This window comes from Tursiops truncatus, chromosome 5 (genome assembly GCF_011762595.2).
Source record: "Tursiops truncatus isolate mTurTru1 chromosome 5, mTurTru1.mat.Y, whole genome shotgun sequence".
In the NCBI taxonomy this organism is placed as follows: Eukaryota; Metazoa; Chordata; class Mammalia; order Artiodactyla; family Delphinidae; genus Tursiops; species Tursiops truncatus.
In genome coordinates, this window is record NC_047038.1 from 68,453,626 (window position 1) to 68,597,804 (window position 144,179).

The window sequence follows — 144,179 nt, forward strand, 5'->3', positions numbered from 1 at the left end:
GATATGATTTCAATCACTGTAAATTTATTGAGACTTGTTTTGTGGCATAGCATGTGATCTATCCTGGAGAATGTTCCATGTTCACTTGCAAAAAAATGTGTATTCTGCTTCTTTCGAATGGAGATTTTATATATATATATATATATATATATATATATATATATATGTATAGTTGGTATGGTAAAATGTGTCATTTGAGGCCAGTGTTTTCTTATTTCCTATCTAGATGATCTTTCCATAGAGGTAAGTAGGGTGTTAAATCCCCCACTAATATCATGTGACTATTCCTCCCCTTTTGTTTATTAATATTTACATAGTGTAGCATTTCTATATGTATTTATGTAGTCCCATGTTGGAATATATCTTCTTTCTTGTTGGATTGATTCCTTTATCATTATGTAATGTCCTGTTTTTAATTAAACAGTCTTTTTTTTTGTGAAAGTCTATTTTGTCTGTTGTAAGTATTGCTACCCAGCTTTCTATTTGTATCCATTTACATGCAATATCTTTTTACATCTGCTCACTTTCAGTCTGGATGTGTTTTTAGATTTGAGGTGAGTCTCTTGTAGGCAGCATGTATATGGGTCCTGTTTTTTTTAATCCATTCAGCCACTCTATGTCTTTTGATTGGAGCATTTAGTCATTTACATTTAAAGTGATTATTGATAGTCTTTACTTGTCATTTTATTAAATTTTTTCAGGTTTTGTTGTAGATTTTGTTTGTTTCTTTCTTCTTCTTTTGCTCTCTTACCTTGTGATTTGATGACTATCTTTAATGGTTTGTTTGGATTCCTTTCTCTTTTTTGTGTATATTTATTATAGACTTTTGGTCTGTGGTTACCATGAGGTTCATATATAACTATATATAATCATATATATGATTATTTTAAGTTTGCACACATTTTTTAAAACCTGCATTTTTACCCCCACATTTTCTTTTTCACGTTTTATACCTTTTGGTTTTATTTGTCCCTTAACTACTTATTGTTGTTATAATGATTTATTACTTTTGTCTTTTAACCTTCCTACTAGTTTTGTAAGTGGTTGATCTACTATGTTTACTGTATGTTTCCTTTTGCTAATGAGATTTTCCTTAATTTTCATATTTCCGGTTGTCATCTTTTTTTTTTTTTCCCACTTAGTAAAGTCCTAACATTTCTTGTAAAGCTGGTTTAATGGGGCTGAATTTTCAGTTTCTGCTTGTTTGTAAAACTCTTTACCTCTCCTTAAAATCTGAATGATGGCCTTGGTGGGTATAATATTCTTGGTTGTAGGTATTTTCTTTTCAACAGTTTAAATATATTGCACCAGTCCCTTCTGCCTGTAAAGTTTCTACTGAGAAGTCAGTGATAGTCTTATGGAAGTTCCATTGTATGTAACTAGCTGCTTTTCTTTTGCTGTTTTTAAGATTCTTTCTTTATTTTTAATTTTTGCCATTTAGTGAATATTGCTGCAATGAACATAAGAGTGCAAAATACCTCTCTGAAATCCTGATTTCAATTCTTTACAATTTATACCCAGAAGTCGGTTGACAGATCATATAGTAATTTTATTTTTAATTTTCTGAAGAACCTCCATACTATTTTCCATAGAAGCTGCACCATTTTACATTTCCTGGCATAAAGACAGATATATAGAGAAATGGAATAGAATAAAAAAACTCAGAAATCAACCCACACATATATCTGCTATTTGACAAAGGAGCCAAGAATACATAATGGGGAAATAATATACTGTTCAACAAATGGTGGTGGGAAAACTTGATATCCACATGCAAAAGAATGAAACTGGATCCTCACCTTACACCATACACAAAAATTAACTCAAAATTTAAAACATCAAAGTTTTTAATGTTTAAAAACTTAAACATTAAAACTGAAACTACAAAGCTCTTGGATGAAAACATAGGGGAAAATTTTCTTGATACTGGTCTTGGCAAGATTTTTTATATATGACACAAAAAGAACAGGTAACAAAAGCAAAACTAGACAAGTAGGACTACATCAAACTAAAAATCTTCTGCATAGCAAAGGAAACAGTCAACAGAGCAAAAGGACAACCTAGGAAATGGAGAATATATTCATAAATCCTATATCTGATAAGAAGTTAACATACAGATTATATAAGAAACTCCTACAACTTAATAGCAAAAAAAAAGTAAACCAATTAAAAAATGGGTAAAGGACTTGAACAGACATTTCTCCAAAGAAGACATACCAATGGCCAACAGGTATATGAAAAAGTGCTTAACATCACTAATCATTAGAAAAATGCAATTCAAAATCACTTAGTCTTGATTTATTATTCTTTTCATATATTGCTGGATTTGGTTTGCAAATATTTTGTTGAAGATATTTTAAGCTATGTTCAAAAAGTATACTGGACTTTTCTTATACTGTCTGCTTCAGATTTAGTATAATATTCCCTCCTCTACTATTATCTGAAAGAGATTATATAGAATTGGTGCTACTTCTTCTTTTAATGTTTGGTAGAATTTACCAGTCAATATATCTGGGCCTTATGTTTTGGAAGATTTTAAAATATGGATCCACTTTTTAAAATGTTTATAGGAATATTTAGGTTATCTATTATTACTTGATTGAGTTTTGTGATGTAAGAATATCTTGCTCTCAAGAAAATTAAATTTTACTGGATGAATAGCTAGAAAACATAGGCTCTTACACAACACTGTGACATAGGCTAAGAGAAGCATTGTCTAGTGAGCAGTATCATCATGATCCTAGATATGCTCCATAATATAGCCAGACTCGAGAGATTATTCATTTAGGATATTGAATAGATTCCATTCTACAGGAGGAAGGATACAGAAGAAACTGGAAAAATTGAGTCTTAAACATATCATCTGTGGTTCAGAAAATACCTTTGGTCTTTGATTATTACAAGAACTCATTGTTCAGTGAGGTGTTGGTATAAAAATCACAGTCAGAAACTGAATCAATACAGGGGGTTAGAATGGCAACTGGGAACATATTTCATGTCTACAAATTGCTATAGGCACATTGGAAAAGGAACCATGCTAGATAATAGATCCATATCTCACAAGCTTGACTTGTTAAGTTACTTATGTACTTCCTCTTCTGCTCAAAGTGTTTTTTTCTTTCTTTAACAACCAATGTGAGGCTGAGCTTATTGGTAAAAGCCTTCAGGATTAGAGCTTCACAGGGTGAGGGAAGAAGTTATGGAATCAGGGATGGACAAAACACTGTTTCATAATTTATTTTAAAAACTAATAAAACATTCTATCAAGGAAGTCAGTTAACTAGGGCATTTTTTTAAAGTTTAAGAACATCAATTGATTATTAAGTAAAAGTCAATTAAAATCACTATTATAATTAATAACACTATTAAGTTAAATAAACTAAAATATCATATCAGCCCAACAATTTTGCCAAGATACCCTTCTGAGACAGGGGGAAAGCCTTGGTAATGAAAAAATACAGGGCTTATGAGGAATATTTCTATTGAGAACACTTAACAAAAGATGCTGGTCTATGATATTAGTATAAAATCTAGCAACTTAGAGAAGTCCTAGGCAGAGAACAAAGTATTAATCCAAAGAGATGACAAAGGTTAAACACTGCAAACGAACCTCGGGAATACAACTGAAAAACAAGTAGCTGAAGTGGGTTTGGAGAGGTTGATAAATGTTTATCCTGGAGTGATATGTCTGGGTTGGAAGGCAGAAGTAATGTGGTTCAATATAGAGCTATTAAAGGCATCATGATGTTTGGATAATTTTGGTCAACTGTAATATTATGAAACAATAACAGCAATAGGACATCTGGAAGCCCTTAAATCTTTGATAAATGGAGGTCAAAGATTCTCTCCTTGGCCAAACTTTAGACAGGCTTCTCTGTGATGTCTTTTTGACTAGACCTCATCCGTGGGCCTTATCTTCAGCTGCATAGGCGTTTTGACAAGAATCCTACTAAGTCAGTTTAGCAAGAATCTCCATACTCTTGATGTCTCCTCCTACTAATATTCCAGCCACTGGCCCTTCCTCATTCTGCTCACTGACTATAAGTCACCTGCTGTCTTTGCTGTATTTGCAGTTGAGCCCCATCTCTCTCCCTTACTGTGAAAGTCTTGACACCTAATACAATAGTCCTGAATAAAGTCTTCTTCATGATTTTAAAAGTGTCAGAATGATTTTTTCTTCAACAGTTGTGGCTCCTGTCTAATAAAATCATAAAACTCTACAGAAAATTTTATGACTTTTGCATTGAGTGTACTCCAAAAATGGTCTAATGAAGAAAAAATATCATGTAACTCTTTTCTAATCTCCAGCATTTTGCAAAATGCTAGGGTAAGACCTCCATAGAAGGATAATTAGATTTGATAGAATTATACATTTCAACCTGAGTTATGAAAACAAGCATAGTATGTACAAACTTGCAGTTACTCACATAAACTGTTCTAATATCCTTAATGATCATTTACAAGCGTAACAGTCCACTGTCTACACAATATATGTAGGAAAAAAACCCCTCTTTTACTGATCATAAAGTCTTAAGCTTGGCTTTAATATTTTATCATGATTCTTTCTCCTAGAATAAGCACTTCTCACTTTTTCTTTGTTGTTGGGCTCTGCATGCAGAATATTCATTACAGGCACTATGTACTGTTGAACCAAATAGTCATGGTCCCTGCACTCTTGAAGCAATTTAAAAGAGGTTTTAAACTTAATTTCTATAACACTGAGAAAGAGCTACTGGTATGGTAGAAATAAAATCATGGTATTCTGGAATCCAGATTAAGCAAGTATATTAAACAGGAAGGAGTGGTCAATAGTTTTAAATACTGCTGAGTAGTCATTGATGAGATCAGTTTTGGTAGCATGGTAGGTAAGAAAGCCTAATTGGATAGGCTTATGAGAAATGAAAGAGAAAAACTGGAAAAGTGAAAACACACAATTTGAGGAAGTTTGCTTGGGAGATGACCACAGAAATGGGGCAGTAGTTGGTGGGCAAAAATGGAAAATGGAGTCAGGAGAAAATTTATTCATCTGTGGTGTGTTCATTTTAGGAGGGGAAAAACACCAGCATGTTTTAAAATGATGAAATGAATAAAGTGTGAAAGATAATAAAGTGTAGGATAAATCAGGGAGAATTTCTGGAGCAATGATCTTGAGTAGATAAGACAATACAGGGTATACTGCATAAATGAAGGGGCTGATAACATATAAGTGCATGTATATGTCATCTAACTTAATTGGAGGAAAAGCAGAGGAACTAGATGAACATTTTGAGAAATGCATGAATAGGTGGGAATCTGAGGATGTTCTCAGCCAGTGACCAAGAACTAAATTAGAAAATGCATTTGGAGGGGTTCTCTGGTGGCACAGTGGTTGAGAGTCTGCCTGCCGATGCAGGGGACCCGGGTTCGTGCCCCGGTCCGGGAAGGTCCCACATGCCATGGAGTGGCTGGGCCTGTGAGCCATGGCTGCTGAGCCTGCGCATCTGGATCCTGTGCTCCGCAATGGGAGAGGCCACAACAGTGAGAGGCCCGCGTACCGCAAAAAAAAAAAAAAAAAAAAAAAAAAAAGACAAAAAAACCCAAACAAACAAGAAAATGCATTTGGAGATTGTGAGATTAGGTATAAAAGCTATATTAGAGGACAAAGGCACTCCAAGGGCTAAAATAGTCTTGCTTTCTCTCCTCCCACCACTCCCAAATTCTCCAAGTAAGACAATGTAAAACAACAGCAAATAGAAAGTTGGAGTTAGTCTCTCTACCATTCCCTCTCTTAACTGCCCCTAGTCACAATGAAGAAGTAATAAAGACGTAGAGAATGACTTGAGGACACGGGGAGGGGGAAGGGTAAGCTGGGACGAAGTGAGAGAATGGCATGGATATATATACACTACCAAATGTAAAATAGATAGCTAGTGGGAAGCAGCTGCATAGCACAGGGAGATCAGCTCAGTGTTTTGTGACCACCAGAGGGGTGGGATAGGGAAGGTGGGAGGGAGATGCAAGAAGGGGATATGGGGATATATGTATACGTATAGCTGATTCACTTTGTTATACAGCAACAACTAGCACAACAATGTAAAGCAATTATATTCCAATAAAGATGTTAAAAAAAAAAGCAAATTTGCCACATTTAGGATTTTTGCTAGATTAATACCATCTGAATATAGAGAGGTAGGTTACTCCTCCTCAGGGGAGTGGAAAAAAGAAGGTGTGGCAAAGAGGCCAGGGTGACAATCCCTACCAATGGAAAAGAGAGAAGTGCAGAAGAAGAACTGTGAGGAAAGGCCAGACAAGCAGATCTATGGTAAATGGCTAGTGAAATCTCCTGCCCCCAAAGACCAAATTTGGTTTCAGAAGAGTTATCTAAGTCATTTATGTTTACTTGTCATATTTTAGATACAAACCTATCTTATTTACTGACACTACTCCTAGATTATGAAGTCATATCATCAGCTAAAAGAAGTAGATATCTTTTAAAATGTGAAAGATGAGCATCTGTGAAACTTTAGTGTCTTCATTTTTTGAGTTTTTTCTGACTCAACTTTGACTTTCCAGTGAAATAACCAGGGACACAGTGTTAGAAGTAGTGTATGACTTGATTTTAGCAACTTGAGTCCTGGTGCTACTGTGTGACTGTGGTCTAAATAATTTCTAAATGCTCTATGGGTTCTAAATTAGTACAACACAATGGTGATTTTTTCATAATTTGAGTCTTGATACACATTTTCTCCACAATATTTATTTAGTTTCCTACTATAAATTATTAACATGCATCTTTACATTCTCGGAAAGATTTCAAGTACCTTGATGAATAGACAATGTCTTCCTTAAAGTTTTTTCACAGTTCTTGTGCCTAGTACATTTAATAATTTCTAGTAGAACCAAAACAAAAGCATTTTAAAATACAAGGATGGTGGTTTAGGACAAGAATTCTAGTTGATATTGTGTTTTGAATATAGACAGTCTCCCCCTTCTTTCTGAGAAAATATTTGTAGTGTAAGTAGTGTCATCCAAAATACATTACAGTCATTTTCTGGGATATTGTGACAACCAAACATATGAATTTACAAAGCCCACATAAATGGAGTCCTCTTGATGGGGTAGTGCACAATTTGCACATCCAAACATGGAAATCATGTTTCTGACATGCTTTCCCTATGCCATAGAGAAGAGGGAATACTGGTATACATGACATACATCCTGCACTTCCAAAAGGAGTATAGAGGGAAAAAACAGTGTCTTTTCTAATACATATGAAATAGTCAGTGCAGTTTTTTTATGTTTTTTTCAACATTCGTTACCCTATTTTTAGTCATTTCATATTAAAAAATTAAAATATCCTCTAGTGTAATCATGTAAAAAAATTCTAAAGATGCCTCAAAAAGTTTTTAAAGGCTGCTATTGTGGTTACTTGATTCATATCATAAATAGCTATGCATCTCTAAGTACAAAAAAAAATGCTTGGGACTTAAATGAAGCACATACTTTAAAAAGATCTTTCCAGTCGCTGTGCCTAAACAGAGTAGTGAGTGAGCCCCAACTGAAATACCCAGCAATAATCACTGCATATACACCAGTCCCTAGTGAGCTGTATATTAATGTTTGGCAATTGATGGCAGAATTCATAATTTCATGGCAGCTCTGGGGGAAAAAAAGGTTTATTAAGAAAGTAAAATATTTCTGAATACTGGATTGTTTTTAAAATTTTCCTGCTCTGCTTTTGGAAAGTAAGGAAGCATATATCGTAATACTAAAAGAAACTGAATCAACATTTGGCATCATTTTATTTAACTTCTATTTAACATAGCCCAAAGTCAATAATCTACCTATATATATATTCAAAATTTATTATTTCTGGGAGAAGAACTATAATGCTAAGAGTGAGTCCCTTTCTTCAGGTCCTATTCTTCTATCTACATCCTAGTTTTACCTCTACTCTCTCCCTGCACAATTCCCCACTGACTTCATGATGGCAAAATTCCTGGAGGCTTTTTTCTTTTTTTCATGAAAAACAACCAAATAGAGAAAGCAAATTAATTTTATATTAAGGGATTTAAAAAATGTATTAATGTGAGCTTCAGTATATAGAAATGCCTTCTCTTTTACCAGAGTTGGAGGGAAATATTTTTTTCCCTCAGACAGACATCAGTTTGCCAGAATGTTAACTTTTATAGATAAAGTTGATTTACATTCATAACCACACTACTGAGATAGCAGATGATTTTGAAAATGAACACAAAAGAACTGATGGTACTGTATCTGAAAGCTTGTATCTTCATTATCCATTCTCCATGCAAAGTAGTCTTCTATGCCTACTCTAGCTCCTTCTCTGGTAGTCAGTCAGGTACATTTTCAGATCAAGATGAACATGCCTAGTTCTCCAAAGACTGAACAATCACTCCAATTATTTTCTATTGCCCCCATGGGAAGCAGAATAATGCCCTTCGCTCAAAGATGTTCACACCCTAACACTTGCAACCTATAAATATGTTACCTTACATGGCGAAAGGGACTTTGAAGAAGTAATTAAATTTACTGACCTTGAGATGGGGAGAATATCCTGAATTATTCATGTGGACCCAATTTAATCACAGGAGTTAAAAATTTTCCAGGCTATGGTCAGAGAGAGATGTGAGATTAAAGAAAGATGAGAGAAATACAACACTGTTGACTTTCAAGATGGAGGAAGGGCCCATGAGCCAAGGAATGTGAAAAGAAAAGAAAATGGGAATAGGAACATACATATCGATAATTACCATAAATGTAAATGGATTAAATGCTCCCACCAAAAGACACAGATTGGCTGAATGGATACAAAAACAAGACCCATATATATGCTATCTACAAGAGACCCATTTCAGACCTAGAGACACATACAGACTTAAAGTAAGGGGATGGAAAAAGATACTCCATGCAAATGGAAACCAAAAGAAAGCTGGAGTAGCAATTCTCATATCAGACAAAATAGACTTTAAAATAAAGTCTATTAGAAGAGACAAAGAAGGACACTACATAATGATCAAGGGATCGATCCAAGAAGAAGGTATAACAATTATAAATATTTATGCACCCAACTTAGGAACACCTCAATACATAAGGCAAATACTAACAGCCATAAAAGGGGAAATCGACAGTAACACAATCATAGTAGGGGACTTTAACACCCCACTCTCACCAATGGACAGATCATCCAAAATGAAAAGAAATAAGGAAACACAAGCTTTAAATGATACATTAAACAAGATGGACTTAATTCATATTTATAGGACATCCATCCAAAATCAACAGAATACACATTTTTCTCAAGTGCTCATGGAACATTCTCCAGGATAGATCATATCTTGGGTCACAAATCAAGCCTTGGGAAATTTAAGAAAATTGAAATTGTACCAAGTATCTTTTCCGACCACAACGCTATGAGACTAGATATCAATTACAGGAAAAGATCTGTAAAAAATACAAACACATGGAGGCTAAACAATACACTACTTAATAACGAAGTGATCACTGAAGAAATCAAAGAGGAAATCAAAAAATACCGAGAAACAAATGACAATGGAGACACGAGGACAAAACCTATGGGATGCAGCAAGCAGTTCTAAGAGGGAAGTTTACAGCAATACAATCCTACCTTAAGAAACAGGAAACATCTTGAATAAACAATCTAAACTTGCACCTAAAGCAATCAGAGAAAGAACAAAAAACCCCCAAAGTTAGCAGAAGGAAAAAAATCATAAAGATCAGATCAGAAATAAATGAAAAAGAAATGAAGGAAACAATAGCAAAGATCAATAAAACTAAAAGCTGGTTCTTTGAGAAGATAAACAAAATTGATAAACCATTAGCCAGACTCATCAAAAAAAAAAGGGAGAAGACTCAAATCAATAGAATTAGAAATGAAAAAGGAGAAGTAACAACTGACACTGCAGAAATACAAAAGATCATGAGAGATTACTACAAGCAACTCTATGCCAATAAAATGGACAACCTGGAAGAAATGGACAAATTCTTAGAAAAGAACAATCTTCCGAGACTGAACCAGGAAGAAATAGAATATATGAACAGACCCTCCTCATTTTGCCTAATTCTCTGTTTGTATCAAAGTATTAGGTAAATCAGTTATCTCAGTCTTGAAGGAGTGGCCTGTGGGGATCAGAAGCACAATTCTGCCTGGCTAACCAGAGCCAGGTACTCAAAGGATGTCCCCTATGTGGGCTGTGTGCATCTTCCTGCTGTGGCAGGGCTGCAGTTGTTGCCGAGTGTTGGTGGGCAGGGCTATTGTTTGGCTTACTGGGAGGTTTGACCAAGGTGTAGAGGTAGGCAGGGATCTCAGTGGGGTGCATTCATTGGTGCTAATAAGTTAAATGGAAAATTCCAAAATGGTGCCCACCAGCACTGGCATTAGCAAATAGCCTGAAATCATGAAAATGGCTCCTGCCAGTGTCTCAGTTCCCAGGGAGTGTCCCAACTGGTTTCTGCCTCTCTGGAAGATGCTTCAATATTAATAAGTGGGTCTTCTCCACCTATGGTCCATGAGCTTTTCAAAACGGTGTTTTCGCCCTGGTTTTGGGGTAGAGTGAATCTGCGAGTGAGCCCTTTAAGAGAGGATTTTCTGTTCCCTGCAGTTCTATAGTTTTACTGGGTATATTCCTTCTTGTTTTTCAAATCTAGGTGTTTGGGGAGCTTGTCTTTCCTGTTAAGAATCTAGGGGGTGGGGGTGCCTGATACAGAGATTGAATCCCTCATTCCTCAGGGAAAAGATCTATACCTGTGTGATCTCTCTTGACTCTAGATCACTGTGGCTGAGGTGTGGATTTTTCCTTGAAGAGACCATATCTCTGCCTCTCCTACCCACCTCAACGATGTCTTTTTACCCTCTGGTGTGGAGGCTGTTCTTCAAACTTTCAGGTCCCTTCTGAGGGAATTATTTCATATTTAGTTGTAGATCTGTTGTGTCCCTGGGAAGTGGTGAGTCCAGAATCTTCCTATACTACCATCTTTAACTTGATCAAAGTTATACAATGTTTTCTGCCTTAAAAATCAATACGTACAGTACCCTAAAATAATAATTACTGTTTCCCCACTGCTTCTCAGGAGGCTTAATGGCTATCGTTGGTGATTTATGTGTTTTCAGTGAATGCCAAATAATTTGAATATTGTCTAAGCTAAACATAATTAAGAATTTTTCAGCTAGGGCTTGAACAAAATTACACACACTAAAGGGAAATATGAATATGTGTGTCTGTGTATATATATACATATATAGATATATTTTTAAATTTTGGTGTGTCTATGTCAAACCTCCCCTCTATTGGTCTGGATAATAAAAAAAATTTGACTATAGCTAAAAATCAAAATACAAATAAATCAATAATAAACATATGTTAATGTGGCACTGCATTTGGAACTAAAGTTGACCAAAACCAAGTTAACACGTGTCTATCTAGCTACGTCACTATTTTACTGATAAGCCATTGAATCAGCATAAAACTTAAAGCAATCTTGAGCTAACAAACTTCAATGTTCCCTCCATTTTTTCCTGGCCTTTCTCAAGAACAGCAATTCCCACTAATTCCCATTAAGCAGCATTTATTCTAATCATGCCAGTCTCCTCCTGGTCACCTACATACCTACTGACACTCCTCCGCTGTTGAAGCTTTTGCTGGTTTTACTACATGACAAAAAACTGCAGGAAGCTGAAAAGCAGTGATGAAGTGTACTTTCTCTCCAACTTATTGAGCTTCTTGAGAAATGCTCAATCATAATGATATATATAGGTTCTTTTATTCATAAAATAGGGAAGGAATGGTTTTAATCTTTATAACATATGTATGCATGCACATATTTCCAAGTTAGATATAGTTACATGAAAATGTATGGACTTAACTATTTTTCTTCTATGAAAACAAGAATCATATTTTATTCATTTTGAGTTCTGTTGTTTAGAAGAGTGCTTTGCACAGTATGAAAAGCTATAATTCTGTCAGATAAATGTGAAATATATGTACCCACTTAGCAAAAGACTATTGTTTCAATAATCTTAGTCACATACAGAAGTTTTTTGAGATAAGAGCTAAATGTTCTGTGTCTCAATTTCTTTTACTTTATAAATGCATGCAATTATAATATTTTTACATACTTTTTTCCTAGTGAAAATCTTTGGACCTTTACATTTATCGTACTGCTACTACTGAGTGTCTGGTCTCTTCTTTAATGTGTTCCAGATGAAACTTTTCACTTATGAAGCCAAAAATTATTATGTACACTGACTAAATCTGTATGAATATCACAATGAGGCTAGAACATTTTCATTTTGTATCAAAGTAGTATTTTGTTTATTAATAAAAACTATAGAGATTCTAATGATACTTTTCTTCATAATTATCCTGAAATATCTTTGCACAGTATTTTATTTGATAGTCCAACTGCCTGATGAAATTCTGCTAGATTGTGATTGATGGAAACCTTATCCTGCATCCTAAATAATCCCAAAGTAATAATTTGTAAGTAAAAGAGAACTTCAAGATGCTCTGACAATTAATCTAGTCAAGTCTATATGACTTTGCTTTTAAATCTCTCAACATTCCATATGCTGAAGAACTGTTCATAGAGATATGTGAGCAAAACTCTTACTTGACTATTCAGCAGATATATTATCATAGCTGGGAAAATAGCCACTCTTCAGAATGCTGACCCTGATTTTTATGTCTTTGAATGTTCATAAATTGTTTGATTGTAATGGTTCATAAAATTCTAAAAATGACTGAATATTAAACCCACAGTATAAAGGGATCACTTAATATTTTTATGGCTCATTTTATCTGTGTAATCGTTTCCAGAATACATCAATAAAATTGATCAGAATGTCCCAAAATATTAGTGACAAAGAAGTATTTTGTGCTGATCTTTTCCCTTCTGTTTTAAGTTGCTTCATATTTTGTCTGCCCTTCAATAAGTCCTGTAAGTAATTCTCCAGCTGATTACTCTTATTCCTTGAGTACTTACTTTATTATATAATTCCCTATTATAAATGACACATATCTCCATTTGGGAATAACTTTCTTTGGCAACTAATGCACCATTACATCTGGCACATGTTACTAGCAAAGCAGAATATTAGGCACTGGTATTCCTTTGTTTTCATTCTATTTCTTAGCATTTCACAGCCCTTGGTCCATGGAGACCGACTCCATGCTCCCTTTTCTCTTCTTTCATCAGGAAAAGGAGAGTGTGATTTGGCAGATGAACAGCACCTGCTTTGACTTCCTCAAGGTTGGTCATTGAGCAGATTACATACAGCAAGTGTTTTTCAAGGGTTGGATTCTTCATGGTACATTCATTTTAAGTATCCAATGTGCAATACTATTTCTCTCCTTGTTGCCTTCTCAGATCTCTGTGACCTCTGCTGATGAATTATCGAAAACCTTGAAAGTAATCACTGGAATACTTCCTCTTCAATCATCAAAATTTAGTTTTCATTAGAGTTAAGTGTTCAGAAAGCAACTCAATTAAGCTAGATCCACTAAAAATAGGGTTTTTTTTTAAAGCAAGAAAATATTCTTTGTTCTTATTCCATGGTTCTTCTATTATTGTGTTCTTCAGTGACTTGCTCCAAGACATTTTACGCTTCCTTCGTAGTGGCATGAACTTCTTGCAAAATGATTTATTTGGAAGGCACGCTTTTATTGATATCTTTAATTTATAAAAGAACCATATTTCTAGGTAAACTATCATTTTAGGTTTTCTTCTAGTGGAATAGACATAGGAAGTTGTGCTGTCTGAATGACTGTCACTGATATTTTACTAGGAAACTCTTTTTCCTTTAAATGATTATTTAATGACTAAATGTGATCTAGGTATTGTGTATAGGACAACAAAACAGGCATTTGCTACAAAAAGGTCATTCTATATCATGTGGAGATAAATGTATAAATAAGTCATTTTCAGATTATGAGAGACTATATTAAAATATGTTCAAAGGATCATAGGATCACAGGAGAAAGAAAGACTAAGAATATAAGACATGGAATTTAGGGGCCAGACTGCTCAGAGTAAAGAATTTTGAGCTGGGTATTGAAAACTAGTAGTTGGAAATATGTAGCTGACTCTGACTGGAAATTCTAGAGCAAAGAAATAAAGTCAATAATTATTGGTGCAAAGGTGGTTAGAAAGTTAACAGAAGTAGAACAGTGGCAAAGTTTGGGTGTTTTAGGTGCAAATAGGAGAGTTTATTTTGAAATCTTGTGGAACATCAATTGTCAAAATTTTGGATGAAAAAACAGGGACAAAGAAGACTAAGATGTGATAAAAGAGATGAGGGAATATTTAGTAGAAAAGTGTCAAAGCCTGCTGAATGTTGGAAGGGTGGGAAACATATTAAGATATAGGATGCGGGCTTCCCTTGGTGGTGCGGTGGTTGAGAGTCTGCCTGCCGATGCAGGGGACACGGGTTCATGCCCCGGTCCGGGAAGATCCCACATGCCGCGGAGCGGCTAGGCCCGTGAGCCATGGCCACTGAGCCTGCGCGTCTGGAGCCTGTGCTCCGCAACGGGAGAGGCCACAACAGTGAGAGGCCCACTTACCCCAAAAAAAAAAAAAAAAAAAAAAAAAAGATATAGGATGCGCTCAGCTGTGTCAATGGATGTGGGAAATTAAAATAAACTCTGAAAAAATACTAGTAAGTATAGCCTTAATAATAAACATTTTCAGTAAAGTAGAAACTAGATTTCTGTGAAATACCTAGCCTTTCAAGTCTTGAGTTGTATAGATGACTTCTTTTGATTTTCCTTCAATATCACTAAAACAATGACTATTGTCCATGGTTCTTCATGGTAGATATGTAAATGGACACGTTTGTATGCAGTCTATGGCTTTGTGCCATAGACGCCATTGGCCTCCACGTACACATACACATACAAACATGACATGGATTAAGCAGAGATACCTTACAGAATAAAAACCTCTATCCCTGTATTGGTTTACATTATTATTTTCTTCATTTCAGAGAATATCTACTATTCACGTCTGCTCCTATAATAGCAGCCCAGCTTTTAAAAATTTCGTATTATTCCTTTACATAATTATACATTAGACTATTGATCCTTTACATTTATGATTATACATTAATGTTAAAATAAAATTGAGTTAAACTTATTTTACCTCTATATCTGAACTGTATTTCTAATAGGACACATTTCTAGAACGGTAATGATTAGATAAAAGTGTATATGTATTTTAAATGTATTGACAGTTATAAGAGTTCCACAATTCATACTCCCACTAGTAATTATAAGGAATTCAATTTCCCCAGCTCACCAACCTGCTTATTTTCATTACGGTTAAAATTTTACTAATGGGGTGCATGTTCTATCATCATTTTAACTGCACATCCATTTGATTCATACTGGGATTTATTCCTATTGAACATTTTATTTTTTTTCTTTTGTGAAGTGCCTGTTTCTATTTTGTATTGATTTATAAGAGTTACTTAAGTATTATGGATATGATTTATTTAGATCATAATTTATACAATTTTCCAAATTATTGTTTGTAATTAAAATTTTACTTATCTTGTTTAGTTATTTTAATAGCATTTACATTTTTCTGTAAGACACATACCAGTTTTTTGTTTTCTATTTGTTGTGTCCTTCTTTTCACTAATACCATACATATTCCAAGCACATATTTAATCTTTTAGTACTTTTTTAAAGTTTATTTTTTATATTTATATTTCAAATCCATGACACATTTTAAAATCCATCAAGCATTTAGTACTATATAAAATGGGGCAGGGATATATATTTTAATATTAATTTATGATGTAGATACATTACAAGAAGATGCCTCATTTATCATATTTCTACATGGACTTTGTGTTGCTTTTAGACTTTTTGTTGATTTATTAATCTGCTTGTATATCCTTATGGTAGAATTGTATTTTGGTTATCGCTGATATGGAATACATTTTAATATTTGAAAAAACACTTCATAATTTTCAGTAACCACATAATTTGAGGGTTTCTCACATAGGTATTCCACCATGTTAATTCTGGAAAAATAAATAAGAATATCTTTGTTACTGAGATCACAGTAAATTACAGATTTATACTTTTAATGTGTTTACTATGTGACTTACAATGGCATTGTTCTGCCATTTTTTAAATTTTTCTGTTCCTTAATGACTTTTTATCTTAGGCAACTTATTATTTTCTTACTAGATATTTCATATATTGTTAATGTTACACAATAGATTTTATCTTTATTGCATTTTAGACAAGTTGCTGTTGACAGGAAAGCTATCTCAGCTACAGTACTATGGCATATATAATAGAAAGGAAAGTTTTTCTATTGCTTTTTGCCCTTGTTATGCATCTGTCTCTGTTAGCTCCAATCTCTCAGCTGTCCCCAAGATTAGGACACATCCTCATTGAAGAGGTAAATCTGTGACTTGAAATTCTCACTCTTCTTCTTTTTTTTTTTAAACATCTTTATTGGAGTACAATTGTTTTATAATGTTGTGTTAGTTTCTGCTGTATAACAAAGTGAGAGCAGACTGTAAAGTCAGATTTATGTACGATTTATGACTTAGTAAATGGGGATTATTATTTTTTTAGTTCAAGTGATACAAAAAAGTAGAAAGTATCAATATTTATGTGTGTATATGGAAGGATGTATCTATGTGTGTTTCTATGTGTGTATATAGGTGCAATATTGGATATATAAAAATAAAGAAATCCTCCTATAGTTCACCTTTCACATATTCTCATAGATAATTTTCAGGGATTCTATAAGTATTTCTTCATAAGGATTCAGAATAAGCACTCAAAAATATTTATTGGATGAAAATATCGATACTAATGAGAAACAAAATTTTTAATCTTTGTAAGTTCCACATCACATATAATCAACAAATATTTATTGGTTGACTGAAGAAAACTTTCTGTGATTTACATGAAGTGAGTGTGAAGAGCTAGCTAAATATATGCACTAAAGAATGATGCTTATATAGATTACTGAACTTTTATTTATTAATATTCTTTGTCTCTCTCCATATATATATAGAGAGAGATTTCTCTATATATCTATATAGATATTCAGACATATTATCATGTGATATCTAATGTGGTTTTTCTTTAAGGCAGTGTCAAAAAGATGATAGAAGACGATTGTGGAATTTAAGTATTTATTATTCCAAGCATTTGACTATTGTGAGAAACTCCAAAGTTGCTAACCCTACAGTTCTGCTGCGGCACCAGTTCAGCTTTTAAATGCCAAGAGTTGGTGTGGCAGCAGTTGCCACTTAACTAGTAAGTGAACATACAGTAACAAAGTTTTATTAATCAAGACTTATTCTGTATAAAGGATTTGTCCTTGGTGACTTCAGAAATTAACATAATCAGGTAACTACTCGCATTACTGTCCTATATGAAAATCAGGACACAGGTACACACACACAAAGAAAAATTTGTTCAATTGTTATTGAGGTCCTCAGTGAAGATTATAATTTGTCTTGAATAGTGAAATGAACTTTTCACTTATTCTCAGTGCTATCTTCATTGATGTCAGTAAGAATGTAGATATATTTACTCATACTGTGATAATAACTATATGCCTAATTTTAATTGCTAATTCTACTTGTCATGTATTTGGCATTATTTCCTGTAGCATATCATGCTGTGAAATACATTTGCACTTAGTTAATTCCTTCTATTCACATTAACACTGAAGAAAAAAACAGCAGCACATAACTTTTTATAAGAACAGTAAGAGCCAGATGCTAAAGAAACTTGCTTTCACTTACATAGCTCTTTTAAGTTAAGTGATTTTCTACTAGTAAGTCAAATACCCGATACACTGCCTCAGAGAAACAGAATTCAATTATGTTTTACTTGATATAATTGTTTCCTTCTCATGGACTTTTGCCCATGCCATATTTCTTGCTATAAATGTAAAATACTCTAATATATTTATCAAATAATTAAAGATGCTAGAGATGTACCAATGTTCATAGGAATTATGAAATATCAAGCAATGTATGAAATATCAAAATTAAATCACATAATCTTTAGATTCATAAAATCCAACAGGGACATTATGGTCTTTCAGTAATTACTTATTTCTAACTACAAATATAAAGCTTCAAGTCTTGAAAAAATATTTATTTACAGGAAATTTTTTTTCTCTCCCTGTGTCACTCCAGCAGAATAGACAAATCCAACACATAATTCACCATATGTTAAACTCCCCTTACCTTATTTTTATTGCCTCACTTACGGCAAGGCTAGTCAAACATGCAACTAAATGTGGAAGTCTACTTTTTAAAATGAGGAAGAGACCACTAAAAAATGTTATAGGTTTAATTAGAGTAAATCATTTTTAAAACTGTATTTCTTCTGTGAATATCTGTGGCATAACAACATAAGACTGACTTGATATCTAGACTTTCATTCATTTTGAAAAGCCCATCCTAGATAAAAATACAACTTTTATGTAAGTAAATGGGTTTTCTCTTTAGAAAAATGCATCAGGTAGAAATAATTTCGATTTTTATAATTAGAATGCTCATGTAGGACAATTATTTTCTTATCTGCTATGATTTCACACTTTCCTAGGAAATCATCCAAAGAAAAGCCAAAATGATTTGTTATTATTAACAATTTGTTATCGTTGACTATGGAATGAAAATGTTCTTTAAAAATAACATATCTTCATGGAATAATAAATTATTATTTAGCATTTTTAGTAACAAATCTTTAAATATTATGAATGAATATGTCAAATCTCTCAAGGGATCTTGATAATAACAGGACTGTGGTTAGGGCAAGAGAATTTAGGTACTCACTTCAGGTATAGAATTTAGGGTGTAGCAAAAACTCAGTTTTCAAGATGAATGTTTTCATGCAATTTTAAAAATCCAACTTAATGCAAAAATTCGATGAGCAAAATATAAAACTTTTAAATAAAGAAAAGATCTAACCCTGTGTTTGCATAACTCAACTGCACTCTATTCCCTGCCCTGCTAATAAAAGTACACATTTGCTGAATTTTTAAAAAATGCCTGCTCAATCAGAATTGGAAAATTTGATTTCCCAACACTAAATTACAAAGCCATGTGATTAAAAATCATGATACTTTGTGGTAACAAATAGAAAAAGAAAGAAGGATGGCTGATAATTTCATATGTATCTACTCTGAGATTAGAGAAAATGGTTGTTCCAAAGAGAAACTAATCTTAAAAAGATTAAGTGTAATAAAATCCATTGATCACTATCTTTTGCTTTCTTTTCATTGATTATTCAAATAAAATAACAGTTTACAGGCATAATTTATTTATATTTTAAAATATATAGCTTATTCATACCATCTAATTTTTATATTGGACATAATTTATTATTCACTAATTTTTATGTGGCTAACTACTGTTTTGTGCTTGCCACGAAGAATCATAAATTTTCACTGTGAGAACCACCTGGAAATTTCATCCTTGTACTAGTTAATAAGTAACCAAGAAATCTAGTCAGATCATCTAGAGTAGCAGCCAATGTTAACTCTAAAACTGGGGCAGGAGTTGGTGGAATTACTTACTAATACCAAATAAAGAATATTTTGAAGATCTTCATTTCCAATAAAACACTGACTCTGTCTTGATCTTTAAATCCAATTATCAACTACTTTTGAGCCACTGAACAAAATTTTGTCCTTTTCACAAAATTCTACTGTTTGTTTAAATCTTGAGTTACTTAAGTAAAATTGTATTCAGAATTGTTTAAAAGCAGAAAATTGCTGATTTAGGAAATAAGAGCACTCAGGTTAGGAATATGCTAAATATGGCAATCTTATTTTCTAAAGAATTACTAAAATAGAGTCTGTAATGAAAATCAGAGATAGTAGAAATAACTTACTGAAAGCAGATGGTTGCTATAGTGACAGGATACATCCACACTGGTGTTGATTGAAAGGAACGTATCTCAGAACTAACAGAGGCCACAGAGGATGGATATCTTTGGGAATCTTTCTTTTCTCCAACTTGTCTGTCCTAGTAAAAGATGGAGAGATTGAAGGTCAGGGAGGGCATGAAGATCTTACAAATGAGAAAATTCTTCTTTAATCCAGAAAATATTAGCAGAAGGCGACTCCAAAATTGTGTAGTCCAAGTGATGGGGCAAATACTTAATAAAAATTCAAAAGTTGAGCTGAGATTTTATCTCGAGTACATCCTTAATTGATTCACCATGGATGCCTGAAGTGGTAGTGCAGTGAGCTACACTTTTATGCTCCACTCAGCATAAAAGAATGCAGTTGTTAACAGACAAGTCACTGGTTGTGGAGACAGGAGTTGAAAGTACTCCTGTTTGCCTCTGGAATGTGAGCCAGGGAGGGCACACAAGAATCATGCTTTTCAGCAAACAGAACCAGCAAAACAGAAGTAATGGTGTATACGAGAGCCTAAACCCCCAAGCAACTTAGTATTATCTATAACCAGTGCCATTAGCCCAGAGCTATTCATACCCAAAATACCAGCATACAAAACCACAAACAAAAAAAGAAAAATTTCTGAGTTTATAAAAAGTGAGATAGCACTTTTTAAAAAATTAGCTCACTTGGACTACTTCTTGGGTTTTAGCTATAAAATCAATTGCTTTTATTTTGAGTGTATGCTTGTGGAAATATTTTTGAAAATTTTCTCTTTGCATTCTCTATTAAGAACACATTTAATAAGTTAAATTCGTTTTTAATCATTTAATTTGATTGGGAAGTTTGTGTCTGGGTCTGCTAAATCTGCTCATCAAAAGAGAGAAAGAACAGACCTAACATAAGAAAAGCAAGTAAACTACATTCTACTGAAAACAAAAATAATTTCCAGAGAAATTCTGGGACTCTGAGGGGATGGAACATGATATATGGATTTGTTTATTGGGATATTCTGTAGTAAGCATATTTGTATTGAATTTGCAATAGAGAACAATTTTACTTGGAAAAATGATATAATAATGGTTTCCAACCATTGTCACATCTTTTCTTCAATAAAAATAATGCAGACTTATAATATACAAAGAAGATAAATGCAGAGCTATCTTGGGTGAATCAGGAATGGAGGAATGGGTACCTCAAATGCTCAGATTATTTTGCCACCACTGCCCCCACCACCACCACCTCACAACAGCCTCTGAACTGGCAGAGTAGGTTTTCTTTTCAGAGTAGTTTTTAATAACTGGAGATATTAATATCCAACAATAGCTTCCTTTCAACTCAAAACAAATGAATGATAATTAGAAATAAAACAGAAATAGGCTACTGTGTGGAGAACATGTGGACATGGAAATAACTCAGAGCAGAGAGACTTATTAGAAGACTAAACATTAATCCAGGAAAGAAGTGGTTGTGTTCTAAATCATGGTAGTGGAAATTTTGGGAAAGATGCGATAGAAGAGTGGATAGGTTCAAAAAAATATTTGGATGGTAGGATTCAAAGGATTAGAGGGTTGGAGTGCTTTACTTGATGTGGGAAAGATAAGAAGGAGGGACAAGACAAGGAAGAAGACTGGAATTTTGGCTGGACAGTGGAGTGAGAGTGATACTATTCACAATATAATAAATTCAGGTAGAGTGATTTCAGTTTGACACATGCTGAGTTTTTGGGGTTCCTGAGAACCTTTAAGTGGAGATGCTGATTTCACAGATTTATAGGTCCATATATCAAGGAAAGAGCCAGAAGGACACAGATATACAGATACACAGAATGTGTGTGCACACACATACACATATATATGCACACATACATATATATGCACACATACTTACACATACACACACACACAATGACAGTTCAGGCAATGAAACCTGATGAGACCAAGCACTGTGAAGAATGAAATTGGAAGGCAAAGAAAGGCAGAGGAAAGGAGATGGAAATAATAGAAGGGGATCTACAAAAGAGAACTGAGCACAGAGCATGGGAAGAGTTGCCTACCCAGAAGAATAAAACAGTGATCACAAAATACGTTCCTACAGAACTATTCTTACTCAGGTGAATATCCTTTTGAAACTTCTGTTTCATCGCTTAGCATCGAAAATCCAGATGCATAGCAATATTATTTACTTTATGAACATCAAAACATATTAATAATTGGATAATGAAGTTTAATTACTGGAAAGCTAGAGTTATAACTCCATTTCTAGATATCCTAGATTCAGAAATGATTTAGCTCTATTTTGACTGGTGAATGGGATTGGAAATTCTATTACATATTGGTTTTTGTTTATAAATTGTAAGTCAAAACCCAATAATATGACTGCTATAACAGAATAGAATCATATAATTGTGTTTAATCTATAAATATAATTTAAAATGAGAAAAAAAACTAATCTCAAAAAAAATTCTGCCTTTCAAAAAACAATTTTTCTTGGACGAAAATCTGGGAGTAAATCAAAATTAGAATTGCATACATCAAAGCAATTCTAAATAGTCAAAGTTATACTTAGAGGAAAAATGATGACTGTTCAGAGCTTTATTTAAAGGATAACAAGAAAGTAAAACATATCAAACACAAGATTATAGAAACATAATTTTTGCAAGGGGAAGGAATAAAAAGAGAAATGTGAAAAACTAATAAATTTTAAGTAATTTCGTTAAAAGTTATTTTTAGTAAAATGGATCCTAGGTGTCTCAGGCATAGGGGCTTCCTACTGTACACCAAAACAGTGCTTTCCAACCATCTGTCTTATATTCTTAAATCCTATTCAAATGATGTCTTTACAACTATTATGAAAAGTTAGTATTATCAAAACTATCTTACAGGTTAGAAAACTGAGGTTAATGGACATGAAAATTACACAGGAAGTAAATACTGCAGGAACAATTTACCCTTTGGTGTGTTAAATATAAAACTTGTGATCTTTCCATTCTATAATGGAAAATATGTTGTCTTCAATTTCTTTTATCAGCATTTTATAGTTTTTGGAGTACAGGTCTTTTGCCTCCTTAGGTAGGTTTATTCCTAAGTATTTTATTCTTTTTGATGCAAAGTTAAATGGACTTGTTTCCTTAATTTCTCTTTCTGATACTTTGTTGTTATATTATTTACTTTTTTAAGTTGTTATGGCATTGTTTCTAGGTTTACATATACTGAACTAGTCTAGCATAGTTGGAATAATACAATAATTACATTAATACAAATAGTTTCTCCCAATTTGCATATACATGCTCAGAATACTTAGCTCAACAGAAGCTGAGGGCTGAGGTCTAGGGGAGGAACCCACAACATGGCAGGGAAGAAGCTGGGCAGATAACATGTTCTGACTTTGCTGTATTCCTATCCTCTGTACCATGCCAAACAAACCCTGTTGCTAAACACAACTAGATGTGGGTAAGGGAGTTCTAATTATTTATTCCATGGAAGTTGGCATTACCAGGGCACAGAGTAGATTGAAGAAAGGTGGAAAATGGATTGGAAAGGGTAAATAAAAAATATTCAACATAACTGCTAATTGCAGGGATGTGATACTCTGAATATTTTATGCACTAATGACATTATTTCACATAAGCCACCAAGGATTACCTTTTCTTTTTTAAAACATACACATTTAACTTTATTTCATCATTGTCATTTAAAGCTTGATTTTATAAAACATAAAAGGACATTCTTAAAAGTTTGGTATTATAGCAATTTGAACAGTAGGAATATCCATAGCTTCATGGGTTCAAGTTATATAAATTAAAATCAAATAATTGGAAAATTTTTCAATATGGAAACTATACAAATGAAATAAATGGCAGAAGGACCTAATAAGAGCAATATTTTATTACTTATGGACTATCATTAGTTACTTTCAGGATCTAAACAAACATTCTGAATATTCATATTTCTTTAGCTCTATTTTATATTTAAATATTTCTGTACATTCTGAGTCAAGCTGCTTGACCAAAAGGTCTGATTTAGAAAGACATTTATTTTTATGGCAAAAGTTTTTCCATCTACAGTACTACCTTCAAAGGAATTGACATTACAATGTTAATGAAATCTGCTAGTTCCCTTTGGAACAGTGTGCAATAACTTACATCAGCCATATGGAAAGTGAAACAGGTACCAAGGAATGGAACAATTATGCACAGATTCAGTAAAGTATAATGTTAAGTTTTCCCCATCTAAAAATTAACCAATGAAATATATCAACTAAAGTTGATTTGGTTTCAGGAAAACCACATTTGAGAATACAAGTACATTACTGTCTTTAGCTCATCCTCAGTCATTGACAGGAATTTTGTAGGCTACCATGCTACTCACTTTGTGAATTGTAGTAGTAAATGAACGAAGATGAACTTCTTCAGAACTGGTAATGAACTGTGGTCCTGACTCTTCCCACTTTTCAGGTACAACCAAATCTTTGTCTGTATAAATCAGGAGATCAAATGAACAAGAAACTTCCAACAGTGGCAGAAATGTCACTGTAGCTGTGATCTGTCTGATCACTGAGCGAATTTCATCTTGGATAGCTTTCTGAGACTTTTCTCTGGGGGCACTGTCATCTTTTGTGGTCTTGTCACATTCAATATCAAATTGCCATCTTTCAAGGACCTCACCACTTTCAATATTTGAGATGACTACCACCAATTTCTGCACTGAACACTTGTATAACCATTCTTTCAGTTGTTCCACCACATTATTTAGGCATTTTATGAGTTCAGGATCAGTAGTTACAAGCAAGGTGAGTCCATATTTCTGCACTCGAGTAAAGGTTTCGGATGGATATAAGCCACGCTGATATAAAATGCTGTTGATGCCAAATGCTGGTCCAGAATGGCGCTTCCTGAACTCTAGTCCATCACCGTCGACCAGTTTCACCTCGCGGGGGTGACGGTGAGGGGTGAGCTCTGCACTTTAAAGAAACTCTCCCGGCGAAGGGGCTGTACCACGAAGCAGGCCTCAGCAGCACCTAGGCGTCCTCCTCCATCATTAGCAACGCATCCGGAGGAGGCGCCTGCATCCGCCTCTTCCCAGATTCCTCCTGCCGGGCAGGAGTCCGGGGCTGAGAGGGCTTGGGTTCGGGGCCACTCCAGCCCACCCGGCTTCCCCTCGCCTCGGAAGCCAAGCCGCGGGCCTGACGGGTGGCCTGGGCTCCGTTCTCTCAACCTCTTACATTATTTGAAAATAAGAAGCTTTAGAAGCTTCTTTTACTCATTATGCTTTAATTTACATAATATAATTAGTTCACTGATCATACTCTTATTGGTACTCTGATTTGCCATAACAATCCTTCATTTTCAAATACTTCTTGAATGTTTCTTTTAAATTTTGGCTGCATAATTTCCACTTAACTTCTGCACCTGTGTTGCTCTTTCAATTTCCATAACCAACTATTTTCTCTTTTGAGTAATGTTCTATAATCCTGACTGGTTTTACTGACTTTTATTTATAAATTGTAATCTGTCCTGTATGTTTTCCTTTTGTCACAGAAAAATTGTGAATCCAGAACAAAACAAATATTTCAAGAGAGAATTTTTCCACAAGTCACTTTTTTTAGATAACTAGAATGAGTTACGTTGATAGAAAGTGTTCTTCAAAAGACAAACCACTTAAATAAGATATTCCTCACCTAGTAGTCAGTTGTACTTCTTTGGTGTCCTCAGGGAAATACTAATGTCAGATTAATACACCTATTTTCTGTATGTAGAAATTTTAATATATATCTGCATATTATATTTTTTCAACATATATGTTAACTTGTCTCAACGTTTTGTAGATGAGTAAATTGAAACTCAGAAATCCTATGTATACTGCCCAAATAATCAGCAAAAAATGACAAAATAGCAATTCCAGCCAGATTTACTGTCTCAATAATTTGCACATACTTCACTGTATATATACATATTTAAGATTTGTGTACAGAGACTCTTAGCATCTCACTTTTAGAGATTAAAATATTAGTAAGTCTTCCATTTTGTTATGATACGGAAGTCCAGAGTTTCTAAATATTTGTAAAAAGGAGCAACTGCTCTTGGAGAGAAAAACAGCAGGCACATATTTAACTTATCAGTCCTTTACAAGAAAATAATTGGACAGCAGAGAGAAATATAACAGGTCACCACCTCAAAAAAGGACAGCATTTACAAGAGATCATGGCATGATAAGAACAATCATATTATGAGTTTGCAACTGTTGTCATCCATCATGTTGGGAATACAAATAAGGATGAGATATGGAAAAAGAATATATGCGGGTTGCTAAAGCTTTTCTCAGGAAGTATTTTTTCTCATTAAAACCAGTTTAACAAATAACATCACAGGTAGGGCAAATGCAAAATGACAGGCCTAGCAACAGAGGGCAGACATCATTTCTATAATCAAATGGAAATCTCACGAGCATTATGAAACTAACCAGAGCAGCTGCCTTTGAATTTTGCCAAAAAGACATATGCTCTTAGAACAGCCCCTTCCACTGCTGGTGGCTGAAACCCAGCAGGGTACTATTGTAATGCTATTCCACTTATATTTTATTATTTTACTCATAGCCACATTTTACTCAGAATATTGAAACTTTCATGGAAATTAAATGCCATGTGTTCACATTAGACTTCCACTGGCAGCTCCATTCTATGTGAAACAGTCTAGTCTAAGAAGAATTTGACCCCAGTCTTGCTGAAAACATTCCCTCCTTAGTTATCTAAATGTCAACTCCTTCAAATTTAGCACTAATATTTTAAAATACAAAGGTCTCAGTTTTACATACATAAAAGGAAACTATTCAAACTGAAACCAAGCAGGACCCTGCGGGGCCCTCTTGGGGACAGACAACCTCCCCCCACCTTAGATCCCCCAGCTCTTGTTTGTAGAAAGTTTTAGCCTCCTCTGCCTTCCATGAGTTACAAAGAGCAAATTTAATCAGAGAAGTGAGCAAATGCAAAAATAAAGGAAAGCAGTCAAGCAAGACAAAATAATAACAGTTTAGCCATAAAACAAAGTCAAGGACCTTTAGTTCCTTCTCAAGGGCCATAGATAATATCTTGAGCCATATCCTTGAGTTGTTTTGCTGATACTAAAACCCCTACCAGGTGGAGGAAGTTAACTGCATGCTGACCACCAGCACAAAGACCCCAGGCCAGGTGGAACCAGAAGGTTGGTGTCTGAGATCCCTGAAACATCACCTTGTTAGTTACCTCACCATCAACCAATCAGAGAATTGTGCATGAGCTGATCACATTGTCTTTAAAAAACCCTTCCCTGAAATCCATCAGGGAGTTCAGGTCTTTGGAGCACAAACTGCCCATTCTCCTTGCTTGGTGCCCTCAATCAACACTGTACTTTCCTTCACAACCCGGTGTCAGTAGATTGGCTTTTTTCCACGTCTGGTGAGTAGGCCAAAGTTTGGTTTGGTAACAAACCCTGTAGTCACTAGCCCTAGGAAGTTTTTTTTACAAGTAACATTGTAAAACTATGTCAGAAATACTGAGTAGGAAGTTGTATTTATCAAGGACAAATATTAAATCCTATGTTTCCCATGTGCAATGTGCATTGACCGTCATTCCTTCACATTAGGACTAATTGCTTCCTAATCCTTAGGGGGAAAACCCTAAATCATATTGTTCTAATCAGCAGCCCAGAAAGATTTAAACAGAGGAAAATAGTAGCCCAACTTCCTAAGTTGTGTTTGTAAAATGCATTCGCAGTTTTGTGCGGTTTTTTTAATTGTTGTTATTTTAAGATGCTGTGAATTTGAAAGAATGAACATAATCATAAAATGCACAGGATTCTAAACCCATAATCAGGATATTTAGAGTAATTCTCAGTTTCTTGGTTATAACAAGAGCACATAAGCCAAAATAATTTTTAAAATTAAACAAAAATATTGGCTTAGTGGCTTCCCTGGTGGCGCAGTGGTTGAAAGTCCGCCTGCCGATGCAGGGGACATGGGTTCATGCCCCAGCCTGGGAAGATCCCACATGCCGCAGAGTGGCTAGGCCCATGAGCCATGGCCGCTGAGCCAGCGCGTCCGGAGCCTGAGCTCCGCAATGGGAGAGGCCACAAGAGTGAGAGGCCCGCGTACCGCAAAAAAAAAAAAAAAAAAAAAAAGAAAAAAAATTGGCTTATTTGAGCCTGAAGTTTATTCAGACTATCAAACATGTTGCCCCTGAAATTAGCAGGCTTAAGAATGATAAATACAGTGTAATGATTAAGATCACTGGTTTGGAACCAGAGTGCTAGGCTCAAAGTGTCTGCAATATAATAATGTGGTGACCTTTGGCAAGTTATTTAAATTCTCGGTATCCCTTCATCTGCAAATCATACAAAAATATATGTATGCATATCATGGGGTTACTGTGAAGATTAAATGAGTTAATGATTTTAAGTACTTGGAAATTATCTAGTATACATTAAATGCCCCATTTGTTAAAAAAAACTTAATTTCCAGCTTCATGAGTATGTATCTTTTAATGTGTGGAGATTCCTCAAAAAATTAAAACTAGGGGCTTCCCTAGTGGCACAGTGGTTGAGAGTTCGCCTGCCGATGCAGGGGACACGGGTTCGTGCCCTGGTCCAGGAAGATCCCACATGCCGCGGAGCGGCTGGGCCCGTGAGCCATGGCCTCTGAGCCTGCGCGTCTGGAGCCTGTGCTCCGCAACGGGAGAGGCCACAACAGTGAGAGGCCCACGTAACACACACAAAAAAAAAAAAAAAATTAAAACTAGGACTTTCATATGATCTAGCAATCCCACTTCTGGGTATATATCCAAAGGAAATGAGACAGATTATAAAGAGATATCTGCACACCCATGTTCACTGCATCAATATTCACAGTAGTTAAGATGTGGAAACAATCTAAGTGCCCATCAATGGATGAATGAATAAAGAAGATATGGTGTGTATATATATAAAATGGAATATTATTTAGCTGTAAAAAGAACATCCTGAAATTTGCACAACAGAGATGTACCTTGAGGGCATTATGTTAAGTGAAATAAATCAGACAGAGAAAGAAAATACTGTATGGTATCACTTATACAATCAAAAAAAGCTGGACCTGTAGAAACAGAGAGTAGACTGATGGTTGCCAGGGACTGGGGAATGGGTAAAATCGGGAGATGTTATTCAAAGGGTACAAACTTAAATTATAAGTCCTGGGTATCTAACGTACAGCATGGTGATTATACAAAATAACAGTGTATTATATATTTGAAAGTTGCTAAAAGAGTAGATCCAAAATGTTCTCACCACAAAAAGAAATGGTAATTATGAGAAATAACTGAGATGTTAACTAATGCTATGATGGCAATCATTTTGCAATATATATGTGTATCAAATCAACATGATGCACACATTAAACTTATACAATGTTTTATACATGTATAATACATGTCAATTATATTTCAATAAAGCTAGAAATACAAATTCTTGGCAAGTGTTCTTTTCTCCATCCCTTATATGCTTTTCTACTAAAAATATGATTAGCTTCTCAACTACTGAGACTTACTGAGACAGATAATAAAATGTACAATATGAGCCATGCATAAGATGCACTGAATTGAGAGCAGGTGAAGTGGGTTCAATTTCTACCTCTACCACTCAAAAGCCCTTGTCCTTTAGGCTCACATTATCATTTGTAGAAATAAAAAAGTAGATGTTTGTAAGTAGGTGATATGTTTAGTATAGATGTGAAAGTATAAATGTGACTAGTACTGATGAAATTCATAATAAAGTGCCTCTTCCAAAATATAAAGATATTTTAAAAATATAATGAAGATATATACATGAGAATTCATTACCTTGTATTTGTTATGGTGACATTTGTACAATTTATTCCTATTTTTTTCCACATAATATTCTGAACTGGTTTAATTATTTAACCAGTTAAAAATAAGAAAAAAGAAAATCACTAAAAACATTAAAATAGATGACAGCCTTTTGAACTTATATAAACCAAAGCTGTAAGTTAGGAAGATTTGTTCTTGACACGTAAAGTCACAAAATAAATTTATGACACATAGCAGGTACTTAAAAGTAAAATGTGGAAATTTAAATGTGGATAGACTCCTAGAGGGAAGAATTATAGGTCATGAAATATATCTTCACTGATTGAGGGTTTAAGGCATGCATTAAAAAAAGAAACCAATTCTCCAAGTAGTTTGTATTTATATCTCATTACAGCCACTATGATTAGTTGACTTTCAATAAAATAAGTCACAAAGGAAAAAAAATATGCCAGGAATCAGATTAACATGGCGGAGGAGTAGAACATGGAGCTTACCTTCTCCCACAAATACATCTACATGTGGAACAATTCTCACAGAACATCTAATGAATGCTGGCAGAAGACCTTAGATTTCTAAAAGGACAAGAAAATCTCCATATAACTGGGTAGGACAAAAGAAAAAAGAAAAAAAGAGAAAGGAATCAGGGCAGGACCTGCACCCCTGGGAGGGAACTGTGAAAGAGGAAAGATTTCCACACGCTGGGCAGTCCCCTTACCGGTGGAGAAATCAGCCAGGACAGGATGGCAGGGGGGAGCTTTGAAGCCTCAGAGAAGAGCAGTGCAACCAATTTGCAGAGGGGAAAGCAGAGAGACACCTGCACAGATGGTTGGTGCCACAGCCCTGCGCTCCCCAGCCTGAGACGCTCCTGTGCTTGTGGAGGCGGGGGCTGGGTGCTGAGGCTCGGGCTTTGGAGCAGACCTGGGGAAAGGACTGGGGTTGGCTATGTGGAGACAGCCTGAGGGAGCTGAGGTGTGGTGCACCCCAACCAAGGGAGTACAGGAAGAAACACAGGCCTGCCAGAGAAGCAAGGTGCCATTGTTGGGGTGCACAGGAGGAGAGGGGCAGGACCACCATAGGAGCTTCTTTCTCTGCACGTATGTACTCTCAAGTGGCAGAGTACTGCCTACAAGAGCTCCAGGGGCAGGCGCGAGCCGCTGCTGCCATCTCAGACTCCAGAGGCAAGTGCAGACCTCTGCCACTGCCAAGGGTCCCATGAGCCAGTGCCAGTCTCTGCCCCCACCTTCCTGGGAGCCTGCAAGAGCAACGCACCTGCACACCCCCTACTCAAGGGGATAATGGCCAGCACGTGCTAAAGGAAGAGATAGCAAGCATCCAAACTAAAAGCAGCCCTTGCACCAAAAAAATATTATACCCACATAAGCTACTCTGGGACACTCCGGCATATAAATAGCCCTCCAAGACTACAGTAGATAACTGTTTCTCCTAAACTCACAAAGTAAAAGAAATATAAGTAAAATGAAGAAGCAGAGGAACCATTCCCAGTTAAAAGACCAAGAGAATACCCCTGAAAGAACAATATAACAGACCTCTTTGGTCTAATAGAAACCAAGTTCAAAAGAGGAGGTAAAGAAAATACTGAAGGAATTAAGGCTATCACAGAAATGTAGATTACTGTAAAAAGGAACTAGAAACTATAAGCAGGAGCCAAAAAATATTAGAAAATTCATTTGCCTAGAAGAAAGCTAAGAAAAAGGCAATGAATAGCAGAATTAATCATGCAGAAGAAAGAATAGGTGATCTGGAAGTAGAAATACTGGAAATTACACAATCAGAACAGCAGACAGAAAAATGAAAAAAAAAAGAAAGCAATATAAGAGACCTATGGGATAATATAAAACATGCCAGTCTATGCATAATAGGGATTCCAGAAGGAGAAGAAAGAGGAAAGGGGATTGAAAATGTATTTGAAGAAATTATGGCTGAAAACTTCCCAAACCTAAAGAAGGAAACATATATCCAGATACAAGAAGAGCAGAAGGTCCCAAACAAGATGAACTCAGACCTACACCAAGACATATAATAAAAATGGCAAAAGTTGAAGATAAAGAGAAGATTCTAAAGGCAGCAAGTGAAAAACAAAGAATTACAAAGGAACCCTCATGAGGCTACCAGCTGATTTCTCTACAAAAATATTGCAGGCCAGAAGGGAATGGCAAAATACATTTAAAGTCTTGTAAGGGAAAAATCTGCAAACCTACAATATACTACCCAGCAAGATTGTCATTTAGAATAGGAGGAGAGATAAAGAATTTCTCAGACTAGCAAAAACTAAAAGAATACAGCAATACAGAGCCTATTCTAAAAGAAATACTGCGAGGTCTTCCTAAATAGAAAAGAAGCAAGAAGATATAGGAAAGAAGAAGTCACAATTGGAAAATAAATCACTTAAATAAGACAATATACATATTAAAAAAAAGAAAAAAAACTTACTTGTGAAAGCGATGAAAAACCCAAGGAACAGCAAAAGGATAAACATGAAGATGTAAAAAAGGACATCAAAATCATAAAATCAGGAAAGGAGGGTAAGAAAATAAAATTTTTTTTTTTTTCAGAATCTGTTTGAGCCTATATGACTATCAGTCTAAAGCAAGCAGATATTGGAAGGGGTTAACATACTTGTAAAACAGGGTAACCACAAATCAAAAACAGACAAAAAACAAAAAAAGAAGAGAATACAAGCATAAAATGAAAGGAAATCATCAAACCACACACATAAAAAAAAGGAACAAAGAAGAAGCAGAATCAACTGGAACACAAGGTTTAAAAAGGCCATAAATACAGATGTATCAATAATTACCTTAAATGTCAACAGACTGAATTGTCCAATAGACATAGACTGGCGGACTGGATTTAAAAAAAAAAAAAAAGAACAGCCTACAATATGCTGCCTACAAGAGACCCACGTAGGGTAAAGGACATATATAGATTAAAACTGATGGGATGGAAAAAGATATTTCATGAAAATGGAAATGATAAGAAAGTGGGAGTCGCAATACTCATATCAGACAAAATAGACTTTAAAACAAAGGCCATAAAGAAAGATAAAGGAAACTAAAATGATGAAAGGATCAATACAAGAGGAGGATTTTACACCTGTACATATATGCATCTAATAAAGGAGCACCCAGATACATTAAAAAAAATACTAACGGACCTAAAGGGAGAAATTGATGGGACTACAATAAGAGTAGGAGACTTTAACACCCTACTCACATCGATGGACAGATCTTCTAGACAGAAAATCTTAAGGCAACAGAGATCCTAAATGATACAATAGAACAGTTAGACTTAATTGATATTTTCAGGACATTACATCCAAAAAAACACCAGAATACACATTCTTTTTAAATGCACATAGAACATTCTCTAGGGTACAAAACTAAGCTCAACAAATATAAGAGTATAGAAATTATTTCAAGTGTCTTCTCTGACCTCAACAGCATGAAACTAGAAATAAACCACAGGAAAGAAAATGATTACGTGGAAACTAACAACATGCTACTAAAAAGCCAATAGGTCAATGAGGAAATCAAAAAGGAAATTAAAAAAATACCTTGAGGGCTTCCCTGGTGGCACAGTGGTTGAGAGTCCACCTGCCGATGCAGGGGACACGGGTTCATGCCCCAGTCCGGGAAGATCCCGCATGCTGCGGAGCGGCTGGGCCTGTGAGCCATGGCTGCTGAGCCTGTGCATCCGGAGCCTGTGCTCCGCAACGGGAGAGGCTGCAGCAGTGAGAGGCCCACGTACCGCAAAAAAAAAAAAAAAAATACCTTGAGACAAAGGACAAAAAACCCACAACCATACAAAAATCTATGGGATGCAGCAAAAGCAGTTCTTAGAGGGAAGTTCATAGTGATACAGGCCTTCCTCAAAAAACAAGAAAAATCTCAAACAACCTAACCTGTCACCTAAAATAATTAGAAAAAGAAGAACAAACAAAGCCAGTCAGCAGAAGGAAGGAAATAGTAAAGATCAGAGAGGAAATCAATAAGAGATTAAAAAATAATAGAAAGAAATCATAAAACCAGGAGCTGGTTCTTTGAAAGGCTAAACAAAATTGAAAAGCCTCTAGCTAGGCTCACCAAGAAGAGAGAGGAACCACATAAACAAAATAAGCAATGCGAAAGGAGAGTTAATAAACAATAATGCAGAAATTAAAAAAAAGAGAATACTATGAACAATTACATGATAACAAATTGGACAACCTAGAAGAAAGGGAAAAGTTTCTAAAAATATACAGCCCACTGAAACTGAATCAAGAACATATAGATAATTTGAATAGACTGATCACTAGAAGTAAATTAGACTCTGTAATAAAAACAACAACAACAATTCCCTACAAACAAAAGTCCAGGACCAGATGGCTTAAGGGTGAATTCTACCAAACATAAAAAGAAATTGTACTGATCCTTCTAAAAGTCTTCTAAAAGACTGAAGAGGAAGAACACTTCCAAAGACATTCTATGAAGCCACCATCACCCTGATACCAAAACCAGACAAAAACATTACCAAAAAGGAAAATTACAGACCAATATCTTTGACGCATATAGATGCAAATATTCCCAACAAAATACTAGCAAACCAAATCCAACAACACATAAAAAAGATCATATATCATGACCAAGTGGGATTCATCCCAAGTTAACAAGGATGGTTCAACATATGCATATCAATCAGTGTAACATCTATGATCATCTCAATAGATGCAGAAAAAGCATTTGACAAAATTCAACATCCCTTCATGATAAAAACTCTTACCAAGGTGGGTACAGAGGGAACATATCTCAACATAATAAAAGCCATTCATAACAAACCCACAGCCATATAATACTCAATGGTGAAAAGCTGACAGCCTTCCCACTAAAATCTGGAACAAGACAAAGATGCCCACGCTCACCACTTCTATTCAATACAGTATTGGAGGTCCTAGCCACAGCAATTAGACAAGAAAAAGAAATAAAAGGTATCCAAATTGGAAGGGAAGAGGTATAATTGATAATATATGCAGATAATATGATATTATATAAAGAAAACCCTAAGGACTTCACACAAAAACTACTAGAACTGATAATAAATTCAACAAAGTAACAGGATACAAGATTAATATTCAGAAATTGGTTGCATTTCTTTATAATAATAATGAAATATCAGAAAGTAAAAGTCAAAAAAACAATACCTTTTAAAATCGCACCAAAAAAAAAAAAAATGCTTAGGAATAAGGCTAACCAAAGACGTGAAAAACTTGTATGCTGAGAGCTATAAAACATTAATAAAGAAAATTAAAGAGGATGCAAAGAAATGGAAAGATATTCCATGCTCTTGGATTGGAAGAATTAATATTGTTAAAATGGCCATACTGCCCAAAGAACTATATAGTTTTAATGTGATCCCTATCAAATTATGCATAACATTTTTCACAGAACTAGAAAAAATAATCCAAAAATATATATGGAACTATAAAAGACCCAGAATTGCCAAAGCAATCCTGAAGAAAAAGAACAAAGCAGGAGGCAAAACTCTCCTGGACTTCAGACAATACTACAAAGTTATAGTAACAAAGCTACAGTAATGAAAACAGCAGTGTGATATCCGTACAAAAACAGACATATGGATCAATGGAACAGAATAGAGAGCCCAGAAATAAACCCACACACCTACCATCAATTAATCTTCGACAAAGGAGGCAAGAATATAAAATGGGGAAAAGACAGTCTCTTCAGGGAGTGGTGCAGGGAAAGTTGGACAGCTGCATGTAAATTGATGAAGTTAGAACATACCCTCATACCATACACAAAAATAAACTCAAAATGGCTTAAAGACTTAAACATAAGACATGACACCATAAAACTCCTAGAAGAGATCACAGGCAAAATATTCTCTGACATAAATTGTACCAATGTTTTCTTAGGTCACTCTCCCAAGGCAATAGAAATAAAAACAAAAATAAACCAACGGCACCTAATCAACCTTACAAGATTTTGCACAGCAAAGGAAACCATAAACAAAACAAAAAGAAAACCTACAGAAGGGGAGAAAATATTTGCAATCAATGTAACTAACACAAACTTAATCTCCAAAATATACAAACGGCTCACACAACTCAACAACAAAAAAATAAACAACCCAAACAAAAAATGGGCAGAAGACCTAAACAGACATTTGTCCAAAGAAGACATACAGATGGCCAGTAGGCACATGAAAAGATGATAAACATCACTAATTATTAGACAAATCCTCAAATGAAAACTACAATGAGGTACCAGCTCCCACTGGTCAGAATGGCCATCATTAAAAAGTCTACAAATAACAAATGCTGGAGAGGATGTGGAGAAAAGGAAACACTTGTACACTGTTGGTGGAGCCACTATGGAAAACAGTATGGAAGATCCTCAGGAAACTAAAAATAGAATTACTATATGAGCCAGCAGTACAACTCCTGGGCATATATCCAGACAAAACTGTAATTCAAAAAGATACATGCACCCCAGTATTCACTGCAGTGCTGTTTACAATAGCCAAGACATGGAAGAAACCTAAATGTCCATCAACAGATGAATGGATAAAGAACATATGTTGCATATATCGAATGGAATACTATTCAGCTATAAAAAAGAATGAAATAATGCCATTTGAAGCAACATGGATGAGACTAGAAATTACATACTAAGTGAAGTCAGAAAGAGATAGACAAATTCCATATGATATCACTTATATGTGGAATCTAAAATATGGCACAAATGAACTTATCTATGAAACAGAAACAGACTCGCAGACATAGAGAACAGACTTGTGGTTGCTAAGTGGGAGTGCGGGAGGGAAAGGGATGGAGTGGTAGTTTGGAGTTTGGAGTTAGTAGATGCACACTTACATTTAGAATGGATAAACAAGGTCCTACTGTATAACACAGGGAACTATATCCAATCTCCTGGGATAAACCATAATGGAAAAGAATATATATATGTGTAAAACTGAGTCACTTTGTTATACAGTAGAAATTAGCACAACATTGTAGATTAACTATACTTCAATTAAAAAAATATATATATATGGTACTGCACACCTTTGTTAATGTTATCCTGTAATGATTAACTTATTTTGAAAGTCAAATCTCATCCTATTTTGTTTTTACTCTCTCTCTCAATATCTCTCCACCCTTTGTGTGTATATAATAAATAAACCACACAATCTCAAAATGTATCAATACTAGGGGAAAAAAACAAAATTTCTAATTAGAAAGGTGTTTATTATGTTCATCCTAAAAGTAATACAATTTTACCCCTATCCAATTTTTGCTTAATAGCATCACTAAGTGTTTATTTTAAAACTTTCTACTAGTCTACTCTTTAAGTTTAACCAGTTCTGAAACATATACTGACCCAGCCCTTTAAATGTCATACATAAACATTACATTTCAGAAGAATTGTTGCCTAATAGAAGGTAAAACTTTGTCCCTCCTAGTTTTAAATCTAAATAACATATGCTTTTTGCTTTAGTGAATTTTAATGATACTTACTGATCATGAACTACATGCCACAGAACAAACACTAGTGAATAAGTTGTAGATAATATTACCTGAAGCATCACAAAGTTATTTATCCTGAATTTATGGATTAAAAGCAGATATGGAAATACTACCTCTGTTGGGATTTATCCTAGTTATTTATTATTACATAATAAATTACTCCAAAAAATTAGTGGCTTAAAATAACAAGTAATTATTCTCTCATAGTTTTTCTGGGTTAGTAATCTGGGCACAGGTTAGTTTTGTCTCAGGGTCTCTCACAAGGCTGCTTATCTGAAGTTTCACCTACAAGCAGAATTGTTGGCAGAACTTAGGTCCTCACGGGTACTGGCCAGCAACATCAGTTCCTTGCCATGTGCACCTCTCCATAGAGCGTCTCACATGTCAACTGATTTCTATCAGAGTAAGAAAGTGAGAGAAGGGAGAGCAAGACAGAAGTCAAAGTACTTTGAAACCTAATCCCAGAAATAACATCCCATCACTTGCTGTGTTCATTAGAAATGAATAAATAAATAAAGTGCATCACTAAAATCAGCCCACACACAAGGGGGAGAGGATTTATAAGAACTTGAAAAACATAGGGTGGGGATTATTGGGGACCATCTTAGAGGTTGTCTACTACAGAACTGTGGCAGAAAAAAGCCTAGTACTGAGTAAAGTTTTGAGTTTCATTTCATGACCAGTTTTAGATTAAAAGGTTGTAAAATTTTTGTCAATATATTAGGTTATTGTTAAACATTTTGAAAAATTAGGATTCTAGCCAGTTTTATATTTTGCCACAATTTCAAATATATGAAATGATGCCTTCTTAATGCTTTTCCTCTTGATTAGAAACATAATCACTTGGGCTCCAGTGATTTCCCACAACTGCATGTTTCATGTAATTACTTTATAATTACATAAAAGTAGTGAAATTTAATAGAAATAGAGCCAGAACTATAGATTATGAGTAATACAGAAATTAATATTTTATAGCTACTTTATAGATTCCCACTGTTTGGTCTCTTCAGTATCGTTAATTTGTTGACTTTGCTTATTATTTAAATTTAAAGTAAAAATTTATGCTATAATAAGCAAGTTCTACTAAATTTTCAAGTTATGGCTGTCTTCCTGAGCTCAGGCAGTATTTTAGATAGCTTTTACTGATATTAGAATATTTAATATCTGTTTATACATAGAAGACAAAACTGAATTTATTACTATATAAACATAGCCAACATCTTGCTGCATTTGGGAAAAACATAAATTCTTATGGCCCTGTCAAAGGAAAAGCCCCTCATGTCATCCTGGCCCAAATTATTACTCCTTTTATGAAACTATACTTGGTCCCAGCACTTTAAAATACGTAATACATGAGTACTTCTAAAACATAATACTCTTTTTATTTTTAGGTCAAAAATTTTGCCTTGTTTGTGTTATAAAAAAGTTAATGTATTTTCCCCAAACTACAAGCAACCTGCATTTTCAAGGGTTTCTACTTTTATGAAACTTTCTAAAACATAATAGACCTAATTTGTTAAACTATGTTTTTCTATATTCGAGTCTTTGGATTTGGATAATGTTTTTTGTCCTGAGCACCTGGATGAGGAGTAGAGAAATTTGCTGAGATGACGAAGTCTATACACAGAACAGGCTGGGGCCACGGGTTGGAAAAGATCAGAGAATGACTTAGAATGTGTTGAGTATGAGAAGTTTATTGGATAGTAAACTGGAGATACTGAATAGGAAATGAATATGAGCCTGAATTAAAGGAAAATAAATATAGGCAATTATTAGCACACGAATAAATGTACAGCCATTAGACTCGAGTAATTTTTAGTATTACTACATGTGTACATGTCAGCAAAGGGCTCACTGCCTGACACACATAGAAGCCAATACTATGGCACTGGCTTTTAAGAAAAGAAAAAGCCTTATTGCAAAGTTGATTGGTAAGACAGGAGGTAGGGCTCAAATCCGTCTCCACGGTGGCAAGTGAGGTGGATATTTAAGGGTTAGGGTTTTGGAGTGGTAAAGAAAGGAGGAGAGCAGCTGGATACAAAGTTCCAGGAAGTGCTGCTAAGTTCTTATGCACAGGTACAAGCAGGTTTCATGCCTCTTCTTGGGTCACATGTGCAAATTTTGGGAGTTGGTATTAAACATGTGGGGGAACTTGGCGCTGTGACATCAAAAGGTCATCTATAGACAAGCAAGTCTATTATGCAGACTTGGTTCAGACACACTGGTTCCATCCCAGTTTCAGCCAGTTTTGTTGTATTACAAACAGAGGGGTTTTTAACCAGCTGTTCCCTTATTTGCTGTTCTGTAAGACAAGCTCAAGGATTTCTGTAGGTCACCAGTTTCTGTTAACATTATGGGGCATGGCTTCAGAAAGGAATTTTTAACCCTGTGGGCATGGTTTCACATAGATTAAGAAACAAGTAAACCAACTAAGAGATAAGGTTAGTATTGTTAGAGGACTGACAGTGGCATCTGTGAAGCCAAGCTAAGGATGTGCTTCAAGAATGAGCAATTGTATCAATAGCTACAACCAGGTAAGATGAAAACTGAAACTTTACCTTGAATATAGTGATATGTCACTGTTGACACTGACAAAGTATATTTCATCATTCTAATGGGGTCAAAATTCTTACTGGAATGTGATCAAGGCAAAATGAGAGAAGACAAAATAGGGACGATAGTATAGATAAATGTATTTAGGATTTTAGTGTAAAGGGATCAGAAAAGAAGAAAAGAGTGTAAGTTATAGTAAGATATTTGGTTAAGAGGATTTATAGAAAATGTCCCCTTATGTTCAGCAAGATGAAGGACACTTGTTACTGTGACAGATTTTTTTAGTTCTGTGGTAGTGATTAATGTGTAAATATAACAGATTCTTCTGAAATAATAAGAGTGGAATAAAGATAGCAAGCTTAGAAACTGTTGAGGTATATTTGTGTGAGTAAATCCATGAACTATATAGGGAAGTAGACAATAGCAAAAATATAAAAAAACAAGGCTGGTTCTTTAAAATGCTTAGTATGATTTATAAATCTTTGGCAGCATTAATAAAGGTAAAAAGAAAGAAAATAAGAGTGAGCAAAATTCAGGATAAATAATGTAAAATAGCTTCTGACATATCAGAGATTTATAAAATGATAAAAGAATATAAGAAATTTAATCATTGTAAATTTGCAAATATATTTGAAAGGAAAGCATTTACGTAAAAGTATAAAATACAAAAATTTACAGGAAAATATCATGAATCAGCTACTGACTTTTTAGTAACTAATAAAAAATTAAAATGTCACCACACCACCCTAAAATTCCTTAGTCCTACGTGTTCCTTTTTTTCCCCTGGTGAATTTCACCTAATACACAAGGATTATATAAACCCATTGTAATACACACTGCATTTTTTAAGCTTGTGTAGCATTCATTTCAGAACCATAAGAAAAGTATGAGAATAGAAATCAAAGTTCTTTTCACTTATGAACATATATTCAAAAATTTTAGATAAAATTTTCAGTTAAGTGAATCCCATGGTATGTTAAAAATGCTTTGTAAATTTAAGCAGAAGACATGGGCTAAGAGAACAAGCCAGCATGTGAAGAAGAATAGGAAGAATTCCAAGAAGCAAGAAGAGCAAATGAAAACTCTGAGTTTGTGAACATCTTGGAACATTCAAGAAATCTAAAGAAGGGAAACACAGTGACATCTGTCAGACACCTTGAACTAACAAGCTTCAGGTAGTTGGCAGTTTTAACGTCTGACTGTGCTCTATGTCTTTGATATGTCTATATTTTGCAAAGCTGAGTTTTGTGTGATGCTATGATAAAAAAGAAGTATCCCGAGAAAAATCAGTGTGGAAAAGGAAGTGAAAGTGGTGGTGTCCAACGCAAATACAAGATTTAAAAAGATGCACAAAATCCAACAGCCACACACATTTCCTCGGAGAAAATGCAAAAATGGACATGTAGTTCTGGGTGGTGAAGACACAGAGATGAATGAAAAATCAGAAGACTGGAAAGATCATGCCTTCTCTCAACATCTCAGGTTCAGGACTTTTAAATTCTTGCCATAGAATGAAAAGATAACATTTAATAGATGCACAAAGGTCCAAACACAGATAGCCAAAGCTAATTGAGTATTTGTACTCCTATGTCACTGAGTATCTACAAAAAAAGTTTATGAATTGGGAGAGGGAACTATTTTGTCTAGTTTCCTAAGAAACAGATAAAAAAAAATTGGAACTAGTCACAGAATGTATAATAAGATTCAGATATTAATTCCTGCTGACTTTAAAATCACCAGAATACTTCATGATCATAAAAAATAATAAAACAATATTGAGCATTAGGTGGGGAGAACACTGATCAAAAGGCTTATCACTACTATCACTGTATTTTTAAATTTAGCAGTAAGTTAAAAACAATGTTTTAGAACACATTTAAAATAATTATCTTTTTTTTTACTTTTTATTATACTACACGCTCAAAAATATGCACACAAACAATAAATAGAAAGGAAAACAAAGGTTGTGTCATCTTGGAAGATATTTCTTTTGATAAAGGAATCAGATCTGACATCAAACTAGAGAGAGTAAAAACTGAGTGTTTTAAGCCAAATGTAATAGCACTTTTCCTAAATTTCTCTATTCTCTTTAGAATACTCTTCCATTCTTCTGCACAAGATGCCATATACTTTCCAGCACGAGCAGAAAGAAAGATATGAGATACAATACAGAACACTCAAAGAGAGAAGTTTCTAGTTCAAAATCCTAGTTCAAAAATGATACCTACGGGGCTTCCCTGGTGGCGCAGTGATTGAGAGTCCGCCTGCCAATGCAGGGGATACGGGTTTGTGCCCCGGTCCGGGAAGATCCCACATGCCGCGGAGCGGCTGGGCCTGTGAGCCATGGCCGCTGAGCCTGCATGTCCGGAGCCTGTGCTCCGCAATGGGAGAGGCCACGGCAGTGAGAGGACCACGTACCGCAAAAAAAAAAAGAAAAAAAAATGGTACCTATGAAGTACAAAACATTAAAATGTTTCTATCTCTCACTGTTACTTATTTTACAGAATTTCTTTGTCCAATATGGTAGCCACTAACAACACTGGACTTCTACGAATTAGAGTAAATTAATTAAGTATAAATATGATTAAAAACTTAGTTTTTTAGCCATACTAAGCCACATCTCAACTGTTCAATAGCCATATGTGATTAATGAATCTTGTATTGAAGAGTGAAGAAATAGAATATTACCAATGTTGCAGAAAGTTCTACTGGACAGGTCTACTACAGAATGAATGGAATATGGGAAAGCATCAATCCCATACTAAATGTAAACTATAAGGTCATAGCAATCCTTTTTCTAGATAATTTAATGTTCTGTAGTGTGCTCTGAAAATATACAAATAGACAAGCAGATAATTTTTAAAAATCCATGTATTAGAAATTGATATATTATTAATGAAGCTCCATAATTAAGTGGTGAAATGATGGACATTTTAGTAGATGTTATTAAGAAAAGGTGCACAATATATGGAGAAGAATAAAATTAAAACTACCATATGATTCAGCAATCCAACTCTTGAGTATATATTCAAAGGAAATGAAAATAAGATCTTGAAGAGATCTTAGAAATTGAGGGACAAAGGTTCAAAAAACTGATACTGAAATGGAAAAAAGACATTAACAGATAATTTACAAAAATACATATAAAATTTGTCCTCAAATATATGGAAAAATATTCAAGCTCACTCAATGGTAAGTCATACATATCTGGGATGACACTGCTGAACCAAATTGGAGAAAAGCTTGTATTTGAAAGCAGAATGCTCCCATCTGTCAGTTTAATGTCTCCATGGCTTATAACGGAATGTGTGAAATATAACGTGTTGTAAACTGGTAGTTTGAACTGGGAGGGGATTTTAAAAGTATGCTGAAGAGAGATGCTCTCTCTCACATACACACATTTTTTTTTTCTTTAGGAAAACTTACTCTTGGCAGCTGGTCTGACTAATTCCCTGATACCTGCTTCCACACAATAATATCCACAGTTCATTAAAAGTAAAAAGCATGAAAACACATTCTGTTTGTGAGGCCTGGGGAAAGAGGTACTTTCATATGTCATAAATATTAAAGCTGATGCCTATTGTGTTAGGTTGGGCTCTCAGGAAACAGATACCATGATGGAATGTGATATGCAGGGATCAAGACCTGTGAAAAAAGGAGAGAGAAAGCAAATTTGGATGGAGGAAGAAGTCTATGATGCAAGACCAGTAAAATCTAGCCAGTCTGCAGGAAGACTTGGAACATATTTAATACCTAAGAATTGTCTTTTGGAAGCTGAAAAGGACAGGTCTTTATACTCCTGCTCTGACTGGTTATTCAATGTGGGTGGTCCCTGGTTCTCTGCAGCTGAGTCAGATCCTAATGATATTAACAGTTAGAGTCTATGTGCTGACAGCTGGGGTCACAAGTACTTCTTGAGCAGGTAATCTGAGAGATTCTGTTTCCATCACAGTACTTATAATGAGGATAGAAATGAAATGGAAATAATGAATAGGAAAAGAAAATAATATAAGAGGTATCTAATGATGGTAATGTGCCCTGTCCTGAGGAGTATTCTTAAGTCAGTCTTACACATCTGGCATTATTTATTGATACATGCCACAGGGTTAAGTCCCAAGTCAGCCTAATTTGCTCTCTGGGAATTCACATCATTTCCCTGAGCCACTGTGGTCTTAACCGATATGTAAAACAGCAAGGATAATAATTTTCTCATAAAGAGTTTCTGAGGCACATGGTACTTCTGTTCCCTTTGAGGCTTGAAACTTTGTTTTAAACATCTTTATGCAATAAAATATTATATACTGTACATAAACAGTCATGGATATACTTTTTTCTTGGTTAAATATAGTAAACATGTTAGAAGTCTGATTATTCTCGTAAAAGCTGACAATACCAAAGCTCAGTCAAAAAATGTTCAGATATCAAAGCTCAGTCAAAAAGAATTTACATAGTGAACGAGGACTGAAATCTCAATACAAAGTGTTATCAGGCAGATTAGATGCCAAGTTCTGAGAAGTCTAGAAAAGTAGAAAGACTGATGATCTAAGAAAGAAGGCTCAGAAAGACAAAGGAAATGAGTATCATTAGATACATTCTACATGCTAGGCACTGAACTGGTATTTAAAATATTTTTTCCCACTTATATGCACTTATAACTTTGTGAATTAAGAATGATTACTCCATTGACAGGAATACAATAATAGTAGGAGACTGTAACACCCCACTCACATAAATGGACAGATTTTCTAGACAGAAAATCAATAAGGCAACAGAAATCCTAAATGATACAATAGAACAGTAGACTTTTAATTGATACTACAACCAAAAAAAAAAAAAACCCAAAACATGCATTTTTTTCGCATTTTTTTCAAGCACACATGGAACATTCTCTAGGACTGACCACATACTAGGGCACAAAACAAGCCACAACAAATTTAAGAGTACAGAAATTATTTCAGGTATCTTTTATGACCACAACAGCATGAAAGCAGAAATCAACCACAGAAAAAGAAATGAGAAAAAAACGATTATGTGGAGACTAAACAACATGCTACTGTTGTTTAGCAATGGGTCAGCAGTGAAATTAAAGAGGAAATTAAATAATACCTTGAGAAAAATGACAATGAAAACACAACCATATAAAATATATGGGACACAGCAAAAGCAGTTCTTAGAGGGAAGTTCATGGTGATACAGGCATGGCTCATGGTGATACAGGCCTTCCTCAAAAAACAAGAAAAATCTCAAAGAAACACCCCAACCTACCAACTAAAAGAATCAGAAAAAGAAGAACAACAAAACCTATAGTCAGCATAAGGAAGGAAATAATAAAGATCTTAGAGGAGATAAATTTTAAAAGATTAAAAAGCAGTAGAAAAACAATAAAACCAATAGCTAGTTCTTGAAAGGGTAAACAAAATTAACAAACCTCTGGCTGGGTTCACCAAGGAGAGGAACCAAATAAAATAAGACATGCAAAAGAAGAAATAATAACCAATATCTCAGAAATTTAAAAAAAGTAGAGAATACTATGAACAAATATATGACAACAAATTGGACAACCTAGAAGGGACAAGTTTCTAGAAACATACAGCCCACCAAAACTGAATTAAGAACATATAGATAATTTCAGCAGACTGATCACTAGAAGCAAATTAGACTCAGAAATAAAAAAAACAACAACAACAAACTCCTTACAAACAAAAGTCCAGGGCCAGATGGCTTCACAGGTGAATTCTACCAAACACACAAAGAAGAACTTATACTGATCCTTTTCAAACTCTTCCAAAAGACTGAAGAAGAAGAACACTCTTAAAGACATTCTATGAAACCACCATCACCCTGATATCAAAACCAGACAAAGACACTACCAAAAAGGAAAATTACAGGCCAAAAGCTTTGATGTATATAAATGCAAAAATTCCCAAGAAAATACTAGGAAACCAAATCCAACAACACATAAAAAAGATCATATATCATGACCAAGTGGGATTCATCCCAAGTTAACAAGGATGGTTCAACATATGCAAATCAATCAATGTAATAAACCACATTAACAAAAGAAGAGTCAGAAACCACATGATCATCTCAATAGATCCAGAAAAAAAACATTTGATAAAATTCAACATCCATTCATGATAAAAACTCTTACCAAAGTGGGTATAGACGGAACATATCTCAACATAATGAAAGCTACTTATGACAAACCCAAAGTCAATATAATACTCAATACTGAAAACCTTCCTGCTAAAATCTGGAAATAAGACAAGGATGCCCACTCTCACCACTTCTATTCAACACAGTATTGGAAGTCCTAACCACAGCAATCAGACAAGAAAAAGAAATAAAAGGTATCCAAATTGGATGGAAAGCGGTAAAATTTTCATTACATGCAGATGACACAGTATTATATATATAATACCCTAAGATTCCACACAAAAACTACTAGAACAGACAAACTCAGAAAGGTAGCAGGAAACAAGATTAACATACAGAAATCAGTTGCATTTCTTTACACTAACAATGAAATATAAAAAAGGGAATGTAAAAAAAAAAATCCCTTTTAAAATTGCACCCCAAAAAATAAAATACTTAGAAATAAACCTAACCAAGGAGGTGAAAGACTTACATGAGAACTATAAGATATCAATAAAGAAAATTAAAGAGGATTCAAAGAAATGGAAAGATATCCCATGCTCTCAGATTGGAAGAATTAATATTGTTAAAAAGGCCATACTACCCAGAGCAATCTACAGATTTAATGTGATCCCTATCAAATTACCTATGACATTTTTCACAGAAATAGAAAAAATAATCCAAAAATGTATATGGAACCATAAAAGACCCAGAATTGCCAAAGCAATCCTGAGGAAAAAGAACAATGCAGGAGGCATAACCCTTCCAGACTTCAGACAATACTACAAAGCTACAGTAATCAAAACAGTGTGGTATTGGCACAAAAAATAGACAAATGGATCAATGGAACGGAATAGAGAGCCTGGAAATAAAGCCACACACCTATGGTCAGTTAATCTTTGACAAAGGAGGCAAGAATGCACAATGGAGAAAAGACAGTCTTTTCAGGGAGTAGTACTGGGAAAGTTTGACAGCTGCATGTAAATCGATTAAGTTAGAACATATACTCACACCATACACAAAAATAAACTCAAAATGGCTTAAAGACTTAAATATAAGACATGACACCATAAAACTCAGAAGAGAACACAGGCAAAACATTCTCTGACATAAATTGTACCAATGTTTTCTTAGGTCAGTCTCCCAAGAAAATAAAAATAAAAGCAAAAATAAACAAATGGGATGTAATCAAACTTACAAGCTTTTGTACAGCAAAGGAAACCACAAACCAAACAAAAAGTCAACCTACAGACTGAGATATTTTATTTGCAAATGATGAGACTTGATAAGGGCTTAATTTCCAAAATACTCAAACTGCTCATACAACCAACAACAAAAAAATAAACAACCCAATCGGAAAATGGACAGAAGACCTAAATAGACATTTCTCCAAAGAAGACATACAGATGACAAACAGGCAGATGAAAAGATGCTCAACATTCCTAATTATTAGAGAAATGCAAATGAAAACTACAATGAGATACCACCTCCCACTGGTCAGAATAGCCATCATTAAAAAGTCTACAAACAACAAATGCTGGAGAGGGTGTGGAGAAAAGGGAACCCTCCTACGCTGTTGGTGGGAATGTAAGTTGGTGCAGCCACTATGGAAAACAGTATGGAGGTTCCTCAAAAACTAAGAATAGACTTGCCATCTGATGCACCAATCCCTTTCCTGGGTATATATCTGGACAGAACTATAATTCAAAAGGATACATCCACCCCTATGTTCATAGCAGCACTATTTATAATAGCCAAGACATGGAAATAACCTAAATATCCATCAACAGATGAATGGATAAAGGAGATGTGGTACATGTATACAGTGGAATACTACTCAGCCATAAAAAAGAATGAAATCATGCCATTTGCAGCAACATGGATGGTCAGAGATTATCATACTAAGTGAAGTAAGTCAGAAAATGAAAGACAAATACCATATGATATCACTTATACATGGAATCAAAAATATGACACAGATGAACTTATCTATGAAACAGAAACAAACCCACAGACATAAAGAAGAGACATGTGGTTGCCAAGGGCAAGGAGGTGGGGGACGGAGGGATTGGGAGTTTGGGTTTAGCAGATGCACACTATTATATATTGAATGGATGAACAAGGTCCTACTGTACAGCACAGAAAACTATATTTAATCTCCTGTGATAAACCACAATGGAAAAGAATATAAAAAAGACACACATATATATATATATATAACTGAATCATTTTGCTGTACAGCAGAAATTAACACATTATATATCAGTGATACTTCAATTTAAAAAATTAGTACTGCAAACTTATAGAAAAGGTAACTGAGGTAGAGAGGAGCAAATTAAGTTGTCCAAGACCAAAGAGCTAGTAAGTGGTAAATTCTATATTCAACACCAGTCACTCTGAGCCCTAAGCCATTATTCTTTTCAGTTAATAATTTCACAGTTGAAAACTACTGTTAAGCCAAAATCTGTCTGTATTTTGTGTTCAGTGTACCAAACAACCGATAAATAAAACCCTTTATTCCTGGTTGTGGAGCCTAGTTATTTTCCTCAAAAACTGGCAGGGCACCTAATTGATATTCTATTGGCTGTATCATTTTCAGGTAGGCAGTGGTTATTTATTTTACCCTCCTAGGTATGTATGACTTGGGATATGAGGTAAAAGATAAGGGTTATAGTAAACTGAGCTGGGTGTCAAAGTGGTTCAGAAATGATATTAAAACAGCCCCTTGAAGAGTCAAGGAAAATGGGAATGACTACATTGGAGGGCAAAACAGAAAGTAAAGGCAGAGAGTAAAGCCAGAACATCAAACCAAATGCTCTGGATTTAAAGGCAGAAACTAAATGCCAGCTTTTAGGATGGAAACAGACACAAAACTTAAGTAAACAACTATGAGCTACCACTACACTCTTACTGGAATGGCCAAAATACAGAACACTGACAATTACAAATTCTGACACTGATGTGGAACAACAGGAACTCTCACTCTTTGCTTATGGGAATGCAAAATGGTACAGAAACTTTCAAAGTTTGGTGATTTCTTACAAAATAAACATGTTCTGATTCAGTAATCATGCTCCTTGGTATTTACCCAGAAGAGATGAAAACTTATATCTATACAAAAACCCGCATACGGATGTTTATAGCAGTCTTATTCATAATTGCCACAACTTGAAAGCAATCAAGTTGTATTTCAGTAGGTGAATGGATAAATTGTTTTGAATCCAGATAATGGAATCTTATTCAGGGCTAAAAAGAAATGCGCTCTCAAGCCCTTAAAATACATGAAGGAAACTTAAATGCATATTACTAAATGAAAGATCAACTGAAGAGGTTACCTACTTTATGATTCCAACTCTATGACATTCTGGAAAAGACAAACCTTGGAGACAGTAAAAAGATCAGTTGTTGCCAGGAATTAGGGGTGAGGGAAAGATAAATAAGCAGAGCACAGAGCATTTTTAGACCAGTAAAAATACTCTGTATGGTACCATAATGTTGGATACATGTCATTATACATTTATCCAAACCGATAGAATGCACAAAACCAAGAGTGAGTCATAATGTAAACTATGAGCTTTGCAGGGTAATGATGTGTCAATGTAAGGCCATATATTGAAACATATACCACTCTGGTGGGTGATATTGATAATGGGGGAGGCTATCCATTTATGGAGGTAGGGGGTGTATCAGGAAATCACAGTACCTTCCACTTAATTTTGCTGTGAACCTAGTGATGATTTTAAAAAGCCTATTTGAAAAAAAATAAACAAAAACAACTATTGCGTGAATTTGGATAGGTGATTTTCTGTGGTGTCTGTGTAGCTACAGGGACATTTTCTGGGATACTCCAGGATTTGCCTTTAAGTGGGATGAGAGCTAGTAAGGGCTCCAAACCAACTTGTTCAATTCTCTGCTATGAAGTCCCTTATAAGTTATCTAGAGCAACATTCTTAATGTGGGAGTAAGGAAACAGGCTCAGAGAGGTTAAGTAACTTATAGCAAGTGACATAGCTATTGTATGTCAGTCTTCATCTATAAAACGTCAGTGTCTTATTTGAGAAGTGTCAATGTCAGCAATGACTGCTTTTTTGATAGAAAATTAGTTGTGTATTATAAATGTATGCTAAATAAGCATATTCACCCTACAGAGCTTGGTGAAGGAATTTCACTAAGAAAATTAAGTGATAATCAAAGGCCACTGTAATAATGTGTTATAAGTCCAAAATCAAGATGTGTTATCTATAAATTCGGTATTCTTTCAATTTTTGTGTATTTGCTTGCCATAATAGAATAATATTTCTTCAATAAAAGAGATCTGAGGTCAAATGTATTTCTAAAATGAAATGTTTTATATAGCATTCCTGGAGATTCACAATATACATCAGTGCAGTAAAGGAAATATTTGGTTGTTGCAAAATAATATTACATATCTACAGTTAGCTCTAAATCACTTAGCTAATGAAAAGAAATTTTTTGTAAAACTTTGTCACTAAATACTTTGTTATATAAACAATTTCCCAACTCCAGAGCAGTTAAGAAGCAGAAGATCATGAGTTATTAACCATGCTCAGGCTCTGGGACCAAACTTTGGGATCAAATCCTGGCCCTGGCACTCACTAGTCATGTGACTCTGGAAAAATTTCTTAGTCCTTCTAGGCTTTAGTATCTATTAGATAGAAATAATAATTTGATATACCTCATAGACTTTTCAGAATTAAATCAGCTAATATTTATAAAAGACTTTGAATAGTGCCTGGCACAGAGCTATCACACAATGCATGTTAGCTGCTGGAGTTATCACTCACTAGCAAGCAGGGAAAACATCTAGAAAATGGGAGGGCTTCCTTTGCAACCTGGATCTTTATTCACCTCCTTTTTTTAATATATTTTCCACAATATATTCTTTTTTCCTATTCCTTTCTTTCACCTTGTCTATCGTGAGAAGCAGTGTGTGGACAAAGATAAATTTAGGACATGTGATATTAGAATCAGAGATTGAGGGAAGAAGAAAACAAAGAATGAGAAGAAAGAAAAGTACACATGAATGCTCAGACGAAAAAAGAAAGACATGGATTTGAATGAATAATTTCATGGAGTTACAGCCTTACAGGTTCAGAATTCCTAGTTCTGAAATATACAACATCTACTGTACAAGATGGGCTACTTGTAGGATTCATAAAACGGTAATGAAATAGATTTTTTTTAAATATATTGAACTGATTTTCACTTGCTTATGAGTGATACTTGAATTGTCAGTTTCAGCATCCTAACATAGTCAGTACCAAGCAACATTACAGTTCCTACCTCACTTGTTTAGTTCATTGCTCTGAAATAAATTTGACCTTCATAAAATACCATTTGCTATAAAAATGATTCTTGTTTCGCATAAGTAAAACTGTATTATGGGAGGTACTTATTTATTGTTTCTTCTTAATTGATTTTCTATTATTTTGCAAAAACTGCATTCCAGAATGTTGAAAGATATGGTCCTACTCTGATTATAGAAGTTCAACTATTTTTTCTAGTGAAAATCAGTACCAGTAAGGGGATGTGACAAAAATATATTCAAGCAATATTATGACATAATAACATGTGATTAACTGAAAGTATTGATCCATTTGAAGGCAAAACATATTAGGAACAACTGAAAAGTAGATCTCAGGAGATAATTAACAATGGGCTTCATGGAAGAATTATCACCTTTGGAAAAATCATTATTAGAGTAAACAGTACTACAGAAAATTTTTCACAGTATGGAAACAAATGTGATATACAGTCTAAAAATTAGGTTGAGAAGCAATGTTAAATAAGTCAAAGATGGTAATGAAGACAGTATTCACAGACACAGAAAATGACTCGGACACCAGGTAATGGAAATAACAATTATACTTAATAGCAGACAGCAGTGTAGGTGTTAGCTGCTACTTGAACAGAGAAGAGATGCATTATTCAAAATTATTTTTCTTAATTGTAAAACATATGAGAAAAAAGAGAAGACGCAATTTATTCTAGAAACGCTGTCGTAAAAAATCTAATATTCAGATCAAAAGACAATTCAAGCATGGTTTACTGGCAAACCTATAAACAACTATATATGTTTGACATTTTCTTTCAAATGTCTGCATTTTAAAGACACCAGTTACTGTGATGATGTTTTTAATATAAATGCAACATACATTAGTGGACATTATATATTAGAAAAAACTTACTTGGAAAGTAACTAAAATATGATAACTGTAAAATAATACAGTGTATTTCAAAGACTTAGTATGGAAAATGTAAAACATCTTATTTGTAGTACTTTTCTTTTTTTAATGAGCCAAGCTTTGTTTGGGGGCTTTTGTTTGTTTTAATTTTTATTATTTATTTATTTTTGGCTGCATTGGGCCTTAGTTGTGGCACGCGGGATCTTCACTGTTGCATACGGGATCTTTCGTTTCAGCACGTGGGCTCTTCCTTGCAGCACACAGGCTTCTCTCTAGTTGTGGCATGTGGGCTTCTCTAGTTGTGGCATGTGGGTTTTTCTCTCTCTAGTTGTGGCACATGGGCTCCAGAGTGCGTGGGCTCTGTAGTTGTGGCATGCAGGCTCTCTAGTTGAGACACGTGGGCCCAGTAGTTGTGGCATGTGGGCTTAGTTGCTCCATGGCAGGTGGGATCTTAGTTCCCCGACCAGGGATCAAACCTGCATCCCCTGCATTGGAAGGCTGATTCTTTACCACTGGACCACCAGGAAAGTCCCTGTGGTATTTTGTTGATTACAAGTTGAATTGAAAAACATCTTTAACATATTGGGTTAAATAAAATATATTACAAAATTTAATATTACCTGTTCCTTTTTATTTTTGTGTGGTTAACAAAAAAAAATGTGAAATTAAAGAGCTAGGTCTAATTATCTTTTAATTGGTCAGAGCTGATAGAGATGGTAGTTTGAAAACCATCATACAGTTTCTTGGGAGATGATTTCACGTACTCTTAAAAAGAATTAAAAGTTGATTTCTTTTCATGACACGGAATTCAGGCCTTGACCATGACAATCAAGAAACTAACAAAGGCATCCAGATGATACTTTAGAGATCCTTACATTAATTACATTTTTACAGTCTATGCCTATATTGTTTATGTATATTATAGTAACTTTGAACTGAATCAATTAGATACCACTTTCCAGCTGAGACCTTTAAACTCTCTAAGCCTATGTATTTATCAGTTAATCACACAAAAAAGAGACTTTTGGTCTTTTATGATTGCTGGTTGAAGGTTTTAAGAATTTAAGTAATAATCAATTTGTATTACATTCAGTTCATGTTAAGAATTATTATTAGATATTATTACTATTATTGTTATTAGTAGAAACTTTAGTTTTTTCTGAGCTTATGAATACCTGGAATAGCTGGCAGACTCTATTCATGCCCTTCCTTTTTTTTTTTTTTCCCTACCTATGTTATAAAGGGCACAGCAGGGAAATCACCAGCTAGAGCATGAAGCTAGAGCTATTTTGCATTCATCTTCCCTTCAGGAGGAAATATTGAAATGTCAGTTGCTGTGCTGCCCGATACACTGTGAAATCATTTACTGCCCAATGGGATTAAGAGACCTGGTGATGTGTTGCTTTTTCTGAATATAATTTCCCTGAGACAGCTGCTGCAACGTAGCCATCTGATTGGGTATCATGGCTGAGACATATTTTAGAAGCCTATCTTCCTTTTTCCCTATTTCTCAACATGGGCAATTTATATCCATAAACCAATGACTTAAAGTGTTTTGCTCAGAGCAACTAGTCAAGAGAGCAATGCATTTAGAGTCAGGAGACCTAGTTTCTATTCCAGACTCAGCCACTAAGGAAATTGATGACTTTGGGTTATTTAATTTCTCCTGCCCTTAATTTCTTCCTGTATACAACGAAGAGTCTGAACTGAATTTTTTAAATACCTCTTTCAAATACAGTTGCCTAAACTTTTCTTGTCACGTTTGAAATGAAAATACTCTGTTATTTTATGATTTTTCTGCTATCTCCCTGATGTTGCCTATTTTGCGTCATTGGCATTTATTGATCCATTCAACAAGTATTTGAGGGCCTGCTTTTGATAGTGTTCTAAGTGTTAGGAAAACAATAGTAAACAAAAATATATCCTTGTGAACTCTGTAGTCTGGTGAGAGAAAAAAACATTAATCCAATATTTATACCTACATCTCCACACAAACACATATGATATAATTGTAACAAGTGCCACGGAGGCATAAAATTCAGAGATATGAGAGTAAAAAAGAAGTATGTAGCTTTGGGGGGAAGAGAGGATATGTGTGTGTATAAACAAATATTATTTATTTTCCTTTTAGAACATTATATATTCTCATTAATGTACTATTTATTCATTCATTAAAATTTTGAGTCTAATTCTTGTTATATCTGAAGTGTTACATACTTCAATTTACAGTAATAAATAAAACCTTTATGGTGCTTACAGTGTAGTTAAAAAGACATAGCAAATAATCAACAGAGTTTTGCTTCCACTTAAGATGTGGAAAGCAAGGGAATGTGACTTCTATCCTAACAACCAAAAAAGGCATACCATTTACAAAAGCGTAACTTTCCTGGAAAGTACAGAATACTTCTCTGTAGACCACCAAGGGACTTAATTTCAAGTGACAAACCTCTCCCAGGAGAAAAGGGACAAATGAACTGTTTCATTTTTCTCAAAGCAGAGAAGATATAGGCACTTCAATAGAAGGATGAGACATTGGCTGAAATGATGAATCACTGTGACCGAGCTGGGCTATTCTATCAGTTTAGCATAACTGGGAGCCACAGACATGTGGAGAGCTCTTCCCACAGGCTTCCTCCAGGTACTTAGATTAGGCAGGGCTGAAGACAAGAGTGAATTCCCTCAATGGCACAGGCATGCATGAGATGATTTTCAGCCTCAATGCCTGCCCTGGAACTTCTTCCCATAGGAAGCAAGTCTTTAGCCACTGAAGTGGAGGTGACAGCGAAAAACACCCTCTCAAGCCTATGGTCTTTTGGGGAGTGGTAGAAGCGAAATCTGTCTAAGGATAGGAAATTCTCTTCACTGATGCCATAAAGCAAGCAAATATATACAACTTCTAGAGGAAGGATAAAAGTCCTTTGTGCCTAGGAAAGGTCCATGAAAAACCCCTGGACCCAGCAGTGATATAAACAGAAGTTTGCTACTATTTAGGGAGGAACAGGGAATTCTCTTTTTCTCCTTCCCTTCTTTCTAAAACCTATCACAGATAGAAATCAATTTCTAGTCATAGAGAGTGCTGCCAGAAACCCTGAGAAGGTGCTAGGCTTCCCACAGCCTAGACACATAAACCCTTACTAAGACTGAGGTTGCACCAGGAGAAATGCAGTGTGCTGCTGCAGGACAGAGCATGGAAAGAGAAACTACCTCTGTGCACAGCTGTGCAGAGGCAACTGAAAGCAGAAAGTGGAAAAGGAACACAGAGAAGCCTTCCAGCCACCTCAGGGCTAATGCTAAGCACAAGGCAACAATAACGTGTTGCTGGAAGAATCTGAACAAACAGAATGTGAACAGAAGGGATGGGGCCACTTCTAACCTTGGGTGATAAAAAATAACCCTGAATAGTTTTCCATTCTCCTTCTCCTTGTACTGTCTTGAGATTAATATGTACAGTGACTCTGAAAGACACATGGTAAAGATAGCATAGGCATCTTCCCTCACGACAGAAGCAGCTTGGTGTTTTGTCATGTCTCGGAAGAGAAGAACTAACAGATTGGGGACACCAAATGAACTTTATATGAGCTTAAAATAAAATCCTGTTATGATTGTGCCACTACACATTTTTGTCTGTTATCTAGCAACAGTGCTTTCTTAATTATAAAAATGGTACTTTGAAGTAAAACAATTTCACAGTATAAACATAAACTATATGGCATTGGTCTAGCAATCAGATACAGTATCTGAGAAATTGATACCAGAGCTCAGAAACATGTCAACTCCTTGGACAGTGGCAGTACATCATTTAAGGCTGTTGCCCTTGATATAGTAGACTGACCACACGCCTACTAAGTTGTAGTTCTAGGAAATGTGAAAATTAAAATGATAGTATGCACTGGTTTTTATTTTATGCTTCCGGAATATATTTTATGAAAGAGATAAGTTCAAGAAATAATTATATGGTTTACAAAATGAAATGAAAGCAAACAAAGGGTCCTAACATTTGGAGACTCTCAAAAGTTAGGAAAATTCTGGCTGCTTCTGGACTTATAACAGTCAGATTTGAGCAACAGATTATCAGGAAAACAAAATCACACAGCCTTGTGCAAAGCTTAGATTAACAGTTTTTCTAAATAGATAAGCCTATTATTTCAGATAACCTCGAGGTGTTCAAAGGTGTTCAGCATTTAAGAGAGAGAGAGGAAAGAATTTACGATTAGAATTAGGAAATTATTTTGGATGTGGTTAGGTAGTTGCTGGTACATAAATGGATAGGAAGCAGATAGATCTGAAGCTCAATGTCTTTGAGGAATTCTCTTGTCATTAGATCAAAGCCAATTTTTAAAATGCATTGCTTATTTTAATCTTAAATCAACCCTCCACCTCTAAACTTGAACCAGTAAGAAATGGACTCTAAAAACTGGGAAGCCCCCAAAGAAGGATACACCCTAGCAGCCACTTCATACATGTCTATGGGTAATAATGGAAAAGGAACAGGAACAGTCCCACAGGGTGGCATTAGAAAGCCTTGGAGAATAGTGTACTGGTGAGTTACTCACAAAACAGAATTAAGATCCTGTTATGCCAGGGTTGACAGATTTTCCACATTGGGCCCAGCAGTAATTTATTATTTCTATGATCCAGACTGCTGTGTATTTCTAAATATTTCCTTTTTTTTTTTTTTTTTTTGTAGTGGAAGTTTTCACTGCAATTATCCTGTTTTCACTACACCATTGTATTTTGGGTGTGTGTTGAGGAGGGTGGGTGCAGATAAGTTCTCTTTATCATGCATATATTATTCTGTCATAAAACACAACCTTCAGTTGTAAAGAAAATGACTGTAAATCACCCAGAAATCCTGAACTTCCATTTGGATAATGTATGCTAGGGTTGCATCACTTGAGAAGGTGGTGTGGGAGGGAAGTTAAAACAGATATTCCATGACCAGAAAACCGAACTATAACAAACACGGACTAGTTGCTATGGTTGCATTGTATTTTTTAATGTAGTGTTTTTTTCTCTTTTTTTAACATATTTATTGAAGTATAATTGCTTTACAATGGTGTGTTAGTTTCTGCTGTATAACAAAGTGAATCAGCTATACATATACACATATCCCCATATCTCCTCCCTCTTGCGTCTCCCTCCCACCCTCCCTATCCCACCCCTCTAGGTGGTCACAGAGCACCCAGCTGATCTCCCTGTGCTATGCGGCCGCTTCCCACTAGCTATCTGTTTTACATTTGGTAGTGTATACATGTCCATGCCACTCTCTTACTTTGTCCCAGCTTTCCTGGGACTTTGTCCCCTTTTCCTCAAGTCTTTCTCTACACCTGCATCTTTATTCCTGTCCTGCCCCTAGGTTCTTCAGAACCATTTTTTTTTTCTTTAGATTCCACATATATGTGTCAGCATACGGTATTTGTTTTTCTCTTTCTGACTTCACTCTGTATGACAGACTCTAGGTCCACCCACCTCACTACAAATAACTCAATTTCATTTCTTTTTATGGCTGAGTAATATTCCATTGTATATCTGTGCCACATCTTCTTTATCCATTCATCCGATGATGGACGCTTAGGTTGCTTCCATGTCCTGGCTGTTGTAAATGGAGCTGCAATGAACAGCTTTTTTGGGAGTGGGCAGGATATAAGATGTATTTCTCACTATAGATCATACTCAAAAAGGCTTGAAAGCCACAGATCTAGACAATTCTCAGTAAGATACCAGCATACTTGTTCTTCTGATTCCCATTTGACAGATAGGGAAAACTAGGCTTTCAAGGAGTGGGTGAGATGGGGCTCCTGGGTCCCCTGGGTGGGGAGCCCTTGCTCTGAGCCCCTCTGAGGGGTCTGCAGGACTGGCTATAAAGGCGGGACCCCCGGCTTGCAGCTCTGGTCCCTGGTCCTCCTGTTCAGCAAAGCAGGGCTGGCCTGCATCCCACATCTCAGCCATCTAGGGACAAGAGGGCGTGGGCGTGGATGTCTGGAGTTTGGAGGAGGTGCTGGGTTCGAATTCCAGCTCTATTGTCTCCTGCCTGGGAGACCGTGGCCCTCAGGGACAGAGGAAAGTGCCTTGAAGGAGACGGCCCTCCTGCCCACCCACAGCCCCCATGGAAAGCCAGGGCACGGGCCAAGGCCATGCTCTCCCCAACCTGGACACAGGTCTCCCGCCTATCCAGTGGAGGGCGGATGCCCGGGACTTGGCCTCAACGGTCCGTATCCCTCTGTGCAGGCCCTGGTTCCGACCAGCCATCCAGACACCTGAGCCTGGGGCCGCCGCTCACCTGGCCGATCCTGGTGCTGAGCAGGTGGGGACCACAGGAGCGCGTGATGGGCAGGAAGAGGCAGGGCCACCACCTCTCAGGCCTCAGCTTTCTCCCCCGGCCATCCTGTTATTTCTTCCTTTGGCTACGACCAGACTCCAACCCTTTCTCCGCCCCCAACACCTCTGCCTCCTGGTCCAGCCCCATCCTGGGACTCCTGAATCACAGCCTCCATGCTGGTCTCCCTACGTCCGCCACTGTCCTGGTCATTGTGGTACATGATTCTTTTTGAATTATGGTTTTCTCAGGGTATGTTGCCCAGTAGTGGGATTGCTGGGTTGTATGGTAGTTAGTTTTGATTTGCATTTCTCTAATGATTAGTGATGTTGAGCATCCTTTCATGTGTTTGTTGGCAATCTGAATATCTTCTTTGGAGAAATGTCTGTTTAGGTCTTCTGCCCATTTTTGCACTGGGTTTTTTGTTTTTTTTGATACTGAGCTGCTTATAAATTTTGGAGATTAATCCTTTGTCAGTTGCTTCATTTGCAAATATTTTCTCCTAAGCTGAGGGTTGTCTTTTCATCTTGTTTATGTTTCCTTTGCTGTGCAAAAGCTTTTAAGTTTCATTAGGTCCCATTTGTTTAGTTTTGGTTTTATTTCCATTTCTCTAGAAGGTGGGTCACAAAGGATCTTGCTGTGATTTATGTCATAGAGTGTTCTGCCTACGTTTTCCTCTGAGTTTGATAGTTTCTGGCCTTACATTTAGGTCTTTAATCCATTTTGAGTATATTTTTGTGTATGGTGCTAAGAAGTGTTCTAATTTTATTCTTTTACGTGTAGCTGTCCAGTCTTCCCAGCACCACTTATTGAAGAGGCTGTCTCTTCTCCATTGTATATTCTTGCCTCCTTTATCAAAGATAAGGTGACCATATGTGCGTGGGTTTATCTCTGGGCTTTCTATATTGTTCCATTGATTTTTTAAAGGTAAAGTCTGCTTGCTTTGTTCCTATTAAGGGACTTTGCATTGATATTCACAAATGGAATTAATGTGTATTTTTCTGTCTTGTGCAATCTTTATTAGGATTAGGCATCAAATATACCTGTTTAAGAAACAGAATCTGGATGATTCTAGTCTTCTATGCTATAGAAAGAAGTCAGGTAACCAGGAATCATCTATTCTTTGAGGTTTAATAAATTCCCCTGAAAAACATCTAGCCTAGTGCTTTTTAATGTGTTTCTTTGTGATAACTTTCTATAATTCTCCTGTGGAAATTTTTTATTATCTCTGTATCTCTACTAGTGTCCACTTAATACATACTAATTAAATTACTTAGAAAATATTTATTATAAGTTTACATAGTATTTATAAATGTTTATGCAAATTTATCAGTTTTTCAAAATTTTCCTTATCTCTCATTTTCTCATTTATATCTCCCTCTCATTTCCCTCTTATTTTGTATATTTGTATTTTCTATCTCTTCTTAATTGTCAATGTTTGATTTGTTTATTTTGTCAAAGAACTAATTTTTGATTTATTCAATAGTTCTACTACTTTTCTCTTTTAGTTAATTTCTACTTTTGTTTGTAGGCATCCCACCTTTCTTGTTTGTTCTCTATGTTTACACTGGGATGTGTATGTGTTCCAACAGCTTTGTTATGAAATTCTGTTCATTTATAAAATATTTAAGACTATGGGCATCACTTGGAGATATTGTGTATTCGGTTCTAAAACACCACAATGAAGCGAATATTGCAATAAAGCAGGTCAAATGAATTTTTTGGTTTCCCAGTGCAAATGAATGTATATACTATACTATAGTCTGTTAAGTGTGTAATAAATAGCATTATGTCTAAAAAACAATGTACAAACCTTTAAAAAATACTTTAGGCTAATAAATGCTAACCATCCTGTGAGCCTTCAGTAGGTCATAATCTTTTTGCTGGTGGAGGATACTGCGTCAGTGTTGATGGCTGCTGACTGGTCAGGGTGGAAGTTGCTGAAGCCTGGGGAGGCTGTGGCAGTGTCTTAAAATAAGACAACAATGAAGTCTGCCACATCAGCTTACTCCCTTTCACGTACAATTTCCCTGTGGCATGCAATGCTGTTTGAGAGCATCTTACTCACAGGACTTCTTTCAAAATCAGTCAATCCTCTCAAACCATGCTGCTTTATCAACTATTTTTATGTAATATTCTGAACACTCTGTTATCATTTCACCAATCTTCACAGCAACTTCACCAGGAGCAGATTCCATCTCAAGAAATCACTTTCTTTGCTCATCCAGAAGAAGAAATTCACCTCCTCATCCATTAAAGTTTTCTCATGAGGCTGCAACAATTCAGTCACATCTTCAGGCTCCACTTCTAATTCTAGTTCTCCTGATATTCCCACCAGATACTTCCTCTGCTAAAGTTTTAAACCCTTCAAAGTCACCCATGAGGGTAGGAATAAACCTCTTCCAAACCCCTGTTAATGTTGACATTTTGACCACTTCCCATGAATTGTGAATATTTTTAATGGCATCTAAACTGTTAAATCCTTTACAGAAGGTTTTGAATTGACTTTGCCCAGATCCATCAGATGAATCACTATCTATGGAAGCTATAGCTTTAAAAAATGTGTCTCTTAAGTAATAAAACTTGACTCCTTGATCCATGGGCTACAGAATAAATGTTGTGTTAGCAGGCATGAAAACAACATTAATCTCACTGTACATCTCCATCAGAGCTCTTGAGTGATCAGGTGCATTGTTAATGAGCAGTAATATTTTGAAAGAAATCTTTTCCTGAGAAGTAGATCTCAACAGCAGGCTTAAAGTATTCAACAAGCCATGTTGTAAGCAGATATGCTGTCATCTAGGGCTTTGCTCTTCCATTTACAGTGCACAGGCAGAGTAGATTGAGCATAATTCTTAAGGTCCTGAGGATTTTCCAAATGGTAAATGAACACTGGATTCAACTTAAAGTCATCAGTTGCCTTAGCCCCTAACAAGAGATTCAGCCTGTCCTTTGAAGCTTTGAAGCCAAGCATTGACTTCTCCTCTCTATGAAAGTCCTAGATGGCACCTTCTTTTAATATAAGGCTGTTTTGCCTACGTTGAAAATCTACTCTTTAGTGGGGCCATCTCCATTAGTTATCTGAGCTAGATCTTCTGGATAACTTGCTGCAGCTTCTACATCAGCACTTGCTGTTTCACCTTGCACTTTTATGTTATGGATATGATCTCTTTCCTTAAACCTCATGAACCAGCCTCTGCTAGCTTCAAAGTTTCCTTCTGCAGCTTCCTTACCTCTCTCAGCCTTCACAGAATTGAAGAGAGCTAGGGCCTTACTCTGGATTAGGCTTTGACTTAAGGGAATATTGTACTTTGTTTGATCTTCTATCCAGACCACTAAACTTTCTCCGTATCAGCAACAGAGCTGTTTCCCTTTCTTATCTGTACGTCCATTGGCGTATCACTAAATTTCCCTTAAGAACTTTTCCTTTGCATTCACAACTCGACTTTTTGGCACAAGAGGCCTCACTTTCAGCCTCTCTTGGCTTTAGACATACCTTCCTCACTAAGTTTAATCATTTTTAGCTTTTGATTTAAAGTGAGAGACATGTGACTCTTTCATTTGAACACTTAGAGGACTTTGTAGGGTTATTAATTAGCCTAAGTCAATATTGTTGTATTTTAGGGAATAGAGAGGCCTTAGGAAAAGGAGAGAGACAGGACACTGGCCAGCTGGTGAAGCAGTCACACATTTACTAAGTTCCCTGTTTTATATGGGTGCAGTTTGTGGCACCCCAAAACAATTACAATAGTAACATCAAAGATCAACAAATATAATACTATGAAAAGTTTGAAATACTGTGAGAATTACTAAAATGTGACATAGAGACATGAAGTGAGCAAATGCTGCTGGAAAACAGCACTGACAGACTTGCTTGAGGCACAGTTACCACAAACCTTCAATTTGTAAAAAATGAAATATCTGTGAAGTGCAATAAAATGAAGCACAATAAAACAAGGTATGGCTGTACATACTAGAATTTTCCTGTGCTTCTAATATTTGGATTATTAGCACACTTTTTACATGATTTCTTTGACTACTTACTATTAGAAAGAATATCCTATTTTCCTTGTCTCTTTCAGTTCACCCAAATTTTCCATTGTATTTTTATCAAATACGTAATATTTACATGCTATTCTGAAATGTTGTCCCTACTTTTATAAGTATTCAGTTAATACATTCAATGCTGAAACTCAGCTGCACTGCCAGAATTTAATAGGATAAATCTTGTCCTTACTCAGTTCTTTAGAAAACATTTTCAGAAATAGTATTCCATGAGTCTTGTGTATTTACTTACTTGTTTACTACAGCTCAACTATATATGTATTAGATTCTTTTAATTTTTAAAATTTTAGTAAAATATACAAAACATAAAATTTGCTATTTTAACTATTTTTACGTGTACATTTCAGTGGCCTTAAATACATTCACATTGTTTTTAAAAAATCACTACACTCCAACTCCAGACTTTTTTCATCTTCCTAAACTAAATTCCATACCCATTAAACAATAACTCCCCCAGCCCTGGAATCTACCATTCTAATTTCCGTCTCTATGAATCTGAGTTCTCTAGGTAACTCATGTAAGTGGAATCATACAGAATTTGTTCTTTCGTGACTGGGTTAGTTTTCATAATGTCTAAAAAGATCATATGTGTCTTGCATAAAACAGAATTTCCTTCGTTTTTGGTAGATAATATTCTACCAAATATTATGGTAGATAATGGTAGATAGATATGGTACATGGTAGATAATATTCTACAATGTGTATATGCTTCATCTTAGTTATTAATTTGTCAATGTGCACTTGGATTGCTTCCTTATTTAGGTTATTGTGAATAATGCTGTTGTGAACACGTGTATACAAATATGTTAGAGTCCCTATTTTTAGTTACTTTGGTTATATACCCAGAAGGGGAATAGCTGTAATATGCAGTAATTCTATGTTTTTTTGAAGAACCACCATACTGATTTCCAGAACAGTTGCTCCATTTTACATTCCCACCAGCAACGTAGGAGGGTTCCAATTCCTCCATGGCACCACCAACGCTTGTTATTTTCTGTTTGTTTCTTTGTTTTCATAATAGCCGTCTTAATGGTTGTGAGATGGTGTGTCATTCTGGTTTCAGTTTGCATTTCCCTAATAATTAGACATGTTGAACATCTTTCATGTGCTTATTAATCATTTACATAACTTTGAGGAATGTCTATTGAAGAGCTTTGCCAATTTTGTAAATGGGATCTTAGGGATTTTGTTTTGATGTTGTATAGTTTTAGGAGTCCCTTTTATATTCTGGATATTAATTCCTTTTCAGATACATGGTTTGCAAAATTTTCTCCCAATTCATGGGTTATTCACTCTTTTGATAGCACCCTCTGATGCACAAAAGTTTTTAATTTTGATGAAGTCAAATTTATCTATTTTTTTATTATTGTTATCTATGCTTTTGGTGTCATATCCAAGAAATTACTGCCAAACCCAACATCAGGAAGCTTCCCCTTATGTTTTCTCCTAATAGTTTTATAGTTTAGCTTTTACATTTAGGTTTTGATCCATTTTGAGTTATTTTTTGTATGTAGTTTAAGGTAAAAATCCACCTTCATTCTTTTGCAGGTGGATATCCAGTTTTCTCAACACAATTTGTTTAAAAGAGTGTCCTTTCCCTGTTGAATAGTATGGGCACCCTTGCCAAAAATCATTTGGTCATATATGCAAAGGTTTATTTCTAGGTTCTTCATTCTACTCCATTGGTCCATATATCTGCATTTATGCCATATTACACTGTTTTAATTATTGTAGTTTAGTTAAATTTTGAAATCAGGAAGCATGAGACTTCCTAATTTATTTTTCTTTTTCAAAATTATTATGCTATTTGGAGTCCACTGAGATTCCATGTAAATTTTAAGATGAAGTTTTCTACATCTGCAAAAACATCATTAGGATTTTGATAGGGATTTCATTAAATCTCTAAATTGCTTTGGGTAGTACTGACATCATATTAAGTCTTCCAAGCCATGAACCTGTGATATCTTTCCATTTATTCATTTCTTCTTTAATTTCTTTCACCAAAATTTTGTTTGTTACAGTATACAAAGGCTTTCACCTCCTTGGTTAATTTTATTCTGAAATATTTTATTTTTTTACGCTCTTATAAATAAAATTCCTTTTTTATTTTCCTTTTGTGATTGTCCTTCGACAGTGTATAAAACTGCAAATGGGGGAGAGTAAGGGAAGATGGCGGAAGAGTAAGACGCGGAGATCACCTTCCTCTCCACAGATACACCAGAAATACATCTACACGTGGAACAACTCCTGCAGAACACCTACTGAAGGCTGGCAGAAGACCTCAGACCTCCCAAAAGGCAAGAAACTCCCCACGTACCTGGGTAGGGCAAAAGGAAAAAAGAATAAACAGAGACAAAAGAATAGGGACGGCACCTGTACCAGTGGGAGGGAGCTGTGAAGGAGGAAAAGTTTCCACACACTAGGAAGCCCCTTCGCGGGCGGAGACGGCGGGAGGCGGAGGGGGGAGCTTCGAAGCCGCGGAGGAGTGCACAGCAACGGGTGCGGAGGGCAAAGCGGGGAGATTCCCGCACAGAGGATCGGTGCCGACCGGCACTCACCAGCCCGAGAGGCTTGTCTGCTCACCCGCCGGGACGGGCGGGGCTGCGAGCTGAGGCTCTGAGGCTAGGGTTTCGGTTTCGGACGGAGCGCAGGGAGAGGACTGGGGTTGGCGGCTTGAACATAGCCTGAAGGGGTTAGTGCACCACAGCTAGCCGGGAGGGAGTCCGGGGAAAAGCCTGCACCTGCCGAAGAGGCAAGAGACTTTTTCTTCCCTCTTTGTTTCCTGGTGCGTGAGGAGAGGGGTTTAAGAACGCTGCTTAAAGGAACTCCAGAGACGGGCGCGAGCCGCGGCTAAAAGCGCGAACCCCAGAGACGGGCGAGAGCCGCGGCTGAAAGCGCGGACCCCAGAGACGGGCGCGAGCCGCGGCTGAAAGCGCGGACCCCAGAGACGGGCGCGAGCCGCGGCTGAAAGCGCGGACCCCAGAGACGGGCGCGAGCCGCGGCTGAAAGCGCGGACCCCAGAGACGGGCGCGAGCCGCGGCTGAGGGCGCGGACCCCAGAGACGGGCGCGAGCCGCGGCTGAGGGCGCTGACTCCAGAGACGGGCGCAAGCCGCGGCTGGAGGCGCGGACCCCAAGGCGGGCGGGAGACGTTGGGGCTGCTGCTGCCGCCACCAAGGGGCCTGTGTGCGAGCGCAGGTCGCTCTCCACTCCCCTCTTCCGCGGAGCCTGTGCAGCCCGCCACTGCCGGGTTCCCGGGATCCGGGGACGACTTCCCCGGGAGAGCGCACGGCGGGCCTCGGGCTGGTGGCCGGACTTTGCCGCCGCAGGCCCGCCCCGCATTCCGTGCCCCTCCCTCCCCGCCGCCGGCCTCCGTACGCCAGAACCCCCGAATCAGCGGCTCCTTTAACCCCGTCCTGTCTGAGCAAAAAACAGACGCCCTCCAGCGACCTACACGCAGAGGAAGGGCCAAATCCAAAGCTGAGCCCCTGTGAGCTGTGAGAACAAAGAAGAGAAAGGGAAATCTCTCCCAGCAGCCTCAGAAGCAGCGGATTAAAGCTCCACAATCAACCTGATGTACCCTGCATCTGTGGAATACATGAATAGACAGCCAATCATCCCAAATTAAGGAGGTGGACTTTGGGAGCAAGATCTATGATTTTTCTCCCTATTCCTCTTTTTGTGAATGTGTATGTGTATGCTTCTGTGTGAGATCTTGTCTGTATAGTCTTGCTTCCACCATTTGTCCTAGGTTCTATCCGTCCATGGTTTTTTCTTAAAATTTTTTTTCTTAATAATCAATTTTAATTTTAAGAACGTTATTATACTTTACCTTCGTCCTTTCTTTCTTTCTTTCTTTCCTTCCTTCCTTCCCTCCTTTAGACAACGAATCATCCCAAATTGAGGAGGTGGTCTCTGACAGCAAGATTTATGATTTTTCCCCCTTTACCTCTTTTTGTGAGGGTGTATGTGTACGCTTCTGTGTAAGACTTTGTCTGTATAGCTTTGCTTCCAACATTTGTCCTAAGGTTCTATCCGTCCCTTTTTTTTTTTTTTTTCTAATTAAGAATTTTTTTAATTCAATAACTTTATTATACTCTATTTTATTTTTACTGTATCTTCTTTCTGTTTTCCCTTCTTTCCCTCCTTCCTTCCTTCCTCCCTCCCTCCTTTCGTTCCTTCTTGCCTTCTTTCCTTCCTTGCTTCTTTCTTTCTTCCTTCCTTCCTTCCTTCCTTCCCTCCTTTAGACAACGAATCATCCCAAATTGAGGAGGTGGTCTCTGACAGCAAGATTTATGATTTTTCCCCCTTTACCTCTTTTTGTGAGGGTGTATGTGTACGCTTCTGTGTGAGACTTTGTCTGTACAGCTTTGCTTCCAACATTTGTCCTAAGGTTCTATCCGTCCCTTTTTTTTTTTTTTTTTCCTAATTAAGAATTTTTTTAATTCAATAACTTTATTATACTCTATTTTATTTTTACTGTATCTTCTTTCTGTTTTCCCTTCTTTCCCTCCTTCCTTCCTTCCTCCCTCCCTCCTTTCGTTCCTTCTTGCCTTCTTTCCTTCCTTGCTTCTTTCTTTCTTCCTTCCTTCCTTCCTTCCTTCCCTCCTTCCTTCCCTCCTTTAGACAACGAATCATCCCAAATTGAGGAGGTGGTCTCTGACAGCAAGATTTATGATTTTTCCCCCTTTACCTCTTTTTGTGAGGGTGTATGTGTACGCTTCTGTGTAAGACTTTGTCTGTACAGCTTTGCTTCCAACATTTGTCCTAAGGTTCTATCCGTCCTTTTTTTTTTCTAACTAAGAATTTTTTAATTCAATAACTTTATTATACTTTATTTTATTTTTACTGTATCTTTTTTCTTTTTGTTTTTCCTTCTTTCCCTCCTTCCTTCCTCCCTCCCTCCCTCCCTCCTTTCGTTCCTTCTTGCCTTTTTTCCTTCTTTGCTTCTTTCTTTCTTTCTTCCTTCCTTCCTTCCTTCCTTCCCTCCTTCCTTCCCTCCTTTCCTTCTTTCTTTCCTCATACGTCTACTAATTCCCTCTACTTTTTCTCCCTTTTATTCTGAGCCGTGTGGATGAAAGGCTCTTGGTGCTCCAGCCAGGAGGCAGGGCTCTGCCTCTGAGGTAGGAGAGCCAACTTCAAGACACTGGTTCACAAGAGACCTCCCAGCTCCAGATAATATCAAACGGCGAAAATCTCCCAGAGACCCCCATCTTAACACCAGCACCCAGCTTCACTCAACGACCAGCAAGCCACAGTGCTGGACAACCTGTGCCAAACAACTAGCAAAACAGGAACACAACCCCACCCATTAGCAGAGAGGCTGCCTAAAATCATAATAAGGCCACAGACACCCCAAAACACACCACCAGACGTGAACCTGCCCACTAGAGAGACAAGATCCAGCCTCTTCCACCACAACACAGGCACTAGTCCCCTCCACCAGGAAGCCTACACAACCCACTGAACCAACCTTAGCCACTGGAGACAGACATCAAAAACAGGAGGAACTACGAACCTGCAGCCTGCAAAAAGGAGACCCCAAACACAGTAAGATAAGCAAAATGAGAAAACAGAAAAACACACAGCAGATAAAGGAGCAAGATAAAAATGCACCAGACCTAACAAATGAAGAGGAAATAGGCAGTCTACCTGAAAAAGAATTCAGAATAATGATAGTAAGGTTGATCCGAAATCTTGGAGATAGAATGGACAATAGAATGGACAAAATGCAAGAATCAGTTAACAAGGACCTAGAAGAACTAAAGATGAAACAAGCAACGATGAACAACACAATAAATGAAATTAAAAATACTCTAGATGGGATCAATAGCAGAATAACTGAGGCAGAAGAACGGATAAGTGACCTGGAAGATAAAATAGTGGAAATAACTACTGCAGAGCAGAATAAAGAAAAAAGAATGAAAAGAACTGAGGACAGTCTCAGAGACCTCTGGGACAACATTAAACGCACCAACATTCGAATTATAGGGGTTCCAGAAGAAGAAGAGAAAAAGAAAGGGACTGAGAAAATATTTGAAGAGATTATAGTTGAAAACTTCCCTAATATGGGAGAGGAAATAGTTAACCAAGTCCAGGAAGCACAGAGAGTCCCATACAGGATAAATACAAGGAGAAATACGCCAAGACACATATTAATCAAACTGTCAAAAATTAAATACAAAGAAAGCATATTAAAAGCAGCAAGGGAAAAACAACAAATAACACATAAGGGAATCCCCATAAGGTTAACAGCTGATCTTTCAGCAGAAACCCTACAAGCCAGAAGGGAGTGGCAGGACATACTGAAAGTGATGAAGGAGAAAAACCTGCAACCAAGACTACTCTACCCAGCAAGGATCTCATTCAGATTTGATGGAGAAATTAAAACCTTTACAGACAAGCAAAAGCTGAGAGAGTTCAGCACCACCAAACCAGCTTTACAACAAATGCTAAAGGATCTTCTCTAGGCAAGAAACACAAGAGAAGGAAAAGACCTATAATAACGAACCCAAAACAATATAGAAAATGGGAATAGGAACATACATATCGATAATTACCTTAAATGTAAATGGACTAAATGCTCCCACCAAAAGACACAGACTAGCTGAATGGATACAAAAACAAGACCCTTACATATGCTGTCTACAAGAGACCCACTTCAGACCTAGAGACACATACAGACTAAAAGTAAGGGGATGGAAAAAGATATTCCATGCAAATGGAAACCAAAAGAAAGCTGGAGTAGCAATTCTCATATCAGACAAAATAGACTTTAAAATAAGGACTATTAAAAGAGACAAAGAAGGACACTACATAATGATCAAGGGATCGATCCAAGAAGAAGATATAACAATTGTAAATATTTATGCACCCAACATAGGAGCACCTCAATACATAAGGCAAATACTAACAGCCATAAAAGGGGAAATTGACAGTAACACATTCATAGTAGGGGACTTAAACACCCCACTTTCACCCATGGACAGATCATCCAAAATGAAAATAAATAAGGAAACACAAGCTTTAAATGATACATTAAACAAGATGGACTTAATTGATATTTATAGGACACTCCATCCAAAAACAACAGAATACACATTTTTCTCAAGTGCTCACGGAACATTCTCCAGGATAGATCATATCTTGGGTCACAAATCAAGCCTTGGCAAATTTAAGAAAATTGAAATTGTATCAAGTATCTTTTCTGACCACAACGCCATGAGACTAGATATCAATTACAGGAAAAGATCTGTAAAAAATACAAACACATGGAGGCTAAACAATACACTACTTAATAATGAAGTGATCACTGAAGAAATCAAAGAGGAAATCAAAAAATACCTAGAAACAAATGACAATGGAGACACAACGACCCAAAACCTGTGGGATGCAGCAAAAGCAGTTCTAAGGGGGAAGTTTATAGCAATACAAGCCCACCTTAAGAAGCAGGAAACATCTAGAATAAACAACCTAACCTTGCACCTCAAGCAATTAGAGAAAGAAGAACAAAAAAAACCCCAAAGCTAGCAGAAGGAAAGAAATCATAAAAATCAGATCAGAAATAAATGAAAAAGAAATGAAGGAAACAATAGCAAAGATCAATGAAACTAAAAGCTGGTTCTTTGAGAAGATAAACAAAATAGATAAACCACTAGCCAGACTTATCAAGAAAAAAAGGGAGAAGACTCAAATCAATAGAATTAGAAATGAAAAAGGAGAGGTAACAACTGACACTGCAGAAATAAAAGAGATCATGAGAGATTACTACAAGCAACTCTATGCCAATAAAATGGACAATCTGGAAGAAATGGACAAATTCTTAGAAATGCACAACCTGCCAAGACTGAATCAGGAAGAAATAGAAAATATGAACAGACCAATCACAAGCACTGAAATTGAAACTGTGATTAAAAATCTTCCAACAAAGAAAAGCCCAGGACCAGATGGCTTCACAGGCGAATTCTATCAAACATTTAGAGAAGAGCTAACACCTATCCTTCTCAAACTCTTCCAAAATATAGCAGAGGGAGGAACACTCCCAAACTCATTCTACGAGGCCACCATCACCTTGATACCAAAACCAGGCAAGGATGTCACAAAGAAAGAAAACTACAGACCAATATCACTGATGAACATAGATGCAAAAATCCTCAACAAAATACTAGCAAACAGAATCCAACAGCACATTAAAAGGATCATACACCATGATCAAGTGGGGTTTGTTCCAGGAATGCAAGGATTCTTCAATATACGCAAATCTATCAATGTGATAAACCATATTAACAAACTGAAGGAGAAAAACCATATGATCATCTCAATAGATGCAGAGAAAGCTTTTGACAAAATTCAACACCCATTTATGATAAAAACCCTGCAGAAAGTAGGCATAGAGGGAACTTTCCTCAACATAATAAAGGCCATATACGACAAGCCCACAGCAAACATCATCCTCAATGGTGAAAAACTGAAAACATTTCCACTAAGATCAGGAACAAGACAAGGGTGCCCACTCTCACCACTCTTATTCAACATAGTTTTGGAAGTTTTAGCCACAGCAATCAGAGAAGAGAAGGAAATAAAAGGAATCCAAATCGGAAAAGAAGAAGTAAAGCTGTCACTGTTTGCAGATGACATGATCCTATACATAGAGAATCCTAAAGATGCTACCAGAAAACTACTAGAGCTAATCAATGAATTTGGTAAAGTAGCAGGATACAAAATTAATGCACAGAAATCTCTGGCATTCCTATATACTAATGATGAAAAATCTGAAAGTGAAATCAAGAAAACACTCCCATTTACCATTGCAACAAAAAGAATAAAATATCTAGGAATAAACCTACCTAAGGAGACAAAAGACCTGTATGCAGAAAACTATAAGACACTGATGAAAGAAATTAAAGATGATACAAATAGATGGAGACATATACCATGTTCTTGGATTGGAAGAATCAACATTGTGAAAATGACTCTACTACCCAAAGCAATCTATAGATTCAATGCAATCCCTATCAAACTACCATTGGCATTTTTCACAGAACTAGAACAAAAAATTTCGCAATTTGTATGGAAACACAAAAGACCCCGAATAGCCAAAGCAATCTTGAGAACAAAAAAAGGAACTGGAGGAATCAGGCTCCCTGACTTCAGACTATACTACAAAGCTACAGTTATCAAGACGGTATGGTACTGGCACAAAAACAGAAAGATAGATCAATGGAACAGGATAGAAAGCCCAGAGATAAACCCATGCACATATGGACACCTTATCTTTGATAAAGGTGGCAGGAATGTACAGTGGAAAAAGGACAGCCTCTTCAATAAATGGTGCTGGGAAAACTGGACAGGTACATGTAAAAGAATGAAATTAGAACACTCCCTAACACCATACACAAAAATAAGCTCAAAATGGATTAAAGACCTAAATATAAGGCCAGAAACTATCAAACTATTAGAGGAAAACATAGGCAGAACACTCTATGACATAAATCACAGCAAGATTCTTTCTGACCCACCCCCTAGAGTAATGGAAATAAAAACAAAAATAAACAAATGGGACCTAATGAAACTTCAAAGCTTTTGCACAGCAAAGGAAACCATAAACAAGACCAAAAGACAACCCTCAGAATGGGAGAAAATTTTTGCAAATGAAGCAACTGACAAAGGATTAATCTCCAAAATTTACAAGCAGCTCATGCAGCTCAACAACAAAAAAACAAACAACCCAATCCAAAAATGGGCAGAAGACCTAAATAGACATTTCTCCAAAGAAGATATACAGACTGCCAACAAACACATGAAAGAATGCTCAACATCATTAATCATTAGAGAAATGCAAATCAAAACTACAATGAGATATCATCTCACACCAGTCAGAATGGCCATCATCAATAAATCTAGAAACAATAAATGCTGGAGAGGGTGTGGAGAAAAGGGAACCCTCTTGCACTGCTGGTGGGAATGTGAATTGGTTCAGCCACTATGGAGAACAGTATGGAGGTTCCTTAAAAAACTACAAATAGAACTACCATATGACCCAGCAATCCCACTACTGGGCATATACCCTGAGAAAACCGAAATTCAAAAAGAGTCATGTACCAAAATGTTCATCGCAGCTCTATTTACAATAGCCCGGAGATGGAAACAACCTAAGTGCCCATCATCGGATGAATGGATAAAGAAGATGTGGCACATATATACAATGGAATATTACTCAGCCATAAAAAGAAACGAAATTGAGCTATTTGTAATGAGGTGGATAGACCTAGAGTCTGTCATACACAGTGAAGTAAGTCAGAAAGAAAAAGACAAATACAGTATGCTAACACATATATATGGAATTTAAGAAAAAAAAAATGTCATGAAGAACCTAGGGGTAAGGCAGGAATAGAGACGCAGACCTCCTAGAGAACGGACTTGAGGTTATGGGGAGGGGGAAGGGTGAGCTGTGACGGGACGAGAGAGAGTCATGGACATATACACACTAACAAACGTAGTAAGGTAGATAGCTAGTGGGAAGCAGCCGCATGGCACAGGGATATTGGCTCGGTGCTCTGTGACAGCCTGGAGGGGTGGGATAGGGAGGGTGGGAGGGAGGGAGACGCAAGAGGGAAGAGATATGGGAACATATGTATATGTATAACTGATTCACTTTGTTATAAAGCAGAAACTAACACACCATTGTAAAGTAATTATACCCCAATAAAGATGTTAAAAAAAAAAAAAAAAAAAAAAAAAAAATAAACTTAATGAAGTTTGTAATAGACTGCGGAAAAAAAAAAAAAAAAAAAACTGCAAATGATTCTTGCAACTTTGCTGAATTAATTTATTAGACCTAGCAGGGTGTTTTTGTGTGTATGGAATCTTTAGGGTTTTCTAAATATAAAATGTCTGTGAACAGAGATAATTTTACTTCTTTGTTTCCAATTTGGATGCATATATATATATATATATATATATATATATATATTTTTTTTTTTTTTTAACTTCACTGCTCTGGTTAGGACTTCCAGTTATATGTTTACTACAAGTGGTCAGAGCAGGCATCCTTGTCTTTCTCCTGATCTTTGAGGAAAAGCTCTCAAGTTTTCACCATAAAGTATGATATTAACTTGGGTTTTTCACACATGACTTTTATTATGTTGAGGTAGTTTTCTTCTTTTCCTAGTTTGCTGAACATTTTTATCCCAAAAAGGTGCTGAATCTCGGCAAATGCTTTTCCCACATAAGTCGAGCTGATTTTATGGGTTTTTTTTCTTTGTTCTGTTAATGTGGTATATTACATGACTGATTTTCATATGTTGAACCATTCTTGCATTCCAGGAATAAATATTACTTGATTATGTTAAATTCTCTTTGCTGGTATTTTGTCGAGAATTTGTATTTCAACATTCATCAGAGGTATTGGCCTATAATTTTCCTTTCTTGTAATATCTTTGTCTGGCTTTGGTATCAGAGTAATGCTGGCCTCATAAAATGGCTTTCGAAGTGTTACATCTTCTTCAATTTTTTGGAAGACTTTGAAAAGGACTGGTGTTAAGTCTTAAAAGTATATGGTAGCATTCACCAGTGAAGGCAACAAGTACTGGGCATTTCTTTGTTAGGAAATTTCTGATGACTGATTCAATCTTCTTATTTGTTACAGGTCTATTCAAATTTTCAATTTCTATATGGTTCAGTCTTAGTAGATCATTTCTTGGAATTTGTCTTTTTCATCTACGTTATACCATCCGTTGGCATACAACTATTCATAGCACTCTCTTATAGTCCTTTTTATTTCTACAAAATCAGTAGTAGTTTCCCCTCTTTCATTTCAGAATTTTGTTATTTCCATCTTCTTATAGTTTGTCAATTTTGTTGATCTTTTTGTATAATCAAATCTTGGTTTCATTGATTTTCTTTGCTGTTTTTCTATCCTCTTTTTTATTGATCTGTTTTATATTTTATTATTTCTTTCCCTTTGCTAAGTTTTAGTTTTTTCTTTTCGTAGTTATTTTAGATATAAATTTATGTTGTTGATCTGATATTTTTTTAATGGAAGCATTTATAGCTATAAGTATCCCTCCCTGTTTTCATTGCATCCCATAAGGTTTTGTATGTTTTATTTTTCTTTTCATTTATCTCAGGATATTTTCTTAATTTCTCTTGTTATTTCTTCTTTGATCCATTGGTTGTTTAAATCTACGTATTTTTAATTTCCACATATTTGTGCAATTTCCAGTTTTCCACACATTTCAGTTTATTTCTAGTTGCATTCCACTGATATCAGAAAAGATACTTTGATTTCAATCTTTTATAAGTTATTAAGATTTATTTAGTGACACAACATTTGGTCTATCCTGGACACTGTGTATTGTTCTGTTGTTGCATGGAGTGTTCTATAAATGTCTGTTATGTCCAATTATTCCATAATGTTGTTCAAGTCTTCTATTTCCTTACTGATCTTTTGTCCAGTTGTTCTATCTACTATTAAAACTAGGGTACTGAAGTCTACTGCTATTACTGTAGAACTGTACACTTCTCCCTTCAATTCTCACAATGTTTTCTTCACATATTTAGGAGTTCTGATATTTGCTGCATATATATTTTAAATTTTTATACCTCCTTGAAGGACTGACCCTGTTATATAACTGATCCTTTTATATACAAGGTCCCTTTATCTCTCTTAAAACAATTTTTTAAAGTTTTTTTTTTTTCTGAAAATAATATAGTCACCCCTAATCTCATTTGGTTACTATTTGCATGAAATATCTTTCTCCATCCTTTCACCTTCAACCTATGCATGGCTTAGAAATAAAGTGAGTCTCTTCATTTCACAGAGGGCGATCAAGATGTAAGAGGACATGGAGCTCACCTCCTTCCACAAACACACAAAATACATCTACATGTGGAACAAATCTCGCGGAAAACAAATTGGAAACTGGCAGAATAATTCCTATAAACCCAAAGCTGTAGGAAAGATCTCCATGTAGCTGGGTAAGATGGGGAAAAAGAGGCATTTGATCGGCATCTGAACCCCTGGGAGAAATCTGAAAGGCAGAGAAGGTCCACATGAGTGGACCTTCACCTGGCAAGCAGGCAGGTTGAGCAACATTCTGACATCCAGATCCTAGGGTCCTGCATGGAACAGACCAGCCCACTTACCTGCAGGGATAATTGCTAGGACAGACAGAAGGGTTGGAGAAGCCTAGACGCTACTTGTGAGAAGTGTGCACATGCTGACTTGACAACAATCAGGGCAGAGAGCGCCTTGCAATGGTGACTGCCTCCTCACCACACTTCTCAATCCAAATGGAGCTAACACCATGGCCCTGCTCACTACACAACATAGCCTGGTGCAAAGTCTGGGCCAACCAAGCACTGAGAAAATACTCAGTCTAGCTGTGCAGGGACAGACTGTGGGGACCTGGAGTGTGATCCTGGTGTAGTCATGGTGGACACTGTCAGAGTGTGCATGGGGTAGGGGTGGGGGGCACCACAGGAGTGCAAGGCGGTGAAGTGCTGAATATTGTGCAGACAGACCCTAGGAGAGGACTCTGGGAGAGGACTCGATCTAGCTCATAGAGAAAGCCCAGGAGGCATGGGATGTGATCTAGGCAGGGCAACAGCAGCCATTGTCAGTACACTCAGGAGTACACAGCGACTCCTCTCCCAGTGAGTGTACCCCAGATCCGCCACTACACATTCTACATTAGCACTAGATCTGGGGCAGACAGGTCCTGGGAGAAGACTGCCAGAGGAACAGCCCAAATTTCTGGTGGCAGTGCAGCTACTTCAATTCCTGTAGCCACAATGCTTCTACCCCCAGGCCCAGCCTCCTCCACAATGCAGCCTTGCACTAGATCTGGGACTAACAAAACAGAAAGAGATGTGACCTTGGGCTTCTACTGGGTGGAACCACAGATGCCTACAGAGGCAGCGCATAGGTCGTCTGTGACTGCACAGGCCTCACTTGCTTCTGCAATCACCTCCTTGGGGCCAGGGTATGCACTCAAGGGCAAGGGAGCTTGACTGAACCTGACCCTCAGGGGTTCTATTCCAACAACTGGGGAGCAGACTGCACCCCTGACAGGGCAGCAGCAGTCATGGAGCAGAGAGGAAGCCTCAACTCACACCTGACACAAGATTCAGATATACCAACAACAACAACCACACGTCCTATCAAGGAGATAATGGCCAGAACACCCTGAGGAAAGACCTGGCTTGTATCCTACAAAAACCAGCCCTCATGCCAAAACCACTGGACACACACAGTCTACGCAGGGATGCTCCCACATAAAATATCCCTTCAAGACCACAATAGATAACTGTTTCTCCTAAATATATAATAACAGAAAAGGGTAAGTAAAATGAAAAAGCAGAGGAAGTATTCCCAATTAAAAGAACAGAAGAAATCCCCTGAAAGAAGAAATAATGAAACAGAGCTCATCAGTCTACTAGACCCTGAGTTAGGAAAGGTGGTAGTAAACATGTTAAGTAAATTAAGAAAACTCATCAATAAAACCACAGATCACTGTAACAAGGACTTTGAAACTATAAAGATGAACCAATCAAAAATAGACAATTCAATTGCCAAGATAAAAACCAATCTAGAAGCAATGAGTAGCCCACTAAATGACACAGAAGAATAAATAAGTGATCTGGAAGATAGAATAGTGGAAATTACTCAATCATACCAGCAGACAGAGAGAGAAATTAAAAAAATAATAAAGTAACATATGAGATCTATGCAATAATACAAAACATGCCAACCTATGCACAATAGGGGTTCCAGAAGGAGGAGAGAAAGAGAAGGGGATCAAAAATGTATTTGAAGAAATTATGGTTGAAAACTTCCCAAACCTAAAGAAGAAAACAGATATCCAGGTACAGAGAGCACAAATCAAACAAGATGAACCCAAGACATACCTCCAAGGAATATCATAATCAAAATGGCAAAAATTAAAGGCAACAAAAGAAACAGTCAGCTACAAGGAAACCCCGATAAGGCTATCAGCTGATTTATGTACAGAAACTTTTAAGGCCAGAAGGGAGTGGTATGATGTATTCAAAGTCCTGAAAGGGAAAAACTTGCAACCTAGGATACTCTACCCATCAAGATTATCATTTAGAATAGGAAAGATAAACCATTTCTCAGGGAAGCAAAAACTAAAAGAATTCAGCAATACTAAACCCGCCCCCAAAACAAGATTGAAGAGTCTTCTCTAAGTAGAAAAGACATAAAAATCTATGAGAAAGGGAAAATCGTAATAGGAAAGGCAAATATGTAAAAGAATTGAAGATCACATAAATAAGACCGTATAAAGATTTCTTAAAAATCAAAAAATTATAAAAATGATTATAACCACAATAAACAGTAAGAGGGTAACCACGAAGACATAAAACAGGACATCAAGATCACAAAATGCAGAGGAGGGGAGTATAAAAATGTAGATGTTTTAGAATGTGTTGAACTTGAATGAATACCAGTTTAAAGCAAGTAGATATAGTTATGGGTTAACATACTTGAAAACCAGGGTAATGACAAGTCAAAAACCTAAAACAGATTCACAAAAACCAAAAAGAAACTCAAGCATACTACAAAAGAAAATCATCAAATTACAGGACGAAAAACAAAAAGAAGAAGTGAACAAAGAAGAACTAGAATGACAACTGCAAAACAAGGAATAAAATAGCAATAAATATATACCTATACTGACTTACTTTAAATGTCAACGGACTAAATGTCTGATCAAAAGACATAGAGCAGTAGACTGGATTAAAAAAAAGAAAAAGACTAAAAAAAAGAGAAAACAAGACCTTTCAATATACCACTTACAACAGACACTAGTCAGGGTGAAAGTCACTAGTGTCAGACAGGAGACACTAGTCAGGGTGAAACACACACACAAACCAAAAGTGAGGAGATGGAAAAAGATATTTCACGCAAACAAAAATGAAAGCATGGGTAGCAATACTCACATTAGACAAAATTGACTTTAAAACAAAGACCATAAGGAAACACAAAGAAATGTGTTATACGCCATCCCTCCCAGGAGCCTGCGCAGCCCACCACTGCCAGGATCCCGTGATCCAGGGACAACTTCCCCAGAAGGATGCACGGCATGCCTCAGGCTGGTGCAACGTCATGCTGGCCTCTGCCACCACAGGCTCACCCCACACTCCGTGCCCCTCCCTACCCCCGGCCTGAGTGAGCCAGAGCCCCCAAATCAGCTGCTCCTTTAACCTCGTCCTGAGCGAAGAACAGACGCCCTCAGGCGACCTACACAAAGAGGCGGGGCCAAATCCATAGCTAAAACACGGGAGCTGTGTGAATAAAGAAGAGAACTGGAAATTTTACCCAGCAGCCTCAGGAGCAGCGAATTAAATCTCCACAATCAACTTGATATACCCTGCATCAGTGGAATACCTGAATAGACAACGAATCATCCCAAACTGAGGTGGTGGACTTTAAGAGCAAGATATATTAATTTTTCCCCTTTTCCTCTTTTTGTGAGTGTGTATGTGTATGCTTCTGTGTGAGATTTTGTCTGTATACCTTTGCTTTCACCATATGTCTTAAGGTTCTATCCGTCCATTTCTTTGTTTGTTTTTAACGTAAAAAAACATTTTTTTCTTAATAATTATTTATTATTTTAATAACTTTATTTGATTTTATCTTACTTTATATTATTTTACCTCCTTCCTTGCTTCCTTCCTTGCTTCCTTCCTTCCTTCCTTTCTTTCTTTCTACTTTTTCTCCCTTTCATTCTGAGCTGTGTGGATGAAAGGCTCTGGGTGCTGAGCCCAGAAGTCAATGCTGTGCCTCTGACGTGGGAGAGCCAACTTCAGGACACTGGTCCACAAAAAACCTCCCAGCTCCATGTAATATCAAAAGGCGAAAATCTCCCACAGATACCCATCTCAACACCAAGACCCAGCTTCACTCCACAACCAGCAAGCTACAGTGCTGGACACCGTCTGCCAAACAACTAGCAAGACAGGAACACAACACCCCCCCACTAGCAGAGAGGCTGCCTAAAATCATAATAAGTCCACAGACACCCCAAAACACACCACCAGATGTGGACCTGCCCACCAGAAGGACAAGATCCAGCCTCATCCACCAGAACACAGGCACTAGTCCCCTCCACCAGGAAGCCTACACAACCCACTGAACCAACCTTAGCCACTGGGGACAGACACCAAAAACAATGGGAACTACGAACCTGCAGCCTGCAAAAAGGAGACCCCAAACACAGTAAGATAAGCTAAATGAAAAGATAGGAAAACACACAGCAGATGAAGGAGCAAGATAAAAACCCACAAGACCTAACAGATGAAGAGGAAATAGGCAGTCTACCTGAAAAAGAATTCAGAATGATAGTAAAGATGATCTAAAATCGTGGAAATAGAATAGAGAAAATGCAAGAAACATTTAACGAGGACCTAGAAGAACTAAAGAGGAAACAAGCAATGATGAATAACACAATAAATGAAATTAAAAATACACTAGAAGGGATCAATAGCAGAATAACTGAGGCAGAAGAACGGATAAATGACCTGGAAGATAAAATAGTGGAAATAACTACTGCAGAGCAGAATAAAGAAAAAAGAATGAAAAGAACTGAGGACAAACTCAGAGACCTCTGGGACGACATTAAACACACCAACATTCGAATTATAGGGGTCCCAGAAGAAGAAGAGAAAAAGAAAGGGACTGAGAAAATATTTGAAGAGATTATACTTGAAAACTTCCCTAATATGGGAAAGGAAATAGTTAATCAAGTGCAGGAAGTACAGAGTCCCATACAGGATGAATCCAAGGAGAAACACACCAAGACACATATTAATCAAACTATCAAAAATTAAATACAAAGAAAACATATTAAAAGCAGCAAGGGAAAAACAACAAATAACACACAAGGGAATCCCCATAAGGTTAACAGCTGATCTTTCAGCAGAAACTCTGCAAGCCAGAAGGGACTGGCAGGATATATTTAAAGTGATGAAGGAGAAAAACCTACAACCAAGATTACTCTACCCAGCAAGGATCTTATTCAGATTTGATGGGGAAATTAAAACCTTTACAGACAAGGAAAAGCTGAGAGACTTCAGCACCACCAAACCAACTTTACAACAAATGCTAAAGGAACTTCTCTAGGCAAGAAACACAAGACAAGGAAAAGACCTACAATAACAAACCCAAAGCAATTAAGAAAATGGGAATAGGAACATACATATTCATAATTATGTTAAATGTTAATGGATTAAATGCTCCCAGAAAAAGACACAGACTGGCTGAAAGGATACAAAAATAAGACTCATACATATGCTGTCTACAAGAGACCCATTTCAGACCTAGGAACACATACAGACTGAAAGTGAGGGGATGGAAAAAGACACTCCATGCAAATGGAAATCAAAAGAAAGCTGGAGTAGCAATTCTCATATCAGAGAATATAGACTTTAAAATAAAAGCTATTACAAGAGACAAAGAAGAACACTACATAATGATCAAGAGATCGATCCAAGAAGAAGATATAACAATTGTAAATATTTATACACCCAACATAGGAGCACCTCAACACATAAAGCAAATGCTAACAGCCATAAAAGGGGAAATCAACAGTAACACATTCATAGTAGGGGACTTTAACACCCCACTCTCACCAATGGACAGATCATCCAAAATGAAAATAAATAAGGAAACACAAGCTTTAAATGATACATTAAACAAGATGGACTTAATTCATATTTACAGGATATTCCATTCAAAAACAAAAGAATACACATTTTTCTCAAGTGCTCATGGAACACTCTCCAGGATAAATCATATCTTGGGTCACAAATCAAGCCTTGGTAAATTTAAGAAAATTGAAATTGTATCAAGTACCTTTTCCAAAAACAACGCTATGAGACTAGATATCAATTACAGGAAAAGATCTGTAAAAAATACAAACACATGGAGGCTAAACAATACACTACTTAATAACGAAGTGATCACTGAAGAAATCAAAAAATTACCTAGAAACAAATGACAATGGAGACACGACTACCCAAAACCTATGGGATGCAGCAAAATCAGTTCTAAGAGGGAAGTTTATAGCAATACAATCCTACCTTAAGAAACAGGAAACATCTCGAATAAACAACCTAAACTTGCACCTAAAGCAATTAGAGAAAAAAGAACAAAAAATCCCCAAAGTTAGCAGAAGGAAAGAAATCATAAAGATCAGATCAGAAATAAATGAAAAAGAAATGAAGGAAGCGATAGCAAAGATCAATAAAACTAAAAGCTGGCTCTTTGAGAAGATAAACAGAATTGATAAACCATTAGCCACACTCATCAAGAAAAAAAGGGAGAAGACTCCAATCAATAGAATTAGAAATGAAAAAGAAGTAACAACTGACACTGCAGAAATACAAAAGATCATGAGAGATTACTACAAGCAACTCTATGCCAATAAAATGGACAACCTGGAAGAAATGGACAAATTCTTAGAAATGCACAACCAGCCAAGACTGAATCAGGAAGAAACAGAAAATATGAACAGACCAATCACAAGGACTGAAATCGAAACTGTGATTAAAAATCTTCCAACAAACAAAAGCCCAGGACCAGATGGCTTCACAGGCGAATTCTATCAAACATTTAGAGAAGAGCTAACACCTATCCTTCTCAAACTCTTCCAAAATATAGCAGAGGGAGGAACACTCCGAAACTCATTCTACGAGGCCACCATCACCCTGATACCAAAACCAGACAAAGATGTCACAAAGAAAGAAAACTACAGGCCAATATCACTGATGAACATAGATGCAAAACTCCTCAACAAAATACTAGCGAACAGAATGCAACAGCACATTAAAAGGAGCATACACCATGATCAAGTGGGGTTTATTCCAGGAATGCAAGGATTCTTCAATATACACAGATCAATCAACGTGATACACCATATTAACAAATTGAAGGAGAAAAATCATATGATCATCTCAATAGATGCAAAGAAAGCATTCAACAAAATTCAACACTCATTTATGATAAACACCCTGCAGAAAGTAGGCATAGAGGGAACTTTCCTCAACATAATAAAGGACAAACCCACAGCCAAAATCATCCTCCGTGGTGAAAAACTGAAAGCATTTCCACTAAGATCAGGAACAAGACAAGGTTGCCCACTCTCACCACTCTTATTCAACACAGTTTTGGAAGTTTTAGCCACAGCAATCAGAGAAGAAAAGGAAATAAAAGGAATCCAAATCGGAAAAGAAGAAGTAAAGCTGTCCCTGTTTGCAGATGACATGATACTATACATAGAGAATCCTAAAGATGCTACCAGTAAACTACTAGAGCTAATCAATGAATTTGGTAAAGTAGCAGGATACAAAATTAATGCACAGAAATCTCTGGCATTTCTGTATACTAATGATGAAAAATCTGAAAGTGAAATTAAGAAAACACTCCCATTTACCGCTGCAACAAAAAGAATAAAATATCTAGGAATAAACCTACCTAAGGAGACAAAAGACCTGTATGCAGAAAATTATAAGACACTGATGAAAGAAATTAAAGATGATATAAATAGATGGAGAGATATACCATGTTCTTGAATTGGAAGAATCAACATTTTGAAAATGACTCTACTACCCAAAGCAATCTACAGATTCAATGCAATCCCTATAAAACTACCACTGGCATTTTTCCCAGAACTAGTACAAAAAATTTCACAATTTGTATGGAAACACAAAAGATCCTGAATAGCCAAAACAATCTTGAGAATGAAAAACGGAGCTGGAGAAATTAGGCTCCCTGACTTTAGACTATACTACAAAGCTACAGTAATCAAGACAGTATGGTACTGGCACAGAAAGAGATATATAGATCAATGGAACAGGATAGAAAGCCCAGAGATAAACCCAAGCACATATGGTCATCTTATCTTTGATAAAGGAGGCAGGAATGTACAGTAGAGTAAGGACAGCCTCTTCAATAAGTGGTGCTAGGAAAAACTGGACAGGCACATGTAAAAGTATGAGATTAGAACACTCCCTAACACCATACACAAACATAAGCTCAAAATGGATTAAAGACCTAAATGTAAGGCCAGAAACTATCAAACTCTTAGAGGAAAACATAGGCAGAACACTCTATGACATAAATCACAGCAAGAGCCTTTTTGACCCACCTCCTAGAGAAATGGAAATAAAAACAAAAATAAACAAATGGGACCTAACGAAACTTAAAAGCTTTTGCACAGCAAAGGAAACCATAAACAAGACCAAAAGACAACCCTCAGAATGGGAGAAAATATTTGCAAATGAAGCAAGTGACAAAGGATTAATCTCCAAAATTTATAAGCAGCTCATGCAGCTCAATAACAAAAAAACAAACAACCCAATCCAAAAATGGGCAGAAGACCTAAATAGACATTTCTCCAAAGAAGATATACAGATTGCCAACAAAGACATGAAAGAATGCTCAACATCATTAATTGTTAGAGAAATGCAAGTCAAAACTACAATGAGATATCATCTCACACTGGCCAGAATGGCCATCATCAAAAAATCTAGAAACAATAAATGCTGCAGAGGGTGTGGAGAAAAGGGAACACACTCTTGCACCGTTGGTGGGAATGTGAATTGGTACAGACACTATGGAGAACAGTATAGAGGTTCCTTGAAAATCTACAAATAGAACTACCATGTGACCCAGCAATCCCACTACTGGGCATATACCCTGAGAAAACCATAATTCAAAAAGAGTCATGTACCAAAATGTTCATTGCAGCTCTATTTACAATAGCCAGGAGATGGAAACAACCTAAGTGTCCATCATCAGATGAATGGATAAAGATGATGTGGCACATATATACAATGGAATATTATTCAACCATAAAGAGAAACGAAATTGAGTTATTTGTAGTGAGTTGGATGGACCTAGAGACTGTCATACAGAGTGAAGTAAGTCTGAAAGACAAAGACCGTATACTAACACATATATATGGAATCTAAGGAAAAAAAATGTCATGAAGAACCTAGGGGTAAGACGGGAATAAAGACACAGACCTACTAGAGAATGGACTTGAGGACATGCAGAGGGGGAAGGGTAAGCTGTGACAAAGTAGAGAGTGGCATGGACATATATACACTACCAAAGGTAATATAGATAGTTAGTGGGAAGCAGCAGCATAGTACAGGGAGATCAGCTCGGTGCTTTGTGACCACCTAGAGGGGTGGGATAGGGAGGCTGGAAGAGAGGGAGATACAAGAGTAAAGAGATATGGGAACATATGTATATGTATAACCGATTCACTTTGTTATAAAGCAGAAACTAACATACCATTGTAAAACAATTATACTCCAAAAAAGATGTTAAAAAAATAATGGTGTTATATAATGATAAAGGAATCAATACAAGAAAAGGATATTACACTCGGTAATATAATATACGCCCAGTATTGGAGCACATAAGTATATAAAACAAATACTAGCAGACATAGATGGAGAAATTGACAATAATACAATAATAGTACGAGACTTTAACGCCCCACTGACATAAATGGACAATACTGCTTCATTATCATTTGGTTTGCATGTTGCTACATACATCATCCTTCTTTTCTTTCCTTTGTAAGTGATTAGTCATTTTATCTGGAAGATTAGAGATTTCTGTTATGCTTATTTTTAATCTATTTGTTACATACCTTTATCTCAAGATTCATCACTCTGAGTCAATTTAACAAGATTTAAGTGAACCCTTTCAAAATGTTGATTCAGGCCATCTTTGAATTCCAGAGACTTTTCTTTGATTATAATGCTGAACATTAGTTTAGTTTTATTCTTGTGATTTTTTCTTCAGACATTCCCATGATACTTATGATGTGTCTTTGTTCCCTATATTCCAAAACGATGGCTATCTCTCATGTTTTTCTCTCTTATTTTATTTCATTATAGTTCTCTTCTTTGTTTTTACTCCTTTCTTCAAGTTCCCTTACTATACTTTCAAATTATTCTCCCTTGAGAATTTTTAAATTCAGTCTTTGTTTCTGTCTTTTCCTTTGATTTCTTTCCTCAGTTCAGTAAATCTAATTACAAGTTTTGTGTGTGTGTGTGTATTTTATAGCTTTATTAAGAAATAATCCACATACCACAAAATTCACAAATGTAAAGTGTGTAATTCAGTGGTTTTTAGGATATTCACAGAATTCTGCAACCATCACCATAATATAAATTCAGACCATTTTTACCATTTCACCCCCAAAAAAATGCCCATTAGCAGTTACTTCCCAACCATCTCTCCAGCCCTAGATAACCATTAGTCTATTTCCTGTTTCTAAAAATTTGCCTATTCTGGACATTTCATATAAATGGAAACAAAAGATATGTTGTCTTTTGCGATTGGCTTCTTTCGCTTAGTGCATTGTTTTCAAGGTTAATACATGTTTCCGTTTTTTACCTTATTTATGAACCATTTATACTCTGAATTGTTGACTTTGATTCATAGTGTTCTTTCATTTTTGTCATTGCTTATTTAATGTTATTTAATTTATATTAGAGTTGTATTATAATTTTTTCTGCTCCATAACTGTTTTTGGTGTGTGTTTTCATCTGCTCAAAGGTTTTGACAGTCACCTTCCTTCTCCTTATAGTAGATCTGAAGTGGATGCTATGTGATTTTTTTCTGTATACTTTTAAAGTACCTTTTATTGTTCTTAAACATTAATTATAGTTAATTATAGATGAGGCTGAATGGTTTGGTTTGCTAAGATTCTTAGTTCAAGCTTACCATATTTGGATAGCACAGTGAAGCTTCTTTACTAATTGCTGTCTTTTTCCTGTATGTGTGTTGGGGGTAGGGGAAATGTAGAATGTCTTCTGATCCTGTGATATTCTTTTGTTTCTGAAGGTTCCATATTTTTCACTGCTTTTCCTGTACCCCTTTATCTCTTTACTACCAAGCTTCCAATAATCCCTCCTCTTCATGTAGCCTCTATCATCCACCAAAGTGATGCTTTTCTACTTTTTTTATCTCTGACCACACATATGTTCCAGTCTTCCCTTTTGGTTCCCCAATAGTCATTGTACTGATCCACAGGCACTGACCACGTTCCAATATTTCTGTCACTCAGTGTCAGACTTTCTCCTTCAAGGATAATGCTATCTGTGTCTCCTACTATAAAGATTCTGTTACTTAATCTATTTCACAGATAATCTTCCTGTTTCTCTACTTAGAAAAAGGTTACAGAGTAGGCTACATTGATTTTGGATGTTTTCCCCCATTCGTAGATTGGAGTTTTTAGCAGACTGTGTCTCCTAATTATGTTCTAGGCATGGGTTATAGTTGGCTTTATTTATGTGGAGGTTATGTGGAAAACTTTATATTTAGGAGCCAATCATTTTGCTAGCCAATATTTTACTTAAAATAGGATAGTTCCCCTCATTTGTTTTGCAAATCTATTAGATTCATTGTGGAAAATATACTAAATGATCCTACAAACCAGTTTTATCTAGTTCCTCGTGTCACTGCCCTAGTATTTGACTGATTTTACTTTCTTAAGCAAGAAACACTGTAAATTCAGGTTAAGTTTTTGAGGTAGAGATTACTAGTGCTCATCATTATATCTATTTTTCCTTTCCTTGTACAAAAGAGACTGCAGTTCAATATTTCATTTAATTAGGAAGTACTCACTTGTCATTAAAATGTGAGAGGGAGAAATGTGTCATTTCTAGGCTAAGACAGAAAATAAGTCATTAGAGAGTTCTATTCTCTCGCTCCTCCCCTGCCAAGACAATAATGGATAAGGCTTTACCTCGAAAGAGTGGAGCCATAAGATGGAAATTATTTAAACTTCCGTTGAGCTTCCACGTGGAAGACATATTTTGCTAAGAAACACCCAAAACTGCACAGAAATTATTATAGAATGAGCAAAGAATACACTTTTGTCTAGCCACTGAGATTTAGCAGAAAAATCGGTACTACAGCATAGGTCTAGCCTATTCTGATATATATAGTTTAGAGGGTGAAACAATCTCCTCAGAGCAAGAATAGGTATATAGGCTTCTATGTTTCACAGATAAACAAAAACAAACTTTAAGAGCATAACTCATAAAATCATTAAACTGGTAAAGTTCTTTAGTGAAAAAATTAAAGGAAAGTCCACATACATAATGCAATTAGCAAACTGAAAGCTTCTTTTATCCTTCTGGAAGTCACATTTTTTATATAGAAAGTTTCAAATAAAATGATATACTATTTAAAGTAGAAATCTACTTTTTAATTAGTATCTTAAAAGATGAACAGCTGGCAACATTTGTGAGCAATATTTTACAAGACCTTTGCAAATCTCCAAATTTGTGAAAATCACTAATATATTTAAACCCCCTCATAAAGTATTATATTTTAACAAACATTTAAATTAAGCTTCAAACTGCAAGGTAGTAAATATTAATTTGATTTTAATTGAATTGATTTGATATTGAATTAATTTGTTTTTTCTTGTAAAATAAACAATATTCTACAATTTAATGTATGATTATTATAGTAATATAATTATGAGCTGAATTGGCAAACCTATAACTTGGTAAATAATTGTGATTGCTGCTGTATCCTATGTGTTTATGTGTTCACTAAAAACAGCATGAATGTATATTTAGAAACAGATTTTCTTCCATTTTTGAATGGTTTAATTCTAAGCGAAATTTGTTCTGCCTATGGCTCATCTCTTTGTGTTAGAATTCTGCCTTAGTAGGGAATACTTTCTCAGTTATGTATTGAACTGATGCCTCCTTTCCTACTAACTTCACATTATGCAAATTAAAATGGTTCTCAAAATTCTTGAACCAATCTTTGCTCATAAATTTGGTTTCTTCAAATGCTGTGCTGGTACCTTCAGCACCTGTGGTTACATGGAAACTATTTTTTTTTTTTTTACAGGCTTCTGGCTTCTTCCTAAATTATATTTGCATCCAGAATCACATGTTTCCTGTGCACATCTTCATACCACACAATAATTATCTTTTTAACTCTCATAAAGTATTCTCTTTTAAGCTATGAACAACCATGCACAGGCTAGAACATTTATGAAAGATTTTCTCTGTATTTCTGTATAGAGCATGTAGAGCTTTCTGAGTCACAAACCAGATTTATAGAAACCATCTATGTTCTAGTTAAGAAGCTTTGCTTTCAGTTCCATTTTCGTATCTTGCAAGGAGAACTATCTTGCTTTTCTAGGTAATTCTCAGAAATACGTATTATTATTAGTTTTTACTTTTATCTAGCCAGGGTACTAGATATGGAATGAATAACTGAATGAGCAACACTGTGATGAAACATAGACGTGTGCAGATTTACTCATTAGTTAAGTGAAACAAGCCTGTAATAGAGTCTCAGGTGTTCTACCAAAATTTACAAATATATAAATATCACATTACAAATATACAAGGGAACTTAAACACACATACATCCTAGAATTCCTTAGTCTCTGCTCAATACTAAAACAGTTGTTTATAATGTCCTTGAATACCAAGAATGTAGTGTATTTGGATTTAACATATTCTTTTAATACAGGTTGGGCAGATTTCAAACTATTCTCATCCCTCTAGCAGAGAGGGATAAGCAAGTAGGCACTTGTTTCTGTTCCCTAACTCTGAGTCACACCAACAAAAGCTGGACTCTTTTACCTATTTTACATATTTGTTTTACATAAAGAAGAAGATATACAATAATTACTTAAATATGGAACCCATTTGATTGAAACAGCAAAGGTACTATTAGTTTTTAATTCATTTTGGTTCTATATTATTAAATATTAATTTAAAAAGTAGACCTTCCTACCCCAAAATTTGATCATCAATGAGACAGTCATAGAACTCACAATTAGTTGAAGAAGAGCCTTTTCGAATATTTTTCAAGATTGTTTTATGTCCCAAATCAGGACTAGCAATATCTTTGTTTCTTAAAATGGAAATTAAATATGTCAAAGTTTCTAACCATATATTTTATTCTAAGCTCTCTTTACTTTGAAGACTAATGTAGAGTAGGTTTGAAATTGTTCTTTCGCAGTCAAACGTTTTCAGATTTAATTAGGCTATTTTTTTGGTCCAGTATCAGCAAATACGCTCCAAGGAATCAACTCAAACCTTCCTGGTGAGGCTTCTAAATTTTTCCTCACGTGCAGGGCAGTCAATGAGCTGAGCAACCAAGCATCTATGGTACCATATCTCTTCAAAATTTAATATGCTAACAATCCCATTACCCATGTACTATAATAAGAACATCTGTCAAAGTGCATGAGTATATGAACTAATGGATTCCTGAGTATTTTTGTCATTCAGTTGAATACCTGTCCTGAGATTTGGGGGTCAATTATTGGTAATATATTATTCAGTCAGATATAGGTTACAAATTTGTTTCTTGGCAAAGTCATTCTCTAGTCTAGACAATGGGCCTCAAATATAAACTTGTATTAGAATTATGTCAGAACCTTTATAAATATTTAGATGTTTCCCTGATTTACTGTGGTTTTGATTCAGCAGTCTGGGAGCTGTTTCACAATATATGACAAGTTCTCTCAAATGATTAGTTTGAATATAAACATTTGAGAACCTTTGCTCCGAACAAAATGTTAACTATATGAGCTCCATATCAGGAGTCAGAAGAAACAGAATCAGCATAACTAGTCACTTCAAGTTTTGTTACCATGTGTGTATCTTAGAGCCTCTTTTATCTTTTTTCCCCCAATGGGTCAGAGTCTGGCAGTTTGATCAATAAGCAGTTTCTGGTCACTTGCTTCCTCCCACCCTCAGTTAAGAAGTTTGAATGGGGTCCAAAATATTCATATATTACAAATTCCCCAGGTGAATCCTTATGATTCAAGTCCTCCAATGTTGAGGACAGGGTAATTTTTATTTATTCATTAAGTGAGTATTTTGACTTATTATTCTTAATATTTCCCTTGATTTCTCAAGGCATATAATTTTGTTTGTTTTTGTTTTGCGGTACGTGGGCCTCTCACTGTTGTGGCCTCTCCCGTTGCGGAGCACAGGCTCCAGACACGCAGGCTCTGCGGCCATGGCTCACGGGCCCGGCCGCTCCACGGCATGTGGGATCTTCCCCCACCGGGGCACAAACCCATGTGCCCTGCATCGGCAGGCGGACTCTCAACCACTGCGCCACCAGAGAAGCCCTCAAGGCATATAATTTTAAAAATCGTGTTAAGGGTCACATAAATTAAAAGGGTACATCCTTTCTCAGATTTACAGGGGCTCCTTATCCCAGTGAAGAAAGTAAAAGGGAAGGGAAATAGACACACTTTCATGCACCATCTGCTTCACATATTTAATCCTCCACATAATCTAGTCTTTATTAACCATGGTTTGCATTTGAGGAGACAGATCTCCCAAGAGTATGAGTAACTTGATCACGTTCATAAAGTCAATAAATGGCAGAAGTGGGATACTAATTGAGATCTTACTGATGCCAAGTCCCAAGAACTATTTATTACACTATGCTGCCCTCCCAAAATATGGTGATAATAGTGAAAAAATGAAAACTTCTTATGTAATGCTAGACTGGATTCATCATTTGACTATTCTCTCGGTAAAACTCATGCTGTAAATATCTGGAACTTTTAAAAATACCAACATTAAAATCTGCAGCTATTTTATTTTTAAACTATATCCTCACTTTTGGATTCCATGTCCTAAAAAATTTATTATTTTATTATTATGTTCCCAATTTATTAGTATATTGAAATAAGAATTTTAATATTTTAGCAAAATGCAGGGTTAGCAGTAATTCAGGAAATTCTTGAGAGATGAATTTCAAGGGAAAGAATGAAATAAATCTGTAAAGGATTTTTCTAGAACATTTAGAAGAAAACCTACTAGCTTTTATCATATATAAGATCACTCTCATGCTCATCCTTCCTCTATCAGATAGGCATATTCAATGTAACATAATACAAATGTATCAAACTATAAAATACTTATGCTATAGTTTGATATAAAACTTGGATTGCCTTGATAAAGCACATCTTGACATTGTGTTTAATACTAAAGTTCATCTAGAACCTAGTGCTACGCTTGAGTACATCATTTAAGATATCTCTAAAGGCACATTTTAGAGGGTTCTTCTTTAAGGAAATGTTTCTGTATCAGAAATGTTCACACTGTGTGTAAGTCTGCTCAAACCAATACTTTCCATTTGCTTGCAATCCACATTAGACTAACGTAACCTATGCAGTCTTATGGCAGCAATTAGACCTTGAAGTCCATAAATCGTTTGCTTCATTTTTCCTAAGAGGAAGAGCTTTCATTCTCATTTCTTTTCCTTTCTCACTTTCTTTCTATTCTCCTTATCTCATTTGCTTTTCATATTTCTGTCCTTTTCCCCAAAGAACTATGCTTAAGCAGAACATTATGCTACATTGGCAACATACAGGAATCTCTATCAGCAGACACAAAATGTACACTAGCTCTTGTCAGCTCTAATCACAATGACACTCTCAAGTGCAGTGAAGTTACAATAATTTAGTTTAGAGCACTTCAATTATAAATCCTGACAGTGGTATGAATATTGGTTTACAGAAGAAGTCTCTAAGTAGATACTCTGTCACATAAGGGAGAAACCTTTAAAAATTAAAGCTAATGATAACTTTAATGAAAGAAACTCCCTGGATACACTCTTTAACCATATAAATTCAATTTAGATTAAATGTGAAAGTTTAGAATTTTTTTATTTTAGGTTAAAGTACTCTAGACTCTTTGTGATTATTGCTACATTTATGCCTGGTTTGGTTTCCAAACTAACTGCATCATGACTAATTATTGTAATAATTTTTATAATGCATTTTATTACTATAATCAAATACTAGCCTCAATAAACAGGCAAAAAAGAGAATCACATAGTATGTTGAAAAATTAATGGCTATTATTTTGCAATTAATAGATTGTTTTAAATATATTTTGTATTAATGTTTAGCTTTTTTAATATACAATTCAAAGTAACATATTCTTTTAGATTAACTACTGAATATAAATAAGATTCATTCTAACAAAATATAATGTATAGAAATATAATTTAAATTTCTGTTAAAATTGGGGACAGATATTAACTTTTAGAGAAATAAGAGGTCCTAGGTTCTATTACAGATTACAGTACTCTCTAGTAGAGATTTTGGGAAAACCATCATATATTATTTCCTTCTAAATTCTACAGCAATAAAATGAGGTATATTAAACCTTCTTAAGCAAAGTTCTATAATTTAAATTATAAGCAGTTTGGAAAAAAACCAGTTTTACAATGCAAATAAATCAGCCTCAATAGCTAATTTTGTTCAGCTACCTTTTGCTATTTCATTTTAACCTTTTGTTTACATAGGCAAGCACAGTTTCTGTTTCTTTTTCATCTAAAGAGTGTCCATTATTGGCATAGATTTGGAACAAATCAACTGTGTGAGAAAAAGTGGAACAGAAGGAAAGACACGTAAGAGCCAAAATTTGCTATGCCTTTTTTTTTTCCCTCTAGCACCTGGAATATAAGCATTGGCTTTACCATGGGATAAAAGGGGCAAAATACTTGAGACCATAATAAATACATTGTAACTTCTGACTATTGCCTCTTATATTACAGATGTCTAATATACAAAGTTCTCTCTGCTTTTGCTTATAATACCCAGTAGGGCTGTGCTCCTTTCTGGAGGCTCTAGGGAGGAATCTGACCCCAGGCTCATTCAACTGGCAGGATTCATTTTCTTTCACTTGTTGTAGGAACCCATTTCCTTGCTGGCTGTCAGCAAAGGGCTGGTCTTTGCTCCTAGAGGCCACCCACCTTCCTTCTCATGTTTCCATATATCCCCACTTCCTCCAAAAATGGCAGGTGGAATCTCTCTCATGCTTCATATATCTCCCCTTCAGGTGTACCCTTCTGGTGGATTCCCCAAATAAAAGGGAAAGTATTGCCTTATTTTTTTCTTACCAATATTTAGTATTTTCAGTGTCCAGTACTTGCATCTATTTTGCTACATTTATTTTTTTTATTTTCTATTTAAGATAACCATTCTCCCACAACAACTATAAATTCGACATGCTCTGCTCTTTTAAGCCACCACGTTTGTGGTGATTTTTTACAGAAGCCTCAGGAGATTAATACATCATACATATAAAATTCTAGAGGAAGCAAAACTAATCTATAGTCACAGCAGATATCATCTGAATCAGGGATAAGGGAAGGGTTGCCTGCAAAGTGACATACAGGGACTTTTTGGGGGGATGGAAAATGTTATGTATCTTGACTGTGGTTATGGTTACATCAGTATGTGTATTTGTCATAACTCATGGAACTACACGATTAAAATATAGTTAATTATACTTTAATAAACTAGAAATATGATTCATCAATTCATTGATCATTTAATCTTATAGGCAAATCATCACACTGCCTCTAGGCAACGTGGGTAGGACAAAATGCACAGAGGTGAAAGTAAGGTTTATCCTTTCACTATGGTCAAGTCCTATAAAGATATCATGGTCTCACTATATTTATGCCTGAATGTACGATGCATCTCAAAGAGGTACATAATCTGGGAAGCAGTGAGATAGCAACCCTTGGTCTCAGAGGTGTTCTTTGTTGGCTCCATAGTGGTTTGCTACCTTTATTTTGCCTTACCATTGCTGAAATTTGATTATAAATCACCCCAGCTTCTGAACAAATGAAAAGTCACAAACAATAATGAAACAATTTTCTTTGTTTTGGGTAACAGAAGGTGGTCAGTCAGAGCAAGTCAGTGGAGCAATAATCACTGCCAACCTGTATTATTTTGTTTTAATAATGTTTCTGAGCATAGCTGAGGAATCAATTTACTACTCTAAAAATTTTGCAAGGGAGAGTGAACAACTGATTCTATCAATAATCTGAGGAACATTTATTAACTCCTGAGTGGGTGAAAAGTCAAGATATTTGCTTATCTCTAAATCAGGAGGACACTGAGTTACTGTGATTAACTTTAACATGTGGGAGGGAACTCTTACACTGGATTGTGGAGGATATAAAAATAGCACAAAGACAGATAAAATTGTTCATGAAGCACTGTCAGAATGAAGAGGAGATCAGAGCAGGCAACGAGGAAATACTAATTAGCAAACAAGCCTCTTGCTTTACTTTAAGCATCTCTCCCCACTACCTCTCCCTTCACCTATCTTGATTCTGTTACTTTTGTGACTCTAAACATTACACTTTGGCATAACTGGAAAAATATCCACCCATTTATATAATTTTATAAGTTAAAGCAACTACGTCATTGACCAGAATTATGAGAGATAGGGAAGTCCCACAGTTTACCTTACAGAATTTGAAAACTGCTTCATGGTGTAACTTCTGCTAATGATAACATGAAGACCTTTGTCCTAAACTTTTACTATCTAGAGTTCAGACTTGGGCATGTGGTCATATTCATAGGCATTTTAACCTCTTGGCCCTAATATGTGTTTTCGTTTTATTTTATAACGTTCATATGCAATGTTGGGAGAAAAAAGGCAAAGGATCAGATTTAGAGTGTAACCGGAAAATCTGACCAATTGGCTGCCAGCTTTATTTTGGAGGAATGCACTTTCCAGAGTAAATGATATATAATAAAAGAATACATATGACTATATGTTAGCTTAGTGAAGGCACTGAGGCAGGTGGATTCCAGCAGAGGGAAGAGCATATTCAGATGTCATGTGAAATAACATAGAATAAAGATGCAGACCTACTAGAGAATGGACTTGAGGATATGGGGAGGGGGAAGGGTAAGCTGGGACAAAGTGAGAAAGTGGCATGGACATATATATACTACCAAACGTAAAATAGATAGTTAGTGGGAAGCAGCCACATAGCACAGGGAGATCAGCTCTGTGCTTTGTGACCACCTAGAGGGGTGGGATAGGGAGGGTGGGAGGGAGGGAGACGCAAGAGGGAAGAGATATGGGGACATATGTATATGTATAACTGATTCACTTTGTTATAAAGCAGAAACTAACACACTATTGTAAAGCAATTATATTCCAATAAAGATGTTAAAAATAAATAAATAAATAATGAATAAGTTAAAAAAATAGTACTTTTAAAGAACAAAAAAACATTCAATATTACTGAAGAATAGAGCTTTGGATGAAGAGTTTTTGAAAGATGTAGCTGGAGAGATATAAGAACAAGAAAATAAACCAGAGAAAAGGATTGTGATTTGACTTATACTAAGAGCAATGAAGGACTCATGGGTTTTCATCAAGGCAATGGAATGTTCAGATCTTCCTGTACTGGAGAAACTGAGAAACTTTCAATCTTGGGACCTAGGGTAGACTTCTTCACATCTACTATTACTAAGTACAGGAAGTAGCAGAAGTAGATTGAGAGAGATCAAAGCTCCCATGACTGTCAGAGGTTATATGTGAAGTTTGAGGCCAAATCCCTGAAGGGGTAGGCTGAAGTCTGTAAGGCTAGAGAGTTAGACTGTGGAAACTTAATATTATGAACTCTGAAAATTCAATATCCTTTTTCCTTATAATGAAAGCTTCTTTTTTTTTCTTTCAAAAAAACTTACCTCTCATGCCTACAGAAAACCCAGACTGGCCAATCAGAATATTCATAATGATTAGCTCAGAGGTAGACATATAAATTAAGCAAAAGCAGTTATTTGGGGCAATTAAGATGCATACTGAGGGAGGAGATTAGCTCTCATTATTTTTTAATTGTCAGCTAAAAGAGCATTATAAGTCTAAAAGCTTTATTAGCAATTTCTGCCATAATATGGACAGAAATTAATTGATTTTGTTTAAGTTACTTTGAGATTTAGTGCTGTCACCACTGCAAATATCCTAAATGATATGTGTATTAATATATCCTAGCTGATATGTGTATTAATAAACAAATTTACTTGGCATCAGAATGTAATAACATTCTGATATAAAACTATCTATAATTTCATTAAATATATGTATATATGGTATAACTCAGGACAACTTATAATTTACAATAGAAAAAATAATAATCAGAGGATATTAACTATAAGCAAAGTAATTAAAATCATATACTGAGTATACATTATGTGCTGAAATGTAGAAATGAGATGAACTAATACATTTTAACAATTTAAGGTCACACCCTAATGGTATATACAAATATTTAAAACACATGCAAAATCCATGAAATTTATTGCTGTGTGTTTAAGAACCTTCACTTGCATCTTTGTATTGAAGTCCTGTTTTAGCATTAGGTCAAAAATATTTTGTCCTGAAGCAGAACAACCTTGAAAAAGTATTATTTGCATTCCATATGAGATTACTGCAGGGGCCTTAGGATTTTTTTGAGTCTTCTGTGAAGACTGCTTTGAAGGCCAAAGTGCATATCACTGTATTTCAGGTGACATATCTTGCTCTCACTCACAAATTAAACATTATATGCCAACTCTGTAATGATGCATGCAGTGACTACACCTGAATTGTTTGGTTAGAAGAAGCACTTTGGGAAATGTATGTTATGGTATCAACATTACCTATTTTTTCTATTTCCCAAGAGAGTAAAATAAGAATATTATCTTCAGAGTCGCCACCGCTGCCATCATGGGCTCCAGAGGTGGACATGGGCCGCTGCTACAAGACCGGTGAGCAGGCGCCAAGTGCTGCCCCTGATGTCCCAGAGTGTGCGGACAGCAAGCAGCTGCCCATATGAGACCGGTGAGCAGGATCCAAGCCCTGTCCCCACCATACTGGAAGCACACAAGGGCCACTGCACCTGCACACCCCCATATCAAGGGAATAACAGCACACGCTGAGGAGTCAGCAAGCATCCAAACTAAAAGCAGCCCCTCAATTCCAGAAAAGATGGTGAAGTATAAGGATTTCACCAAAGTTCACCTTCCCTCACAAAAACACCAAAATCACAACAAACTGCTGAACAACCATCAACAAAAAAGACCGGAACCTACCAGAAAAGATATTTTACATTTAAAAGACAAAGAAGAAGCCACAAGACTGTAGGAGGGGCACTTTCACGACATAATCAAATTCCATCCCCACCATGTGGGCAACCCACAAACTGGAATATAGTTATATCACAGAGGTTCTCCCACAAGAGTGAGAGTCCTGAGCCCCATGTCAGGTTCCCCAGCCTGAGGTTCTGGCATCAGGAGGAGGAACCACCAGAGCATTTGGCTTTGAAGGCCAGCGGGGCTTGAGTGCAGGAGCTCCACAGGACTAGGAGAAACAGAAACTCCACTCTTGAAGGGCACACACAAGGTTACACATACAGTGGGACCTAGCACACTAACTCTATATTGTGAAAATGACTATACTACCCAAGGCAATCTACAGATTCAACGCAATCCCAATCAAATTGCCAATGGCATTTTTCACAGAAATAGAACAAAAAATTTTAAAATTTGTATGGAAACACAAATAGCCAAAGCAAACCTCAGAAAGAAAAACGGAGCTGCAGGTATCAGGCTCCCTGACTTCAGACTATACTACAAAGCTACAGTAATAAAAACAGTATGGTACTGGCACAAAAACAGAAATATCAATCAGTGGAACAGGATAGAAAGCCCAGAAATAAACACATGTTCCTATGTTCAATTGATCTATGATAAAGGAGGCAAGAATATACAATGGAGAAGACAAATTCTTCAATAAGTGGTGTTGGGAAAACTGGACAGCTACATGTAAAAGAATGAAATTAGAACATTCTCTAACACCATACACAAAAATAAACTCAATATGGATTAAAGACCTAAACGTAAGGCTGGACACTATAAAACTCTTTGAGGAAAACATAGGCAGAACACTCTTTGACATAAATCACAGCAAGATCTTTTTTGATCCACCTCCTCAAGTAATGAAAATAAAAACAAAAATAAATAAATGGGACCTAACTAAACTTAAAAGCTTTTGCACAGCAAAGGGAACCATAAATAAAACAAAAAGACAACCCACAGAATGGGAGAAAATATTTGCAAATGAAGTGACTGACAAGGGATTAATCTCCAAAATATACAAACAGCTCATGCAGCTCAATATCAAAAAACAAATAACCCAATCAAAAACTGGGCAGAAGATCTAAATAGACATTTCTCCAAAGAAGGTATACTGATGGCCAAAAAGCACATGAAAAGATGCTCAATATCATTAATTATCAGAGAAATACAAATTAAAGCTACAATGAGGTATCATCTCACACAGGTCAGAATGGCCATCATCAAAAAGTCTACAAACAATACATGCTGGAGACAGTGTGGAGAAAAAGGGAACCCTCCTACACTGTTGGTGGGAATGTAAATTGGTACAGCCACTATGGAGAATGGTATGGAGGTTCCTTAAAAAACTAAAAATAGACCTACTATATGATTCAGCAATCCCACTCCTGGGCATATATCCAGAGAAAACCATAATTTGAAAAGATACATGCACCCCAATGTTCATTGCAGCACTATTTACAATAACCAAGAAAAGGAAGCAACCTAAATGCCCATCGACAGAGGAATGGATAAAAGAAGATGTGGTACATATATACAATGGAGTATTCCTCAGCCATAAAAAAGAACTAATGCCGTTTCCAGCTACATGACTGTACCTAGAGATTATCATACTAAGTGAAGTGAGTCAGACAGAGAAAGACAAATACCATATGATATCATTTATATGTGAAATCTAATTTTTAAAAATGATACAAATGAACTTATTTACAAAACAGAAACAGATATTGAAAACAAACTTATGGTTACCAAAGGGGAAATGTTGGCGGGGGGAGGAATAAATCAGGAGCTTGGGATTAACATACACACACTACTATATATAGATAGCCAACAAGGACCTACTGTATAGCACAGGGACCTCTACTCAATATTCTGTGATAACCTATATGAGAAAAGAATCTGAAAAAGAATGAATATATGTATATGTATAACTGAATCACTTTGATGTACACCTGAAACTAACAGAACATTGTAAATCAACTATAATCCAATATAATTTTTAAAAATAATAAAAAACAAAATCTATTTCTTTTTGAAAGTCAAAGAAAATCATCTTCAGTTCAATGAATTACACCTAACATGATATTCTAACAGCAAAATTCATTAAAAGTAATAAACACTGTCTGAATGTTCATGGCTCTATTGAATCAATGACAGTGGGAGTCTATAAAAATATTTACTAATTTTACTCAAGTCTGTATGGCACCAATGATGGTTATACACGTAGAAAACACAAAAGCAATATTAAGTATACTTCTTAATTTTAAATAATCTAGTTATATTTTTAACAAATTACTAATAGAACTATTGCAAAAACATAACATTGTTTGAACTTCATTTGTTTTGTTTTGATTTTAATGATCCATGAAATATTAATTTCAGTGGTTATGAGTGTTATCACACTTCTATGATTCAAAGTTCAATCAATCACAAATCAAATCAGGACATCCAGAATGCGCTCGATTTTTTGTTTGTTTAGAACTTCGGTGTCGTTGGGACCCAGACCACATCAACCATCATAAATTGCTGACCACCATGCTTCAGGTCATATTCATACATACCTTGGTCCTGGCTGTGGACCCTGCAGTGCCCTGTAAACTGGCTCTCATCCTTCAGCGTGGTCTGGGAGCCCCTGGAGAACACAGAGTTAGACCCAAGGATGAGAGTACCTTTGTAGAAGTCCAGGAACCCTGTAGCGTACTTCCAGCATACTGTTGGAGGAAAAAAAAAAAAAATGAGTTTGGATGCACTAGAGAGGGTAAAAGGGACAGTCTGACTTTACCTACATAACCCCTCCCTCAAGGCAGCACAGATTAGTGCCAAAAGAGACCATCTTGGCCCATGATTTCTCACATGGAGAAAGTGAAAGCATATGAATGAGTACTCAGATTCCCCAGCCAAGTGAGATGCTGCCCAAGAGGCCCATTTCTTCTTCACCCCAGATTCCCCAGCCAAGTGAGATGCTGCCCAAGAGGCCCATTTCTTCTTCACCCCATCCAGAGAACTGAGTCACGAGCAGCACTACTTGGGGTAGGGAAGATGCTGTGAGAGTGGCAGAGAGGAGTCTCAGAGGGCCTTAGAGGGACGTGGATCCGGATCCTGTTTACTGCATCTTGGACTCCATCAAGAAGCCTGCCCAATAGCCACTGGGGAAGTCTCACCGTGGATCTTCCCAACTGGTCCATGGGCACCCCTAGTGCTCTGTGCAACTCACCACACACACCCCCAAACTGTGTGGCGAGCTCCTTGTGCACACTCCTGATGGAGGCAAACAAGCTTTGGCAGATGGCTAGTGAGCACTGCAGAAAATCAGTCTCAATCTGTAGGCCAGGAAGCAACCACTAATTTGAGCTCTAGCATCACCACTGGGAAAGCAAAAGGGAGACTAGCAACCTGCCTAGTGTGTTGCAGGATGGAGAGAAGCCACATAAGCTTAAGAATTCTGCCACAAGGGGAAGCAAGAAGTGTGAGGCAGGTGTATCCACAGAAGGACTGAGAAAGCCTAAGAATTCCTAGCAGGCAGTGGGAAGGTATTTCTTTCCTAAAATCGGTCAGTAAAGACTAGAAGTGACTGTTACTTCTAATGGAAGGACAGCAACCGCAAAAAGTACAAGAAACATAAAAAATCATGGAAACATGACACCAACAGGGGATCACAATAATCTGCTAGTAACCGATCCCAAAAGCATCCCTGATAAAGAATTCAAAACAGCTGGGGTTTTCCCTTGTAACGAGAACTTCTAAGATCCACTCTCTTAGCAACTTTAAATATACAATACAATATTAACTGAAGTCACCATGCTGTACTGTTACATTCCCCATTAGTTATTTATTTTATAACTAGAAGTTTGTTCTGGTTCTTTCCTGTCCTTGCCCAGCCACTCGGCTGCACAATGTCAGAAGGGCCCAGTCAGCTGCTGACCCGCCATGCTGTCCCGCTTCCAGGGAGGCCAGGAAGGCAAGGACAGGGCTTTCCACTTCCCAGTTGCAGGGGTCCCGGCGTAATTCAACCGGCGAGCGCAGGTACGCGCCCCGGCAGAGCGTCCCAGTAGTGGGACCCCTGCCCTCCTTCCACGCCCCCCCCAACACCCCGCAACCCGCCTCAAGGCGGCGGCGCAGGCGCAGAGGCGCCACCCCTCCCCCGCCCCTCGAGCAACAAGCCCGAACGCCAGCTCAGCTGAAGCCGAAGCCTGAGCAAGACGCCAGGCAGCAGCGACCCCACCTTCCTACAAGGGGACGGAAGGGGCCTGAGCCCGAAGAGGAAGCACAAGTGCCACTACGCAGGCTGCGAGAAAGTTTTGGGGCTGGGAACTCACACAGGCACACGACCCTTCGCTGGCGGCTGGCAGCACGGCTTGCTGAAGTTCGAATTCCGCGCCTCCGGCGAGCTGGCGCAGCACCGCCTCACTGCGCACGCGCGAGAAGTTATGAGGCCCACCTGTGGGAAGCTCCTCGGGCGCTAGCCGAGGACCTCCAGAGGAAGCTCGCGCGCAGCCGCACGGCTTTCAGCCCCGGCGGGACCCGCACCCTCTCTCTACCTTTTCGACTACAGCCGGTCCGACCTCAGCAGCATCACCGTCAGCGCCCCCAGCTCGCCCAGAGCGCCGCCCGCTTGGGCTGCCAGGCCGCTGGGGCCGATTTTCTGTGGCAGCGCAACCTCCGTCAGCCTCTTCTGCGAGCTCCGCGCTCCCCGCCCCTCATCCCGTGGGCCCGAGGCCTGAGGACCCTCCCCGCCTTGTTACCGCCGTGGGGAGGGGCTCTCCCTTCCTCTCGGGATTCCGTGTCTTTTCCTTCTGTAATGAGAAAGAAGAAGGAGAACTTCATGAAGTCAACAACAATGAAAACAAGTTTCTTCACTTCAGGGGTCAAAGTAAACTTGTAAAACAACAGCGACAGTCGCAAAAAACACCATGCGCAAAGAGCACAGTACACATACCCACGAAGGTGAGAGTCAGCGGTGTTGAACCCCACTTTCTCAGGGATGGACGTGTTCCAGGGGTCGGTAAGGAGGCTTCCCCCCCCCCCCCCCACTCCTGCTGCCTTACTAGGAACATAGAATGGCACTCCCGGAGTTTCCGAGAACACACTGGGGACACGGCCCCAGGCCACTGAAGGTGGAGTTGAATGTCTGCCCCAAGGGTCAATGGATGGTCAGTTCGAAGCAGATATTTGTGCTCTCAGGGCAGATCCCTAAGCTGGGGGACCCTGCGTCTCCCTCTTCTTGCCCACCTGCCCAGCCTCTAGCCACCACTCTAGTGCCAGTCCTGGCACAGAATGCAGACTGTTCTGAAGGACAGGCCGCCTCAGAGGAATGCCTTAAACCATGGTGGGCAAAAGGAACACTCCCTCTGCCCTCCATGGCACCCTGCCTGTCTTCCTCTCCTGGACCGTCTCTCTGGGACCCCTCGGAGCACTGGAAACAGAGATGCAAACTCGGGTTGGGTAGACGATTATAGGAGCCCATGTCCAATGTGTTAAGTCCAGGCCACCCACCTGACCCTCAGCCTACTTGAGGTTCAGTGTCAGCACAGGGACACCTGCTACTCTGAGTCCCTGTAGAGGGCAGATAGGGACCTTACACTATTGTTCCACATGGATGTTGCCCTCATGGTCACCACCCACCCCTACATCAACATCAAGTTGGAACTTGTGTCCCTAAGCCATGAGCACAGCCGTGCTTGTGCCCCTCCAGCTGTGTTCTGGGTTACCCTCCCCCCCTCCCTTTTTGGTAGAAATTTGCTTATCACCTGAGATACGTGGAGACATCTTGGGATGTCACAAAAGAAGGTGAGGAGTACTTACCTAGGGATCAGTTTGCACAATGCTGAAGAAAGGGTCAGTTTTCAACAAAATGATGCCCATCAAATGTGATTCAGAAACGGGTGATAAGCAAAGTTGTAGATTGTGCCTGGGTCTCAGTCTCCTGTACTAAATGAGGGGGGGAAAGCAACAGGTTTCAATACCTATGTTTAGCCAGGGGGAAAATGATTTTGATCCATCCCACTGTGAAGTGGGATCCAGGAAGCTACAGGGAAAATGATCAAAGCAGAAAGGAGCAACATCTCAAACATGGGGAGTTGGCTTGATCATTTGTTGACCAAAGTTACTTCCTGGAGAGGATAGAAACAAAGGGACCTGGAGGAGGGACTCCCCTTTATGATTGTCCACATTGTCTCCATTGCTATTCCATTTCCAGGTCCCAAGGAGGCAGCAACTGGATGGTGCACAATTTCCACCCATGGGTTGGAAAGGTGAGCAGAAAGCAGAATTTGGGAAGCTATGAGTTCTTGCCAAGCATGGGCTGTGTGGTAAGGTCATTTAAATCCTTGAAAAGGTGCCTAAGAAGCTGAAAGAGGTTGTCTGATGCCAGGAAAGTTGAGAGTGAAGTTCTTTCTGTTGGGAGCACAGGCCCAACCCTGTCAAGATGTCTCTTGTCCTCAGTAGACACCTAGATTTTTCTCTAGTCCCAGAAAGTGATTAGGAGATGCTCACTGTCAATCTGAAGGTCCCAGAAAGTGCTTAGGAGATGCTCACTGTCAATCTGAAGGATATGGAGATTATGGAGTAAACCAGTTTGAAAAAATACTTTCTTCCTAGGCACTAGCCACCTTCCCTTCTGGGGGCAGATGGTGGGGAGAAGCTTAAGGTATCACTGGGGGTGTCTAATGTCAGAAGAGAAGGAGGCTATGCAGTGACCATGGAAGGCCCAGAAAGCTCAGGCAAGGACATCTCTTCCCACACTGAGCTCCACAAATAAAACATTAATGAAATAAAGGGGGCTAAGAAGAACAGATGGAGTCATGGTCTGCCAGATTTTCACCCTCTCACCCATATGCACACATACATGCACATATACACCAAGCAGGTGATGAGATGATCTAGGGTTGGCTGCCCCACCCCAGGAGTCTGTCGGATGGGCAGCCTGACTGCAGATTGTCATTTTGGTCTAGCACTGTCGCAGGGTGCAGAGTAGCAGAGGCCAGTGAGGTATGTGTGGTGGAGGATGGAGGCCACTGAGGACTCTGGCACCAGGACCTGGACTTTCAGACTTTAGACCTAGATGTTATTTCCAGAAAGCTCTTTTAGCTGCATGAGCCTATCCATATATAGTGCATGGGTTCTTGTTCTTAGTCATGAGAGGATTCCATCACAAACGCATCTGAAGGGGATATATCCAACTCCAAAACGTTATACTTTCAGCCCTGTGGCTGGGGTGGGACCCCATTGCCATGGTAACTGAGTGTGCCAGCTGATAGGCCTCTTGTAGTCCACTGAAGACATGGGCTGCTGCTTCTTTTGGCTGTTATTAAACCCAGCTGGCACAAGTGGCTGGACCTTCTACTGCTCCTCCTCACAGTCCAGAAAAACCTGGTTTATGATCTTGTCCTTCTCCTCAGGGGAGATGAAGTTCTTGATGATTATGTACTTGAACTTGAGTTCTCAGGTCTCCTCATTCTGTGCCTTCTGCAGGTCCTGCTACATGCAGATGTACTCATCATACTGGTCCTGGATCTCCGCCTTCACTGCCTGCTGCTTGGCATGGAGCTTCTCGAGTTTCTGGGGTTTGACTTCTGCCCCAGAACTACATGATCTCTTCATCTCAGATCATCACCTCCTGCTGTATTTCCTGCTCCTGGCATTTCTGCTTGGCAGTCTCCTCACTCTTCAGTTCCAGTATCTTCTGCTGCTGTTTGGTGTGATCCATGACGTTCTTGCCCCAATGGAGAAGCTTGCTCTCCATGGCCTTGTACTTGGCTGCAAGCAGCTCTGTGACCTGCTGTTCCTGCCGTAGGTCTTCCAGCATCTTCTCCTTCATCTCCAGCAGCTTCTGCTTCTCCTCACTCACCAGGCTGCAGTCATCCTCTACTACTTCTGCACCTGCAGGTAATTATCCATGTTTTTATCCAAGGCTAGTTCCAGGAGGCTGGGTAGGTGGTAGTTGTTGTTATTGTTATCCTGCTCTTTGGCCTCCCAGACCTTGATTACTGGTCCTTCATGGTATCCCACCAGGGCTGACATGCTGCTTTTTATGCTGTTGCTTTTTATGCTATAGCTCTTTATGCTGCTGCTCTTCCTCCAGAGCCACTTTTCCAGAATCTTCTCCAGATGACATTTCAGGTGGGTGATTTCCTGGAGTTCTTACAGCAGTGTGTCCTTGGGGGTCCTCGTGCACTCAGAGCTTGTTCTTGATCTTCTTGGCTCGGTGGGCAAAGCTTGGTTTTGGAAAGGCTCTCGTTGTAGCCAGCAAGAAACTGGCCCCAGTGTGGCTGCCATGACCATCCGGTCATTGACCCGTAGCTTAACTTAGATTGCCTAGAAAATAGAACCTGAGGCAAAAATATAAAGTGCTAATACTTTATTAAGGGAAAGCTTATAGCTCCAGGGAAGTATCAATACAAGTGAAGGACAAAAGGGACTGAGGAAAGAAAGAAGGGAGAACAAAGAGAAGTACAATGCTAAACAGACTGCAGTTTATGAGTTGCATGTGGTATGTTCAGAGAGGTCATATGAACTACTGTTTCAGATGATTTCTTGCTTTAAAAAAAAACTGTTTTAATGATTTGAGATATTTCCTTAATTATATCCTTAATTTTTATGTATATTTTCATTAGCCTCTTTTTTATTGTGTTCTATGGATCTGTCTGCCTATTTGTGTGGTACCTTGCACACTTTTAATTACTAGTTTAATTGGATATATTTGGGCTAGTCCATCTAAATATTTTGCTCTTCTTTTGAAGAACTCCCTAAGGTAGTTGTTTGCTCATTTTTTCCTAGATGAATATTAGCATGGATTATCTAATTCCATTTTCTTAAAGTTTGTATTATTTTAGGATCACGTTCATTTTGGAAAGTAAATAAGAAGGACCTGAATCTTTATGACATTCTCTTTGAAAGACTGTCATGAAAGTGCTATATGACAATTCTCCTCTATTCTCGTTTGTTTAAAATGAAAATCATGTAGTCTCAGGATTCTTGTTTAATGATTTCAGACTGGGCTTGCCTTGTGTGGCACTACACTTCTCATGGAAATCAACTATGGGTTGTTTGGGGCAACTCTCCTCATTCTCCTTAGATAACAGTATTACCAGGTGCTATGGTCTAAATGTTTCTGTCCCTCCGAAATTCAGATGTTGTAATCCTAACCCCCAGGTGATGGTATTAGGAGGTAATTAGGCCATGAGTGTGGATCCCTCATGATTGAGATTAGTGCCCTTACAAAAGAGGCCCAGAAAGCCCCCTCACCCCTTCCACCATGTGAGGGTGTAGCAAGTAGATGGCTATCTAAGAATTAGGATGGGAACTTTCACCAGACATTCAATCTGCTAGTGGCTTGATCTTGAATTTCCCACCCTGCAGAACAGTGAGATACAAGTTTCTGTTATTTATAAGCCACCTAGCCTATGGTATTCTGTTACAGAAGCCCAAACAGACCAATACACCGTGATATTCTATTCATGGGCAGTGGCATGAAGTAAAGCAAATGGAAACATGTAAGATCACTTAATTTCTAGCATTGGAACTAGCATACTGTCACTTCCAGATATATGACATTAGCCAAAGCAAGTCATAGTCAAGCTAGAAGTCAGATAGGGAAGTACACTATGACCACTTTGAGGCCATTGTGTGAATGCAGGAATAATTGAATATTGGATCAAAACATTCAATACACCACAGTCTGCCTCCTTGGTTTCAATTATTCATGTCATTCCTGCATGTAAAACACACTCATCTCCATCCCATAACTACCATATGTCTCATCTAATCATGGCATCAAGTTAGAAATCTAAGATATTGTGAGTCTCATTGGGTGGAATGCAACTTCTCTTGGTCCATAAACCTATGAACTAAAAAAAATTATCTGTATTACACATACCCTATATAAAATGGTGTACAGGGAAAGAATACACACACAATACACACTCTCATTTTACAAAGGAACAGTTAGAGACTCATAACAGTCATTACTCTATATTAATTTTGAAACACTAGGCAAGTGTTGCCAGGTACCCAGACTCTTGGGTAGTGGATATTATTTGCTTAGGCATTCAATTCTAAATCCTGGGATGATTTCCCAGATCCATATTTTTAAGGCTCTTGGCTTGACATCATGGAAAATTTCCTTTTCTATCATCTTACACGGCCACTTCTAAAGAATGCATCAGGGTGTGTGTGTGTGTGTGTGTGTGTGTGTGTGTGTGTGTGTGTGTGTGTGTGTGTGTGTGTGTGTGTGTGTGTGTGTGTGTGTGTGTGTGTGTCTGTGTGTGTGTGTGTCTGGTGGCTCCCATCATCCCCTAATTCCTGACAGTTGAAATTTTGGGGCCCAGGCCAAGCATTTGTTGTTTTGGGGTCTAGATTGAAAGTGCTTTGCTTATAAAATTCTCTCTGAAACTTTGCAGGGTTTTATGTGTCTGAGCATACCCGGTTCTGTGCCAAAGGCCACATACACAATTTTTTTAAATGAGTCTTTTTGCTGGACTTAGTTATTAGTACTCTGATATTATTATTCTTATTTGGTACTTAATGTTTTTTAGGAGGCATTTTGCCCCTCTAAAAGAAGAGAAAGCTCATTCTTCTTAAACTGGTGTCTAACCAGAATATGTTCCTATCATAGTGTTCCTAGAGGGGAAGAGAAAGATGTGGTCCAAGTAAGTCACTAGGCCAATCACAATGTGGAATGGAACCTTACATTCATGATGAGGCCATGGCATGGATAGGAATTCAATGAAGGCTAAAGAATTGGTGCCAGTAATTGCATAAATCATAAAATCCCCCCCTAGAGGCAGTAACTTTCCCATTTGTTCAATTATTCAGAGTCCTTTTTGAGTTCATTAAAATTTTACTTTTAAAAACATTACACATTTCATTTTGGTTTTATCCCTAGACATTTTAACTTCTCGTTGCTATTTTAACTGGAGTTTCCTTTTGCTCTCTTCTACCCATTGTTTGTATAAATAAAAGTTGTTGGGTTTTAATATTAAAATAACTTATCCTGCCTTTTATACTAGCTTAAGGAGTTTCTCCTAGTAATTTTCAGTTTGTTGTCTTAGGGTTTCCAATCACATCTTTTCTACAGCGGATGTTCTCTGGCAGTCATTAATACATGAGACAAAGATCCTAACCTTTATGTCAACTCCTATTGGTTCAATTACATGTTTCTTCCCCAGATGTCCTTGAACTCAATATTCCAACGTTACCTCTTCCATGCTCTTGGCCACATAGTCAAATAATTTTCCAATATTTATGAATCCAAGTGTGATGGTTAATTTTATGTGTCAACCTGACTGGGCCATGGCATGCCCAGATATTTAGTTAAACATTATTTTTGGTGTGTCTGGATGAAATTAACATTCAAATCATTTGACCGAGTAAAGCAAATTGCCATCCTCAGTGTGGGTAGGCCTCATGCAATCCACTGAAGGCCTGACTAGAACCAAAAGTGGAGTAAAGAATAATTCACTCTTTCTGCCTGTCTTTGAGCTGGGACATTGGTCTTTGAACTCAGATGAGAATGTACAGCTTTGGTTCTCATGGTACTCAGGCCTTTGAACTCTAACTGGAATTATACTGTGGTCTCTCCTGGATCTTCAGCTTGCATCTGCAGATCTTTAGACTTTTCAGTCTCTATAAGCATGTGAGTTAAATCCTTATAACAAATACCTTTATATGTATATATATATCACTAATATATATGTATATGTCATCTATATATGTATATATAATATATATAATATTATACAATGATAGGTTAATTGTGCAATTAGAAAAAGATAGGGGAGCAAAGTTATGAGTTATGCACTAAACTTAAAACCAAATCTTCTCTAACATTAGTGCAGGTCCAATTTTGTAATTGTCCAACAATGGAAAGATACAGTAATATATAAAAGTTACAATTTAAAATTAGAAAATCCTGGGAAACACTTCAAATTATATAAATATTCTGAAAAAGTAATCATAGATTAACACCCATAAACACTTCGAGCATAACTTTTAAGGAAATAAAAGGTATCGGAAAGATAATATCCTTCATTATGTATCCTAAGATAATGTTTAAAGATAAGAATCACACTTGTAGAAAGCATAAAAAGGAGGTTATTAAAAGCTACCATTCTGATGTGTACTCAGTGTTTGCTGGTCATTGGTGTTTCTGGTGCAACAATATCAGGCACTGTGTCCTAGATAATTATGCATTAAAATCTTTCACAGATGCCAAATATTAATAAGTATTCAAAATGTATTTTTGTCTCAACTAACTATATGTAATGCTATGGATATGTCTGCCAAGAATTTGTCTAGATTTTACGTTCCGTACTAATATTAAGAGGCAAGAGTTTAAAAAACAAATTTAAAAACTTCCTCCCTGGAATCCAGTAGAAAAGGATCAGAGCTCAAACATTAAACTTTAGTGACAGGGTTGAAGGATGGTCAAATGAACAAAGAAAGCATTGTCACTGTTTATAGAAACCATGAAACATACCAGAAAATAATGATTTCAACACAGTTATTACTGATTGTTTAGTGTTTTTGAGATTGAAGCCCTTCCATTGTGTTCACAAAAATTCTAGTTTTTGGAATTTTGTCCTGAACAAAATCCATTGAGAATGCCTGTTCTAGAAATTTGAGCCAGTTAAGTTTTTTTATTTTATTTATTTATTTTTTTGCGGTACGCGGGCCTCTCACTGTTGTGGCCTCTCCCGTTGCGCAGCACAGACTCTGGATGCGCAGGCTCAGTGGCATGGCTCAAGGGCCCAGCTGCGCCGCGGCATGTGGGATCTTCCCGGACCGGGGCACGAACCTGCGTCCCCTGCATCGGCAGGTGGACTCTCAACCACTGCGCCACCAGGGAAGCCCAAGCCAGTTAAGTTTTAAATGGTGAACATTTAATGATTAGGGGTAATAACATTTAATTTTCAATTAGAATGTTACCTTTTAGATGGAGATATAGCAGGCCCATTCACTGTCACTCAAACATCTGGCAAACCCTCAAATTATGCAGTAAAGATGCCAGCTGTAAAAATTCTCACTGACTACTTTGGAGAGATTTCCTTCACATTATTTAAGAAGTAGGAAAGTAAAAATTGTGCATCAGAGCAGATGCTTAGTTAGTTCATATGTAACATTGTTTTCCTGGGATTATTCATAAAACTAAGTTTTGTTTTGTTTCAGTTTTCAAATTAAATCAGAACAAAAATAAGAATTAAGTTAAAAAATTTAAAAATCTGTGTATTATAGAATATATTTAAATTATTTATAGAACTTAAATCCTTTTAAAATTTATTAAAGTAAGACCACTGTAGATTATTTTTTAATTTAAGAGAGAAAAAAATAGCTTAGATAAAGCTTTTTGTGTTTCATTAATTTTCTGTGTAAAGATTTATACCAGTCAAGAATGTAAGCCTGTAAGTACAGGAATAAAAGTAATAAGATGAGTTTAATAAGAGTGTCGTCTCAAGTCAAATTAAAAAAGCAATAATTTTTCTTAATTTCCATTTAACATTTACCTATTTGAAATTTTGCATTCATTTATTAATGGCATATATTTATTAAAAACTTTAATTAGGGCTTCCCTGGTGGCGCAGTGGTTGAGAGTCTGCCTGCCGATGCAGGGGACACGGGTTCGTGCCCCGGTCCGGGAAGATCCCACATGCCATGAGCGGCTGGGCCCGTGAGCCATGGCCACTGAGCCTGCGTGTCCAGAACCTGTACTCCGCAAAGGGAGAGGCCACAACAGTGAGAGGCCCGCGTACCGAAAAAAAAAAAACAACTTTAATTAATGTAATGTTTCCCTCCTAATACAAGATCCTTGAGTAGGAAATGGGAATGGCTAATATTAGCCAAAAGTACCCTTTGTGTATATTGGTGGCATCCATTGATACTTTTTGAATTATATAAAAACTTTATGTTTTTTAATATAATTTTCAAGGCTGATGTAAAAAAATAATTTTTCCCATAACTAACTCAAATCATTTGGTCTTACTTTGACTATATATCATAAAATAGTATGTGAGATTTACAGAGAAGTCTGTTGTAAGTTATTTTTATTTAGAATTCTCTTCCAGATAACATATATTTAATTTGATGCTGACTTTATTTTATTTTGCTATATAGCTTAATTCAAGAAATGTTAACTTTAAGTACTAAAAATAACATTGGGAATTATGGAACTTTTGTAGATATTTTACCTTAAATACATAGGCGTAATCAGAAGTCTGAAGAAGATTTTGCCAATCTGTAAATATCAATGAATTAGAGCTAGCATTGATTTATAAATGATAGTTGGCATTATATTTGCTTGTTGTTAGATTTTATTTGTGTTCCAAGCCACAAGCTACTTGTCAACCCATCATATATGGTGTGTAATAAACAGAGCAAATGAACAAGCCCATCTGGCATAATGTCATAGAATCTTAAAATATATGTGAAAGTTTGGTATGTAGACCATAAATATTATTGTAGGAATGGTCAAGCTATACTTTTTTTTTTTTGACACTGTGTTTTTTTAAAGAAAGATATAGTATCTCATACTGTGGGAATTTTCTACTTAACTTGAGCTATCTACCTGATATAATTATGCTGACTGGGAATTTACATATTTTTAGCTATGATGTGATACTTTGAACATCTGACATGGCACACACGCAGGACATCATTACTCACTTTATTGTAGGGTGATCTCAGAATGGTGAAAATTCTGGATAAGTATTTTAGAGTAACAATGTGGGCTTCCAGGTAGGTTTAAAAGTACCCAGTGCTAATGATTAGAACCAGGAAAAAATTGTATTACAAAACCTATTCTTAAAGGAAGATTGTGTGCTTTCTCCAAACGGCTGGAGTTCAGGGCCATTTGGATTAATATGCATTATACATACTCTGTAGATTAAGCTAAACCCCCTGGGAAATGGATGGCCAATGAACCACTTTATCTGTATGCTGCAGATACCTTGAGCAGTTTGCTACCTGCAGCATAATTATAATTCTATTTTGATATAGGCAGTGGTAGAGTAGTTAAAATCATTTTTTTTCTTCCCAGAATTTCCCGCAGAGAAATGCAAGGTAATGCAGTCTATTTTAAAACAGTATTGTTTCCCTGGATTTAAGCCATAAGATGTAACCATAATTCAGAGCCAGCAAATATATCCTTCAATAGAAAAGGGAAGAATTAGTGTCTATGTTGAGGAACAGGTACAGAATTAAATGTAGATATTGTAATTTCGTTAATGAGATTGCTTTGGTGACTTTTTTTTTTAAAGTAGAGGGAAGGATTTTTTATTTATTTATTTATTTATTTTTGGCTGTGTTGGGCCTTTGTTTCATGTGATAGCTTTCTCTAGTTGCGGCAAGCGGGGGCCACTCTTCATCGTGGTGCGCGGGCCTTCCACTGTTGTGGCCTCTCTTGTTGCGGGGCACAGGCCTCAGACGCCCAGGCTCAGTAGTTGTGGCTCACGGGCCTAGTTGCTCCGCGGCATGTGGGATCTTCCCAGACCAGGGCTCGAACCCGTGTCCCCTGCATTGGCAGGCAGATTCTCAACCACTGTGCCACCAGGGAAGCCCGCTTTGGTGACTTTTTAAATCAAAATCATTCATTCAAAGATGTTTGAATTCTTAAAATATGTTTTGAGTTTTTCCACACACTTAAATGAAATGTAGGGTTGAAGCAATTAGGAAGTAGATGGAAAAATGTATCTTGGCATCAGTGATTTAGACATTTGGGGGAATACATGTGCACATGAATTTATATGAATATATGTATATATACATATGTAAATATTTTACATGCACTCAAATTTGATTTGAGTAATTTGGGTAATTTCATTTTGTTTTTAAAACTATACTTAGGAAATTTGCTGTATGTGTATATCAGAATAGACTTACAAAGGTGTCTGTACCAAAATCCCTAGAATTTATGGATATCTTACATTTATATGGCAGAAGGAATTTTACAATTGTCATTAAGGTTATGGACCTTAATATAGAGAGATTATTTTGGATTATCTCACTGAGTCCAGTCTAATCATGTGAGTCCCTAAAGGCAGATAACTTTCTAAACTGGAGTCAGATGTAGCAAGATGAATATCAGAGATACTGAAAGCATAAGAGCAGTTTGATCCAGTCTTATTGGAGGCCACATGGAAAGCGTGAGAAAGACCACAGATAGCATTTAGGAGCAATGACAAATCTCTGACTGACAACCAGGGAGGAAACGGGGACCTCAGTCCTACAATCACAGGGAAATGGAATCTGTCAACAACTTGAATGACTTTGGAAGCGGACTATTCTCCAGAGACTCCATTAAGGAAGGCAGCCCTGTCAACACCTTGATTCAGCCTTATGAAACCCCACCCCACCCTAACTTCTGACCTACAAAATCTGTGAGATAATAAATTTGTGTTGTTTTAGTCCACTAAATTTGTGGTAATTTGTTACTGCAACAATAGTACACTAATACACGTTTTAACCTGACAGACAGAGATGTAATTTAGTCTGTTTTATTTAGCTAATTTTCATGTTAGTTCCTCAGCACTGTGGAAGTATAGTTCATGTGATAATTACCTGTAGGAGCGTGGCCCAAATGGAAGACCATCCATAGTCATTACTGTTTCTACCCCTCTGTTAGTTCCCCCATCACAACTCCTATACTGGACCAATATAGGTGGCTGCATCTCTATACCTCTTTGCCTAATCATTTTGATCTCATTCTGGAAAATCTGAGTTGGAGACTAACCCTCCCACCCTCTCCCCCCCCCCCAAACAACAACAACAATGACAACAACATCAAAGAAACAAAAATAAAGAAATGAATGCATTATTGGGGGAAAAAAGTCTTTTTAAAATTTTACCTCAAGGAGAGTCCAATTACATACTGTTTGGATAACCCCGTGAATAGTTTCCAGGCTTAGTTCTTTTAATCTTTTTAACTTTGAGAGTGTGTGTGTGTTAGCTAAAGCCCAACCTGGGTTTGGGACATATGATTTCCACATATGATAGGCTTTCTAGGCCTCAGAATTTGTTTCTCATTGCTCTCTTCAAATACAGTCATTTGACATACATCTGTTAGGATGGTACTGTTGCCATGCAAGGCTTATTGTGTCATCTTGCCCTAGAAGAAAATTATTCCCCATATTCCACCCAAAGATGTAGCCCCTCAACTAAAATTTGTAATATATGACAGCCATAGAGGTGTGCCTTGCGATGATGGTAAAGAGAAAACCAACGGGGATTGAAACCACGGTCTCCAGCTGTGATTGCCTTAAGGGTCTACCTCAGCTTGCCGGCTTAGGTCTTGTGCATCCCAGAAAGTCCTCGTCAATGAGTGAGTACTACAGTAGTACAAGGACTCACCATTTCTCGTCAGTTAAGAAATCCACTGTGGAGTTGCAAGGTGTTTTGAGGCTCTTGTACTCAATTCTCCTTTCCTCCCCCTCTCCTTTCAGAGATATTGGAAATTATTTGCTTTCCTTGTAATCGTTTTTCTCTTTAATTTGGCTTAATCTATATGATACTACTGATCATTTGTAAGATGCTATAGTCTGAATGTTTCTGTACCCCCAAAATTCATATACTGAAATTTAATCCTTAAATTGATGGCATGAGGAGGTGGGAGATGATTAGGGCGTGAGGGTAGAGCCCTCAGGAATGTGATTAGTGCCCTTATAAAAGAGGCTCAGGAGCTCCCTGGCCCCTTCCACCCTGTGAGGACATAGCGAGAAGGCTTTGTCTGTGAACCAGGAAGTGAGCTCTCACCATACACAGAATGGACTGATGCTTTGATCTTGGACTTCCTAGCTTCCAGAACTATGAGAAATAAATTTGTTGTTTATAAGCCACCCAGTCTGTGATATAAACTGACTATGACAGAGGCATATTTCAGGTTTTCTTTCTGGGGGGAAAAACACTAAGTTGAAAATATATGTTTAATGATTAGGATTAATCTGTGCAAATATATTTTTTCTTCAGGATTCATATATTCATTTAACCCATGTTTATTGAGCACCTGTTATAGGTTATATACTATTCTAGGTGGTGGTATATAGCAGTGGACAATACAGATAGAAACTGCCTTCACTGAGTTTGTATTCTACTGAGTGAAAACAAAAAATAAATTTTCAAAAAAGTAAAATATATTCTATTTTAGATGCTTTTAGGTAATACGGAGAAAAATAAAGATAGAGATTTGGTACACAGTTTCCTTATTCTCCATAGAATTATAGGGAGTTAGAATTCAGAGGCTTAGGAATGCCTTGGGAGCCATGCAGTTATATTTTGGGATGGATATAAACAGAGATAAAAGGCATACTGAGATTAATAATGATGAGTACAAATTAAATGGTGACCATGATATTACTAGTGTTATGAGGGGGAAAGGAGTGAAAGTCTAGACAGGAGCACACAGATTTAGTAATGCAGTACGAGTCTAAGCTTTCTGTGTATTCTAACCTGAAAGACTCTGAAAATCACTTTTGTTTGTGCATGATATTACAATGATGCAAAACTTTTTAAAACCAATATTTAAATTTGATGTATACTGAAAAACATGAGTTTTCTTGTATTTCTTATTTAGCTATTATCCCTAGGTCTCTTCAATTGAATTACTTTGTTCCAAACTCCCACATTCAGAAAGCTCTAATTCTGAGATATTTTGGCAATATCAAAAAAACAAACAACCCAATCAAAAAATGGGTGGAAGACTTAAATAGACATTTCTCCAAAGAAGACATACAGATGGCCAAGAGGCACATGAAAAGATGCTCAACATCACTAATTATTAGAGAAATGCAAGTCAAAATTACAGTGAGGTATCACCTCACACAGGTCAGAATGGCCATCATCAAAAAAATCTACAAACAGTAAATGCTGGAGAGGGTGTGGAGAAAAGGGAACCCTCTTACACTGTTGGTGGGAATGTAAATTGATACAGCCATTATGGAGAACAGTGTGGAGGTTCCTTAAAAAACTAAAAACAGAACTACCATATGACCCAGCAATCCCACTCCTGGGCATATACCCAGAGAAAATCATAATTCCAAAAAATACATGCACCCCAGTGTTCATTGCAACACTAATTTTTGCTGTTTTTGATTGTATTACCATGTGCTCAACTGGTAACATCCAAATGCTTGGCAGTTTTATTTCAAAGGTGCTTCAGAGTTTAAAATTTTTGAAGATATTATAAGTCTCATTAAACTTTCATATTTAATTAAAAGGAAAATATCCTGTGGTACTATCAATACAAATAAATGAATTCAGATGACAGATTAGCATATAAATTCTATGAATTAATAAGTTAGCAAACACATAGGAAATTCACATCTTACACCTCTGTCTGGAACATTTATTTTGGCACCAAATGTAAGATATGTTTGGCTTTCATCAATATTAAAATATTAAAAACTACATCTTTATATTGCCTCTATATAAAATTATTGCTTCAATTTGCATTTGCACCTAATCATGCTAATAACTCACGTGACCTAAAAAAATGCCATTTTCCCTTTTAAGGCATAACTTTTTCACTTTCCAGTGATTAATTACAGAGTCCATGTGCATGTATTTGCAATGGGTTTGATTCATCTTAGACTGCATTCCTCTTTGTGTCTAAGAAATACCCCAATTCTCATTTCATTTCTAAAGAGAGATAGACTGATGAGTCCTAGTCAAATTAACAGTCAAGGTAATCACTTATTGGCTACTCAGTCTGTTTTTATGTCATATGATTCATCTGTTGGATGGAGCCTCTTACCTAAAGGAAGCAAACTTCTGTCATTAAATTATTATTTATTTTAAAAGTTAATACTGCTATATATTCAATATCAGCAACAGACTGAATTTCTAATAAAAGTAATGAGAGTCATTTTCCCCCAGCACCAAATATAATGTATAGATTGTTTATAAATATTCTATTAGTTTACTACAAAACAATATAGTTGTGTCAGCTCAAGTAGTATGCATTAAAATCTGAATATTTGAAAAATGTGGCTTAATGGGTATCTAAACAGTATAATTCTTATATCCAAAATGATTGTGAATATTACTAGTAATTTCCTCAATACAGAGTGATCTTTAGTTTTACTTTACCTGTAACTAGATCTAATATTTAGAATTTGAAATAATTAAATCATACAAGTAAAAACTAATGGGAAGTTGCATGTTGAAATTACAGATACTTAAATTATGAGATATTTTTTAAGCATCACAAGTACTCTTACATATTTTTGATGAGCATACCTATGTACTGTGAAGAAAAAACAAATACAGGAAAAAGGAAATCTCTCAAGCTAGCATAATTAAAAATACATTGGGAATGTTATAATTAATAAAATTAGAAATTAGTTATTGTTTAAATGCTACTTAAAATAGAAATTCGATAGAAAAATTAGGACTATAAAAAAGAACCTTTGGGGCTTCCCTGGTGGTGCAGTGGTTGGGGGCCGCCTGCCGGTGCAGGAGACACGGGTTCGTGCCCCGGTCCGGGAGGATCCCACATGCCACAGAGTGGCTGGGCCCGTGAGCCATGGCTGCTGAGCCTCCATGTCCGGAGCCTGTGCTCCGCAACGGGAGAGGCCACAGCAGTGAGATGCCCATGTACCGCAAAAAAAAAAAAAAAAAAAGAAAGAAACTTTACAAATTATTATTTTTTGATTATTGAAATATATCTGACATAACGTTATGCAAATTTAAGGTGTACAACATGTTGATTTGATATATTTATATGTTGCAGTATGATTTCTATTGTAGTGTTAGCTAGCATCTCTGTCACATTATATAACTATCATTTCATTTTTTGTTGTGGGAATAATTAAGATCTAGTTTCTTAGTAAGTTTGAAGTTTATAATACAGTACAGTTGACCCTTGAACAACACAGGTTTAAATTGCAGGAGTCCACTTATATGTGAATATTTTTCAATAGTAAATGCTGCAGTACTGCTTGGTAGTGATTGGTTGAATCTGAGGATGTGGAGGAACCGTGGATAAAGAGGACTAACTATAATTTATATGCAGATTAAACCCCACGTTGTTCAAGGGTCAACTATATTTTTACCTATAGTTGCTGTACTGTGCATTAGATCTCAAGGACTATTTATCTACTAATTGCAAGTTTTTCCCCTAAACACCATTTCTTCTATTCTCCCACTCTTAATCCCCTGGCAACTACAATTTTACTGTTTTTAGGAGGTTTTTTTTTAGATTACACATGCCAGTAATACCATATAGTATTTGTCTTTCTCTGTCTGACTTCTCTCACTTAGCGTAATGTCCTCAAGGTCCATCACTGTTGTGGCAAATGGCAGGATTTCTTTCTTTCTCTTGGCTGAATAATATTCCATTGTATGTAAATGCCATATTTTCTTCCTCTACTTCTTCTTTTTTCTTTTTTTTTTTTTGCTGTGCTGTGCAGCTTGTGGGATCTTAGTTCCCCAACCAGGGATTGAACCAGGGCCCACAACAGTGAAAGCACCGAGTCCTAACCACTAGACCACCAGTGAATTCCCAATGCCATGTCTTGTTTATCCATCCATTCATTAATGGGTACTTAGGTTGTTTCTATAGCTTTGTTATTGTGAATAATTCTGCAATAAATATGGAAATGCATATATCTCTTCAATAACCTGTTTTTATTTCCTTTGGATATATATCCAGAAGTGGGGTTGCTGGATTGTTTGGTAGTTCTATTTTAAATTTTTTGAGGAAACTCCATATTGTTTTCCATAGTGGCTGAACCAATTTACATTTCCACCAATAGTGCACAAGGGTTTTCTTTTCTCTACATGCTCACCAACACTTGTTGTTTTGTGTCATTTTTTAATACCCATTCTAACATTCCTTTGCTTTGCTTTTTTTTTGTAAAGCTTGGGTCATGTTTCACCTGATTGAAATGAGATAATGTAATGTCCTTTAGTTCGTATAAGAACACGCTTAACATTCATTAAGAAAAAGGAAAAAGATAATTCATTCTCTCCAATGCTGATAATTAGAAACAAATGTTTCAGAGGCAAATTAGCCCTTTATATCTAGCAATCAGGCCAACAATATTATAATAATTATTACAACAAAATTGAAAACTTTATTATGTAGGGTTTAAGACACATACTATCTTTGAAATGGAAAATACCTTTCGTATATCCCCAAATCACTCTCTATGATTACTGAATCTCTTGAGATTTTTCTTATATTTGATTTCAGCAGATCACTAAGGACTTTCTGTTTATATGTTTCATTTAATGAATTCTAATTTCACTGTGTCTTCCTATATTAAAATGAATCATCCGTTTAACATATACTGCAATGCCAGTTAGAATTAAATAGTACGTAAAATCATCCTTGCATATATCAGGCAAGTTTGACACAGTTTGTGTCTTTTGTGATTATGCTTATATACCTGCATTAACATAGTGTATGTGTAGCCCACTAGAGAATGTTTTAATTTATTGAACCATGTTACCATTAACAGAAAGTGTCAGGATAATAAAGTAGCTGCTTCTACATTTTTGCAGGGACCTTAAAAACAAGGTCCTTCATCTCACAATATAATTCATCTTACTCATCTTTTCGATAACATACACATTACCAATAAAGTTGATTTCTCTGAATATAGTATTACAGTATCAGTGTTCTTGCTTGTTATGCTCAAGACACATATTAGTGGTTGGATCAGAGAAACAAGACACATGAAATAGTTCAGAAACTACACTGCTACACATAACTGTCTTTAAATTTGATGTGTTGGCCTATAGAGGTATTAATAACAAAAAAGTAATATATTTAAAGTCCCTGATTATTGTGGTTTCTACACAATACCAAAAATTCAATTTAAAAATTCATTTTGTAGGGACAAAGAAAAGGTTTGTTCTCTTCCTTTGTATTTAGAAATCAGGTAACATAGCTTTCAGGAAACTTGCAATAAAAATAGAAATAACAGTAAAAAGAAATAATGGTGTTATCATAATATTGACTGTTTATGAAGTACATACTTTATTTCTTTTAATCCCATTAAGTGAAGGATTACTAATTCCATTTTAGAGAGAACTTTGTGGTTCATAAAGGACTAAAACTTGGAAAGGGACACAAAGCTAATAACAGCTGAGATTCAAGCCTTGGTTTGTGTGTATTAAATTATGCCATGCTACTTTGAAAATATTATTTACCTTTGTCTTTAAGTAAATTTTATATAAGTTATTTTATTATTTATCACTTTATAGTTAGAACAGTTTTAAATCTTTAACAAATTGAGTTTGGACTCTCTCTTCCATGAGGAGTGTATAAGAGGATTAATGAATAAAGAACCTACCAGCCTTGTAAGGAATGATATGAAGCAAAGGGCAGATAGTCACAAATTTTGAGTATCTAAGTACTTTAAAGCCAGTTATTTGAGCTATATTAAATAGGAGTCAACTAGATATCTGATTTTCACAAATAAAACAAATCAAAAAACAAATACATAAAAACAATTTTTAAAATCTATTAATAAATGTGAGGCCTTCTGCTAGTGAACATGATGGCTTAACTACGACCAGATTTGACGTCCTGCAATACAACTGGCAAACAAACAAACAAAATGTGTAATATAACTCTTTTCAGACATTGGACAACAGGCAATACAGGGCTGTGATCCCTGAGAGAAGAGAGCCAATGGGATAAGACCTGTAATTATCCCGGCTTTCATCTTTACGGCATTTTCCAGGGCACAGTGCAAAGAGGGGAATCTCAAGCTGAACAAGAAAGCTTTACTGAGGGACCTTCAAGATGGCGGGGGAGTAAGACGTGGAGGTCACCTTCCTCCCCACAAATACATCAAAAATACATATATATGTGGAACAACTCCTATGGAACAACTTCTAAAGAACCCCTACTGAATGCTGGCAGAAGACCTCAGACTTCCCAAAAGGCAAGAAACTGCCCACGTACCTGGGTAGAGCAAAAGAACAAAGAAAAAACAGAGACAAAAGAATAGGGACAGGACCTGCATCTCTGGAGGGAGCTGTGAAGGAGGAAAAGTTTCTACACTCTAGGAAGCACCTTCACTGGTGGAAATCGGGGGTGGGCTGGGGGGGAAGCTTTGGAGCCACAGAGGAGAGCACAGCAACAGGGGTGCAGAGAGCAAAGTGGAGAGATTCCCGCATAGAGGATAGTGCCGACCAGCACTCACCAGCCTGAGAGGCTTGTCTGCTTACCCACCGGGGTAGGTGGGTGCTGGGAGCTGAGGCTCGGGCTTCAGAGGTCAGATCCCAGGTAGAGGACTGGGGTTGGCTGCATGAACACAGCCTGAAGGGGGCTAGTGCACCACAGCTAGCCAGGAGGGAGTCCAGGAAAAACTCTGGACCTGCCTAAGGGGCAACAGACCATTGTTTTGGGGTGCACGAGGAGAGGGGATTGCTTCTCTGTCTGCCCACAGAAGGCAGAGCACCGCCTAAATGAGCTCCAGAGACGGGCATGAGCGCAGCTATCAACTTGGACACCAGAGACGGGCATGAAATGCTAATGCGTCTGCTGCAGCCACCAAGAATCCTGTGTGCAAGCACAGGTCACTATCCACATGATTCACATCTGCCCCTGGGAACCTGTGCAGCTCACCACTGCCAGGGTCCTGTGATCCGGGGACAACTTCCCTGGGAGAACACACAGTGCACCTCAGGCTGTTGCAACATCACGCTGGCCTCTACAAACGCAAGCTCGCCCCACATTCTGTACCCCTCCCTCCACCCAACCGGAGTGAGCCAGAACCCCCTAATCAGCCTCTGCTTTAACCCCGTCCTGTCTGGGCAGGAACAGAAGCCTGAGGGCAACCTACATGCAGAGGTGGGGCCAAAACCAAAGCTGAACACCAGGAGCTGTGCAAACAAAGAAGAGAAAGGGAAATTTCTCCTTGCAGCCTCAGGAGGAGAGATTAAATCCCCACAGTCAACTTGAGGTACCCTACATCTGTGGAATACCTGAATAGACAATGAATCAACCTAAAATTGAGGTGGTGGACTTTGGGAGCAACTGTAGACTATAAAACTCTTAGAGGAAAACATAGGTAGAATACTCTTTGACATAAATCACAGTAAGATCCTTTTTGACCCACCTCCTAGAGAAATGGAAATAAAAACAAAAATAGATGGGACCTAATGAAACTTAAAAGCTTTTGCACAGCAAAGGAAACCATAAACAAGATGAAGAGATAACCCTCAGAATGGGAGAAAATATTTGCAAATGAAGCAACTGATAAAGAATTAATTTGCAAAATACACAAGCAGCTCATGCAGCTCAATATGAAAAAAACCAACAACCCAGTCGAAAAATGGGCAGAGGAGCTAAACTGACATTTCTCCAAAGAAGATATACATGCTAACACACACATGAAAGGATGCTCAACATCACTAATCATTAGAGAAATGCAAATCAAAACCACAGCGAGGTATCAAAAGAGTGAGCAAGTGGCATGGACAAATACACACTACCGAATGTAAAATAGATAGCTAGTGGGAAACAGCTGCATAGCACAGGGAGATCAGCTCGGTGCTGTGTGACCTCCTAGAGGGGTGGGATAGGGAGGGTGGGAGGGAGACACAAGTGGGAGGGGATATGGGGATATATGTACACATCTATCTGATTCACTTTGTTATACAGCAGAAACTAAGACAACATTGTAAAGCAATTATACTCCAATAAAAATGTTTTAAAAAGAAAGAAAGGTTTACTGAGTTGAGGAATTAGCAGTGATAGTTAGGGAAGCTGAAGTGCTTGGAAATTTGAGCATAGTGTTCTGGGCATAAGGGATTTGTGTAGAAAAAGAACTGCAGAGATTCACCCTTGTGTACTGTTGAGTGTTTGCTAACTACCAGATGACACATGAGAAGTATGACACTCCCACATATAGACAAAGAAAGAAAAATCAGAGAATTATAACTGAAAATTCTCAGAACTCCTCACAAGGTGAGAGGATGTTCCATCCCTGACCAGACAGAATGGAACATCCTCAGAGATCACTCATATCATTCCTAGAGAGCCCAGAAGAGTCATGAGTTAGTAGTGGGGAGTGAACTATGTCTGAAGTAAAGGTTCTTTTAAACCCACCCCAGCAAATTTTTAAAATGAAGCTCTAAATGATTAAAGTACTCAGTATATAACTCAATTCTCTGTCAAAACAAATCATTATGTTCTTTAAAGGAAGACATAAATACAGACAGTAAAAATATAGCATTTGCAATGTTAATATCCAATCAAAAATTCCTTTGCAGGTCAAGAAGAAGAAAATGTGACTCAAAACCAGGAAGCAATAAGTAGAGAAATACATCTATAAATGACAGATATAGTAGAACTAGCAGGAAAAGGTAGTTAGAGAAAAGAACTATTATAACTATGTGCAAATATGTAAGGAATTCCATACTTCTTTGCCATGTACCCTCCTCAAAGAATCTATCTTTCTGACTTCTCCCACATTAGTTTATTTAAAGCCATTTTTGAAACCTATATAAATGTAGTAAAATTGCATATACTTACTTGTAACTGATTATTTTACCTATTTTTTTAATTAAAAAATTATTTTTTGGCTGTGTGGCATGTAGTATAATTTCTTTAATTTTTAAAAAATTTAAAAAAATTTTGCTTGCGTGGTATGTAGGATCTTAGTTCCCCGACCAGGGATCTAACCGGCGCCCCCTGAATTGGAAGCGTGGAATCTTAACCACTGGACTGCCAGGGAAGTCCCTATTTTACCTAATGTTACCTTAGTGCCATTCATTATTTTTATTGCTTGTAGCAGTAAGTTGTTTCTCACCCATTGACATGTTGTATTACTGAACATTCTACTCTATATATTTTGTAATATTAATATATTAATACATATATGTAATAATTATTTATAATAATTATTAATTGCCAAGTGAAATGTTTTCAGTTTTTGGCTACTGTAAATTATGTTGATATGAAGAATCTTTTTTTGCGGTACGCGGGCCTCTCACTGTTGTGGCCTCTCCCATTGCGGAGCACAGGCTCCGGACGTGCAGGCTCAGTGGCCATGGCTCACGGGCCCAGCCGCTCCGCGCCATGTGGGATCTTCCCAGACCAGGGCACAAACCCGTGTCCCCTGCATCGGCAGGTGGACTCTCAACCACTGTGCCACCAGGGAAGCCCCAATGAAGAGTTTTTTGATACACAATTTGCACATTACTTTTAGTTAGTAGTAGAATGACTAGAGGTGGAATGGGTGGGATACTGGATATTCATATATTTACATTTGGTAAACCCTGCCAAATAGTTTTCCAAAAGGATTCTAACAATTAGAAATCAAAATTACAATGCTTGGGAGTTGCAGTTGTATACATCCCACTGTCATTTGATATTACCAGTGTTATTTCCCTTTGTAGCCATTCCTAATGAGTAAGATTCTTGTAGTTGTAGTTGGAGGATTATCTCATTGTCCCTTTAATTTTTATTTTCCTCTGAATAAAGAGACTGAGCATCTTTTGGTATTCTTATAGGACATTTGTAATTTCTCTTTTGTAAAGTAGCTGCTGAAATATTTTGCTCAATTATTCTTGGAAAGTCAGGAGAGTTTATCCTTTCTTTCATTGATTTATAGGAAAACACTATGTGTTTTGGATATGAGTTATTTTTAAGGTATATGTATTGCTATATCTTCTCACATTCTGTGAATATTTTCACTATTTAAAGGAATCTTTTAATGCACAACAGTTTTTGATTTTAATGGTGTTCAATTAATCAGCTTTTACATTATATGATTATTGATTTTTATATCTGGTTTAAGAAATCTTTGCCTACTTGAAGTTCATGAAGACATTTTCCTTGTGTTATCTCTTAAGAGTTAAATGATTTTACTTGTATATTTAGGTCTATAACATACCTGGGATTCATATTTGTGTATGACATGAGGCGGGGTCAAGGTATACGTTTTATCTGTAATTTGGCACTTTGCTAAATCCAGAACTTTTTGTTGAAAAGAACATTTTCTCACTGCATTTCAGTGGTACCTTTGTTATAAATCTATCACACATATATGTGTAGGTCTCTTTCTGCACTCTACAATCTGTTGAATTTGTCTATCTATCTATCTATACTCTATTTGTCCCCTCTCTATTTGTTCCCATTGACTTAATTATTTTTTTTTTTTTACTTTTTTTTTTTTAACATCTTTATTGGAGTATAACTGCTTTACAATGGTATGTTAGTTTCAGCTTCACAACAAAATGAATCAGTTATATATATACATATATTCCCATATCTCTTCCCTCTTGCGTCTCCCTCCCTTCCACCCTCCCTATCCCACCCCTCCAGGTGGTCACAAAGCACTGAGCTGATCTCCCTGTGCTATGCGGCTGCTTCCCACTAGCTATCTACCTTACGTTTGGTAGTGTATATATGTCCATGCCTCTTTATCGCTTTGTCACCATTTACCCTTCCCCCTCCCCATAGCCTCAAGTCCATTCTCTAGTAAGTCTGTGTCTTTATTCCTGTTTCAACCCTAGGTTTTTCATGACATTTTTTTTTTTTAATTCCATATATATGTGTTAGCATACGGTATTTGTCTCTTTCTGACTTACTTCACTCTGTATGACTTAATTATTGATGTTTTGTAATAAATTCTCCAACTTTCCTGTTCATATTGTCTCATTTCTTGGCTTTTTGCATTTCTGTGTGAACTTTTATAATCAATTTCTTTATCAACTTTATAGTCAATTTCGATAGTACTTTTATCTGGAATTGCACTGAATCTAAAGAGTAGGTTATAGAAAATGCACAGTTTAACCTTGAGTTCATCAGTGTGGTTTATGTCTGATTTAAATAGGTTGCATAAATTTCTCTCAGTAATGTTAAATAGTTTAGAGTGTATGTCATCACAAAGTTTGCTGAATTTAGTAGTTATTTAATGCCTATTGATCTTATTGTGATGTTTTTACCTGAGTTTTCTAATTTTTTGTTGCTATTATATAGAAATATAACTGAGACTGGACAGTTTTATTTTTGAAAATAAACTGTAATTTGAGAAAAAATCTAAGAGTAACCAATAAATACAAGCATTCTGCCATAGTTCCCTTTCAATCAGTAGAAAAACTGACATTACTGAATGCACTTAGTGGGAGAATAGAAGACAACATTGTATGATTATCTGAGTCCATGAGTTGTGTTTGTTCGGCATACAACATCTGGATCCATGGTAAATCATCCCACACAAATTAGATCATTTGTCAAATGCTCACACTGGTAAAGCTGTATATTTGGAGATGAGTTCTTACTACTATCACGCTAGTGATGTACATGTCTCAGTGAGGTGATATGAGATAAATAGTTGACGTTTTTAAGTGTTACTTAAAAAACAGATGTTCAGTATTTATAGACATTTCAATAAGAAGTTAGTTATAGAATTATTCATTTTATATTATATTCATTATTTTTTATATATATATATATATATATATATTTTTTTTTTTTTGCGGTATGCGGGCCTCTCACTGTTGCGGCCTCTCCTGCTGTGGAGCACAGGCTCCAGACGCGCAGGCTCAGCGGCCATGGCTTACGGGCCCAGCCGCTCCGCGGCACGTGGGATCCTCCCGGACCGGGGCATGAACCCGCGTCCCCTGCATTGGCAGGTGGACTCTCAACCACTGCGCCACCAGGGAAGCCCCATTATTGTATTTTTTAACTTTAAGTCACTTTCTATTATTAAGATCTTAACAGCATGTGTATCCATGACTGCTGCTTTCATGATTTTCATGATGGTTAAAAGAAAATATTAAAATAGAGCTGAGTCATTTTCAACTGCTGAGATAGATAATGTAATACTTCATTTCACTGGAGTATTAAATAAAAGGCAAGTTCCCACACCTTATTATACTACCCAACAATGGGCACTTGTAATTATTTAGCACTATTATTTGAGTTTCTTCTTCAACTTCTGATTTGATTTCAAGAATAGCATATTTTCCCCAGACATAAGAACTCTTTCTAGTCTAATTTTATCTTCCAATTCGATAGAGAAAAATAATATGCTCCCCACCAGAATTGCAAAGAGAAATTACTCTTTTCATGAACCATCTTTCTCCCTTTCTTCTCTTTTGCTTACTTTTTTGTTTCTTTTTTGTTAATTGAATAAATTTGACACAGTTATATGTTGTGTAAGATTAAGATAGATAGCATATTACTTTGATACATTTATGTGTTGCAATATGATTGCCAATGCAGCGATATTTATTGCATTTCATATTTTTCTATAGATGTATTAGGCCTGATAATTCAGAGTTGAGGGAGCTCTTTAAAAGTTTATATCAGGCAGTCCTTGGGGAAATATTTTCAATCCAAGGTAAAACCTCAATTCTACCTGCAAATCCTAACCTTAAGGAAATAGTTACAGAAAATAAGTACATGTATTTATTAAAGCAGGAAGATTTTATTAAAGCTTAGCATATCCCCACTTAGCAACCCTAATATAGCAAATAAACTCTGAGGACCTAAAATTTTTCCCAAGCCTGAAGCTAAAATCAACTAATTGTAAAGAACTCTCTCCATGTCTTTTGTAACATTTTCATCTATTGAATATTCTATCAAAAAAATCGTTTTAACTTAGTAGAAAGTTCTGTTGAAGATCTGTGGCTGTACAGATGAAGTGTTATATCTTGGAAAATAATATAGTTGACAAATTGGATGACATAGCTTGAAAGCTCCTTTAAAGATAGGCATTAAAGCAATATGATGTATTTATACATTTCTATGTTTTAACTGATCTTGTTTGAATATTTGCAAATTTGATTGGCAAGGATGGATGACATATGCCTAGTTTATACCTTCTCCCCCTCTGGCTTGGATCCAAGAGCCACCTGGTTGGAATGGCTTGTCAAAGAATTTGTTTTCTGTACAAATTCTTCATGTAATGAAATTAGATTATTATTTTTAAAATTCTAATTTTCCATGTGACATATCATCTTTAGAGAAAGTAGTTTGTATTCCAAGTTGTTGCCACTAGCGATAGATATTTAAGTCAGTAATCTAAACATATTAGATTGTGGAAAATAATCAGTGCTCTTTTGGGAAAATAAAGCAAAGGAAATTGATATTTCTATAAAAATGAAAAATTTTGAGTTTCTACATTTTAGGGAGCCACACATGGCCTTGCGTAAATTATTTAACCTACCTGGATTTCAGTGTCTGCATTTATAAAATAAAAATATAATTAATACCAGTCCCATAGCTTATTTTGAGGAATAAATTAGAAAATATTTGTAAACTGTTTACCACTCTTCCCAGCATCTATTATATACTATATAAATTTTAGCTATTATTGCTACTAACATAGAATTCTACTCAGTTTAATTATTCAAAAAATTAAACTTGCTATTCTCTAATGAGCCTACATTACTTAAATCTTTTGTTACTTTGATTTGAAGATAAGAGCAATTATGTTGAACTGTTAGTTGAATTGACATCTTGAGTAATTAAGACACAAAATTTTAAGATAGAGATTAGTAGAAATTTATATTTCTATAATACTCAATATGTATTATGATTCATAAATAATATTTGTTAAATTAATAAACTTGCAAGTAAAGCATGAGGCTTGAAAGTGAAAATAATAGCTGTTATATGTGTTCAAAATGAATTGTTCTGAAAATAAACTTGGATGGAAATAAAGTAGTAAGACAGACGTACACCTACAATCTATCAACATTTATTTTAGAAAACAGTGCAAACGTTTATCTCAGTAGCTGCTAGCAAGCAATAAAATATAGAAAAACAATACCAGATTAGAGTCAGGAGCTCAGATTTTATTCCTTATCCTTTCCCCTACCCCAAACTTTTCCATTAACTATCCAGCTTTGTCATCTTCTGAAAGTGCTTTGTTTTTCTAGGATTAGTCTCCTCACCTGAAGAAACAAAATGAAAATATTAGTTCTAAAGGTTTCTAGGGTAACTTTCAGTCTTAAATATCTATGGTAAACTTTCTGATGAGTACTACTTAGGTCTAGGCATAGATACCAGGAGTTTGGTAAAAATTAAAGATAGATACCAGAACCAGAGAAAGACTTGCAGGAGAATTGTAATTTGGTAAGAATTGGTGATTGGTACCTTAATTGACAGTTTTAATGTAAATTATTGAGAAAAAGAAATAATACTTATGATTTCCAAAATATTTGGAAATTATAGGAAACAGCATCTCCGAAGCTGACTACAATTTTATATTTAACTATCTTCAGCCTATGGGAAATATATAAACTGAAAAAATTAGAATAGCTAATTGACTTGGGCAATGCAATTAAATAATCTGTACCTCAATTTCTTTTGTTTTTTAAAACATTTTTTGTACCTCGATTTATTTATTAGTAAAATGAGAGTAAAAATATATATCATTGAGTTAGCATGAAATATGGTGATATAGGTGATGCCAATTGGTAACATATAAGAATTCAACAGATGCTAGTTATTATTCTCTCTCTCTAGACTGTGAACTTTTTGGTTATTTTCAGGGGGAAGGAGTGGGGGTTGGTTTCATTCACCATTGTCATAGGGTTTTAACCTGTCCCATAATAGGCACTCAATAAATGTTGCAAACTCACAGACTTTGCTCTCTGCATCGGTAGATTTTAACTCTGGTTGTGCAGCCTTGATTTTCCATGATTTTATTTTTGTCTGTATGGAATTGTGATTGATACTGTCAGCCAAGACTATTGAGAATAAGGTGAAGAAGTTGTATTAACTTTTAAACAGGCTCTCAGCCTTTCTGAAGAGCCACTGGTGGTGAGTCATGCTATTTCTGTATGGTTATCAAGTCTGAGTTCAAAATAGAATCTCTGGTTGTGGCATGCCTCATTTTTATAACTTTTTATACAATGCTAAAATGATAATTAAATTTATATTGTATCCCATAAAAGAATACTCCTGAAGAAAAGAGCAAAAGAAGCTTAGAAAAAATGTTACTTCTGGAAAACAACTACATAGCTTCATAAGATAAATGCAGTCATCAACAACACGTTGTCACAGAAAGCTATAAATCAGGAGTTAGCAGACTCAGATTCTGGTCCTGATCAATTTAGTAACTATTTATCTTGGACAAATTGTTATCCTGTTAGAAGCTCAGCTTCATTAAGAGGGAGATTTTTGAAGCCGACAGTTTCCAATATCCCTCACAGCACTGTGAGTATAAACACTGAAAAGAATTTCCATTGCATTCTCTTCTTGATATTCATGACAACCCGTTTGGTTCAGAAAAAATTTCAGGCTTACAGTACAAACATACATTCTAAGGTCATACCTTCTAATTTTTAAATTTTTATTTATCACCAGTGAAAAAAATTCAATTTGTATATTGAGAGATTCTGTTTCAGGGCTTTTAAACTTTCAACCATCATAATAAATTGACTCTTTTAGAAATATATTAGGTCAACATAATTTATTCATTTGTTTTGTGGGTAGTGCTGGTGGTATCATGTAACAGTCATATAAACACAGACTAAATTCCCTTTTTGTAGGAATTTAGGAGTTATTCCTGTATCTTTTTGTGTGACACACTTAACCTCTGGATTCAGAGCCTCTAAAAAATGCGACTTTTATTTCAGGATTTAAACCAATGTCAACATTTGTTTTGATCACCAAAACATAAGCTTACATAATATAAAAATATTAAAAAGGCAAATTTAAAGTATCTGATGCCATCCAGATGTACTCGATGATGGTAAGAAAATCATAATTAGAACCATTTCAGAGTAGTGCTAGGTGAAGCATCTCTGAATGCTAGCCAGTTCACCTGGCTCATGCCCAAACTGTATACATCAAAATAATTTCAATTCCCAGTTTACCTGAGGCACTGTGTTTTACCATGTAAGATATTTTCACAATTATAAATTGAACTTACGATAGTAACATTTAAATTAGTACTCATGTAAATTTCCTATTGTAACAAGTTGTCTTCTCTTTAAAAATGACTTCTTCACACAATGGATGGTTTTACAGTGAGCATTGCACATGCTTAGCACACGTTACCTGTACTTCAAAAGCAAATTTTACAGGCTGAGTGTAATGAAGGATTCATGGAAAGGCCATTATTGACAAGGGAAAACAAATTATTAATCTGAAACATCTCTCTAAGGGATCCATGAGTGTATTCACTAGGTCTACAAAACAACAAAATTAAATCAGAAATGGTATTCCCTCACATTCTTATCTGAACCCAGCTGATCACATGTCACATATAGCTATTGACATATACCTAGTTCCTGGCTGAACACTTTTTCCTCTGCTATTCAAGGAAGCATTTTGGTTGCAAGTTTCTATGTTACTGTAGGGAAAAAACCTCACATTTACTCTAATTAAATTTGTCTATATAATTATTTCTGTTAGTATATTTTTAATTGGGAGATATATGCATAGAATAGTGAGTAAAATCTAAATGAGCAGACTAATGTGTAATATAAGAACATAATCATATACTACCGTCCAGTCCACAAATTAGAAACTTCCCAATAACCCTGATGTTGTTTTTTATTGTTTGTTTTGTTTTCATTTTGTTTTTTGTTGTTTTTGTGATCACATCTGCCCACCACTCCTAAAAGTAATCATTGTGTTGACACTTGGGTTACATTTCTTTTTACTTTGTTTTAGATTTACTGTCTCTGTGTATATCCCCTAACAATATCTAGTTTTCTGTCTCTGAAGTTTATACAAATGGAATTACACTGTACACATTTATGTTTGTCTTTTTCTTAGCTTTGTGTTACATTTACTAGAGCCATCTATGCTGTTATGTGACTGTTGTTCATTCAGTTTCATTGTTTTAACAATGATGATACTCTCATATTAACTGTAGATATTATTATTAAATATAATAATATCAAGTTGAGTTTATTTGAGATGGAGCTCAGATATGAATCTCTGTAATCTAGCTCCAAGTACAGTACTCTTGTTTTGTTATACACCATCTCACTAGACTATTTCATAGTATAAAGTAGCATGTTTTCCATTCTGTTATTGGTGGAGGCAGGTTGTTTCCTGCTTTTCCTGTAACAAATAATGCTGTTTTGTATACTCTTATACCAATATCCTAGTAGATTTGTATAGCAGATGTATGAGAACTTACCTAAGGTATAAATTTATGACTTAAATTGATGGGTTGTAGTGTATGTGACAAAGCAAATTTATGAGATGACTTCATTTTCCAAAGTGACAATAACAGTTTTTATACTCAAAACAGCATATGTTTCCCTTGATCTACATTCTATTCAGATTTGAATTTTAAATCTGTTCCTGTTTGATGTTTGTGAATAGATTTACATTGTGATTTTAATTTGAATTTTTACTAACTCGTTGACATCTTTTCATTTGTTGGTTGTCTAATTTGATTTCCTCTTTTGTTAAGTGGTGATTTAAGGCTTCTGCCTATTTTTAAATAGATTCTCTCCTTTTTGCAATTAAATGTAGGAGTTTTCAATATATTTTAATTGTCAGTTAATTTGTTGGTTAAAGATGTTGCAAATCTTTATTCATACAGTGTTTTTACACTCTTCGTATAAGAATGACTTATAATGCTATTGAATGCATTAGTCCTTTCTTTTATAATTAGTAACTAATTGTGTTTAGTTTTAAGAAATTATTTCTTACCCTTAAGTTATGAAAATATTTTTTATTATTTCCTAAAATATTCATAATTATTCTCTTCACTTGTAGAGCTCTGATGCACAAGAAATTGATTTTTATGTATGGTGTACAGTAGGGAAACAGTTTAATTATTTTCATATATGAATACCCAGTATTTGAAGGAGCTTTTAATTGAAAAGTCCCCTTTTTGTCAATGATTTCTAGTACCACCTCTGTCATATATCAAGTGACCATCTGTGCATGGAACTGTTTCTATTTATATGTTATTGTCTTTATCAGCACCTTATTCTTCTCCAAGGGTTCCTTGGTTATTCTCAGCCATTTTAACCTCCAAATGAATTTCTAACTCAGCTTTTCTAGTTTTTCCAATTTATATTTTAAAATAAATATTTCACAGCATAGGTGCCATAACTATTATTAGTAGCTAAATAGCTAAACCATGATACATAATTATGGAAAAGGCAAGCCTCAATATATATCTTAGGCCATTCAGACTGTTAGAACAGCATAGACTGGGTGACTTATGAACAACAGAAATTTATTTTTCAAAGGTCTGGAGGCTAGGAAGTCCAAGATCAGTGTTTCAGCAGATTTGGTGTCTGATTAGAGCTTGCTTCCTTGTTCATAGATGACTATCTTTTCACTGTGTTCACATGGCAGAAGGGACAGAGTAGCTGGACTCTGTTTTATAAGGGCACTAATCCCATTCATGAGAGCTCCACCCTCATTACCTAGTAACTTCCCAAAGGCTCCACCAGCAAATATTATTGTGCTAGACATTAGGATTTCAACATATAAATTTTGGGGGTTACAAACATCCAATCTATAGTATTCTACACCTGGTCTCCCAAATTCATGTCCTTCTTGCATGCAATATACTTTTATTCCATCTCAGTAGAAAAGTCTTAACTCATTCCATAATCAACTTTAAAGTCTTAGTCCAAAGTCTCTTCTAAATATCATCTAAATCAGATATGGGTAAGATTTAAGGTGCAGTTTATCCTGAAGCAAATTGCTTTCCAGCTGTGGACTGGGGAACCCAAATAAGTTATGTGCTTCCAAAATACAATGGTGTGACAGGCCTAAGATAGACATTCGCATTCCAAATGAGAGAAATGAGAAAGAAAAAAGGAGTGACATTTCCCTTTAAGTTCAAAACCTAATGGGGCCAACAATGCTCATTAAACCTTAAGGCCCAAGAATAATCCTCTGTCTTGATGCTCTACCCTCCAGGCTCACTGGGGTGGAAGAATCATCTCCTAGACACACTGAAGTGGCAGTCCTGATCATGTAGCTTGCTGGGCAGCCCTGAGCCCCAGCTTTGGGTGGCCCTGCTTTCAAAGTGCCTCTGTTTCTAGGCCTTGCCCCCATGATGTTTCTCTGAAGTGATCCCATCTGGAAGCAGTTCTGTGCCTGGGTTGCACACCTGTGACTCCAGGCAGCTCTATTCTTGAAACGAAGGTCAAGCTCCACAGGGCTCATGTATCTCCTTGATGGAAAAATGATGCCACACTGAAGCTACCAAAGTTTGCTGCTTGCACCCTCCAGAGGGGTGGCCACTGTGACCCATCTCACAACAGAGCCTATAAGAACCTCATCTGGAGTGGCCAAGGAACATGGAACCAGAGTGCAGGGGGCCTGTGATGGGAGGCAGTGCCAGGCCATGCTCACTGAGGTCCCACAGGCACTGGCAGCCCCTCCTTTGAAATTGCTCTATTTCCTGGGTGCTTGCTTGCACTCTGAGCCTATGATGGGAGTGGCAACTTTGGTGATCTTTGAATTGTCTTCAGGGCCATTCTTCCACATTTTAGAGAATAACTCCTGGCTTCTGTTGAAATAGCTGATCCATACTAATCTCATTATCAAAGGATCCTTGGCCACACCCTTAGTGTTCTCATTTTTTTGCGATATTGATAACCTGAGAATTTTCCAACTCTTTAAATCCTGCTTCTCTTTTGGTTAACAATTCCATCTTTAAGTCATTGCTCTTTTCTTGAATGTTACTGGAAGGAGTCAGGAGAAGCTAAGCCATACTGTCAACACTGCTTAGAAATAGCTATAGATAAATATTCAGTTTCATTGCTCACAAGTTCTATCATCCAGAAAGGGCAAACACAATTCAGCCAAGTTCTTTGCCTCTTTATAATTAGTATTACCTTTCCTCTAGTTTCCAATACATTTTCCTCATTTTCATCTGAGACCTCATCAGAATGGTCTTTGCAATCCATATTCCTACCAACACTGTTGAAAATGTCTTAGATATTCTTTAGGAAAAGTTGAGGCTTTTTCTTAGGTATGTCTTTTCTTTCTGAGCTCTCATTAGAATCATTTTTAAACGTCTGTTCATCAGCCAAAAAAGGAATAAAATTGGGTCATTTGTAGAGACGTGGATGGACCTAGAGACTGTCATACAGAGAGAAGTAGGTCAGAAAGAGAAAAACAAATACTGTATATTAACGCATATATCTGGAATACAGAAAAATGGTACAGATGAACCAGTTTGCAAAGCAGAAATAGAGACACAGATGTAGAGAACAAATGTATGGACACCAAGGGGGGAAAGCGGGGTGGTGGTGTTGGTGGTGGGATGAACTGGGAGATTGGGATTGACATATATACACTAATATGTATAAAATGGATAACTAATAAGAACCTGCTGTATAATAATTAAATAAAATTCAAAAAAAAAAGGTCCATTCATGACTATGACAATTTCTGTCTTAGTTGATTCAGGCTACTATAATAGAATACCACAAATTGCGTGGCTTTTAAACAACAGAAATTTATTTCTCACAGTTCTGGAGGCTGGGAAGTCTAAAATTAAGTTGCTAGCAGATTCAGTGTCTGGTTCCTAGGTCATAAACAGCCATCTCTTTGCTGTGTTCTTACATGGCAGAAAAGTCAGGGATCTCTCTGGACTCTCTTTTTTAAAGGCATGATCCCGTTCATTAAGACTCCACCCTCATTACCTAATCACTTCTTTTTTTTTCTTTTTAAATTTATTTTTTGGCTGCATTGGTTCTTTGTTGCTGCATGCAGGCTTTCTCTAGTTGTGGCGGGAGTGGGCTATTCTTCGTTGCCGTCCACGGGCTTCTCATTGTGATGGCTTCTCTTGTTGCAGAAAATGGACTCTAGGTGCATGGGCTTCAGTAGTTGCAGCACGCAGGCTCAGTAGGTGCAGCACGTGGGCCCTATAAAGACCCAACTTCCAAGCAGAGTCACATTTGGTATTGGGATTTCAACATACGAATTTTGAGGGGGCAGAAATATTCAGTCCATGGAAACATCAAAATCAAGGAGTGCCTTAGAGCTGTAATTCTTTAGACAGTTATTTAGTTCCACTGTATTCCAGGGCTGCAGTCTTTGCTTTCCTTCTTACTGAACCAACTTGTGAATACAGTCTTATACATGAGAATGACAAATGAAAATAGAAAAGTGATGGAGTAGTAGTTTATGCAAAAAATAATTAAATACAGTTTTATGTGACCATTGACTAACACCAAACTTATTGGACACACTGTATTATTTTAAAGTATTAGAAGTGACCACAAAGGCCTTAAAGGCCTCAACTTGACTAAACAGGAAGAAGCCTGTCTTCCTTTTCTTAGAGCACTTACTTTAGAAAACCTTTAAGTACAAATTCTTTGTCTGCCTTTTTGGGATGTGAATGTTCTCTCAATCTCTTGCCAGTTTTATAACCCAGGAATATCTTTCTGAAGGACCTGGATTATCTTTTCCAATATAATCATCAAGGAGGATAGTGCCCCTCTCTTTCTGTCTCTGAAGGAGAGTAGGAACCAAACAAAGTGCCAGTTGGCAAGTATAGATGGCCTAATCACACTGACTAATCTCCCTCCCTCAGCCCAGCATCCTCTAGTACTTTTCCACTAACTCAGGCAAGCACTTAAAAGCCCATGAGCCTTTTGTTTCTGTGGGATAGAGTTCAATCTCTCTTCCCTATTATGATAGTCTCAAATTCAGTCTTCCTTGCCTGTTTAACTTATCCTGTTCAATTTTTCTTTGACCAGAGGGTATTTAATTAATAAGCATCTAATTTTGTAAGAACCAAGACATTATAAACAATTTTGGAAATATATATTTATTTGCTTTAACTTACAGAAGCAAATTTCTAGGGAAAATAACTTTGAAGTAGTTGAATACATACAGTTAAAATTTAAAGAAATTTAATAGTGAATTTCTCTTGCTGTGACATAACATATTGTAATGAAATTTGTAAGACGCTACAGATAATATTAGCTCAGCTCTGAAAATAAGTTCTCTCCAGCACTGGAAGTCTTTTGCTAGCATATGTAGATCTAGTCTACAATATCATGGAGTTTAAAATGTTCAGTTTCATCAAGGTCTCAATATGTTATTTTTTTTTGTAAGGAAGCTGAAACTGGCTGTTATTAACTAAGGAGTAAGTCAGGGACATCTACTTATCTAAGGATCTTAGCTCAGAAAAGAACTTAGGCAGAACTAATGCATTTTTCAAATAAATTATTTTCTTATTCATAAGCACCTTCTACAAATGTAGGGAACACGGTACAGATATCTTTGAAACTGTCAAGGTATGAACATGAAATAATTGCTCTCTTTTTGCTAGTCCTACTTTTTAACATATTTTGTTTGTCTTCATAAAGTTACACTCACTGGTGTGCTATAAATGTTTAACAATTGGCTCTCAGGGGAGGAAAAAGCCCTAATTTGTAGTGTTTGCCAATATTCATGATATAAACATCCAAGCTTCCAAAGATATATCACTAAATACGGGGTTGGGAAGAGATTCACAAAACCAACTCTTCCAAACTGCTATGAGCAAATTTCAGCATACCTCTGGTTATAGATATAATTTAACGTTAATGTATTATCTACTTGCCAATCAGTTAATTCTGGTTATTTCTCCTAGACTGAATTGAGCTTTCTTGCCCCCTTGTGGTTGAATGAGCCCCTGTGATTATTTCTGGTCAATGAGTGATAGCAGAAGTGTTAACATATCAAATTTGGTCCAGATTATGTAATTGCTTTTGCAAGACCCTCCAGAACTCTCTTTTCCCTCTACCAAGGTCATGAGCATCTTCCAGATAGTGACGTGTCATCACCTTCAGTCCTAGAGTAAAGATGAAAATCACAAAAGCAAAACTGATCTATGATAGACATTTGATATGAATGAGAATTAAATCTTTGTTATATTGAACCACAGAGTTGCGAGGATTGTTTTGTTATTGCAGCATAATCTAACCTATCCTGCCTGATAAATCCTATTACCGGTGTTTATAAAACGTCTTTCCATTCATAGACTTTAAAGTACTAAATTAGCTTATGCGAGACATTGCAATTTGTTAAAAAATACATTTCCAGATACCAATTGGACACAGTCAACCTGCTCTGTTTACCTCAGCCATTCTGTTTCCAGTAGGTATTTTCATCTTGTCTTTTTGCCAAAAATATCAATTTGAACTAAAATTTACTTTTTCAGATATTCAGAGTCAGGTAATGTTTTTATTTACTTAAACATCATTTATGCAAATAACTCATTTATAATTAATGGTACCACTGAATATGAAAGAATTATGAAAGATGTATCATTTTCCTAGAAGCACATTTATTTGTGTATAAAGAGAGCAAGAATGAAAGAAACTGGTCTGCATGCAATCCTGTGAAAGTCAAAGCCAATACTAAAGACCAGTTTTAGATGGGGTGGCCTGAGAACAGTTTTCACATGCTGTTTAATGATAGTAAATACATCTTAGAATAATTGTATACATTTTACATATAGGTAGATATCTATATTAAGCACACAATTGGATGAATGTCTTATTTTTATAAAACTCTCAGTAATATCAAAGTTAAAACTCTCTTGATCTTAAGAAAACCTCACATTCATTATTGTCTTTACTTCTTGTGAGATGTATGCCCTTATGCTTCTATAGCTATATGGTTGTGGAAAAAGTTTCAAATATATGGCTAAATTAAAAAACATAACTAGATTACAGTTAAGAAGATACAGTAAGATACTGTTTTTTACATATACACCAATAATGAGTGTAAAAAGTTTTAATTTAATAGCTGATACAAAAATTTCTATTAGTCAAGAACATTGAGAAGGATGTCTAGATGAAACTAACACTGGCAGAAGAGAGAAACCTAAAGGATCTGGAATTAGCAAAGAGGATAAAAGAGCCAACCTCTTCACAATGTAAACTCTACATTGGATAGGAGAGGAAGCGTATAAAGTCAGACAACTATTTGGGGACTTATGAGCCTGGGACAGTCAGACTATGGGAGAGGAGGTCACCGGGGGAAGGGCAAGTTAGAGAACCATAGGTGTGACATGACCAAAATAAAAATTAAAACACATAAATAGTTTTTATTACATGTCCAACACTGTTCTTTATCTCCCAAAGAACTTTAATAAAAACAAGTGCATAGTATTGAAATTAAATCAATTTGCATTGCTAAGATATAAAATGACTTTAGCTACATATTCTACAAGTCCTCTGTCCGCAAAATGCATAAAGTCTTTGAGAGAGTCTACTGAATTCAAAATTTTTTAGTGAATGACTTTTTGTATGGGAAGGCCTGACTTTCAAATCTGGGTTGATAGATTGCAGAACAGAAATTAAATTTCAGAATAAATACACTATGTGGTATTTGTAAACAGGACCCAGAGGCAAAGGTGACCATGTGAATTATAACAATACTTCAGACATATTCACAGACATCAATGGGTCGAAGGCCTGGCTTACCTAGATCTCAAGGCTCTCATAAAAATCCCATCTCAATTTAACATTTAACTATAATAGTAATAGTTCTAGGTGGTAAGAATGAGAATGGTTTGTGGTTTTTTATTTTTATTTTTTGATTATCAGATTACAAACATGGATAGCTTGTGTAATTTTTAAATTATTTATAATCTTTGGAAATTAATGAAAATGATTATAGAATCACAGTAGCAATAATAGGAAATAAAGCATAGCTTTGTGCTACTAAAATTTTTACATAAACCATTCCCTAGTTTGGAGATATTTTTTCCCCTTGTAGCTTAAAAGGACACACATACTGATAAGTCTTCCATGACTATAGAAATATATTTTGTTCTAAAATAAGTTTGCCTTATTTGACAAGCAGTTTTTAAAATTGTTCAAGTTTAGGGGAGATACTTGTGTGCTCAAATTATAGCCCACTGGAAACCTGTAGGTGATAATCATCCATTAGTGAAGAAGCAAGGTAAATACAGAGTTTGTTTAGAAAAGCATTCTAATTCTATGGGGAAATGTGGCAAAGTGGAGTCAACAAATTTGTGTGGAGTTTCTGACTGTGTCTTTGTTAATCTTTAAGTCTGATGCATTACACATTCTCATTATAAAAATATTATTGCATATATTTCCTTATAACATATGTTATAAAAATGGGATTTTAACTCTCTGGAGAAAATTTATATGGCAAAAAACTTATTATACCTTAGTTAATTTCATTTTTATTTTAATAATTTCATATGAATTGTATAAGATTTAGGAGAGTACATTTTAATACATTTAAAAAAAATGTACCCGGCTTCTGATGGATTGATGGTGCCAAAAATTCACTTTTCCTCTCATCTGACCTAATGAGAATTCACTAATGGACTGAGATAAAGTATACGTGTGTGTGTGTGTGTGTGTGTGTGTGTGTATGAGTGTGTGTTATTGGTAATTTTAGCTTGGAAAATGCAAGTAAGCATCTATCTTTTGCCTTGATTTGAACTTACCTAGTTATAGCCAAAACAATTTGCGAATGGTTATCCTTCTTCACAGTGAGGGGAAAGGGCTTTATTAGGAGATCTTACCACAAAAACAAATAAAATTAGAGGGGATAAACACTGTGCTTTGGGAATGTGTCTAAGAAAAAAAGAAAAAATCAGAATTAGACTACCATTGCCCAATTTCAGTGCAATACCCAGATGCATGGCTCAATGAATACAGACTTGCACTGATATCACATACTTATGTGGGTTATGCCTCACTTTATATGTTTGAGGAGAAATAGACATTTTAAATTAAATACTATTTAATTCAGAACTCCCTCCAGAGCAGTGGACAAGGAAATGAATGCCTGCTAAGGAAAGGAACAGTAAGGTGAATGAGAATTCCCTCTGAACACTCCCCATCATATTTTCAGAACACTGGGGTTAATAACCAAACCTACGGTCAACCTGGACCTGTGCCCACTTGTGGGAAATAAATAACTACTTACCAAAAGTCACGGCCCAACTCTGGGACTCCTCTCCCTATATCTACCACAACTTCTTATTTATCTTTCAGAACCCCTGTAGGACTATTCAACTGTTGTCTCCAGAAAGCTGAAGTGAATCATATACCACAATTTTACCATGCATTTTGTTTCTCATCTCACGTAAAAGCAGCCATGTTATTCAATAACTCACTTGTGTTGATTATATAACTCAAATAATAGCATAATATCCTAAATAATATGACACAAGTAATAAAATGATTCTCAGACTTGAGGACTGTGAATTTCCCCATCATTAAACTTACAGAAATAAAGTATAAAATATCTCCTCTCCTCCTTGAAAATTGAAGTTCAAAAAAAATCAATATTTATAATTTTTTTTCAATTTCTTTATCTGCTCGGGTCCAATGATATCATCTTATTCAGAAGACATTTATTTATTTGTTTGCTTATGTACATATACATGTATGTATGTATTATAGAAGCAGTTGCACCTTCAGCCCACTCCTGTGAATTACCTCCAACATTAAATGATCTCTCACCTAGGCTTCTCTTGTTCCCTCCTTTACCCTAGAGTCAAATGGCTATATAGCTTCAGAACCAAAAAAACTTCACTGGACCCATCAACAAGTGCAGTAAAGAATATTTTCTTTTCCCTTTCACATTTGTCTAACCTGGTCTTTGAGATTTTTACCATTCCCCTAAGGATTTTTTTTTCTTCTGCCAACATAATTAGCTTGTTTGCTTAATTCCATTTCCCCTTTTCACTGTTGTTCCCTTTTTGAGTTTAACAAAAATTTTTCTTTAAAAATATTCACCCTTTAATCTTAAAACAAATTTGATTCTTAGAAACACATTCAGACTCTATGCTTTCTTTTTCTGAAATATGGTTGATTTACAATGTGTTAATTTCTGTTGTACAGCAAAGTGATTCAGCTATCTACATTCTTTTTCGTATTCTTTTCCATTGTGCTTTATTGTAGAATATTGAATGTAGTTACCTGGGCTACACAGTAGGATCTTGCTGTTTATCCATCCTATATATAATAGTTTGCATCTGCTAACCTCAAATTCCCACTCCATCCCTCCCCACCTCTACCCTCCCCTTTGACAACCGCAAGTCTGTTCTCTGTCTGTGACAGACATATATTTTCAATAACCTCCTGTGCCTTTGCATTTCTAATAAAACTCTAGAGATTTACTTCTTTAACTCATGAAATGGTATATATCTTTTACAGGCAGTTTCTTCTCCCACTGTCTCTATGTATTCATTGATAAAAATTTTCACACCCTATGACTGAAACCCCAGAGACACTGAGAAATATGTCTTATAAATCTGTGGACTCAAGGCAAGTTTTACTACCACTGCTCCATCCTTAGTCTTAGATGCAGTTGCTGACAGGGAAAAGAAACACAGTTTGGAATAGGTGTTCAGGCATTGCCTATCAATGACTAATACAGTCATTAGGCTCAATTTCCCTTTCTCACTTTTTTTCCCATTTTGAATTCAAGAAAAAATATTCTTAAAAAGATTTCCACTGGGTAGCGTCTTCCTTATCTCATACAAATTAAGAGAAATTAATTATTCCTCAAAATACTTTGTAGCTATCTGCTGAAAAAAAATTATACAATAAATATCCAAGATTGTCACAATCACCATGACATAAAGAGCACTCCCTAGCATTGCATTGTGTACATCCAACACTAAGGTTCTTAACCACATTGACTTCATCTGATTTCATGGTTCAAATACCAGGCTTTAGTCCTGAATGAGATTAATTTTAAGGAGAAAAAAACACCAAATTTATTTTACTTCTAAGAAAATGCCCAGTAATCCCCAAATCACTCACTGTAAGCATCAGCTAATACTCACCAGAGTCACAGTGACTTTCCATATGGGATTTGAAAATCCCTGGAAAAAGTAAATTGCTCACCTGCTGAAGGATCATGAGAGAACATTTTCTTCACTTCACCATACTCCTGCTCATTCATTTGAAGTAATATAGTAGCTTATCTTGACACTCAAGAGATATCACTTTTCTACCCAAGCAAACTCTTCAGCCATATTCCAGAGGACACCAGCCAATGTTGCTCTTAATGTTTGTACTGCCAATATGGAACGCAAAGCCACATAGTTGGTACATGATAGATCTATCACCATTGCCTTATTCAAAGCCTTGGGCTTCCTGATAGGTATTTTGTCTCTAAGATGCTAGAGATTCTGAAGATATCTTGGGTAATGGTCCTGAAGATATCTCAGGTAATGGTTCATATTTTGGAAGTTAAGGACTACCTACTCAAAAGCCCTTCATTCCAGATTCTAATCAATTGAGAGCATTTTTAAAAGGTGCCAAATGATACCACAGAAAATGACACAGTAGAAAGCTCTAATGGTTTGTCCTCTCACTGAAGCAACCATTTATCTGGAAAGATCAATTGGAATCAACTACTTTGGAACCATGCAACCTGGATGGACAGTTATAACAATCAAGGTAGTGCTTTATGAAGGGAGAGACTGCTGTTCTTTGGTAAGAAAGTGGTGTGCATGAACCAGGAGCTACCGTAACCCATTCCTCAGCCTGCTGTGCCAATAGGAGCCCACATTACTGGAGCAAGTGGCCAGTACCAGGGTGGACATTAAGGACCTTGTCCTCCAAGAATTTGAGATTATACATTTTGGTTGGTCTGGAAAATAACAAGCGTTGTGGATGCAGAGGAAAGGAACCCTCATGCATTGCTGATGAAACTGTTGCAGCCACTGTGGAAACAGTTTGGCCATTTCTCAGAAACCTAAACATAGATTTACATTATGCAACAATCCCCTTCGTA

At 36.6% G+C, this 144,179-nt stretch overlaps 2 pseudogenes; both read right to left on the bottom strand.

The window, feature by feature from the left end:
• Nucleotides 1–24,062: 24,062 nt before the first annotated feature.
• On the bottom strand, nt 24,063–97,157 carry LOC101331016 (mitotic spindle assembly checkpoint protein MAD2A pseudogene; annotated as a pseudogene).
• A 7,264-nt stretch (nt 97,158–104,421) lies between these two features.
• On the bottom strand, nt 104,422–114,132 carry LOC101327480 (kinesin-like protein KIF3C; annotated as a pseudogene).
• Nucleotides 114,133–144,179: the final 30,047 nt, after the last annotated feature.